This window comes from Hakea prostrata, chromosome 5 (assembly GCF_041222555.1).
Source record: "Hakea prostrata isolate BN-2017 chromosome 5, UWA_Hpros_2, whole genome shotgun sequence".
Taxonomy (NCBI): domain Eukaryota; kingdom Viridiplantae; phylum Streptophyta; class Magnoliopsida; order Proteales; family Proteaceae; genus Hakea; species Hakea prostrata.
Genome location: NC_142604.1, coordinates 9,903,886 through 10,008,845, shown reverse-complemented (window position 1 = coordinate 10,008,845; position 104,960 = coordinate 9,903,886). Strand labels below are relative to the sequence as shown.

Sequence of the window (104,960 nt, the reverse complement as noted above, 5' to 3'; positions counted from 1 at the left end):
CTCCACATGTGAAATACCACAATTTGGCCCCTAATATTAAAGATAAATTTTTAAGATAGAAATGATGGATATGGATGTCATTTTTAATCATTTTCTAGCCATCGCCATCAAACCCCTACTTTTAAAGAACGTAAAGTTAAATTTTCGCTAGAAACTAACTCACTGTCCATAAATTTATCTCTATTTATTCTCTAATATTTATATTCATATTTATTCTCTCTTGGATCTCTTCTTTTATTCTTTTTTTTTTTTTAATCTCTTATTTCATCACACCTCTTACAAACGGCTTAGATACTTAGGGAAAATTTTGAAAAAGCTAGCAAATCTTAGAGTTTTCTTAGGGCCTGTTTGGTTACGTGAATCCAGAGATTTGAAATCTCTGGATTCACAAATGGGAGATTTTTACCTGTTTGGTTGTGTGAATCCCTAGATTCATGAAATCTAGAGATTCACATTTTTACACTAAAAACGTGAATCTGTAGATTTATGGGTATGATGTGAAATCCAGAGATTTCACCCATACTATCAAAGCGTTAAACATTTAAACCATAATTCAATAAATAATTTTTTAGGATAAATCTAGAAATTTCATTCCAAAAATTCAAACTAACCAAACAATTAATTTTATGAACCATGACTCTAGAGATTTGAAGTCTGTAGATTTGAAATCTCTAAATTTTTGAAATCTACAGACTCAAGTAACCAAACAGGCCCTTAACAGTGCCCAACTTTAATGAGCTCAAGAATGCCCATCTTCAGGGCCCAACTTTCACCTACCAGAATCGAAGAGCAACTCAACTTATCCGAACAAGCCCACAGTGGGAGACCCTTGTCATCCCGCAAAATAACACCCACTCCCCCACCATCAGTTTCTTCCCACCACAAAAAATCGACGTTCATCTTCAACCAACCAGTAGGGGGTGGCGACCACCTTTTCTAGCAAATAGCTACATGGGACCCAACCTCATCTTTCCACAAAGCAAACCATAATTCTGCATGGGCATGGTGAGCTTTATGGATGACTTCTTTAGGGCTCCCATGAATAAGGGTGTCAATCGATACGGTTTTGGTACAGTATCAATTTTGAATACCGAAAACCAAAACCGTACCGTACCAAATTTAAATGGTACGGTACGGTTTCGATATTTAAAAAAACGGTTCGGTACAGATTCGGTATTAAATTAGTATTGGAAAACGGTTTAAATACGATATCTAGTGCCGTACAATTTTGGTACAAATGAACTTATGCCACTATTTTGATTAATTCATTAAGATCTTGATGAAATTGTGATCAACCAATCAATAAAATTTGAAATTAATAGAGATAAAACAAGTAAATTTAATTAATAAAGACAAAACAAGTAAATCTAAGAAGATGAGTAAATGATGAAATGAAAAAATGAAATAGGGAATTAGGAATAGGGTAAAGGTAAAGTGTTTTAATAGCATCTCACTTAGGGTGGACTTTATGGTTGGTCATCTCCACTCTAGAGATATAAATATCTCAAAGTCACACTGGCAAAGGGATAAAAATTATCAAAATATCAAGTGATGGTATACCTGTCCAGCTGGGATGAACACCCTGATTGATTGTGAGATCCTTGGCATCGAATGTGTTTTTTATCGTGGTGTTAATCTTCAAGTCTCATCCTTCACTTTTGCTATAGTGGTGTTAGATTTTTTTTTCTTCTTATGTCATCTCTACAAGATTGGAATTTATTTTCGAAGAGGTATGTTAATTATATCGTGAGTTTGTCAAATAATAATTTATTATTTTGTAGATTAATTCTTCTTGATTCTCTCTTTTAGCTAGTTTTTCTAATAGCATATGTGGCAACACCGAAACCACAAAGCATATTTTGATAAATTGTGATTTTGCATGGGCTTCTCGCTGGGAATTAGTTTTAAGGAAGGCAGAACTGCAAATCTGGCGGAATGGATTGTAGAATGGAAATTCTTTTCTGAATTGGACAGGAAGCAGTATTTACAAATCCAGAGCATGCTCTGTTTCATTTTATGGTACCTGTGAAAAGCTTGTAATGACAGGTTGTGGGGAGGCACTGTATGGAAGCCGTTAGATGTGGTGTTGCACATAGAAAGGGCTGCAAAATAATTTGATGGGTGTATTACAAAGGTAGAAGATTTTGAAAACGAATGCAGAAATGCAACATCCACTGTTAAGTTTTTATGGAAACCATCGAAGGTAGTCAGGTAGACACCTACTCAGTCAGTTGTGATGCTGCGTTCAACAAGGAGAAAGGAAGTGGTGTGGGTGGCCAAATTTGTGGCCTTGAAGTTTGATGATGCTGAAATGGGAGAAGCTTTGGTAGTGGATCACAGTATACTTGAAGCTAGATTGTCTAAGTTACTGCCATGTCTCTTTGTCTATATACCAAGGGAAGCCAATGGTGTGGTAGCATTCCTTGGCGCAGAAAGCCCTCTCGATTGAGTCTGTTAGGGAGCGGCCTTCATTCACTCATTGTTGAAGGAACTTTTTTCTGTCTTCTGGTGTCTCTCATGAGTCTTGAATGATGAATAAGATTATTTTTCTGCCGGAAAAAACACGTGAGTTACCAAACCGTCCTTTATTTTTCGATTTTTCATTATAAAAATGCGCCAGTTATTTTGGAGCCGGTTCGGTTTCCTAAAGCCGTGCACGCCGATAAATGCACCAATCCCACTGTACTCGATAAGCATCTCCACCTCCACTCTCAGGCGGTTATTTCAGCGACTTTTCCTCTCCCTGTTTACATGTTTCTTCCTCGCTCAACATTTTTGAAGCCATAGTCTTCCCGGGTCTTCTGTGAGTGTTCTGGTTCTGACTTCGGTGTGAACAATGGGTTCCTCTGAAGCTAGGAAGAATGGTGGTCGTAGAGCAGAGAGGAGCTCTCATCGTTCCGAAATTCATGGTAATTCTTAGTACACAGATCTCCTGTCAGTGGTCACTTAGGGTTTCTTCTTCACTGGTTTACTCGAACTTGGCTTTTACCTGAGTCACGAGTACTTCGGATCCACAGCATTTTGAAAGTTATGCCAGACGAGGACTCTCGTATGATTTTGATAATCTTTCTTTGTTTACACGTCTTACTTCTTCTGGCTATGCTAACGCATTTGGGCTCTGGGGTCTTGAAAATTCACGCGAAATTAGTGGTTGCATTTTCAGGAAGTTTTTCTTTTTATGGTAATGATATTTGTAGGGATACACTATAGGGACGCTTCAGTAAAGAGTTGTCTCTCTAGCGGAATTTGTAAGCCTGTAGGCATGTAATTTCGCTCCTTTCGTCGCAGTTGCTTTGGTTTGGGGGTTTACGTACGCAAGAAAAAAAAAGCAATAGTGGTTTCCTATTTTAATGCTCACGGTAGCATTTTCTAGGCAAGTTGGTTCCGGGCCTTCCGGCATACCTTTCTGAGGGGGTTTTAGGTACAGTATTGTGTATAGTTTAATGTCGTCGCATGTCTCATTCTTATGTGGGATAACTATGGTTCGCTGGCTGGAAGCTTGGTGAGGTTGAGGGTTGAGGTAGCACTTTGTGCTTCGGGTAACTCTGTTACACGGAATTCTTAGTTTAAGAGGACACCTTTTTTTTTTTTTTTTTTTTTGGTAAAACAGTTTAAGAGGACACAGGGAAAACTTTTGATACACTGGAAAGCCAGTGTTTGATTTGCACCTGAATCGGTGGTTTCATCTCAAAATACGGAGGAATATAAACTATTTTAAGGTAAGTAGTCGATTTCTGAAATTGTTTGCCATCACTCTCTTTCTTGTTAGAATCTTGGTTTCAATGTTTCAACCATGCATGTCTTTCCTCACCTCTTCTAAGAGTCATTCATTAGTTTAATTTTTTTCTTCTTCTTATTTCGTTTAGCTTCTTGAATTTAAATCAAATCAATTCTATGTACAGGAGCCTCTAAAAGCTTTAGTTGAACATGGTTTTGCCACCTCAGACATCTTTCTCGTATTGCAACATGTAGGAGGGTTACTCCTAGAGTTGCAAGTTTGGCTTTGATGGCCTTGGTCTACCAGAACAATGCAGCCCTTACCCGACCTTGATTTTGGCCTTGTCCCTGATCATGACATTAACCCTAGCCCTGATCCTGAAATTGAACTAGCCCTGATCCTGAAATTGAACCTAGCCCTGACCTTGACATTGGACAAGCCCTCACCCTGATCTTGGCCCTGAGATCCTGGGCATGTTTATTCACTAGCTTTGTCTTGGTATAATTTACATTTATGATTATTTGAGTTATAAACATAAATAGATGTATTTGGTATGATTTATGACCCTTGTTTCTCATTAAAGTAAATCGATTTAAAAAAATCATAAATAGATCAAGGGCTGTGTTAATTTTTATTTATGCAACATTAATGAACATGTGTGGAATTACTACTTAAGTAGGCATAAAAAAGTAGAATTACAAAAAATTAGAACAAAACCTTGTTTTTTTCTCTCTCTCCAAGCTCCACATTGCTCCCAGATATTTTACGGATATCAAAACTAACCCAAACTAATAAAAGGAGCCAAAACCAAAACTAAAACTGATATGCATTTTACAAGGTAAACCAAAACCAACCCAAAGCCGAACTGATGATGCATAATATATTTATTCACCCAATGGTACTAAACGTATTGTTTTATCAATATCTGTTATAGGTATTCAATATATTTTTCTTATGTGCTTTCTGTCCTTAGCACTTAAAACAATAAAGCCTCTCTTTTTCATGATTGAAAAATGTTCTAACAATTTTTGGATTGAATAAATGGGGTACATGGTTAAGCAGCATAGATAGAATGCTAGACCTAATATGGCATCATATGCATGATTTGAGTGATTGCAATTGCATTATTGAGTTGGTTTCCAATTTATCTTGAAGGTGACAGTTTCTTTTGTTTTGCGGGTTGTTTTAAATGTAACCCAGGGTCTGGGTTAGATCTTCAGGATCTTCTTAGATAATAACCAGCACAAATCGGGTCTGAATGGTAGTAGAATTTAGGTTTCAGATCCTAGGAGTCTTCTACTGAGTGCAGGAACTTCAAAAGGTTTCTGGTTTCCTATTTTTTTGTCAAACAGAGAACCGAATGGGGGTGGACAGAGAACTGAATGGGGGGTGGAGAGTTTCTAGGAGACTTGAAGGGACTGGTCAGGTTGGGGAAAGGGGGTGAATCGTAGGATGGTGGGAAGGTTCCTAAAGGTCTGAAACAGCAAGGGGGAATGGTTTTTAGGGCTTGTGGGGGTGTAGGGTGCTGCTGGATTGATGCAGCAGCAGGGATGGAGGTTGGGGAAGGTTGCGCAGAAGAGGGAGGTGTGGGAAGGGTCTGTACCTACTTGGGGCTGCTGAGAAGGGGTGAAGACCGTTCAAAGGCTTTGACTGCTGTAGACTTGGTTGCTAAGATTGGATGCTTGAATACCTAAAGATGAAGAACTAAAATTGCAGAAATAATAGCAAATACCCAGCCACAGTTCACCCCAAGGGATCCCATGACTTTCGCTCAAAGCCAATTCTCAAATCATAATTTTATTCATCAACTCAAGCTGAAAATTACATTGATCAACTATGCTATTATAGCTTTGAAAAACATAATTGACTCAAACTAGGATTCCCCAACTAATGGGGATCCAACAACCTTATTACTTGGAGTCCAAGTAAGTTAACAAGACTTACTTAATTAGGACTCAAATAACTGACTTCAAAACAAAAAACAACTCTTAGGGACTGTTTGTTTGCAAAGATGGGGTGAGAAAAGTAAACATGTGGGACCTATATGCAATGGGGGTGGGGGAACAAGAAAGGAAAGGAAACGATTTTGTGAAAAGGTTTTAAATGTGGGTCCCTGATAAGCCCCTTGTATCACGAGTCTATAAAAGAAAGCGTGGCAAGCAATCCCCTAAATCGGGTGGAAGATTTGAAGAGTCATACTACATTCAGGTTACTTTTTAGGATTAGATTTGAAGAGTCATATTACATTCATGTTACTTTTTAGAATTAGATTTGAAGAGTCATATTACATTCATGTTACTTTTTAGGATTAGATTTGAAGAGTCATATTACATTCAGATTACTCTTTAGGATTAGATTTGAAGAGTCCTATTCGAATTGGGATGATTCTGTTGATTAATATTGTAGGAACGCAATTGCTATAAATAGGGGGAAGGAAGAGTAAAGGAGAGAAGGTTTTTGAGTTATTGGGTGGGAGTTATTGCTCTTGGGTAGCCTGTAGGATTCACCTACTGCTAGTAGTGTGTTTTGTTTCTCGTTCAACTTTTATTCAAAGTCCATTATTGCTATTATCTTCTTGAGTTATTCCATCTTTGTTAAGTTGCCTCATTCGGGTACTTAACAGTCCCACTTTGTTGTTTTCCACCTTTTTTCACAAAATCCCACCTATTTTGTGGGGTTTTGAAAAGGGATGGGGGTGGGAAAGCTAGCATGCCACCTCAGCAGACAAGCTTTCTTAAATTAAAGAAGTTTGTTTGCCAAATGTCCCACCCCAGTGAACCAAACAAGCCACACTTTGGGATTTCATGGAAAAATTTGCTTTTTGAAACTTTTTGCCATCCCTTTTTTCCCACCCTACTTCAGATCCAGCAAACAAACGGTGCCTTAATGATAAGATCATTTGGATGAGGAACCCTATCACAACCTACTAACAAACCTTATCACAACTAACCAAGTAACTCCAAATCAACTGAAACTCTTAGATAGACTCAAAATTGACTAACAAAAGTAAAAATGTAAAGTTAGATCCCTGACCCTAGGATCGAGGGGAGTATAACTAGACCCATGGTCAGCCCTAAAAGGGCAGGAGAAAATTACCAAACAATCCCAGGGGTATTCGACCTGCTTCAAGTAACCTTTTTCGATCTGGTTTTTGGGGCCAATTTTAGGGGGCTCAACCCTATTTACATTAGTTATATTGCTTGTGGCCAGGGATACTGAATCAGAGTCAGGGATACTCATAACCAACCCAGCCTAATCAAGTCTAGGTAGGTTGGGTCATGGGTGTCAATTAGGGTATTCATGGTCATGGTCAAGGATTGGTAAAGCCCAACCAAACCCGACCATGTTACAACCCTAGTTTCTTCTAAAGTAGCTCTAATATTGAGTCTGCCAAGTTGGACTGAACCAAACTGACCTGTTTTTGTATGATCCAAATAGAATGAATTCCTTAATAGTTTATCCTTATTGATGTTTGGTGTTGGTTTGGTTTTTCTCATGCATCAAGTTTGTCACTTTTACAGGTAAAAGAATGGTCTGTCTTCCTTTAGACTTAAATGCACCACCGCCACAAGGTATATACTTATTTTCCTCATTTTATTATTTTTGACATTTTTTTTTTTGATCTTGACATACAAACATACTTCGTTTTGATTGTCTTGTGTAATATTTTAATTGTGGCTGTTACAGAGACATTATGTTCGTCTGATTTTTATGATGTTTGTTATTATTATTTATTAGAGGGTTCTGGACATCGTGTGACACTCTTGAAGGACGATAAAACTATATGCCACACAAAGTGCTATAACCCACCGCTTGAACTGTATGTGAGTTTTTTCCGAGTCTTTCTAAAGGTGTTTGTTCTGGTTGTTATGATATGCATTGGCGTTTTCATAGTGTTTACCTTCTTCCTTGATATTAACTTTGTATGTTGTGCCATGGTTCTTTTATTAGTTTGGTTGCATCACTATCTTGCTTTGAATGTATATTCTGCATGGTCATGTTGAGATGGGAGGATGATAGGAAGCATGTAGTGATCTGGCATCTGTTTTTGAGGTTTTCAGCTCTCATATTTCACTGAAATCCTCAAATCTTCTAATTAGATGTAGAAGTTAGTTATGACAAATATTTGAAAAGAAAGGAAAGGAAAATTCTGTATGTATCTAGTAACTTAAATTGTTTGTAACTTGTTATCTTCTTTTCCTGGAATCTTTTCTAATGCATGCTGAATAAAGGTAAAATGCTCAGCAGTTGCCAGGTGTATCATTTTGTTGTGTCGATTAGTCGATGGTTCAACATTGTTCTAGGTAGAAGTTGTTATGGATACATGCTTGGTTGCATCTTGATCCATCATAGTAAATGATTTATTAGCTTAGCAAACTAGAAAGAATATTTCATGCACTTTGTCTTATAAATTGTTGGGGAATTGACCTAACTATCCCTAGGGTGTTGATTTGGGAATTGACCCGTTCACCCTTATGTTGTTTACACATATAACCATGTGCTAGCTATCTACTTGTGCGTTTCAATGATAAGCATACTCATGCACAACTAGACCTGTAAACTGAAATATCCAAGCTGAATCCAATTAGCAAATCCGCTAGCCGAATCCGAATCCGGAACTTTATCGGAGATCCGATAATAATCCGATCCGATTATTGATTGGTGATTGTCATTTTTTTTATTTTTGCTTTCCGATTTACAATTTCCGATTACCATTACCAGTTTCCGCATCTGATTTTCAGCCCTTTTTTCGAGAAAAGTGTTTAATACTTTACTCTAACAGGATGATTTCCGATTATCCGGTTTCCGAATCTGATTATCATCAATTTTCAGAGAAAAAAATGTTGAATACTTTACTCTATCCGGATAAAATTTTTATCTGGATATTATTTGATCCGATAAGCAGCCGGATTCGGATATTTTCCGGTAAGAAAAATTCTGGATGCGGACACCCTTAAATGAATACGAATGCAAATTTTCGCTGTCCATTTACAGGGCTATGCGCAACACACATACTCAAGGAGAGAGTGTAGATTGTATGGAAGCTATCTTAAAGCTACAAAGTTAAGATCTTATAAGACTTAAGGTGTTGAAGACCAAGAAATGGACTTCATGTACATGTTGAAGGCTTAAGAGTACTGAAGAAAATTGTATTAAATTCCATGTTTTCTTTTACAGGTCGTTTGTTTCAAGAGAAGAAGGGTGGGGAAGATAGAAAGGTGGGACCCATTGGTAGTGTGGTGGGGAAATAGGAAAGTAAAGGAAAAGTGATGTGAAAAAGATCCCTTGGCCGAAACCTCAAGTGGGGTCCCAGGATGGCTCCAAGAGGCCACCATAACTTGGTTGAACCCCTAATTAGGGGTATTTAGGGCATTTTGCCCCCTTTTTTTTAAAAAAAAATTCTGGAGTTATTTCCCAGAATATTTCAGCAGTTTAGTTGAGTTTAAACTAGGAAGTTGAATTGAGTTTGGTTTTGTTTAGAGAGTTTTATTTTAAAGTTTTTTTTGGATGAGTCCTAAGTTATCTTAAATTAGCATGTGCTTTTATGTTAACTTAAAGTTTAATTAACTGGTGTCTTTTAGTATATTCCAAATCTAGGGTTGAGGTTTTTAAGTAACTAGATTCCAATTTAAGAGTTTTGGTCAAGTAATGGGATCATGTCAATTAAGGATTCCCACCCAAGTAAGAGACTGTGAAGGCTATAAATAGCCAATCATTTAATGTAATTTTCAGTTTTGATTCAATAAAGAATTTCAGCATTTATCGCCAAGGTGGTGGAAGGGTTCCTTTGAGGGGGACCTTGCGGTTGTTTGTTGGAGAGCATTCTGATTTTCAGCATTCAATCATCAATTGCAGCTTTCAAGCATCGAATTCCGAAGGAGAGTTCCATTCCAAATCAGTAGAATTTTCCAGATCCAGCAAGCCCAAGTAAGTTCAGCCCTAGTACCCCATCACAGGCACCCCCCCCCCCAAAAAAAAAAAAAAAAAAAAAAAAAAACTCCATCGCATCTTCTCTCACCCTCTGTCTTCTGTTCCAGCAAAGTCCCTTCCCTTCCCATTGCAATAGGCCCCTCCCCATGTTATCCCTTCTTCCCCTGCCCTTTTAAACGTCTTTTCTCTTCCCCTTGGATCGCACTAAGCCCTAGGTTGTAATCCTAAAGTTATTTCCCCAAATCTGCTTAGTTTCCTTCACTTAGAAAAATCCTGCACTTCATCTTTTTCCCTAAGAAATTCTGCAGAATTTTAAACTTTAACAAAACCCTAAGTTTCTAAATTCAGATATACCTAAACCCTTGGGCCGCTGAAATCAAGTTCTGAATTGCAGAACATGAACATCTACTGTTCAAAAACTGCAGGACATCAAGGTTGCTTCCCTTTTGTAACCCTATCTGAACACTTTACAAACCCTAATTTGATGTTTAATTGAATTTTCAGATCTGAATTACCAATTACAGCTGAGGGTTTAGAGCCTTAGGATACCCTAAACTTCCTGATTCAGCCTCCCTATTTACTGGATTTCCTAGGCAACCCTTAGTTTTAGGGAAAATTGCCATAATACCCTTAGCCCTAGACCTGGGTTTACATCAAAAGTGTTACGTGGAAAAGTTGAAATTGTGGGTCTCATGATAAATAAAATAATATATATTTTTTTCATTTCCCTCCCTTTCCCATAGAGTCCCACCTAAAAGTGCAGGATTCTAAAAGAGATGGGGTGGGAAAAGTTGCATTTCCACATAAGCAGACATGATGCGAACCTGATTCCAGGGTTAGGGTTTTTGGAATAATTGCCCTAGAATTAAGGATTCGCCCAAAATCTTCCAGCAAATAATTCCAACAATCTCATGGGATCCTATGGGTAGATGGAAATTGGAGGGAATGATTAGGAAAGAAAAATTGGGATTCAGAGGATTGTTAAGGTTTTAACAAAAATCTATATGGGTAGGGCTAAGTGGGAAGAAAGATAAAATTAAGGTTTTTCAATCTTTATGGGAGGTAACCAAAATAATGGGGGAAGGATGACAAAGATGAAGATATGGGTGGGATCTTGAGAGAATCTTTCTATCTCCTTGTTGTTCTTTCCTCTTCTCTTTTTCTTTTCTGCCCTTCTCTTTTCTGTTTCAACTGATGTCTGCAGGTTGAGTGCTCACTGTACTTACTGGGATTGACGGTTGAATGCTGAATGTGGGTGCTGAGTTGACTGATAAGGTCAATGGCTAGTCCTCAATGGCTATATTGATCAGGTTGACTGGATAAAGCCCAAGGTTGACCCATAGTTCAAAAATATGAATGTGTTCTATCCATTGGAACCATATTTAGACCAACCATTCTCTTATAAATAGAAGTCTTTCTGATACTCTCTGACACAAATTCCAAGCAATATAAAGCTATCATTATTATGGGATTATTGTAGCCCTTTTGGCTCCCAAATATTCAAAATCCCTTTAGTGATCCATTTCCTTTTTCTTGAAGACAGTGGATGTGTTGATTTTGAGGTGGGTAGTTCCCTAGAGGTTCAATCCCTCTTTTTGAAGATGGTTAGAGTCTTGATCTCAAGGTAGAGACTGGAGAAAGGTCAAGGCTTGATCATGCATTTGCATTCATTTCATTCCAAGGGAAGTGTCATCCCAAAGGTTATGTAAGTGTTTGCAACTTGATCTTTGTTTTTATTCCATTATTTGTGTTGGACACTCTTGCCCGGAAGTAACAATTCCTTATTGGGTACCCCTGCCTGGAAGCAATGACTCTGTATTGAGTCCTCTTGCTCAGAAGCAATGATTCTATAGGGTTCTCTTGTACGTAAGCAAGGATTCATTGGGTGCTCTTGCCCAGTATCAAAGATATTTTGAAGATGTGTGGTCTCCCCCACCCACTACCTACTTGAGGTGCTAGAAGAGAGTGGACATAGGTTCTGTTGAATTGGACCAATATAACTCGTGTCTTGTCTAGCTTTATTTCTGCTCCTTAATATTTTAAACTATAAAAATATAATTATTGATTCATTGCAAGTACAAGCACGTTTCACTAGTTTCAACCTATTCATCCCCCTCTAGGTTGACTTTCAGAAATAATAAAACAAAATGAGGGGCATCTTATTTGACTTTTTATACTTTTTTTGTGGCAAAAATTTAAGTTAGTTTTTCTATTGTTGGGGTCATGGTTCCCTTAATTTATCGTATAACTTTGATGTTTTCTTTATACAGGTAAGACTACATGGTGCTAGATTTAGGTCCATGAATGAACTATTTGTTATTTGGGTTTGAGAATCAAAAGTGGTTCATTTCATTGAGAAACACGTTGGGAATAGGATTTGGTCTCCACTTTCATCTGAATCTTGCTGCTTGGAGCCTCTACAGTGCTTTAATTAAAGCAACTGTTTGAAGGGAAAGAGGGTGGGGAAAGTAACTGAATTATGGTTGAGCATCAGTGGTATAGTAATGATAGTCTTTGAAGCTTGAGCTTCAAAAAGCTTTCAACATCGTTGAAGCAGGAGAGAACATTCAACTGTAATAGTTGGCTGCAGTCACTTGGAGAATTTGATATAAGCAAAAATAGTAATTATTTAGACGAAGTTATGGATCTTGAACACTTGTGATTAAAAATTTTAGACATTGGTGTAAAGTAGCAAGAGTATCTTGCTGGTAGGGAGGATGCAGAGAGCAGGAAAGATACAGGGGAAATGGGCCTTATGTTATCCGTCTCATTAAAATTACTTCCGAAGGAAGTACATTAGAACCAACTTGTGGACTCAGCATTAAGAGAACTTTCTGGGTAACCAAATTAGAATATTCTATTTTAATGGCAATGTTAAATGAAGGCATATATTGGTCTACTGAGCTTCTGCATTCAGATCGTGATTGTATAAAAAGTCAGTGAAGCATACCCTCAATAATGATAGTTAATTTAGGGAGCATTCCCTTAGTTAATTTTGTAGATGGATTCTCATTTTCTTGTCGTTAATCTTTTCTTTGCTAAGTTTCCACTGTTGGATTGGCTCAGAATGGTCAAATACTTTTTCAACATCCTCAAAATGTTGATTTCACACCTCTTTTGGGGAATACTGTATAAAGATGAGTTGTCACAATTCACGAGTGCTGACTAGATGGTTTTGTGAATTTTAGCATTCAATTTTTTGGGCTACATGGAGATGTTTTGCAAATTTTGAGTAAGAGCCTAAGAGGGAACTGCAAGAATTCAGTGGAGTGATAGTAAGCAGCTGCTGATGTTAGCTTACTGGGGGTCCATTTAGTTCAATGTAAAGTTTGTGAAATTGAAGTTGACAAACTTTTCTAACCTTCCAACCAGACAATGAAAAGTTTTGGTTTGAAGCATGCTTCAAGTTTCGCTGAAATTCCATTGAAATCTTGCCGAAGATGAAATGTGCCTGGAAAAAGTCTTGTATTTCCAACCGAAACTACCTGTTTCGAGTGGTTTGACCATGTCGGTCCATCCTCATGTGTCATTTTCATCGGTTTTGACTAGATTTGCGAGTTTTGCAGATCCCGTGTCAACCACTTCGTTAGTTTCGACCCTCTTGAGCTTCCAAAGTGGTTTCTTGAATTCAGACCTCCATGTTTCACTCAAATCCCTCTACTCCTATTGGATTCTTCCTTCCATTTGCTATATCAAAGTGGATTAAAGCTCTTTTTTCAGTCAAATTCCTCACTCATTGTATGTTTAGTGTAGGGCCTGATCTAAGAATCCAAGTTCAAGTTATTATTTTACTTTTTTTTGTTTTGTTTTGTTTTGTTTTTTTTTTATCTCCCTAGTTTAAAAGATTACTTTCTGCACAATCTATTTTGAAGAAAAAATACGATCATGGGGGATCATCTGCTACTGCTATGTCTACACATGGATAGGGATCAGGATCATGATCAGGATCATCTTTTGTACACTCCATCTTTAGATACCCATCACACCCTGTTAGCCGTCCTCCTCTTACAATTTCAGTGTCCCATTTCCTAGGTTGTGATCAAGGTTTAAAGTATCACGTATCAGTAATGGATTGGTCGGGTGATTTTAAGAGAAGTTTCGCTTCTGTATTGTATCGTTTTGCAGATACGTATCGATAGGTGCAGAATTGAATAGAAATGATCAAATACACAAGGATATAGTCTAATTCAGGCAAAAAACAATAGACATAGTTAATAAATAATAACTTTATCATGCAACTATCACTTAAACATGCGTACTTCATAACTGTCAAGAAGACATAGCTAATAAGTCTCTGACCTTGCATAAACCAAGTATGAGGGCATTGTAATTGTCGATGCCTGGCCTAAAATGTCTTCCATTACTGTAAAAATCTCCATGGCTTTAAGTAGCTTGCTCTTCGTGCACAGACCTCTGATCAAGGATTAATTGGTATAAGAATCAGGAGTAAATCCATCCTTTGTCATCTCATATAAGAGCTGGAATGCTGCCATAGTGTTTTCCTTCCTACACAAGTTGGATATGACGTCCCTATAGTAGTCATGCATGGAAGAGTTTGTTTTGTTACCTAAGATTTGGATAATGGAGAAGGCTTCATATATCATCCCTTCATTGCAGAGGACAGCAAGAGCATTATATGTTCCCTCATTAGGATGGCAGTGTTGACACATCATTTGTTCTAGAAAATTGATAATAGTAAGACATAGCTACCCTAAAACATACCCTCTCCGTCCATCATCTACATTTTCCAAAACAAAACAAACACCCCTACCACATTCACACGGTTGACGGTTCTAACCAGACTGGTTATAGAAAAGATGAAGCAAGTGAAAATGAAACCACATTCACACGGTGAAAATGTGGTATATGGCTATAGAAGAGAGGACATTGGAAATTCTGCTTTCAAGTTCATCTCATAATTTGAATTTGGTTATTGAGATGCAGGCATCGAAAATAGAAGTAATGAAGGTAAAAGGGATTCTTTTCTTGCATAAATTGCTTAATCTTCCATGGTGTTCCACTCCTCTGCATAATAAAGTTTCCATTAATGTAGCCATTGGTGGTCAATCCTCTCTGTAAATCACAAAATTTGGAGATGCATATTGGGAATTTCCAACTGTATAAAGGATAAGTTATATGATGATTTGAGCTTAAACCCAAATTAAAAATTCTCACAGAGCTCATGAGCAGAGTAATTTCAGAAACAACATGAGAACCTATACTTCCAACATTACGAGACAAAACAATAGTTTACTTTCAAATAGCAACCAAAAACAATCACCACCTAATAAAGAGTGAGGAAAGAAGAAAACACAGTAAGGAGAGTTCAGTGAGGGAACAAATCCAACTAACAAACAAAGATGTAAGTGTAACCATGAAGAATGTGTTGTGGAAAGAATTAAACCTTCATAGCGGGAAGACTAAATATGTGAAGACTCTTGAGAGCTATCCCACTGGGACTTGAATGTAAGAGAAGCTGCACGCATAACATGACTAGAACCTAAAGGACTCTTGACAGAACCTCTAAAACAACTGTGTTGAAGTGTAAAACAGAGCCACCATATTACCCAAGCTGCACTCTTAATTAAATGATTGTTTTTTTTTCTTCCCATTACTCATCTTCATTCTTATTGTATTCAGCATGATCTGTGTCTTGAGATTTATTCCTGCTACTCAAATCTTCATTCTTGTTGTATCTAACTTGATTTGCATCTTGAGATTTCTTCACCTCTTCCCAACAATTAAACCGTTGTGGAGGATAATTTAAAAACCCAACATCTCACATTCTTCTCTTATTAAAGCTTCTGTAGCGTACCTTAAGAAATTCAAAAACAATATAAGAGAATGTGAAACTAGAAATCCTTCTTTCGAAACCCTGCAACTCGTCATGAAAACCCCTTTCTTCCCTATTTTATGAAGTAGTTCAATGCGTATCGAGTGTATCGATATGTATTGGTTGGTATCGCTATGTATCAGTACGATACACATTGTTAGTGTAATGTGTTTTTGTAAAATATAAACGCTACGTATCTTTGTATCGCACCGTTTCGAACCATATTGGCCGGTATGTATTCGATATGTATCGCTTATTTTGAATTTATTTAACATGCTTTTTTACGCAAGAAACGTCTCTCTCATCATATCATTTCGTACCGTATCAGCCGATACAATGAGGGACACGAGAGACGATATGGAAAAATAAAAATCTAGAGACATATCGACATGTATCATATTGATGGCTTGTGATACTGATACGTATTGGCTGATACGAAATGATACTGACTGATACTTTAAACCTTTGTTGGGATATCTCTCTCATGTTGATGATGGGACTTAGTGATGGGCAAGTATAGACTACCAAAATGACTAGGCAGCATTGTGTTATGGGATGTGTATGTTGCACATTCAGAGGAGAGGTTGAGACAGATGCTGAGGTATGCTGCTTGTGGAATGGATCAACCTAGGAACTTATCAGTCCTCATGGTATTAAGTGAAGATCTCGGAAAAAGTTTCTTTTTGGTTCTTTAGTTTGTGGTTTTCAGCATGGTGGTAGATTTCGTAAGATATCTTGCTTTTTCAAAGAAGCGAGACGAGATGGAGATCGAGACCAGAAAGTTGGGATTTCTCGCTCGAGATCTCGCAAGATCTCGCCCTGGATCTCGCCATATCTCGCTTGAACTCTCAATTTTCGCCCTTTTTTTGTGTGGATTTTGGCTGGATTTTCACTTGCAACTACTCTTAGCACATCTATAACATCGAAAGAAGATCAATCATTCTCTGTTTGTCTTATGAACTTATGATTTAATGACTTATATAGAACTTCTAATGGTTGTATAATTTTATTATTCTATTCTTGAAAATTGGGATTGTGATACTGATATCCATATGGATGGAATTTTGATGACATTTACGTTATTTGATGCATTTGATACACTTGCTTTTTCATTTATATGCCTTAAAGGTTCTATATTACATGTTGTATAACCTTGTATTCTCTAATCCTACAAATATTTCGGTTTCACACTATGGGTAGACTTAGAAATCATACTTAAGATTGTTTTCTGACAAATCTAAGGCCACCAATGTGTTCAAAAAGCCTCAAATAGGCTAAATACCCAATATCAGCCTAATTGGGACCTTAAAACCCACGGAGATGGGACATTGAGTTGATGCAAAAAAATTGCATATCTCGACTGAGATCTCGCCAAGATGGTCGAGATCTTGGTTTTTCAAGGTGGTGAGATCTCGCTCAAGAGAGAGATCTTCTACCATGGTTATCATGTTGTTCGTCATGGAAGGTTGATTGGATTAAACATTCAAAGTGCATTTATTACAATTTACACCTTTTTGTATTTGTCAAAATGGATTATATGTCTGAATTAGTAGGATATGAATGAGTACTTCTTGTTGATTTTTTATTCAAAAGAGTTAATGATTGTGTTTATAAGGCTTTAAATAAGGTGTATGCAAGAACATAGGTAATAAAATAGTCAAATAAGGGCTGAAACCAGGTACCAATATTTCCAGCTAAAATTCCTTGCTTTTGGCCCATTTGCCGAGATCTTGGTTTCTATCTGGCCGAAAACGGCATTGAACTGAGATCTTGAACCTTAGTTCAAAGTAAAGTCTGTGAAATTGAAGTCAAATGAACTAACTTATTTCACTTTCTAAAATTATACCTTTTGAGATGTAATGTTCTCCTCCTCGCTACCTCTTTCCCGCTGTCAGTTCACGTTCACATCATTGCAGTTTACTTAAACATTGAAAGCTTTACTTCAGTTACATCTGAACAAGAAAAGTAACATCTATCCAAATTTTGTTGAACTCTATGTTTTGGAAGCCTGATATGACGTGTGTGTTGACATTTAACCTTAAACGTGTCTTGGTTATTTATATATTTTCCCTTTTTAATTTATCAACAAGGAAAAATCATCTGATTCTCACAGAAAAGTGATCTATCCTGATCTGGATATTTATCAAGCAAGACTAAATTGATAGAGTTATCTTAATTCTTAAACTCACTGCAAAATAGGAACTCTTGCTAAAACCAGGTTCATATGAGTAGATATCCTTTGATAATCTTCAACTGAGCCTATAACTTAGTGTACTAGTTTTGCACCTGTGTCTGCTTTATATACCAGTTTGGAACCTTCAGTATGCTGATTCCTTTCTTTCTCCAGTGTACCGAATTGGAGGATATCTGAGATACGACGGCGAACTTCAGTCTGTTCAATATCTGGATTGCCTCAGTTTTTCCTGCAGGCTAGTCCTGTGAATTCTCATCAGCAGCACGAATGGTCTTTATTCATGGATTTTCTTAAAAAACATGAGAGGGTAAAGATGTTACTTTAGTTGTTATCCTTTTTTTTTTCAGCTCAATCAGTGGTTGTTCTTTCTATCACCTTAGCATTACTATATTTTTGGGTAACATTTTCAATTAAGATATTTCCTGGGGGTGATAGTAGAATGTGCTCGTAAGTAGTTTCTAGCTTTCATTTCTTTTCTCTGTTATGGTATTTGTTCACCGTGTATTAGAAATGAGGTTATATCCATCTATTGTTCGTTACTGATTCCATGCTTTTGAAGGTTGCTATTGTGAAATTCGAGTCATTGGTATTTTACATACTTCCTCCTGATGCTGGTGCAATTGCAGACCGTGCTGTAGTTGCCTATCGAGATAAGTCAGTTGAGTCAGGTGAGATTCAAATTTTGTGTTGCATGTGCATAATTTCTAATATTGATTCAGATTGCAATAGAAAACAAGTGGTGCCTTTTTGGGATTTGAGTAATTGGTATTTACATACTTCATCCTGATACTGGTACAATTGCAGATCGTACTGCAGTTTCTCATCGAGAAAAGTCAGTTGGATCAGGTGAGCTTCCAGTTTTATATTGCTCATTGGGGGTGGGGTGGTTTGAAGGATATGTGCTTTATGACCATAGTTGTCAAGGTGATGTCTAGGCTTCTAGGTATTGTTTTTTGGATGTGTGCCTTGGTCACCTTATTGATGTCAGCTTAGGTTTTTTTGAATACCCTGTACCATCTTGCTTTATTGTGAAATTCAAGTCATTGGTATTTTACATACTTCCTCTTGATACTGGTGCAATTGCAGACAATGCTGGAGTTGCCTATCGAGATAAGTCAGTGGGGTCAGGTGAGATTCAAATTTTGTATTCCCCGTGCATAATTTCTAATATTGATTCATATTGCAATAGCAAACAAGTGGTGCTTCTGTGGGATTAGAGTAACTGGTATTTTACATATTCCTCCTACTTCATCCTGATACTGGTGCAATTGCAGATAATACTGCAGTTTCTAATCGAGAAAAGTCAGTTGGATCAGGTGAGCTTCCAGTTTTATATTGCTCATTTGGGGAGGGGGTGTGTGGGACTTAAATATATGTACTTTATGACCATAGTTGTGAAGGTGATGGCTAGGGTTCCAGGTTCCTCTTTTTTTTTTTTTTTTTTTTTTTGGGGGGGGGGGGGGGATGTGTGCCTTGGTCACCTTATTGGTGTCAGCTTAGGTTTTTTTAATACCCTGAATCATCTTGTTTCGCTGAGACGGTGCAGTAACCATCATTACCCAGACCCTGAGCTGGTTACGCCCTCTCACATAGAGGGCAGACAATGGTGCAACAACAACCTGTGACCCAGTGGTCACAGGTTTGGATACAGCCTCTCTGTAGCATGGATAAGACTGTACACATTGTGATTCTCCCCACCCCTGACGCACATGGTTGGAGCCTTTTGCATTGACCGCTTTGCTGCACTTTGTCCCATTTACCTGCTGTTCCATGTTTTTTAGCTTCTGTATACTAGTTGGTTTTTTATGTATTTTGACTAAGTAGGTGAGAGATAATGAGGATTTTTTGGTTGGTGTTGCTTCTTCAATACCAGGCCGTTCCTTGCTGAAACCCAAGGTAGCAGCTTCCACTAGAATGGTTACAATGCCAGACTCTGGAATGGTAGAAGAATTTAGTGATAGTTCAGCAACTAATTTTCGGGAGAAGGATGTTCGAGCAGTGAAAAACTGTTCTGATTTTAAATTTCAACAGGCAGGCGTAAGTTCTTTTTCGCATACTGTTAAGGAAGCCTGCAGATCTCTCTCCAGGGAAGGAAAGCAAAGCTTTTCTGATAAAAAATTTGGAGACAGTAGTGAAGGGGTTTCAAAGATTAATTCTGAGAAACAGCTTCTTAGTGCCAAGTTCCAAGATGAGGTTGTGGGTCATTATGCTCATGGTTGTAGAGGTGAAGCTCATTTTGGATCTCAGTCCATGTCAGTGCCCCAAGACAATAGATTTGGGGAGAACTTTGTGCGAGTAGATCCCAGTTTCTTGAAAACTCTTGGTCAGACTCATTCAGATTGGGCTTTTGGTGCCATAGCTGAGCTTGTCGACAATTCTAGGGATGCCAAAGCAGCAAAGTAAGTTCATCAGTTTGATTTTTCCATATGAGCTTCACTTGGAAAATACCATGGATATGGTTTCTTCTTGTTTCTTAGATTTCTTTTGGCTGCTATTCTTCTTCTTCTTATTATTGTTTGTTATAGTTGGCTTACAATTGTGGTATGCTCAACAGCTTGGATATTTCCATAGATAGCGTTTATTCCAAGTTACTGGGAAAAGATATACCAATGCTTTCTGTTATTGATGATGGGCATGGCATGTCACATGAAGAGTTGGTGAGAATGGTCTCTTTTGGGCGCAAACAACCTGTTGTGGATAATCCAGATCATATCGGAAGATTTGGAGTTGGATTCAAGGTTTTTATGCACTTATTCATCTTCTTTCTTACTGATTGCTGAGCAGCTTTTGTTGGAAAACTCTTTTCTGTTTGTTGACGTTTTTCATTGTACATTGAATGTGAATCCTCAGGGTGTTCAAAGCATGGATATTGGTTTACTCATTCGTGTGACACTCTTTTCCTCTGGCATTTTTCTTTCATGTAGTCTGTAAATATGGTTTAATCAGATATATAGAGTCAATTATTAGATAGAGCTGATTACTGATACTTAGTCAAGTTAACTTTTTGGAGGTCTTCGAGCAAAACTGAAATCATTAAATACGGTGAAGTTGCCAGAAGACACCATAAAATGATGGAAATTTTGGAACTATGTTTAGCTATGAAACCCTAAAGGCCGTCTTTTTTCAGGGTAGAAAAACTCTAGTGTCCTAAATTTGCAAAAGTTTTCTTGAAGCGTAATTTATGAAATCAATGAAACGTTTTAGTGGTTGAACATACTCTTCTATTGTTAATTATCTGGGTCAATCCCTATTCCCTAGTTAGGAGGAGGAAGAATGAAGAAAAGATCTTCATGATTTGAGCATGGGAGACGAAGAAGAAAAGAGGATTAAGTTAACTTTTGGCTTCCTAGACTTAAATACAAGAAGTAGATATAAATGGTAAAAATGTGCAGTGAACCTCACCTGGTTTCCGAGGACTGTAGTCAAGGTATCCTTCATCGTAGAGGACTTTTTTTTGTAGCAATATGCTGAGTCATCCATGGCTCTTTCAGCTGCTGGTTCATCTAGCTCTGATACCGATTGATGTAACATTGTAACCCATGGTCTGGCTTAGACTTCAGGATCTTTCGTTACTTAGAACCAATGTATATGCCCGATTATCGCCGATACGCGATCGGATGCGCGAGGCGACCCCCGCGCCGCCGGGCGCGCGCGCGGCGATATTCCGGCTGCCGCCGGCTCTCCCTTCTTCGGCGGGTGCTTCTTCCCCCTGCCGGGCTTTCAGATCTTTCCGTGTTTCTGGCGCCGCTGCGTTCGCGCCCCCTCTCGTCGGGGCGGGGCGGGGAGTGGTTGAGAATGGAAAGCGACCACCGCTTGTTGCCCTCCCCCGCTCCCTTCCTCGCCGCCTTCCCCGCGCCCTCCCCGCCCCGGCTCTTCGGTTCGGCCCCTCCCTTTCTTCGTTCTCGTGCCTCCCCTCCTTTTCCTCTTCCGCCTTCTTCTCTTCGCTTGTTACAAATAAATATGGGCTTGGCTTTTCTTCTTTGCCTTCTTCACTCGCTGACCGCGGCCACTCTTCCTTCTTGTTCTCTTTTGCTTGGGCCGGTTTGCTCTCCGCCGTGGTCCCTTTGCGCGCTTGGGGGGGTTGGGGTGCGGGTGCCTCCTCCGGTTTCAACCGTCGGCGAAGATCGACGCTCGCGTGTCGGTGGTGTCGCTGCCCCGCCGGCGCTGCGCGCCTTGCTTAGACCAGCTAATAAATGGGATTACAGTAAAGATAGGTTTTTTTTTTTAATGGGATGGTTTGGGTATCCTATGGGACAGCTTTTTCTTTTGGATGAATAAATAATTATATTAACAACATGGGACAACAAGAAATATAAAGAGAATTGGGGGGGGGGACAGCAGCCAATCATGAGGGCGACTGGAAAGAGGAGTTTAGACTTCAGGAACTAACAATCAACCTATTCCTCTGAGAGTTATAAACAGGGGGTGGGGGAAAGTAATAAGCCTAGAAGATACATCAAAATAGATGGCATTCCAAATCAAAACTCGGGATCGAGATTTGGAAGTCCATCTTCTCATGTTGCGCCTTGCGCTCCCACCATAAATGGTGAAGAGTGGCGGCGAAAACGAGTTTACCCATTTGGTCGCAAATCGTGGAGCCAGAGAAAGTTCTTAGGATCCAATTCCAATTTCAAGCAAAACCAAAAGAACGTCTTGACCTAGGCCAAATAGAAGCAAGGGCTAAATTCCAAATGGATTGGGAGAAGGGACATGAGAAAAAAAAAGTGGTCAAGGATCTCATTTCCATTCCAAAAAAGAATGCAGTTGGGGTTGGCGGGGATGTGGTGATTGATGAGGAAAGCTTGTGTTGGGAGGGCTAAGTTAAGAGTTCTCCAAAGGGTGAGGGAGTGGTGAGGGATGTGGCCTTTGAACCAAACCAGAGGGGTCCATGGGATAGGAGGGGATGAGGATTTGAGGAGGTTCCAAGTAAATGCGGTTGTGAAGGTTTTGGCATGGGAAGGGATCCATAAGGTGTGGTTAGAAGCAGAGGTTGGTAGGGCGGGGGAGGGAGTTCTAGACGTGTGTGAGACTAGGATGGGGAGAAAGGGACCAAGAGCCATTAACAATAAAAGAGGAGAGAGGGATAGCTTTGGGGATACGGGAATCATAGATAGCTTGGGGACCAAAAAGAGAGAACACTATACTCATCGGATGCCAGGGATCTAGTCAGAAAGAAGTGGAGGATGCAGAGGAGATTTGAATGGAGATTGCAGAAAGGGCACGGGGGTGGAGGGTAAGAAGTTTTCTCCAGATCCAGGAAGAGGAGGAAAGAGTCGGGACAGTCCAAATGGAGGCTGATTTGAGAAGATATGAGTAGATCCTAGGAGACCCAAATGGAGTCATGCTTAGAGACAATTTTTCAGATGAGTTTGAGGAGGTAGGCCAAGTTAACTTCATTAATCCAACAGATTCTAAGGCCTCCTTTAGATTTAGGCTGGCAAGTGGCAGCCCAACTAATAGGATGGAGGAAATAGGAGGTTTCTTGACCCTTCCAAAGAAAATCAAAAAAGAGGGATTCCAGGGTATGGATGGTAGATTTGGGGAGAGGGAAGATGCCGCACCAATAAAGATAGGAATATTGGAGGACAGACTAGATGAGCATCACTCTTCCAGCAAAGGAAAGTTTAGATTAACAAAATCCTGGATGGGCTAAGGGCCTGTTTGGTTACATGAGTTTGGAGATTTCAAATCTATGGAGTCATAATTCATAAAATTAACTGTTTGGTTGTGGAATAAAATTTGTGGATTCATCCTAAAAAACTATTTGATCGACGTAATTTTTGTGAATGCGCAAATATTTAGCGTTTTTATAGTAGCAATGAAATCTCTGGATTTCACCCCATATCCATAAATCTACAGATTCACGTTTTTAGTGTAAAATGATGAATCTTTAGATTTCATTAATCCAGAGATTTTCACAACCAAACGGGTATAAATCTCAGATTCATGAATCCAGATTTTTCAAATCTCTGGATTCATGTAACCAAACAGGCCCTAAAGAATTGTGTATCTTTGGTTGGGGGAAGTCTTAGGGTTTTAACAAAATTAAGATGGGCTGGTGTTTTGGGATTACTAGGGTTTTGACAAATGTTAAAATGGGATGGTGGTTTTGGGGTAAGTTAGGGTTTTAACAAATATTGTTGGATATAGGGTTTGGGTTATCCAAAGATCCTATGGGAGGGAGTGTGCAATTGGGGTTTGTTGATGGGGTTATTTTGATGACCAGACTTACCCAAGAATGTTAGGTATGGTATGGGTTGTTGGGGATTTTCAAGAATCTTAATTCTTGATCTTGCCTTCTTCTCTCTTTCTTCATCCTTTCTTTCCTTCTTTGTTCTTCTTTACTTTCTTTTCTGGTTTTTCTTTCTTTCCAGCTACTGCTGCAATATTCAAGAAAGCAAGAAGAGGGTGGAATGGAGAGGGGGAGCTGCAGAAAGGTTGTTGCAGGGTACGGGAGGGGTATCATATGCTTTAAACAACCTAAGGGGTATTTTGGTCCTTCCAGGTTAAAAATTTTAAATAAGTTAATGGTGGGGGAGAACTTTAGTTGCTATGGGACCCAGACGTAATTTATTGCACCAAAGGGACCCAACACTAGTTTATGTTTTACTAAGAGGACCCACGTGTACATTATTTTATTTTATTATTTTTTTTAAGGTGGTGGGGTAGGGGAGGGAGTACCCAAACTTGGGAGAGACCTTTTTTGGAGGAGGGGGGGGAGGGAGGGAGTGGTGGGAGACCAAGACCCACTGGAGATGGAGGAGACGGGTGGATTTTGGAGTGTGGGAATTAGGGGCTAAATGGGGCCCAAAGAAGTTATAAAGCACGCTTGAAGAGTGCCATGGGTCCAACGTGAAGGAAATAAAAGCCCATATGAGACAAACTTGAATGGGGTAGAGAGGGCTAAGGATGAAGGAGGAGGGGGTGCTTCCTCCAAACCCATGACGGGTCGGGAGCATGTGAATTGTCCATCGGATTTCAAGAGGTAGGAAAAGACTCTGTTGAACTTAACTGCATTCAACTTCAAGGAGATCTACGTATGAGTTTAAGTTGGCTCACTATATGATAGTCTTAGATCCTACAAATGCTAAGACCACCTTCCGATTTGGGGGTGGTAGATGGATGGTTGGTTTCCTTACCTTTCCATAAGAAAGAACAAAAGATAGATTTTAAGGATTTGGCATCGGTTTTATAGAGAAAGACCTTTGTACCAATAGAGGTAGGAACACTGAAGAACTTATTTGAGTGTGCAGTCCTACTAGTGAAGGAAAGGAGTTTGTGTTTTTAGAGTTGGAGTCTCTTCCGAATAAGGTGCGACATAATGGTGTAGCGGTGGATAGTGAGCCTAGCAAGGACAAAGGGAACGTAGGTAATTGGGAAGTACCAAGGGAAAATCCAATGAGTTGGAGAAGGTTGGTATTGGTGGAGTCTAACACACCCCCAAGGAAGATGTTTCATTTCTCAAAATTGATATGCAAGCCAGAGAGGTTTGAAGTGTTGGAGAGAGGAAAGGATGGAAAAGATGGAGGGGGAGGCCTTTGAGAGGATCATCACCATAGGTGAGGTGAGTGAAGTTGAGGGACTTGCACTCAAGGTTTGAAATTTCGCTAATTTTTGTCGTCTCGTCGGTACCAAGATGACCAAAATACTGAAATTTTGGCGATAGTTGGCCGAAATTTTGGAATGTTTCAGCCAGATTACGACCCTCATCTCGGGGGGTATTTGGGGTCATTTTGGCCTTGTTTTTATGTTTAGCCTAATTTGTGGCCAAGAAACACACTGAGAATATTATTTTTGCTTGAAACCTAACCCAAAGTAGTGTTATTGATCAACAGATGCTTGGCTGTACGCGGGTGAAAGTGGAAGTCTAGAACATGAATTTTAACCAATGTAAATATGCAAATGATACAAGAGAATACAACGATCTTCATTAAAATGCAAGAAAAAAGACAACTAAAATTCAATATACATGTATACAAACTATAAAACTAGTCAAGTAAAATTGTGCAACCATACAATAAAATTAGAAATAAGAATAACCTTAGCTATGCTGCTGCATACTGTGATATGGTGGCTCTACCATCTCAATACCAAGATGAGTGCATCGGTGGATCCATCCCCTGACTCGGGAACAAGTCTGTTTGTATTATCTTTTTGTCTAACCATTGAACATAGATATCTGATGGCATGTTCCCCCTACGGTTGTTGATGTAGTCGACAACTGTAGCTCTTCAAGTCTTGTCATCCACATACTTAATAGATCCTATATGAGGGAATGTGCTATAGGGATATGGAAGAGGGGATCGCCTTGGTGGTGGTGGATGCCTTTCAAAGATGAACTCCGCAACTGACTCTCCTTCGATCCATAATCTCTATTAACTAGAAGGGATACCATAATGTCCATAATCGGGAGGGACACCATAAAGTCCATAACTGTAAGCCCAAAAGTAGACATGGAGCCTCTGAACTCATCCAAGCTCATGGATCCAATTGAGCCTACCAAGCTGCCCACATCCATAAGATGGTAAGACCTATATATAATGAAGTGTCATCCTCATATCCATGTAGATGTTTCTTCCCCTTCCCCATCCTGTTCCGGCTGTAGATAGTAGGACGTCCATGGTGTGCTTCCCCACCGTGACGGAGATGGTTGGGAACAGACTTGACACTTCAAATCCCTATGTAACAAGGTGACACCTCCTATGACCCACCCTATGCTTGTGCCTGCTATCCACCTCCCCCTTCATCTGTGGTGCTCTAAGCCCTCCCCCTTGCCTCTGCTGTGCTTATTAACCATGCACCCCCACGATCCACCTTGCTTCTGACTCCCACTCCTTGCCATGATGGTTGTTGCATAAAAACTGATTTCATTAGTCATTGCACAACATCAAAATATTTTTCTTAGACAAAGAAACAATTATGTACTTAGCTAGTAATTTTTCCTTCGCCCATATATTTTTAAAAACCTTTTTTTTCAAATCTTTTCGGCAAGCTGCCTATCCCAAAAATGGTGATGAAACCATATGGACAACACTTCAAAAACACATAAAGAGCCATTCCAGCAAAATTATGTTCCACCAAATTTTAATACCTTGCTTGCACTTTGGGGTAGGGGAGATGAGGTGCTCGTTAGTTTTAGATTGAATGTTCCTAGATAAAACTTCAAAGGCTAGGGAGAAGAGGAAAGGAGAAGGAGGGCAACCTTCTTAGATCCCCACAAAGGGAAGATGCTGGCAGGGGAGCCATTGGTGATGATCAAGAAGAACTAGGTGGAGATGTAGACTGGATCGAATGGACAATGAGGGCTTCAAATGTGGCTTTATTGTAGTTTATTGAGGCTTGGGCTATGCTGGGAAGGTTTTTGCTAGTGACGGAGATGCTTAATATATAATGGCTTGGAGACCTCAAATAGGTTGGTTAGGTTAGATTTCAGAGTCAATGGCCAATGGTTTCAAGGGACTTTTGAGTATGGGTTGGAAGTGGGGAGATATTAGGTAATTCTTTTAAGATGGGTTTGGGGGATTAAATGGCCTCAAAATTTTGTGAAACATGGATCTAATCTAGAGCTTGTTGTGTAGCTGATGCTCACCTAGTTTCATAAAGTTTTGAAAAATTCCACGTAATGAAGAATGTTAATTTTAGGTTGTGCAAGAACTAGGGTTTGGCTGGATAGAATTGGCTATAACTTGGATTGGAGGTAGGGGAGATGTTTGTTGATGCATGTATGAAGTTTGAATGGATCTTGATGGAGGGTAGAAAGTTATGAGGTTTCTTGATTACGGATGGAAAAAGGGATTGAACCAGGTAATTGGGGATAAAAGAAATTAAAGTAGATTAGAAAATGGTGGATGGGGTATGCTCGGCCAATACCTGGATGGGAAGCCTTGTAGATGCTTGGAGTTTGAGTGGCATGGAATTTGAAGGCTGTTACTTAAGCTTGAAAGTGTATGAACTTTGCAGTAAAAATTTATGCTACAGAACTAAAATATCAGTGACTTCTGGATAGCTGGGACTTTAAACAATTACAGTGAGTAAACTATAAATATTAGAGCAAATTGCATTGGCACCCCAAAATGGAGGCCTTAAAGGCACGACACCCCACTTTATGTTTAAAAAACATAAAAGACCCCAAAATTGGATTTTCATTGGATTTATTTGTCCAATTTTCACTGAAAACAGTTAAATCAGTGTTTATTTTGTTTCAATTCCAAAAATATCCCTATAACAAACAGTGTCGGAACGGTTTTCAGTGATAAATTGGATAAATATATCTAATGAAATTCAATTTTGGGGTCTCTGTGTTTTTAAACCTAAAGTGGGGTGTTTGTGCTTTAAAGCCTCTATTTTGGGGTGCCGGTGCAATTTGCTCTAAATATTAAAGCAGGTCAAAGTTTCTTGACCACTGCCAGCAGGGAAAATTTTTTCACAGTTAACAGTTTGTACATAATGATCGTAGTTGGTGAACATGCCAGTCACCTATACAAGTGCCAATAAAAGTAATATGAGCTAGGTGCTCTTCAACTTGCTTATCTCAGTGATTATTGGCAAGATTAGACAATAATTGTCAAAAAACTTCACTTTTCCAGTATCCTGTGCAGTGTATGTTACATTAATGGAAGCTTTGATTTGCAGACTGGAGCAATGAGACTTGGTCAGGAGGCTTTTGTTCTATCTCAGACTATTGACTCCAGATCCATAGCTTTTTTGTCTCAATCTTTAAATGAAGGCAAGGATGTAAGAGTCAAATCTGTGCTATCTGCTGATTCCATGTCCTGTTCATTATGAAGTTTTTCTTTTCATCCTAATGCTGCATATTTCTTCTTCTTTTGGACAACAGAATCTTGAGATCCCCATTGTGAGCTATTCAAGACGAGGACAAGTTATGGAACTCAACGCAACGGTCCAATCCAAGGCTTTATCGGATTACAACTTGAAGCTTATAAAGGAATTTTCACCATTTGATGAGTATTTTATTGGTGTAAAATCAGGGTTATTTAGTGAAAAGGGAACTGGAACGCAAATATACATATGGAATCTGGAAAAGTGGGGTTCAGAATATTGTTTGGAATGGCAGACTGGAGGAATTGACAATTCCTCTTGTGACCCTGGTGACATATTAATTCGATCTAGACGGATCAGGTCACGTCCAGGGCAAATCAGCCAAAAGGTTAGTCATCATGTTCTTATTTTCCCAAACAAATTTTGTAGGAAAACAGTGTCTTGGTGCAACCCCCTCCCTGGTTGCTCACACCTACAGAATTAAAAAAAACAGATTTTCTTCCTACTTCTTGGGTTTTGCTTATTGTCCTGCTTTTATCCTGGAATATCAGCTGTCAGAATTGCTGAAGTGAGTAGTCCCATAACTTGTGGGACAAATTACTAGATAACAAATCACACCGGACAGAATCATGGTGATATAAAAATAAAAGAAACGGGACAGAATGCAAAGCTTTCAACACTTGACAACCTGCACATGGATGTGGCTGTAAATCAAATCGAATAAGGTTGAGGTCCCGCTGAATATATGCTCTGAAGGTGCAGTTGATCCAGTGGTTTGAATATGTAGAAGCTGACAAGATTAACTTAGGAAAACAGAAAATAGAAAGTTTTGGGAAGAGCAACTAACATCAGAGTAGCACTCCTAACTCCAGCAATGGATTATATTTGGGTCATGATTCACGACCCAAACCCAGAGTTAAGATCCTTAGTTTTCCAGTCTTGCAATTATACTCCATAGAGTTTCAATCAGTTCTATTCCAATAGTATAAAATCCTCATAATCATGTAAAGAAAACCTCAACAACTTGATTCATAAACATAGCCTTAGACTGACCCACACCCGGAACAAGATGAAATGGGTCCAGTTTGAGTCATTGGACTAGTTGAATATTAAGAATTTATTTTTATTTAGGTAATAATATATTTTTATGTCAATTTTGGAAAGTAGATACATTTAAGAGTTAATTGGAATCTTTATTTTCTTGTTAAAGTTTGTCTTTTAGTTTAATGGGCTTCCTCTGTCAGTTGGATTTTCTTCTTACAAATTGTTTGTAATAGGTTGATTTCAAAATGGGAAAATGTGATTTGAGTTTATGATAAGCTGCAAGAAAGTGGTTTGAGGTGGCGCGGCCATTTTCGATGGAACCCTTTAAATGCCTCTGTACAGAGGAGTGATTTAATCTTAGATCAAAAGAATTATAAGAGCTAGGGCAGACCCAAAATAACCTTAGATGTTGTGAGAAAGGTATGCATGGCTCAGGCCTTGTATCTAGTATGGCCTCGAACAGAACTGATTGGAGGGCAAGAATCCATGTAGCCGACCCCATTTAGTTGGGACAAGGCTTATTGTTGTTGTTGTATAAATCATGTCTGTTCATCAGAATCTCCAACCCCACTATATTGACCTCCAACATTGATAGAATATAAAAATAACAGAATTTGCTGCAAATCCCAATAAGGTAGAAGTGTAGAACTGGCACAGTTACATAAAATTATAACAATAATGACAACATCACCCTTATTCCTGCTTAATGGGGTTGGCTATTTGGATCCTAACAAAATGAGCTAGGGGATACTGAGTTCTATGAGCTGGTCCTCCATCCCCTCTCCTAAATCTTAGGGGCTTCAGAATTCACTGATTTCAGGGCTAAATTTTACTAGGCTACTCAAATTCATTTGGAATGTCCCTTTAAAGTGGACACTGTCTGGGTCAATTGGGCCTACTTCTACCTTTTTTAGGACCTATTACATCTGGAGAGTCAGATGCCTGGGAATTCCTTTTGGGTTTGGAGGTAACTTCTCTCCCTTTTGCCACCTGTTTTTTTCTTCCCCACGTCTTAAGTGATCTCAGCTTGGTTTATATTAACTTTTGGTTGGACCCTTGGCTCCTTTTGGTGTTGTAGTTGTAGATTGAGTAGGATTAGCTATGGGCCAGACTTCCAATATCTCAATTCAAAAAGATAGGTTTTAGAGTTTCTTTACTTTGGATAATTGATTGGGATATGCAAGAAAATAGGTTATAGTAGTTTATGGGATGAAACTTGGAGAGATCTTAGGTAGTGATATATGGGGGTGATCCTTAGAGTTTGGGACAGTTTTAATGGACAGTTAGTTTAGATTTGAGTCATGAGATTTGCGGCTTTTGGTGAGTATGGACAACAAGAAAAAAAGGGAAATGGGGTTGGAAATTAGAAGACTTGTGGTTGTGGATAGTATGACTTATTGTTGTTGAAGATATTCTTGAACAACGGTAATGGAAGAAACTCTTGGGAAAGGAGATTGAAGGGGAGACAAGATATCAGAAAAGGATGCATTGCTCAACAACACCAAAAGTTACAGAAGTCAAATTCATCAATCAAATCACCTAATTGGAGTGGGATGTATCACATATATATAAACCTTCAAAAAGTTCCTAATTTGACTCACAAAAGGAATTCTATCTAACTATTAAGTATTTTAAACATTGATTTAAATATTGAGTTTTACTACTAATCCTATGTACTAGCATTGGCCTCGCTTTACAAGCATTTAATTAGGCCCATTACATCAAGAAACCCAAAAAAGAGCCTAATTTCCTACAGAACCAACGGGCCAAAATAAAGTATTCTATGGCCAAATTGACCTACATGGAAAGTTTGAACAGCATTACTTGTGCTGTGCAGTCTGTGACACATCCATCCCTGAAGATACCCTAATCTCCTCCTCCTTCTCCCTCAAGTCTTGGTCCCCTTTCTTTCCTTTCCCTCTGGGTGTTGCTCAGATTTGGGCCTCGCTTTCCATAGTAGGCCTACATTTCTGAATCATTTGGCTAACCTCCACAGTGGTTCTTTTAGCACTTCCTCCACTTGGAACCTGTGTCCAACCTTGGTCCCTTGACACTAGTGGGTTTAGTTCACTTGTCACATTCTCTGTTTTGCCTTCACTATTTGGAGTACCTTACTCCTTCACTTCCGAACCCAATTGTTTCTCTTCCATCGTCATAGTCCTGTCTCTTCACATTGTATCTTATGCTGGAATGGGGCTAAAGACATTAGCTATTTGTTTTGATAATGGTACATATGGAGTGTCTAGTAAAGTTGTAACTAGGAACAGGTAATTACTGATAGTAAAATTAGTAGGGACCTTATGACATGAGACTACTTCAGAAGGAGTTAAAGAAATATGCTGTTTTAGTTGTAACATTGTAAACTAGGAAACAGTAATTACTAACAGTAAAATTAGTGGGGACCTTATGACATGAGACTACTTCAGAAGAACTTATAAAAATATGCTGGTTTAGTTCTGCCACCTCTTGGAAACTTTTGTGACAGTAATTGCATTTTGTTTCTTTTATCACCTTTAATTAGCGCTCCGTCCAATGATGCAGTGTCATCTCTCCATCACCTAGGCAGTTTGCTTTTGGCTGTGACTTTTTTCTGTCACTGGTTTAAATTATTTGACTTGTTTATTGTTGCATGAATGAAACATTTAATTACTTGTTGAAGAATTTTTATTGTTATTGTTTGGCAGCACTAAAACAAATGTGTATCTATAAGTATTGTTACCCTATCCCGTATATTTTTAATTATATTTAATACCTTCTGTTTTTCTATCCATTTAAATATTAGCATAGCATAACAAAATTCAAGATGGTATGCATTGATCAGCTCCTAAGGACATGGTCAACATGCAGAATATCCTTTCATGTTTTCCGTTAATTTTCGGACCAACAATTAGTATTTTTCCTTTTTTTCAAAAGAAATTTATGAAGTAATTATGAGCAGAACACTTCTTATGACAAGAGGCGTAGATCTGCCAATGGTGTGTATGGTTAATTGATCCCCATACAATTTTTATAACCTGTACTATTTTTAGATTTTTTAAATGTAGGATAATCAATTTTTTTGGAGCAGAACAATAAATAAATTTTAAACAGTGGAAATAAAAATTTGACACCATAAAGGATCAGCCTATGGTGTTTACATACTTAAAATAAATTAAAATCTAACTTGTATTTATCACACACACACACACATTGAAAAAAAAAGCTTGAAAGTTAAACTTGGGAGCTTTGTTGAAGTGATTTCATGTGTGGCTTCATAGGGCCCACATGAACTACCATGTGAGGACTACCACATAACCATTCTTCCTTTTAACTGCATAAGTGAAATTTCTGTAATTTTTATGTTAGTTCATTTTGTGGTTTCCAGGTACCAATAGATTATTCACTCCGCTCTTACTTGGAGGTTATTTTCCTGGATCCTCGAATGAAGATATCTGTTCAAGGTTCATTGGTAATTTATTCTATTTCTTCATCCCACAAGGACTATTGCTGCTTATGGAGGATGATTTAATTGATTTATCTAGGTTTAATCTCTACTTTATTGACTACTTCAATAGGTTAAAAGTCGACCCTTGGCAAGATCATTGAATAAGACTTCTGTTGTAGAAGATACACTCCTGGGAAAGCCTGTTAAATTGACTCTAGGCCGCAGTCAGCTGGAATGGGAGCAATTGAATTGTGGAATGTTCTTGTACTGGCATGGTCGCTTAATTGAGGTATATTTGTAAGTGTAGCTCTTCCCCCACACCCTCCCAGGGGAAACTTACTTTACTCCACTGTTGCACCTTCAGGTCTCAATTTTTATTAATTATTCAATCTGCCTTTTGCAAGCTAGAGAGGCTTTGTTTATAGCCCTACATGAATGAAGTCACACTAGGACTCAAACATAGAAAGTGATTTGAACTAGGACTCTCATTCCAACAAGGATTCTCTCATAACTCAACCTAGAATGATCCAAATTACGGAATAAGAATAGATTTAGACTCCTTGATAGAAATGGACTTCACTAACACACTGTTTATTTGAAGAGTTTGAAGTGGGGTGGGAAAAAGTAAACTTTTCCACATAATTCCAAAATATGGGTTTCTTTGTTTAGATGGGGTGGGATAATGGGAAGAAAATCCTCCATGATTTAAGGATTGGGACTTTGTGAGAAAGGAAGGGGAATGGAAAAAAGAAACATTATTTTATTTATCATGGGACCCACATTTTCAACTTTTCCACAAAATCCTTTCATTTTCTTTTCGGTTCCCTCACCCCATTATCAGTGGGTCCTACATGTTTGTCTTTTCCTCCCCTTTTTCTCTTGCCAACAAGCGGTTCCTAAAGGAATCTCTCTAATTGGGACTCCTACCTTAACTTGGACTCTTCAATAACTTGATAAAGGCAAATTGAAACTCAAAAATAAAAGTAGATTTCTGATCCTACTAACGTTCTGGACCCAGTTGAAGGAATCGTTCTCTAATTAGTACACCTAGCTAGACTAGGACTTTTTCATAACTTAGCAGACCAGGATTCAAATAACAAAATAAAATTAGATGTGGACTCCCAAAGTTATTCTATGTTCATCTAGGCTTAATGGGACTCCAAAAAGGAAGGCATAATAGCCAATATACCCCTGGACAAGATCCGTCTTCTTGGAGGGGCTGCTGGAGAAGGGCTTCTGTTGGTTGGGGGGGGGGCATCTGGTTACATCATATAGTTCTAGGCTTATTCTAAACAAAGCATCTCCTCTGAAAACTGTTGCTTTATTTATTTATTTGTTGGGGGGGGGGTTGTATAAGGCCATAGAATTAAAGAAACTACCTTATAATTAATAAATTTCCAACATAACTAAAAAGATTCCCTCCTCTAGCGAAGAGAATATTCGTACAACTTAATTTATACCCAAAATACTCAAATTGAACTACTGGTTCAATTATAAGCTATGAATAAAAACTAAGTACGAAATATTAATGCTACTTGTTTTGCTTGCAGTTGTAGGTTTACATCTGCATAAACACAGTTTATTATCAAGCCTTCAATCTCAGTGCCCAACTCGCTCCCTTAATAAAGCTGTTATTTTTTAAATTTTATTTTATTGCTGAATGTGTGTTGTTGACTTATAGTAACATTTGAAGATGTACCGAGATTCCATTTAATATCCAAGATATTGCCGAGATTTCTCTGTGATCTAAGTTATCTAACCAGGGTATACCCCAAGATGTTACCTAGGCAACACACATTCTTTTTTCTGAGGTATCCAAGATGATTGAGATGTTTGAGATCTCGAATGAGTTGTGGTAGTCTAGAGTTTCAGATGCCAATCTCATTGGTTCTCGAACTTTGAAGCCGTTAACGTTACTACGTGTTTGTAGAACTAATTCTCAAATGTGATAAATGCCATTTGGGTGTTTGTCAAAATTGTGCCATAAAACATTTATATTACCCGGTTCATTTAGAAAAGAAAAATCATTCAAGAAACAGATTGGGGCAACACATATGGCATGTGCTCCGTTTCTCCTCCCCCCCCCCACCCCAAAAAAAAACCCTAGAAATAATTTTTGGTTGTTACCATAGAGACCCTAAGGACACATTTTGTAACACTCTCAGAGAACAGTTGTGGCATTCTTTTGTTCTCAGAGAACGGACGAACAGGTCATAGGTGTCTCTGAAAATGATTTTTTTTAAAGTTGTTGAAGAGCACACAAGTGAAAGTAGTCTATCGGGGAAACTGGAAGTAGATCAAATGGTTCCAATGGTGGAGGTCTCTCAAGACCAACCTCACTGCCATCCCTGCTTGCAAGCCCCCTTCACCTTTGTCTCCTACCCCACGCCCTTGCTCGAAAACTAGAATCTCAGATTGAGGGCCAATTTTGAAATATTTTCAGAATGGGTTTATCAAATGCCCATTTCTAAAGGAAGAATGGTCCCAGAAATAGGATCTGTACACAAGCACTGGTCTCCTAGAATGAAAACGCTACCAAACACATACGAGTTACTGTAGAAACACAAATTTGAAGTTGAATTAGTTGGGAACTTAAATAGGAAAGTCAGGTAGAACCCCATTCTAAAATGGTTCACAATCGAGGGTTGGATTTGAAGTGTATTTGAAAAAACTCAGCTCTGAAAATAGAACAGGACAGAGTTCAGATATCTTTTTGTTAGTAGAAGTTAAACTGAAACGAGGGACATGCCCTGATTTGAAGGCCTCTTTAGTTATGGCCTTTAATGCTCCAAAAATTGGTCTTATCTCACACCTTAGGGCTGAGTTTGTTTGCAAAGGTGGGGTGGGAAAAAAGGGGTGGAAAAAAAAACATGTGGGTCCTACATGTAGTGGGGTAAGGGAGAAGAAAAGGAAAGGAAAGGGTTTTGTGGAAAAGTGATGGGGTGGGTCCCACTTTTAATTTTTCCCAACTTTCCCTCAAAATCCCACCAAATATGTGGGGTTTTAAAATAGCATTGGGTGGAAAAGTTGAACTGCCACATCAGCAGACAAGGTTCCTTGATTCAAGGAACCTTGTCTCCCACTTTCCCACCCCAAGCAACCAAACACTCTACCATTTTGGTTTAGGAGTAAGATTTACACATTTTTCAAGAATTTTCCCACCCCTTTTTTCCCACCCCACCTTTATTCCAGCCAACAAACGCAGCCTAGGTGTCTTGATGACAGAAACTGCTGATCTGCAGATAATAACAATCAGAGATAAAGTGAACTTTAACTCAATCTGTCAGGTCATATCAATATGTAATTATGTATAAGTCTCTTTTCACTGATACAATTATGGTAGCAAGAAAATTCAGAACATGGATGAATATTAGGAAGTTAGGAAGTTAGGAACATAATATTACGAATTACAGTAGATTGGTGGTGCATAGTTTAACTCAAATTAATGAATCAATCAAGGCACATTGATGAATACAACCAGTACCTTAACTGCTGAGGGGAAAAAATAGCATAGAGATAGAAGAAATTGCTGTGGCTTGCTTCCCATGGATTAGAACCCTATTATTCGAAGGTTCACACGCATGGCCGAGACGTACAGCTACATCAAAAGATCCTTGAACATTGAATCTCAATAAATCGTATCAGGAGATTATGGAAGCAAATCCTAAGCTGACACTAAAATCAAATCTTTTTGCTAATTACAAAGCATAAGTGGAAAAAAGAATCCTAATCCTAATAGGAAAACATCTTGTACACCTATATACATTTTGCCATATTTTAGGCCAGAGGACCCTTTACAGGGAAGGTTCATGGGATCTTAGGCCTAAAACACACATAGCTTATTTCAGATAAAATAAGCCATTTAGGTTACTTGATCGCATCTGCATGCCTGTTTCACAATGAGCTAACTGGTTTAAACTCAGAAATAGTTTATATAATCAATGATACGTGCTCAATCTTCAAGGGCCTGTTCACTACATTTTATTGACTTACCAAATTATATGCCAGTCAAATGTTGCACCTTATTCTCTAGTCCCATAATCTAATAGAAAAATTGTTTACTTTGAAACACAAATGCTAATGTAATCCTAGATTGGTAGGAAATTAACTAGGAGCCAATATCTAGGATCTGGGGTTAAACTGATAAGCTCATGTAGGTTAAAAAAAGGTCTTAGTTTAAAACTAGGCTAGCGGCCCAGGGCTTGGTGTAACCTAGAGAGGTAAGTCATGTTGATGTAGAGGATTCTGTCATTGAACGCATGGTGCTTTGTTGATTGTGGATTGTCGTTGAAATTGGGATACGAGGGTTTTGTTTCCGGGATTTTGACATAATTCAGTGCTGATAATTGAAAAGATTCTCCCCAAGCAAACCAGCCTATCTGTGGCTTACTGTCTACTTGGTGGTTTGAGACATTTGGTTGTGAATTCCAACTTGTAAACATATATGTGCGAGGTCAATCAATAATCCAAGACTCATGCTCACATAATCTATTCGACAAATCCACGTCAACTATATGTATTGAATAAATAATTATGAGTTGTGGAGGACTCAAGATGCTTCTGAAAAAAAAAAAAACTCATTTTCTATCCTTGAACATTTGAAATTTCCTGAATGTGCCTCGTTTTATTTCTTTTTGGTCTTCAGAGTTACCCGTTTCCTTTAAAAGTTTCAATTTAAGTTATTATTTTTTGTTAGTAGCTGACTTTCCTCCCCTTTTTTTAGTTAGATTGATTCTTGAATCTGATTCTCTTTAATTTCTTTTTTCCCCCTAAATTTTGTTAATAACCATTCTTCTCATACTTTTTTCTCCCTTCTTCTAATAGGCCTACAAGAGAGTTGGTGGCATGGCTTATAATGCGGACATGGGTCGTGGAGTTATCGGAGTTATAGATGTTACAAATCTAATGGTAAGGGAGCTATTGTAAATTGTAAACAGGGAAATATGTTTTTGTTGTCATTCATTTCTTATTTTATTTTGCCAGTCTAATAGTGAACAATATCGTCAAAAATGGCGTAAACTCAGATGTTCTGAACATAGCTGTCAAGTTGCTAGGCGATCCAAGGCATTTGAGGTTCTTCATAAGTGCTTAGCAGCGAGGTGCTTAGGTGGTATACATCGTGTTCCAGCGTTATTTTATTAGTTTATATATAACTTACATCTATGACTAATTGTTGTAACCCTAAATCGGGGGTAGTCTACAGGATCAATCCAAGCGAACCAGCAGTAATACCTTGCAATAATGTTGTAGGGAATTATTGGGGGTTGTTAGGGTGTGGGAATAGGGCTAATGTGACTCGGGCATGTCTTAGTGGTTAGGATTTAATAGAATTGAAGTCTAAACCTTGCTGTAGTTTACATTTCAGAGCTGATCTTTCAGTCTACTAGGGGAAAAGCTAGGTTTTACATTTTTTAGAGTTTCCAGGGTCTGTGGGTGTTTTAGGGAGGGGAATGAGGACAAGGTTTGGCCAGTAGGGTCAGGGTTAGGATTTTAGGAATTCAAATCTAAATTCTGTTGTTTCTAGAATTTGGATTCAATTTCAGGATTCTGGGGTATTAATTTCTCAATTTTATGGTTTCTAAGGGTGACTACGGTTAGGTTTAAGGTCAACTGTAAAGGAGTTGGGGATGATGATTCTAGAAGGAAATTTTATTTGGATGAAGGGTTTGGAAGATCTATGTGAAAGAAGGCTGGGGTTTTTATGGTTTTTGTGAATTAAGGGCAGCAAAGGAATTAGGGTTTGGTTGGTCTGGTTGGCCTGAAATTAAGAGGGAACACTAGGGTTAGGGGGATGAGGTTTTTAAAGTTTGGGTCAGAACTAACGGTTAGATTGCTGTAGATTTGAACTTGAGTTTTAGATCTTAGAAGAGTCCAAATTCCATTCCAAGAAATTAGAAAAAGGATATGGGGCTCTGGGTTTAGAGGAAGAAGGGAGTTCAGTCTTTCTAGGGTTAGGTGGGGGTGGGTTGGACTATGTTTAGGACCGAAAGCTAGGTGAGGGGAGGGGAAAGAGGTCTCCTAAAGGGATTAGGATTGGGAGAACTAGGGTTTTGGCATTTTGGGGGGGAGAAGTTGACTCCACAGGCAAGGTGAAGGGAAATAAAAGAGAGGAAAAAGCAAAGAGGCAGGGATAGGGTAGGGGTTTATTAAACATACTTGAAGAAGAGAATGGGAGCTTGAGGACTTGAAATTGCAGAAATACAAACTCAACAGCCTCAAGTTTCTCTATCTTGGGAAAACCCACTACTCTAATGGTTGCACCTTCAAATCCTCCCATTTTATTAATCATCAAATCTGTCTTTTACAAGCCACAGAGGCTTTATTTGTAGCCTTACAGGAATGAATTCACACTAGGACTCAAGACTTAGAAGGTGATCCTCATTAGGACTCTAATTGGAATAAAGACACTCGTCCCAAGGATTCTGTCATAACTCAACCTAGAATAATCCAAATTACAAAATAAGAGTAATATAGACCTCTTGTTAGAAGTGATTGTCCGTAAGGGAATCCTTCTCTATTTGGGACTCTTCAATAACTTGACAAAGACAAATTGGAACTAAAAAATGAAAGTAGATTTGGGATCCTACTAACATTCTGGACCCATCAAAAGGATTTTTTTTTAAATTTTTTTTATTTAGGACTCCTAGCTAGACTAGGACATTTTCATAACTTAACCAACAAGGACTCAAATAACGAAATAAAAGTAGATGTGGACTCCCAAAATTATTCTACATTCAATTATACTCACTAGGACTCCAAAAAGGGAAGGCAAAGTGACCAATTTGCCAGGTTCAGCATCCCTGGAAGGTCCACAGGAAAACGGCTTCTCCTTGGGGGGGGGGGGGTTTCCATCTGGTTACATTGCTAAGAGTCTAATTGCATAACAAATTGCATTATCTGTCCCCCCCCCCCCTCTTTTTTTGGGTTTTAAAAACATCAGTGTATAGAAAGAATTTTAAATATAAAGAAAACAAAAGGACTATTAAAAGATGTAAGCACTTTACTATTTTTGTAATACTAAGTTGCTGACATTCATTTCCCCCTCTTGTCTAAGATTATTTAATGTTCTACAATTCAACAATGATGTGCTACAATTCAACAACAATGACAACAGTAAATGGGGTTGGCTACGTGGATCCTTCCAATCAAACTCTATTTAGTATGCTAGAATATGTACCTTGTATCATTTACGTGTTAAACCACATCAAGTCATCGAAAAATTAATAATGGAAGACAAAAATAACTAGAATATGTACCTTGTATCATTTAAGTGTTAAACTGCATCAAGTCATCGAAAATTGAATAATGGAAGACAAAAATAACTAGAATATGTACCTTGTATCATTTAAGTGTTAAACCGCATCAAGTCATCGAAAAATGAATAATGGAAGACAAAAATAACTAGAATATGTACCTTGTATCATTTAAGTGTTAAACCGCATCAAGTCGTCGAAAAATGAATAATGGAAGACAAAAATAACTGAAAAAGCAAGCTATTGGAAGCATTAAAGAATCAAAGCATGCATTGGTTTATATATTCTTGGAATTGGTCATTTTTATGTATACATAGCTCACATTTGGATTATACTGTTTTTAGAAAAATATTATCTTATCTGTATGTAATTAGACTACTCTTTAGAGGATATTCTTGCTCTCTAAAAAAATTGATTGGTCAAATTGTTTTGTTTTAACATAAGACTTCTTTATATTATGTATATCACAAATCTAGCTCTCCAACAAATCCAAGAATTTATAAATTTTATTTATGAGTTATTTTCTGGTTAAACCTTTTTTGGCATCGGGAAATAAATTAATATTTTTCCCTACTTAAGGATTATGTTAGGTGTGGATAAGCTATTAACAATGAAGATCTCTTGAAGATTAATTGATTTTGGAGCAGTGAACTAGAGTCATCAGCTAGGTTAGGGTTGGGTTTTCCTGAAAAGGACTCAACAACTAATCAGGGTTTAGGAGATGGGATATGAGATATGGTCTGGGATTTGGATTTAGGGTGGCCGAAACTAGGAGTGGTGTTGGGTGTGATTTCAACTGTTGGCTTTGCCTTGCAATTTTCTGCCTTTGAAATGTTCCCTAGAGATGGATAGGGAATTTGAATTCAGATGGTTGGATCAAAATTTGTGGGAAGCAATCAAGCTATTGGAAGCATGAAACAATCAAAGCTTACATTGGTTTGTATATTCTTGGAATTGGTCCTTTTTTTTTTTTTGGATGAATAAATAATATATTAAAAACAACAAACAACACAACAGGAAAATAGTACAAAGGAACTTAGAATGAGGGAGGAGCAAGAAGCTCAAGAGGGGGGTGGGATGAGAGAGCAGCTGAAAACCCCGAAAACTAACAATTAACCTATTTCTGGGATTGTTGGCAACAGGGGGATGGGGGAGGGATAAAAATCTAGAAGAAACATCAAAGTAGATGGCTTTCCAAATCAAGTCTAAGGATCGAGATTTGGAAGTCCATCTTCTAAGGTTGCACTCCCACCAAATGTGATGGATAGCGGCACTAAAGACTAGCTTGCCAAGGCGATCGCAAATGAAGTGACTGGCAAAATTCCTCGAGATCCATGACCAATCATGAACAAACACGTGTGAACATCTCAAGCGGGACCAAATGGATGCAAGGGCTCTATTCCAAAGAGGGCGGGAGAAGAAAAGGTGGTCAATGTCCTTTGAACCACTCCAACAAAGGATGCAACTAGGGTTGGCAAGGATGTGGCGGCTGATGAGGAAAGAATGGGTAGGGAGAGCATGGTTGAGAGCTCTCCAAAGGGTGAGGGAATGTTGCCATTGAACCAAACCAAATGGGTCGAGGGAACAAGGGGATGGGGGGAGTGGAGAAGGTTCCAACTTCCAAGCAGAGGAAGTGGAAAAGGATTTGGATGGCAAAGGGGACCAAATGGTGGTATCTCAGGACATGTTTGTTGATAGGCGAGAGAGAATTCCAGACAAGCGAGAGACTGGGGTGGGGGAGAGGGGACCAAGCCTCGAGGGATATGAAGGAATCAAGGGTGGCAGTCTTAGGGATGCGGGTCTCATAGATTGCGCGGGGGCCAAGAAGGGAAAAGAGAATGCCCAACGGATGCCAGGGGTCAAGCCAGAAAAGGGTAGTGGAACCAAGCGAGACATGAATAGAGATGGCGGATAGAGCTTGAGGCCAAAGGAGAAGAATCTTTCTCCAGATCCAAGAAGTTGGAGGGGCAAGAAGCAGTCCAAATAGAATCCTGTTTGAGAAGGTAAGAATCGACGCAGGAGACCCAGATGGAGTCATGCTTGGAAGCAATCTTCCAAATGAGCTTGAGGAGACATGCCATGTTAATGTCAAGGATGCGACGGAAGCCAAGGCCACCCTCAGCTTTGGGACGACAAACCTCCACCCAGGAGATGGGATGAAGGAATCTGGAAGCTTCTTGACCTTTCCATAGGAAAGCACAGAAGAGAGACTCCATGGACCGGATGATGGATTTGGGGATAGAGAAGATGCTGCTCCAATATAGGTAAGTGGATTGGAGGACAGATTGAATAAGCACCACTCTCCCAGCAAAGGATAAATGCTTTTCTTTCCAAAGTTGAAGCTTTTTCCTAATATGGTCAAGCATGGGGGCACAATGGTGGCGGGAGAGCCTACCGGGGATGAGAGGGAGCCCAAGTTAAGTCACAGGAAAGGAGCTAGGACTGAATCTAGATACCTGCAGAAGAGAGGCCCGAGTAGAGTTCGAGACACCGGAGAGAAGAGGGTGGATTTGCTGAGGTTGACACGGAGGCCGGAAAGAGATTCAAAGGAGAAGAGGGAGGTAAGAATGGTGGAAATGGACTGAAGGTTAGCTTTGGAGAAGATCATGAGATCGTCCGCAAAAGCAAGGTGGGTGAGATTTGCGGATCTACACTTGGGAATGGGAGAGATAAGGAGCTGGTCCGTGTTCGATTGGAGGATACGGGAGAGGACCTCGAGAGCCAGGGTGAACAGGTAGGTGGAGAGAAGGCAGCCTTGGCGGATTCCCACCTTGGAGGGAAAATAGCCAATAGGGGAGCCATTTGTGATGGTGGAGAAGTAAGGGGTGGAGATGCAGATTTCAACCTAGTGGACAAAAGCTGAAGAGAATCCCATAGCAGAGAGGACCTTGCTAATGAAATCCCAACGGATGGAATCAAAGGCCTTGTGAAGGTCCACTTTTAGAAGAGCCGTAGGGGAGTGGGAAGCTCTATCAAAACCTCGAACAATTTCGCGCAAAGGAGAATATTGTCCAAGATGCTACGACCCGAAATGAAAGCAGATTGGTTAGGGCTCACAAGAGAAGGAATAACCTTCTTGATACGGTTGGCGAGGATTTTGTAAATGAATTTGATTCAAAGCAGATTGGTTAGGGCTCACAAGAGAAGCACATTTTGTTTTTACTTAATACTGTTCCTTTGAAAAATATTATCTCATCAGTATGTAATTAGACTAGAATATTCTTGCTCTCTGAAAAATTGACTGGTCAAATGGTTTTGTTTTTACATAAGAGTTTTTATATTATGTAGAGCACAAATCCAGCTCTCCAACAAATCCAAGATTTCATAAATAAATTATTTTCTGGTCAAACCTTATTTGGCATCGAAAAATAAATGAATATTTTGCCCTACTTTAGGATTATGTCAGGTTTGGGTAAGCTATAACACTATAACAGTGAAGTTCTCTTGAAGATTGATTGATTTTAGAGCAGTGAACTAGAATCAGCAGCAAGGTTAGGGTTGGGTTTTCCTGAAAAGGACTCAAGAACTAATGGGGGTTTAGGATATGAGATATGGTCTGGAATTTGGATCTAGTGAGGTTGGAACTAGGAGTGGTATCGGGTTATGGTTGAGTGTGATTTCAACTGTTGGCTTTGCCTAGCAATTTTCTACCTTTGAAATGTTCCCTAGAGATGGATAGGGAATTTGAGTTCAGATGGTTGGATCAAAATTTTTGGGAAATTCTGAATAATGCTGAGAGATGTTTTGGGTGTTAGTAGTTTGGTGTTTAAAGATCTAGGAGAAGAAGATGAGAACAGTTGTACTATATACCAAAGCTCCAAGGAAAAGCAATTATGAAAATTAAATTAGTATGATTTTGACAATATATACCTTGTTTCATCAAAGATTTAGACACATCATTCAAACATACAACTAGAAGACAGACTAACTGAGCAAGCAATCCATTGGAATTTTGAACCAGTTGTTGAATTTTTTAGATTTCAGAAGTATGTCGTCTCTAGAATGTTTAGAAATTTCAGTTATTGAAAAATTTTGGTTTTTGTTCTTGATTTTGGGGTTGACTTTCTTTTTATTTATAATTTGATTGTTTAACTATTTTTTGTTGGATTCAAATAAGGATGGTAATTGTTCAGTTATGAATAATATCTTGAGTAAACATTCTCTTAAATGATAATAAGTGTAAATAAAACCCATAGTGTTCTTTACCAATAAGGCGGCCATTGCCTATATGATGCCTTGACGACTATGGGGGGGGGGGGGTTGAGAGGCCATTTAACCATTCACATATGCACTATCGCTATCTCGCAGTAGTTATATATGATCACAAACTGTTCTGAAAATGACAAAAAGTTGATCTCTCTTGCGTCTAGACATGCTTGTGCACGCTTGCACATGCACTCATTTCTTGTCTATGTGGAATTGCTATTTGAAAATTTGAATTACTGGTATAGACATCAAAACCCTATTATTTAGTCCCCTTAATCAACAATCAGTTGACCTTCATGATAATGATGATAGTATCACTATTATTTTTGAAAGATATTTTTATCACTTTCTGTTCAATTAATATTCTAAATGCCTCCTTTTTTCCACTGGCGCAGAATGATGGAAATGGTCATGTGTGGGTACATAACAACAAACAAGGTTTCCAGGACTGTGAACCTTATGCTGAATTAGAGCAGTGGCTGGGAATCCAGTCTAACATATATTGGGATGCAAACTTTGATACACTTGAAGTGGTACAATACCTAAGTTCCTCATTGATACCATTTCTTTTTGTTTGTGTCTTTTGCATCAGTGGAGCATGATGTTTAAGAGCCTCTCTCTTAATATGGATCTGTGTTGCTTTACAATTTTTATCCTTCTACTTGTTTTCATTTTCTTCGTTTTAAGAGAGCAGGTGTGCTGAACTATTTTTTATTTAACTAGAAAAACTGGATCTTTGTGTTATATTTAATAATTAATTTGACACACGATTTACATGTTCCTATCTCAGTAACTAAATGCTGTTGCTTCTGTCAATTATCCAGAAAAAGAGAGATGCCAAATACAAACCTGATCATGAGTGGGTGCAGTGTGACAAATGTAGAAAATGGAGGATCTTGCCATCTGGCTTTGACACCAAAAAATTACCACAACAATGGTACCAACTTTCATGCTCACATTTAATTAGTTGTTCCATCTTATTGATGGATTTTAGTCTACTATATGTTCTCCCACCATGGTTTTATTGCTAGTTCTCATTCTCAGTATTGTTGGGATTTGAGCTCTGCTTGTTATTACATTAAAAGACAACTATGGCATGTTAGAATCAAGCATTGAAATTTTGTTTCGTTTTGGTTTTTCAGTCAGAACAAGTCATCTGAAATAGTGAAATTTCAGTAAGGTTTTGCTGAAACATGGAATATTTCTGTATGGGTTTTATGCTAAATTAAGGCTTTAAACTTGTTGGGGACCCTTCTTTAGGCTATATTAACACATTTAACTGATCGTATTGCAAATAGTTGCCTTAGTTGGAGTTTTGGTTTGCATCCTTGATTGGCTTTGTATGTGGTTTATTGTTAGATGATCAACTAGGAATCAGTTTTTTGAGGATCTCAAATCAGAAGGTTAGTTGATTGAAGTACGTAAAAAGAATGGGGTGTTCAAGGATAAGAAGATGAAGAATTGCAGTTGGGGATAATTCAACTTAGTGTTGTCTTAGGCACTTAAGCAATCACTTTTTTGACATTTTATACCCAAACTTTTTTTTTTTTTTTTTGGAATTTTTATAACATTAGATTTTATTCTACAAGACCATATATACAACTATGATAATTATTTATTTCGGCTTCTAGAATCATTAGATGGATAATTATTTGGAATAATCAAATCTATTAATTTATCAATGCAGTTGAAAAATCAGTAAAAAAAAAGGGAGACGTTAAATTCCTATTCGGATTCAAGAATTATTTGTTTACTTGAAAAAATGTCGGATTAAAAAAAATCCGATGTTTAAGCTTGTGCAACAAACCAACAATTGTATATATTCTAAACCACATCATGCTTATTTTTTTCTCTACAATAAAAATATTTTCACCTTAATGTATAAAATGAGCATTTAAAATTTTGGAATATAAAGGATTTTCAGTGTTCTTAGATAATTTGTTAGGATCAAATAATTCTACAAAACCATATACTAAAATAATAATTATTCATTTCAGATTCAGAATCATATGTTATAATGTCATCACATTATGTAGCTAATTGCTATTGTATACTTGTATTATGATGAGATGAACTATATATATATATATAATAATACTTGTAGATAATACTTCTTTAGCTTATAGTAAAACTATATTAGTTTTTGTATACTATATGTCATATAAAATAGTTGTATTCAAACAATGTGCCCTAACCACGTTAGTCAACGTATTGTCGCTAGGCGCGCTTTTTTGCCTAGGTGCTTAAGTGGTGCCCCAACTGTTTTTGTTGCCTTGACAAAATGCTCAAAATTATACCAAAAAGATAAAGGAAAACAATTATATATTTTCTTTATGGACTGATTGGTTGACGTAGGACCAATACAGGTAAGAAAAACTCAAAACACGTCCTTTAAACCTGCTGGAAATCACCGCATATACCACCAAAAACCACCCACCACAAAAAAAAAAAAAAAAAAAAAAGAAAAAGAAAGGAAGAAGAAGAAGAAGAAGAAAGAAAGAAAGGGGGTTAACCATGTAGCCAGTAGAGGGAAATTCCCTTACCCATCTTCTTCTTTGATCTGTAGATTCTTCACAGGAAATCCACCGAATCCATTGCTTCCAAAACTGAGTTCTAGGCTCCTACCCTTGAAATCTAACTACCCCTGGGTTTGATTAATTTCTCCCCTTTTATTTCTCCTATAATACCACCGCACCCACCCCCACCCATTTCTGCAACATACTGAGCGTTGAACATCCTTTCATTTTCTTCTTGCGACCCTGACTGCTCCTTCCTCTATTTCCTCCTCTTTTTTCCTCCCTCTTTTTTCTTTCTTTCATTTTTTTCTTCTTATAATCAGATACATGTTTCCCTTCTATTTTCTCATAATTTCCATAATGAAAACACTAGCATGTCACAAGTTCTCTTTGATTCAATTTGGAAAATGGGTAAAATGATCCATTTGCATGTTTTTCTTTGTTTTCCATTAACTATAGTTAGGGAGGTTACTTCACCTCCCCCTTCAACATCATCTAATTTCTAAAATGGCATCAGCCATAATGTTGTCTACCAACTTTCAAAGAATTTACCAATAAAATTTAGGACCTCCACTGCCTCTCTTCTCTTTTCTTCATTATGGGATTTTACTTTTTGTCAATTTATAGGGTTAAACTTGGACAGCTTAGGGTTCAAAACTTAGGTGCTTATTTGTAGTGATTGATTCTAGGTGTTGATCGCAAGCCATAACTTAGGAGGGATAAGCCCCAAATCTAAAATGGGTGCCGGTGATGGAGTCGTGGAAGGGGAGGGTGGGTGTGAAGGGGTTGTAGAGGGTGGGGCCGAAGGGGGAGCACTTATCTTTCTTTGTTTATTTATTATTTTTATTTTTTGGTGGTGGTGGTTTCCAGCAGTGGGGCGATGGTGGGTGATTTCCAGCAGGGTCACCCTTCACCTACCTGTATGCTTAATTCAGAGTAGGGTATGGGGGTATAATTGTAATTTTAGGTTTGGGTTTGACTTTGAAACTAGGGTTTAAATTAAGGAGCATTTGAGTCATTTTAACACATAAGAGGTAATTTGGTCATATTTTGAATTTACTTTCTGACAGTTTCAAATGGACTTTGACGGAGGGGGGGCCCAAATGTAATATATGGGCTACTAGGGACTACACATTAGTTTATCCCCAACCGGACTGCAAATTTTTCTGAAGAATAAGGATGCAATGGATGGGGGGAGAAGTCGGAAAGAGGATGCTGTACTTGGAGAATTGCTGAATTGTTGCTGGAATGTTGAATGATTGCTGAAAATTGTTGGAGCTTGAAGACCATGGCTATTTACTCACTCTAATGCCGCAATGGCCCTCCCAAGGAAGCCATACTTTTTTTCCAACTCAGAAGTTTTAAAAATCAATTCAACTTGGGTTTACAAAGATTGGAGGTTTTATTTATAGCCTCAAAAAGAAACATACTGAGACTCAGACAAGAAAACCTATTGGACTTTAAATTAGAACTCTAATTCTAAGTATGACACTGAGTTTACTAAAAAGCACTTACATAAACAAGTACCCTCTCATGACTTACTCTAGAGAGATCCAATTAGGATTCTAAGAGTAGATATGGATCCTAATGAAAAATAGACTCAAACTAGGGGATTCCAATACAACTAGGAATTACACCTAGACAAGGGCTCTGCAATAACTCACAAAATACTAATCCAAATGCAAAATTAGACATAGATCTAGGGTCCAAAGTCCAAACAACAAACTGAACTCAATGGAACCCATACCTAGGATGGCACAAAATTGGCAAAATTATGAAAATAGCCCTGGTCTAAAGAGGGTTTTAGGGTTTGGGTAGTAACCCTAGGCCATGCACCCCTAGAAAAGTTTACATCATAATTCTCTACTTCAATCTATATTGGTGAGATTACTCTTTTTCAGAATTATTTTTGGGTGAATAATAAATAACATTAAAACCCCAAGAAGGGGAAAGAAGGGAATGTACGAAGTGGATGAAAGAGGGGTGGGGGTACAACCAACCACCAAAAGGGAGGCTGGAGAGGGGAACCTAAACCCCAAGTAACAATAATGAGCATGTTCCTTGGGGTATCCATAATAGGGGGTGGTGGGTATGCTGAAGCCTAATATAAAAATCAAAACATATGGCTTTCCAAGTCATGTACAAGGATCTAGATTTGGAAGTCCATCTCCTAATAGTACACTCCCACCACAAGTGGTGTATAGTAGCATTAAGAACTAACTTACCAACCCAATCACAAATAAAGGAGCTTGAGAAGGCTTTTAAGATTCAAGATCACTCTTGAGGAAAACCAAATGGACATTTGGAGTGGGCCAAATGAAAGGGATGACTTTTTCCCAAAGGAAGCAGGAGAAGGGGCAAGAAAAGAATAGGTGGTTTAGGTCCTCTGAACCATTCCAACAAAAGATGTAGTTAGGGTTAATAGGGATGTGGCGGCTAGTGAGAAAGGATTGGGTGGGGAGGCCATGGTTAAGGTCTCGCCAAAAGGTGAGAGAGTGGTGCAGGATGACCTTTGAACCAAACCAAGGGTGACTGAGGGAGAGAGGGAGTAGGTGAGGTTCTAGGTTGAAGAAGAAGAGTAGGTGCTGGAAGGGGAGGGAAGCCAAATGGTGAGTTCTAAAAGGGGGTTGAGGAGAGGGGGAAGAGAAGTCTAGACTTGTGTTAGCCAAAGGGTGAGGCAAGGGGGACCAAGTGCCATCAGTAATGAAGGTGGAGAGTGGAGAGGGGTGGGTTTGGGAATATGAGACTCATAAATAGTATAGGGGCCAAAGAGGGTGTAAAGAATACCCATCAGACGCTATGGATCTAGGTAGAAGGAAATAGAGGATCCATAGAAGATGCGAGTGGAGATGGTGGAAAGAGCAATCGGTCTAAGGAGGAGGATCTTGCTCTAGTCCCATAAAGGGTTAGATGGGACGGTGGCAGTCCAGATGGAGTCAGACTTAAGGAGGTAGGAGTACACCCTGGTAACCCAAATAAAGTCATGCTTGGAAGCAATCTTCCAGATGGGTTTTAGAAGAGAGGACACATTGATGTCTTGGATGTGGTGGATGCTGAGACCACCCTCAATTTTTGGACAGCAAACATCTGACCAACTAATAAGATTGATGAGGTGAGAGACCTCTTGTCCTTTCCAGAGGAAAGAATAGAAGGGGATTCCATTGCATGGATGGTGGACTTAGGAATAGAGAAAATGCCACACCAGTAGAGATATGAGACTTCGAGCAAATGACACAACTCTACTAGCGAAGGAAAGGAACTTGTCTTTCCACAACTAGAGTTTTTTTGGGATATGGTCCAACATTTGGGGCATAATGGTGGGAGGTGAGCCTCCCAGGGATGAGGGGAAGGCCTAGGTAAGTCATGGGAAAGGAGCCAAGGTTGAATCCAGTGAGGTGAAGGAGAGAATCCCGGATGGAGTCTAAGACACCAAAAAGGAAGAGAGTGGATTTTTTTATGTTGACACGAATTCTAGAAATGGATTCAAAGAGGGAAAAAAGGGCAAAGAGGATGGAAGATAAGGAGTGGGTGGCTTTGGAAAAGATCATGAGATCATCTGCAAAAGCGAGGTGAGTGAGGTTCAGGGACTTGCACTTCCGGATGGGGAAGATGATGAGTTGATCAGTTTTGGATTACAGGATGGGAGAGAAAACCTCCAAGGCAAGCTAGACGAGGAAAAGGGAAAATGGACAACCCAGGCGAATCCCAACGTAGGAAAGGGAAGAAGCCCGCGGGAGAGCCGTTGGTGATGATGGAAAAGTAAGGGGTAAAGATGTAGACCTCAATCCAATGGACATTATGGTCAGAGGACCTATTGCTGAGAGGATGTCGCTAATAAAATCTCAATGAAGGGAATCGAAAGCTTTGTGGAGGTCCACCTTCAAGAGGGCAATAGAGGAGTGGTTAGGGCTAACCATGGAGGACATCACTTTTTTGGGGCGATTGGCGAGGATCTTAGAGATGAATTTGCGAAGGAAATTATAGAGAGAGATGGGGTGAAAATCTGATAGGGAAGAAGCTCCAGGTTTTTCGAGGATGAGGCAAATGAAGGTTTGGTTGATGGAGGAGAGTTAGGAGGGGTTGAACAAGGTCCACTTCTATAAGGTCCCAAGTGGCAAAGAAGAAGTCCATACTGAAACCATCAGGCCCTAGGGCTTTGTTGGTTTTATGGGATCTACTAACCTATGAGAATCTCATCATCTGAGGGGATAGAGAGGAGGAAGTCAAGGGAGGCAGCGTCTACGAATTTACTAAAGAGAGGGGGGAGGGGGAGGTTTTATGAAATCTGCTAACCATGAGAATCTCATCATTCGAGGGGATAGAGAGGAGGAAGTCGAGGGTGGCAGGGTCTACAAATTTATTAAGGAGAGGGGGGAGGGGCCAAAAAGGGTAGAGAAGAAAGAAACCGCTTTTGATTTGATGCTAGCTAGATTAGAAAACCAATAGCCATTACTAGAGAGGATAATGGGGATGGAATTGTAGTTGTGTTGAGCTTTGACAAAGCAGTGGAAAAGGGAAGTATTGACATCCCCATGCTCAAGCCATTTAATCCTGGATTTTTTACGAAGGAAGCTTTCTTCTTGAGATGCAAGGGAAGAGACCTCAGAGAAGAAAGTTCTTTCGTGAAGAAAGACGGGTCGCTCCTCGCGGCATAAGAAACACGGGAAGAAATATTGCCAAGGGAGGAAAAGAATTAGCACGACCCATAATTGGGCTCGGTAAAGGAGAGGACATGAGTGGGCCTAGGGAGTCAAGGCCCAAAAGTTAGTTGCCGGGTAGTGGGTGGATGGTGGGCCCCATTGATTGAAGGTGGGGCTAACAAAGGGGGAAAATGGGGTGGGGACACAAGCACCTTGCACATGTTAGAGTTAGGGGCCAAGTTGGGTTTGGTTGGATTAAAAGAGGGTCAGTTAACGTCTTCAATGGGAGGGAATAGGGTAAATATGCTGGGGTTTCAGCATTGTTGCAAGGGTTGGGGTAGCATGAAAAGGAAACGAGACGATACTTGCTTGAGCAACAGGATCAGGAGGGCCAGCCCTAGCAGCGATCTGGTGGTAGGAAGGTAAAGGTCATTTGCAATGACAACAAGAGGAGCATCAGTGTTTGCAGTGAATAGAGATTGGCCAGAATCCACTTCAGCAGCAGAGGTGGATGCAGTGGTCAGAGGAGCATTACCCAAAAGCGTTGTTGACGAGGTACGGTTCTTTTTCTTTATTCTTTTGCGCTAGTAGGTCTTCGAAAGGTCTCCGACAAGAGGGTCTGCAGCGGAAATATCAACAGTAATTGATTCCAAGGCATGAATGGTGTTTTGAAACATTTTGCGGAGCTTCGTACGGCTTATGTTCTTTAGATAATGAGTTGTGGGTAGGTAGAGTAGCAAACGGTGGTGCGGGAAGTGTAGCATCGATTGTGGTAACTGGCTTCAAAACAGAGTTGCATGTGGCCGATTCATGTCCAAAAGAGGAATAAATTTCACATCGGGCACGATCCAATCATAGTTGATGATTTGATCATATCTGAATCCCTTATCATCTTCAATGGTGATGAAAGGCGAAAGAGGCTTGGTGGCAGAGGTTTTGATGCATAAGCAAGCATAAGATAGGCTCTCCATGTTGATAATTTTGGATTCTGAGTGTAAGGGCCTCCCTATCACAGAGGCAATGTGGCTTAAACACTCGGGGTTCTAGAACCCAAGGGGCAAACCCGGGAGGTTGATCCACAGCAGAAGAGTGTTGAAGTTGACCTTGCAGAGAATGAATGCTCCTATGTTCTGAGGATAGTGGAGGACTTCCCGACGAACCACAGAGAGCCTTCAATAGCTCGATCTTTTACCAACAGAGGAGGCAAATTTTAAAAGAAATTTCCATTGTCAAGGAGGTAAGTCTGGCAAACCAAGGGTTTTCCATTGTTTAGAGAGTGAAGATTTGATAGTAGCAGAGGGGGGCATGGACCAATGAATTGGCGATGGTTGCCGATTGCCAACGATGGATGCCAGGGTCAGTTGCAAGGATGGGCAGTGAACAAGGGGCCCTGCTCCATTAGAAGATGGGGGAATGTAAGGTTGAATTTGGGAGGTGATGGTTCATTTGCAAGGGAGATGAAGAGAGAGTTCCATGATTTAGGTGGGGCTAGAAGTGGGGGAGAGGTGACAGCGTTGTCAGTGGTGCGTGGAGGGTTGTCGGAGATGGTGGGCCGAAGGTTGGCAAAAGACTTGGAGTGGGTATGCAGTTTCAGGTTCAAAGGGAGGTGGATTCCGGCAAGGCATTCATCAGGTCAAGATGTATAATGTTAAGCTTGTCCTATTTAGAAACAACAATGATAATCTCACTTTCTTTCCCTACTCTTTTTCAGAATTTGTTTTCCTAACATCTGGTATGTTAGACTATTTGCTATCGTTGTCCATAATTAGTTTTTAACTCTTTTTGAAACAAGGTTCCCAGAGAAACCTGTATCTGTTTAATGTTTAAAAGAATCAAAATGTATGTTCTTTCGAAATGGCTTGTATAAAATGGGTTCTTGTTATTTGTTTTAATGATACAATACATTTGTATTAATTAACAATAATGTGCGTGTAGGTTTTGTCATCTGCCTCCTTTTGAACAAGAATGTGTGATACCTGAACAACAGACTGGACGTGGAATTATAACTATTGATGCCAAACGATCTCAATATCTTCTCAAAGACACCATGCAGAATTCCACTGCAAAAAGAAGATTGCAAGGTAGCATGTTAGTCTCCTTTTCATTCCAATCTGTATCTTTTTTCTTTACCCTCCCCAGCAAGTCGATGGAGATTTGATTTTGAAATTTAGAATCACCTACTTTGTTGTACAATCAGTGAGTATTAACAGAGAAAATAATTGAGGTTTAGTGCAGATTAGCAGCAACCAGAAAACTGGTTATACATTCAATCTTAAAGCTGCTGCCTTATGGTTCCTTTTGGAAATACTTATGAAATTGAAATATTGGATAAATAAAAAAAAAAAAATAAAAACTTAGAAAACAGTGGTTGACATACTGACAGCTGTAGAAACTTGTATTTGTTCTTTCTCTGCTTTTCTGAATTGCGTTTGCTTTGAAGGCACTTCAGGCAAATTGTTCAAAATACCTGTGTACACATTATCTTTGAGAGTGTGTGGTGCAGCATTTTGGGTATTTTGTATTAATTTCCTGATGCCCAATTCTGCATCAGGTTTGAATGCCATATTCCTTATCTAATTCTGATTTATGTTTGCTTAAAATTTTGGTTTTGTAGATGAGAATGATGCCGAAACGAGTCAGGTAAATGCCTCGGAGTTACGCAGGCCACAGTTCAAGACCCATTGGACAGGGACTGGCATTGAGAGTGATGGTGAGTCGACTCAAAGAATGAGCAAGGATATGGTTCCTGGATTGAATAGACCTACATGGACAATAAACGGAAGTGAAGGTAAGGATCTTAGTCGGCCAAAATTTAAGAGACTGAAGAGGGGGCCTGCAAGGAGACGTAGCAGGCGTAGGTAAATAACACGTACAGGAGCACCAAGCTGTTCTTCCTCTCTTCATTGTACAGTCATCTTTAATGAACGGAATCCGTTTCAGCAGTCTGTATGTATGATTTTGTTTTACAATCTATAGGAAATAACATCTTGGAAAACTGTTTTTGGAGCCTTGTGGTTCATAGTTCCAGATGCATGGCTGGAATCTTTTGCACAAAACTCATGAGTTGGTATGACTCGTTTAAAGGGTAAAATCCCAACTATGTTTTGTTACGAGGATTCTGTTGAATGGTTTAGCATGTACAGTAAGTACCCTTATGAAGTTCTTTTGTAACTGAAACACAGTACAAGTTTTTCTTGTTCCAACTGATGTTTGTGAAGATGTTGTAAAATTCTGCAACAAATTTCTTTTGACCCATGTTTCAAGTTACTAGTTTGATCCATCTCTGTCGCAATACTCAAATGTGTGATTCAACTCATAGTTCCTCAAATCCCTGTGGCTGCTAGAAGCAAAAGTTTCATCTAACAAAATACTGTACGGCAGCTTGTCACAACAAAGTTTACTTGGTCAATGACCCATGGAGGATCAACCAGTGAAGATTCAAGCAGAACATTTTTTGAAGCTTCCAACTTAGGAATTAGTGATGATAAACCCCAGAGGAACTGAGTTCCTTTTTCTTTTCTGTTTTGGGTCAGAATAGGATTCAAGGTGAAACTCATGCAAATTATGAAAGAAAATGTCAAAACAAAAAAAAAGCATCAAATGTTGGGAGTAAGCCTCTCAATCTTAAAGGTTGCAGCTTGAACATGCTTTAAATCAATTACTTGAAAGAAATGTGTGTCAAATGGATTCAACACAAGTTCATACAACACATAAAAGAAATTTTTTGAAATTTGTTATGATGAGGTTGTCAATGTTTTTACTCGTAGATAAAGATGAATTCTAGAAAAGTTTCCCCGCTCAGTCCCGAAGAAGTCTTACTCACCACAAAAAAAAGCTCCATTTTCTCCATAAAAAAAAAATGCTGTCCACCTTCGTAGGCAATGTCTCCGCCCACCGTCCCCCACAGAAAAATCTCTCCTGTCGAAAAATCTCTCGGTCCATAGTCCCCTACATAAAAATCTCTCTCCTACCGGAAAATCTTGTTAGGGTTAGGGTTTCAGCACAAGGTTGCTATAAGCATTACACCCTGAGTATCTAGATTGGAATATCCAAACCATTGCTTCCAGGAGTATTTATAGACCAACACTAGGTTCTACAGATTTATAGACTAACACTAGGTTCTACAGTTAGTTGGACTCTCCCACAAAGCCCATTACAACGTTGGATCGTAATTGATCCGATGGCCTATATTATAACATACATTGGGTATAACTCAAATACTTCAATCATATTTGAATATGACTCAAATACCTCAACAATCTCCTCCTATGTTCTACATATTGTTTTAGCGTTAGTCCCATAAATTTAATGTTCAAACTCAATACAAAATCATTCATAACTTTCCAAAAGAGAATAGTATTCAATAAAATCCAAAAGAACACTTTGAATAAAAAACATGAGTTTTAGGACAAATCTAAATCCAATATAATTAGAAGTTTTTCTTGGAATTGAATTACTTATTCTCACAAAGAACAATATAATTGCTCCTTGCATCGTTGAACGATTTACTCATAAAGTGAATCATCCTTATTGAGATCCATCCTGATAGCTTTGATTGATTTTACTTGTCAAGTAAATCTTTCCACCAAGCTAGAGGGTTGGATTCGCTCCTCCATTTTCGTCATCCATTGCAAATTTACCAAAATATGAATTTCATAATATACGAATTCAATCATTTGCATAAGTATCTAGTTCAATCAAAAGAACTAAGTACAACCCACATGATGACTGAAAATCATTCGCATTCTCACAAGTTTCTACTCAAGAACAAGATATAAATGGTTTCTTTTACAAAGAACCATTCCATGTTTCTATTTGGAATGTTAAAGTTATCATGTCTAACATAGTTTGCATTCTCATTAAGTTTCTATACAAAAACAAGATCTAAATGGTTTCTTTTATAAAGAATCATTCCATGTTTCTATTTACAATGTTAGAGTTGTCATGTCCAACATAGTTATTGGTTATATCATCAAATTTGGAATGATAAATCTTTCTATGGAAGACATATAATCAAATGTGGAATGATATAAAGATAACAATAACATCATCGAAACATATCAACACTTTTCATATTCCTTGTTTGGAATAATAAGGTAATCAAGCTTCATACAAAGGTTGCTATATCATCAATGTAGAATGATTTCACAAACCTCTATACTCCATAATCCTGCCAAATTATCTGAAATATGTAAATTGTCATTAATGTTAACTATGGCTAGATGAAATTCGAACAATTCAAAATAACATAGTGTAGGATTAAGACATATATGTCTATATAGTCTTTAACTCCATCTCCCCCACAATTTTGAATATTCGATTTGTATTTCAATCCCCTTTATAAGGGCCTTTGCCATGTTCTATCTTGATCACACATCAACTAAAGTGATCACTTGTTGTTCTATTAGATAATTTAGCACAACCTACATTAGCCTAATTTGTCTCATCTTACCATTAAAGAGTGATGTATTAGCTATCATTGTTTTTGCTAATTATCACAAAACAAATCTTTAAGTTAATCAAAGGAATATTCAAAATCGGATCTTTTATCTATTCTCTGTCTTATCTCCTCTTGAGACTAGAAAATATAATTCTGATTTCATTAAAGATAGAATTCAAAACAATATAAGTTCATCCCTTGGATTTCCTTTCAACTATCACTTCACCTAGTGTAAAAATAATCACTAGTAGATTTGCTATTTCTATTTTTGAGCAATAAGATACATCAGAATTATCCTTCCAAAATGTGAGGATGTCAAATTTATACAAGAGCATAGTTTTAAAGTACCCTTAAGGTATCTTATTAGCTTTGTAAAGGCAAACCAATACTCTCTATTAGGATTACTAGTGAATCAACTCAACATGCCTACTATATCAGTTATGTCTAGCTTAATGCAACTTATTGTATACATGAGACTACCAATCAGTTTAGAATGGTCTAACTAATTCACAGTTTTACTATCATTCGATACAAGCTTTTGTTATAATCATATGATGTCTCTACTTGTTTTGCATCCATTGTATCCCCATCTTGAAAATAATTTTTCAATATAGCTAGATTGGCTAAGGGTAATTCATTGCCCAGAAAAAATTACTTTCATGCCAAAAATAGTGTTTATGACACCAAGATCCATCATATCAAATTCTTTAGCTAAGATTTCTTCGATGTCACTCACTACAAAATGAATCGAACTAAGAATCAGCATGTCGTCTATATATAAGTAAATAATTATGACCTTATTTAACACAGTAGAGATATTTATCAGAATTACTCGTTTGAAACTCAAAGCTCTTTACTTATTTTGTCAAATTTTTGTGCCATAATTTAGGTGCTTATTTAAAATCAGAAGACTAAATTAATTTATAGTCTTTCGAAACCTTTTATGACATACCCTTCAATTTTTTTCATGTAGGTTTTATAATTAATATACTCTTTGTCCATATCATTTACTCTATCAGAATCCACAAAATTTAAAACTGATATGAATAACTTGATATAAAATAAAAAACTTAGAGACATGTCCTTCTATTTACAAGACCAAGAATCATAAACACAAGAATCATAAGACTGAATCAAAAACACATTAGTGTTCTATAGAACAAATTTAGACTCTTTCACCCAAATTTTGTTTTCTCTTTCTTGCATTGATTTTAGACCCAATGAAGGTCTCTAACTTGGTCAGGTTAATTGAATTTATATCTCCATTCAGGTGTTCTCTCTCTTCCCCTTTTTTTTTTTTCTTTCTTGACAAAAGAGAATGAGTGGCAATTTCTTTCTCGATTTCAATAGTGATAAATCATCTGGAAATATTTAAATTCTCCATTCTTTACTCAAAGCATCTAGAAAGATTTAAAAATTTACCATCCACATAATTCCACCTTAGTTTAACTGTTCAAAAAGAAAATATCACTATGATTTTAAAGCCTTAACAACAAAACATCACATTTACCAAAGGTTGCCAATCCAATATTTAACAAAGAAATATGTATAATCTTTATACAAAATTCAATTCAACTACAACTAAAGTGAAACTAAGAATAGATGAGAAACCATCACTTAAATGGTTAGAATAAAGTTGGCTTGTGCTAGCCTAAGTGTTGGAACATTTTAAACCAATGATTCATGAGCATCTAACAAGAATCACAAGTAGTAGCTAATAATTGCAACATTAATCAAAGGTTAACATCCATGCTAGATTTGAAAATCAAAATCAGCAATGCAATGTTAAATGAAAGATGAACCTATAGAGAAAAGATTATTAGTACCTTATACCATATATTCAAGAATCATACTTTGAAAACAAATATAATTGTACCTTCTTGATATGAGAAGTGAGCAATTAAGCTCCAATCCACGATCTACTTAAGAAATTTCAAAGAGAATTTCTCAAATTCTCTTCATCTATTCACTGTACACGAAAGGCCAACCCCACTTTGAAGTAAACCATGCCATCACTACTGAATTAGGAAAAATTGCCAGTTGCAGTCTTCATCAGAGCCATAGTCATAGCCTCATAGGGCGAACTGCTGCATTCACATTTGTTTGCATTGATCTCTGATTTGGAAGCTGTTGCAAATACAGGTAGTGTTGATGCAACCTACAATACCTCTCGTCTTCCATATGCCGCCAAGGAAGAGGTGATTGTGTTTCCATGAAATACTGATGCTGATACGGTTTCATTGGAACTCCACTCCAGGGACAGGAACACCTCATTAAACCTGTCAAGTAAGCATTCCAGGAGCTAATGGCGGAGTACATTGGTTGGCTTGGCTCCGTAGTTGCTCTCCATGGACACCAGATAAATTCTCAAGTGGCTTTACTTCCGTGCTTGCGTCGTTCTTCGTCCTCTCTCCGCGAAGCTAAACGTGGATGTCGATCGGATTCTGAAACTCGAATTTTTCGCTCTCTCAAACACAATAATTGAAATTCACACATAAAAAAAATATGTTTTAAAATTGTTGGAGTTAGGGTGTAGGGTTTAAGTATAAAGTTGCTTAAAGCATTACACCGACTATCTAAACTAACACTAGGTTCTACGGATAGTTGGACTCTCCCACAAGACTCATTACACCGTTGGATCATAACTAATCCGATGGGCTATATTAGAACACGTTGGGTATAGCTCAAACACTTCAATCATATTTGTCATTACAGTGTTGGTAAAGTGGTAAGATCCATACTTCTCAGTGGAGAGGTCATGAGTGCGTGACATGGTGGTGCCTACCGTTAGATGCATACCATATGAATCTTATTAGATCCCCCACCTTCGGTTTATTTTGAGGAAAGACCAATTTTATCTCGCTTAAGTTGGTTAAATGTGCACGTGATGTTTTGAACAACTGAGATTTAATGAAATTTTATGTGACGTGCATCCAACCGTGGGGCACCACCCCATCATGCACCCCACACAAGTACAATCCGATCCCAATAGGTCCCACATGGACCCACACAATGTGTATAGTGAAAAGTGTAATAGAAAGTGATCTAGAGACCCAATATTCTCCCATCCCTTTCTTCCATCTTCAATCACTTCAGTGTCACAAAGAGCCAACCTCTCTAGTCGATTCATGGAAGATAACTCTCTCTTATCGTCGTCTCTCTCTCCACTACCGCCTCAACTTGCAGAAAGTTTGACGGATGGAGCCATTATAGGGTTTGCAGAAGTTTACTGTCACCACTGCAACTTTGGTGCCAACTTCTGCCAAGGCCATTAATGTAGTTCTCGGTCGTTGTTCCTCTCTCGAAGAACTCACCGTAGACTTTTTCTGTTGTATTTCTTACTTTGTCCATGATCGAGGTTCATAGTTTCTTTATAATTTAATGGAGAAGGAATGAGCTTCAGAGAATTAAAAGTTGAAGGCGACGGCACAGAGGCCTGGTACCAGATGATGCAAGTGCGTATTTCTCTCATAAAAGTTCCAATATCTTACTTTTCTGAGTTTTTATGTTCAGAATTAGAAATGAAGTGGGTTCGAATACGTAATCAACACCAATTTGGATTGTCTAAGTCAAATGTTTAAAAATTGGAATTTGATTCTTTGAATCGTTGCACTCGATGGTTTTTATTTTTTGCGGAGTTTTAGCTCTAAGAAGTCAAAGTTGAGATTTTTAAAGTCCAGCTTGGTGCAATCGACAGGGACAGTTTCTACTCTGATTCAACGTTTAGGATCTTCCGTGTAAGTCTAGCTATTGACATTTTAGATTGAGAAATTCTTCCATTTAAAGGGGGGAAAATTATATACACCGTCCTCAGTAAACTATTGGTTTGAAATCATTTTCTTGTTATTGGAACCATGGTACCTTGTGTCGGCAACATAGGGCGATTTTTCGCTGTGTCGCTGGGGGGGCGACACCGAAACTCCCAGCGACGTCGACTTTACCAAAAGTCGACTTTACACCGATAGTCGATTTTTCGAAGACTCCACCCCCACCACTGGAACCCAAGCGAGCACCACCTCCACCCCCATTCAATGGAGATCGAAACTCCATTTGTGAAGAGTTTTGCAGAATTGCAGTCGAGAGAGAGAGAGAGAGAGAGAGAGAGAGAGAGAGAGAGAGAGAGAGAGAGAGAGAGAGAGAGAGAGAGATCGAAACCCCATCTATGAAGCAGAGCTTTGATTTGCAGTTGCACGCAGGCAAGAGAGAGAGAGAGGATCGAAAGTCGAAACCGCATCTGGACAAATCGCTCGTTTTCTTTCTCTTCCATTGCTTGCTCTCAAGTCTCAAGTCTCAAGCATGCAAAGTTGCAGAGTCTGAAACGTTGCTGCGAAACCCACCTTCCTTTCTTCCTTCCTCCGCTTTTTTGGTTTTTGGGAGGTACAGAGATGAAAATCAAGAAGACCTGTAAAAGAAAGGCAGAATCAATTGTTGTATTTGATCATTCAAAATAGATCGAGTTGCAAAGCCTGCAATAATCAGATCTGAACCGAAAATTTCGTTCGAAGATGTCCGGGAGAAAGGAAAGCTACAAGCCTACAACCTAATCTCCGGCAAATTGATCCTGAAGCTTCAAATATCCTGAAACCACCTCTATTTAAGCAAGAATAACCGATCTTGATTTGAGAGAAAGAGGGTTTGAGACAAAGAGGGAGATCTTACGAGATGAACAGGAGCTTTGATGTGTTTGATAACTTCAGAACTACACCGAGACCTGAAGCCTGAAGCTGAAGAAATGAGTTACAAAAATTGAGCGACATGTCGCCTATGTCACCCGTGTCGCCACGGTCCGACACGGCGACACGGAGCGACATGTCAAACCTTGATTGGAACACGACTCTCCCAGCGACACGACATATTTCAAATGCGAGAAAAGTTTATATGAATTTTTCATTCGATTTTTCATTTGATTTTTCGCCAAATTTACCATATTTAACAGAATTTCATTTGATTTTTCACCAATTTTTCATTCGATTTTGTATGATGAATTGTAGACTTTAATACTTCTCTTCACCAATTGTGTATTTGCGTTCTCTTTAGATCTTTACATTAGTTTATATGAATTTTTCAAATGTTCAATTCTGCCCCCATATAATCTGGCATGTGTCAATCAGAAACTTTAGATTAAATAATATTTTATACCAAAATAATGTTTCTAATGTGTTTATTGATCTCAAATTAGGCTACATAACAAAATTCAAGCCATAACCAAGGGTTGAATTTTTGTCGATACCCCTGCCAAAAGTCATTGACATGTCGCCTTGTCGATATTTCGGACATTGGTTTCAACGATAAAAATATCTAAAGGCGATAAAATTCATTATTTTTGTTAGTTTTGTAAATCTAAAGTGAGTTTAACTCATTTTATTTGGTGAAAGTCAAAACATTGACTTTTTGGTTACTTTTGTAAGGAAAAATCTTAAACTAGCTAATTTTCCACACAAAAAAGAAGAAGAAGTTATATCTATATCTCTTGATTTATAAACTATTGCCTTTATATCATTTGGCAATTGTAGAGTTTTCCTCAAGCCAGGGGCATTTGTGCTCATCCCCATTTTTGGGAATTTCACTAAAGAGTCCCTCTGATATTTTTTCATGTGCAAAATACCAGTATTTGACCGTCCTTTATTGAAACATCATTATTAATAATTAGCTTTTACAATATCAAACAAATTTGTAAAATGTACAATTCAACACTACCAAGGTCAAAGAACAGAAGATAGATTTGGAACACTATTAAATCGCTAACTAAATGTCTAGGGTGCAACTTTGTTCTTTGGACTTCTTTTCAAATCCTTCAGCTGGATTAGAAGGAATTCTTATGGTAGATAGAGAGCCTTGTTTAAGTTAAGTTTTTTGTTTTTTTCCTCTGGGATGTTTAACCCTGTCTTTGTACGGAAAAAAGAAGAAGAAAAAGATAGATTTGGAGCTGGAAATGAATTTTTCCTTTGAATATCGTATAACTTTCTCTTTCGCAAGACATGCGAGATTTTTCTCATACTAAAGAGAGAAGAATTCCTTAATATAATAACTGATTACAATCATTGAATCTCCTTGTGATACAAACATTTTCCATTTTGTACAATCAAAACATTACTAACAGAAGTCATGGAAATAGACTGGTCTTAACTAATTAAATTTCTTAATTTCTCAATCAAACTCCAGCAGAGAGATATGATATTCCACCCAAATACATTGAATAAAGTCTGGATTTCAAATTCCCAATATCCAAACAAGACCCTGTTGTTGTTAACAAGTAAGACATAGTGATCGATGTGTTAGATAGTCATCATGTGTTAGGAATATTGGTAAGCAATAAATATCACTTCACAATTCCCCCTAATAACAAGAGTCAAAACTCAACTAATATTAAATTAACACAAGATAATCTTAATTAGATAGCTAAGTGTTTCTTAATCCAAAGAAATCATAAAATATTAACAATTTGATAATGATGATGATGTACACATGGCACATTAGCACGTGATATTTATGTTTATAATAGATGCATTAGATGAGAAAGTCATGGAGATGGTTTTGTCTTTTTCCATGGAAAACTAATCCAAGCTTTTCTAAGAGCACATCTTTTCTTTTACACCTAACCACAGGGCTTTTGCTTTTCCTCTCATGGATGGATTTCTCCATTTTCCCAAATTTTCTCATTTCCCAATCAATTTCCTATAAAAGCCATTGTTGGTAGAGATAAGGTTCTTCTCACTTAATAATTTCTTTTCTAATTAAAGAAATCCACTTGTGTAGATATTTTCTTCCAGCTGTAAAAATAATGAGGAAAAGATAAAAGACTCATCCATTGCTCTCTGTCTTTTTCTTTCATTTCTGAAAAGATTCTCTTTGGAAAATTATATTCTTTTAGGGTAAAAAAAAATGGGCTGTGACTTTAGCCACTTTAAAGTTCTGGTCCAAAATATTAATTTCTCTTTGAATATTTTTATGAAAATCATCTATTAATATAATCTCACGCCTAAAAAGTAAAAGAGATTTCTCTTTTTAAAATAAAATAAAATATTTTCTTGATAAATTCACCCATTTGCTCCTAGGGTTTTCATGTGATGCAATCAACTCTTTAGGTATTTGCTTCGTAATTAATTAATAAATTAATCATTTAAATGATAATCTTTCTTAACCACAATTTAGGTGGTATGGTATTGAGTCTAATTTTATCTCACTTTTAATAATAACAAAAATTTCAAAGATGAATGTTTACTCTAGACTTTTTAATTCGATTTAAACATCTACTTTGTTTTGCTAGACTCCTGATACTCTCTCACCCTTATTCTTTATACCCCAAAGAAACAACTAATTGTCATTATCTAAGGTTTTGGGTTTCCTTTTCTGCCTTATAATTCTTCATTATCGCTTCCCCCGGATCTCTTGTTCTGGAATGGTTCTCTGGAATTCTACTAGTTATTATTCGTATAAATCTTTTATCCATAAAAGTTAATTATTATTATTATTTTATTGGTACTAGTATTTCTTTTTAATATTGGAAATGAAATGCCGTCTATAAGAGTCAGACTCACGACTTCTCCACTGAAAAGTATGGATCTTACCACTCAACCAACCCTGCATTAGTTTATAAAAGCTAATTATTGTCGAGGCAAAAAAAACAAGAAGTTGCTATTTTGCCTAATATATCCTTCTAAAATGGTTATTCGTAATGCAACGATCACAAGATTGAGGATTGTTCTTAGTTGTGCAGTCTTGATTCGTATTTCGATATATATATACACACTAATAAAAACACACGTTAAGAAATCAAGATAAAGCTCATAAATGACCACTGGACAAGCTAACGGGGAAAACACAATGAAAAAATTTAATGTCTACCTTATTATTATTATTATTATTATTATTATTATGTAAGAATTATTGTGGTGTGGATAAACTACCAAATACCTAACAATGAAGAAAAAAATGGCCTAACTTGCAATATTTAAAACTCAACCACTAATCACCGATTTGACTAATGTCGGAAAAAAAATGTGTTTTATTTGGAGAAATGAAAAAAAAGAGAAGAAACTGGAAAAGAAATTAAAAGGGAAAGGAAAAGAAGAGCCGCAATGAGGGCGTTTGGAGGTAATGCATTTATTTTATTTTTTTATTGGTTTTTGGTACGAAAGCAATTTCGGCCTCCTTTACCTGCTTTTTTTTAATAAAGACGCGATGAGAGAGATCAAAGAAGCATGAAAAAATAAAGAGAAAAAAATAAAATAAAAAAGCGATTAAATATAACTAAATACCCTGAATTCTCATATTTCGGATTCTGTGGGAGCTTCAAAGCTCTTCTCTGTTTTCTCTTCTGAACCCTAAAATTCGTTTCTTTTCCGTGTCTGATCTTTGTATTTCTGACTGTGATTTTTCTCCTTTTTAAGGTAAGAAAATTGTTGTTTTCTTTCTCATTTTCTATTTTTGGGGATTTTTGCTGATTTTTCGGAGTTTTTTTAGAATATTAAATGCATATAAAAAATCCAAAAAGTTGAATTTTTTGCTACTGATTTTCTATCGAGAGAGTAAGTTTTAGTTATGTAGTTCTGAATTTTGCTGGTGTTGTTTTTTTTGCAGGATCTTTGCTTGATTTTGGGAGAAAATCCCCTTTTTTCCCTCTGTAAATTAGGGTTTTGACCTCTGAGTTTATCTTGTTCAATTTTTACTTCACTTAGTTTTTTTTTTCTTTCTTTCTGTTCTTTGTCTTGTCTAGTTTCCAGTAACGATTTTTCTTCAGATTCCTACTGTTAGATGGCGAGGTGTTATACTTGTCTAGAGTGTAGTGAGGATTTAGAACCCTTGAATTCCACTCTCAGTACAGTTAGTGTTCTGTAGTAACTTTCTCACTTCCATGTAATGATATCCTTGGATTCATAGTAGAATCTGAGCTTGTGAGTCAGTATTCAAAAGTTTCGAGTTTAATTTATTCTCATTTGAGCTTCTTACACCAAATGAAGAGTTCTTAGCATTTCTAGGTAGTGTTTTTTTCCCTTTTTGGTTGAAGGATTTCAGGTAGTTGATCCTTAGGTTCTTGTGTTTTATTATAATTTAGTTGTTTATGCTACAAGGATATCAAATTCTAGATACATGATGTCCGGATCTGAGGCGGGAATCATGGCGGGTAGAGAATCTTTCGGTGTTGGTCTTCAGAAAAGTCCTGTACCTTCTCAACCATCGGGTTTACCCAACATGAGATTAGCGTTTAGTTCCGATGGTACAGCGGTTTATAAACCTGTCACCTCAGGCTCTCCAACAACATTTCAACCCAACAATGGAGCTTCTGCTACTGGTAATGGTAGTGGTGGAGCTGCTGCTGCCGCTGGCGGTGGCGGTGGCGTTGATGTTTCCACCGGCGCAATTGTTCCGCACAGCTTTAACGCACATATGGGCGAGCCAATGAAAAGAAAGCGAGGAAGACCGCGCAAATATGGCCCTGATGGCACCATGGCTCTTGCATTAACGCCAGCATCGCCAGCTGTCCCCTCTGGCGGGTTTTCTTCGCCGTCGACGGCGGGCACCACTCCTGTTGCTGCCTCATCTCCGTCTTCAATGAAGAAGTCAAGGGGCCGTCCACCGGGCTCTGGCAAGAAGCAGCAGATGGCTGCACTTGGTAACTTCTTCCTTCACATTTTCTTCTCTCCCTCGTTTATAACTCGAATCGTTGTACTTACGGTTTTGTTTAATTTTTCATGCTTTGTATGTCGCGTGTTTCAATTTTGCATTATCATGGTAGAATTGGGGATCTTTTTTTCGTTTTGAAAGATGGTATTTTGCTGCAACTGGTTCCGACTTCACTACGGGTGGGAGAGGGGTTCTTGTCTGCCAGCAAATAGGATTGATTAATGAAGGGAAGACAAGCGTATGACGGGGTAATAGGCCAAAAGAAGGGAATTGTGGTTTTGCTGGATTCTGGATCTGTCAGATTTGACTCCATATATCGACTATGAGAAAGTACATATATGCCCTTGGTAGTTAATATGGTTATTTGACGCTGTTGAGTTGTGCAGCTCATGTACACTAATGTTGGTGATGTGTGATTTCAACTTGTCAATTTATTATAGAATTGGGCAATTGGAACTATTTAAGAGGGATTTGCGGTCCAGTTTCTTTGAAATTATCCAAAAAAGAAAAAGAAAAATTTTGTTAAAATTTATAATTATAAGAAAAAAACTATTTACTTAGTATTATTATTTTTTGTCTGTTGTAGAAAATATTTCACAAAATTATTTTAATTGGGAACTGCTTGTTCCTTTTAACTTCACTGTGACAAATGGGTCTTCTTAGATATCCAATGGTAGTCTTATATTCATTATCATTTATGTCATCATTTATATGTTGGGGTTACTTACCTTTTCTCTGGTTTTTATATAAAGTTCCATTGTGTTGGTGGATGGCGATCTATTTGTAGTTTTGCTTTTCTGATTTGTTGAGCTGCTATTTATGTTGCGAGCTCCGATGTTATAGCCATAATTGGCTACCACCAAACCTCAGATAATCCGGTAGAATTCATTAAATATTGGTTTGATGTGTTTATTGAAAAAATGTGGTTTTCTGTTATTTTGATTTTGTGCTTTTTGGCGTCAACAGCTGATTGGTTGTCCTTTTTAACTTGCACTTTCTGTTTTCAAATTTCTTACTATGTGCTCAAATTCTAGGATCTGCTGGGATTGGATTCATGCCGCATGTTATCACGGTCAAGGCCGGAGAGGTGTGTTTTCCCCTTCGTTTCAGTTTTCTATTATTCTTTAATATAGTGTTATTGCTAGATTCCCGTGTGCAAATTCATTTTCATGTTACTTGATAATGTTCCAATATGTTGTTCCACACATACGGCAGTCACTGTGAGTGGTATCTGTTTGTGTGATTGTGGTGTGTAATTTACTTTCATTCGATGTCTTTGGATATTTTATTTTGACCAAGCATCATGCTTTGGTGCAATTAGATGTTTAAGAATAAGAGTATTTTAGAAATGGATTTTGAGAAAGGCAAAATTGATTACTTTTTCTTCCCTTTTATAAGCAGACTTGAAGTATCCTTGTATTTTTTGCTTGACATGTTTAATCGAAGAAAAGGGTAAATGCTTTTAAAATTGAGATGAAAAGTGGAAATTCCTTATGATTGGCAACTTCTAGCTGTACGCAAGACGGGAAAATGCGTTTAAAATTGAGATGAAAAAGAAAATTTTGTAAAAGCACCACCATATTCCATTACAGTGAAATAAAATCATATTCCACACTATCAAAAGATATGTCTTTCTAGCTTTTTATGTAATCCTCTCCTTTCTCCAGAAAGGAAGTGGGGAAAGAAAAAGAATTTCAACCTTTATTTTTTGGTAGAAAGAATTTTGATCTTTTGTTTAAAGTTGGAACATGTACAGGTGCCACCGTAGATGATCTTTCAGGAGTGGCTTTATTTGACCATTTAACCCTTAAATTGGCCGAGAGAAGCTCACGGTTTTGTATACAGTATTGGGCCATCAGTACTGATGAAGGTCACCTCCAATTCTTCTTCCATCTTTTTTTTTTTTTTTTTTGGGTTGGGGGGGTTAAAACCTCCGATTCTAATGTGGATATGGATTGCTGGCTCGCTCTAATTGGTCTGATATGGGATGGGGGGCCCACTTCTTTTTTTTTTATCTTAAACCCAGGTCTCGTAGCTGTTTCACTGATGCCATATGGTTGTGGTTGACACCAAAACTTTATGTGGAGAGGGTAGAGTATCAACTATCAAGAGAAGTTGTTTGGTTCATGAATGTAATTTGAGGTTTATTCCCTGTTGTTGCTTTAAGGTTGTAATCTTGTGGTTCTTGGTGGGCTCACTGTGGCACTGGTGGCACCTAACATTCTTTTGTTCAAGTACAACTTGTAAGAAGCTGTTTCAGAATAAATCCATTGCTGGTCTCGAGATAACAGCATGCGTCTGCAACCCTTGTCCTGGGGAAGAACCAGGCATCTTTACAGCTCAGCATACTCTGCTGAAGAGTGAGTTTACACGATTGGTGTGACAGCAGACTGGCAACTAGTAACCTAGTAGATGAGTGATTTTATTCATTGCAACCTGTTTTGAACATTGACTAAGCTGGAAATAGGTCTAAACTCCATTGAGAATTCAAATTTTGTCTAAATTTCCAGCATGATGTGTTTCTAAGAATCCCTGAAAGTTGTATTTTTCCCAGAAACTGATTATAATTGGATATCAGTACAGCTTTTATTTAACAACTCGCCGTGGATTCTCCATCATTTGGATACTTTCCATTCTTTTCTTCTGTGTTTTTTTTTTTTTTTTGGGGGGGGGGGGGGAGGTTAATAAATGCATTCCAGTTGATGCAGTATTAATAGATTGGTTCTATTGGCTTCGTTCCAACCCCAAAAAGAATTGGTCATATGGGGTTTGTCCAACAAGAGTTGAACATAATTAAATAAATTATTTCAGTTTTAATTTTTAGCTTTTCAGTTGATTTGACTTTCCTACTTAAGTGGAGCGAGTTAGAGTTAGAGTTAAGAGTTGGAATCCTAATTTTCTTGTTAAAGTTGGTTTCGTGGTTTACTAGGACTTATATACTTGGCGGATTTTTCTTCTTTTAAACAGCTTTTATTAGGATGCAATTTTAGATTGGAAACTTATGAATTTATGCTCTTTCACCTCTTCCTATCCTTTTAATTCCCTTCTATAAAGCCCTCCATAGTAGGCCGTTCCCTGCATTATCCGTTGCATATGACTCTTTACATGCCTAATTTACACACTGAATATTCTCAGATTTCATAATTAATTTAGGCAATATTGTTCTGCATAATATTAGTGCGAATAAAATTGCCAGCAAGTACCGGTGAAAATTTCAGTAGGTCTGTAAAGAAAAGATTCAAGTTACTCTAGTTGAACATATGTTGATAATATCAAAATTAAAGGTTTTTAGTATTAACTGTCTGGTTGCATCTGTCACACGCATGCCTCTATAGGTTCTAGACTAGTCAAAATATTTTAATGCCTCTAGTTTGAATCACATTTATTGTTTACTTTTATGCTGCAACAAAGTTTATCTTTTGGTTTTTGTCTTCAGGATGTATCTTCAAAAATAATGTCATTTTCCCACCATGGTCCACGGGCTGTTTGCATTCTTTCTGCTAATGGTGCTATATCAAATGTAACACTTCGCCAAGCAGCAACATCTGGTGGAACTGTGACTTACGAGGTTTGTGTCATTGATTATATCATGTCTATCATTACCTGAAAATTGTGATGTGAGGTTCTCATTAACTGGAATAGGCTGTAATCTGCTTCTTCTTTGGTGGGTGGATCCTTGGGGATTTCTGTTAAGCAAGTATTTGTACAAAAGAGGGAGTGGGGAAATCAAAAGAAAAAATTTGTATAATAAATAGACTTTTGCTTTTGTGGTTTTTTTTTTTTTTTGTGGGGGGGGGGGGGGGGGGATCAACTCCATCCAAATCTGATATTAGATTTCAATGGGTTTTCATCATATGCTTTTCTGTGCTGACTTCTGGCCTTGTAACCTTGGGTTATGGAATTTATATGGCTCCTTGAGTTCTTTCTCCTCACTGGTAAACTGACATTCACCCACACAAAGTGGATGTTGTTGCACATAACAGCAGAAAGTTGCATGCCATGCTGAATTATCCCATATATCAGTGCAGAGTTAATCCTCTGCTGGTTTTGGTGTTCTTTTAACTTTTAAGTACATTGAAATTTCAAGAGGTCATTTCTTGCCAGCAAATGACATTAGTTAAATATTAAACTGACAGAATATAGAAAACCAAATCCTAAAAAAAAGCAAGTGTATGGTCTAACCATGTAAATATTTCTCTTGTTGCTAATTGTAAGTGTTCATATTGTTTATGAGTTTGAATATTTCGCTGAACTAGTATTTCTCTTTGTTTTGATACTTTAGTACCCTTTTCTTCACTCTTTTGAATTATTTCGTTTTGAATTGGATGTATAAGAGTTAGATGAAGGGTTGCTTACATATTACCTGCGTTTACATGTTTGTGGCTTTTATCAAGATCAGGTGAAGTGTTTTATTAGCTGAGGAATCATAAAGTCGATTAATCTGTACCTTCATAGACATGTGTTGTGTGCAGATGGTTTCAAGTTAATGTACCCCACTCTTATTGCCAGTCAAGTTTAAATTATTATACTTAACTACAACCATCTGGGTGTATTTAAATTTTTTGTTAAGAATGGCTATATTACCTCATAATTCTCTATTTTCATTATTATTGGATTTTTATGATGTGGATTTTTTATTACAAGTTAGTTTTATTTGTAATTTGATGAAAAAATGAGGACGAGAAAAATCAGGGATGGGGTTTGCCCTGCTCCACTCTTCTTTTGGGTGTAGTGCATGGTAATATTCTTTATCAAGAGGTAGCTCGATCTGCCATGTCCAAAACCATTGGGTCTACACAGGAAAGGAACGGAAAGGATTTTGTAGAAAAATTGAAAATGTGGGTCCCATGATAAATAAAATTAGGGTAAATTTCTCTCTCTCTCTCTCTCTCTCTCTCTCTCCTCCCCCCTCCCTCCCCCGTTTCTTTACTCTCCTTTTACTTACTCCACTATCAAAGATTCACCAATGATTCCCCACAAAAAGTGAACTCTTAGCTCTCCTTCTCCCCTACTATTTTTCAATGGCCAAATTACCTTCTATTTTTGTCCCTTTAGTTGATTAAAACAATTTCTTTCGTTTTTTGATTAATTTTTTTCTTTCTTTCGTTCGTTCCCCTCCATCCTTTCCCTTCAAGAATCCATATGTGATTAGGTGTGTTTTTATTTTTCTATTTTTTCGTTTCCCCCTATTATAGATTTTTTTCCTTTTCGGTTTTCCTTTGATGGATTCTTTTATAAAAGGAAGAAATTAATAATCATGTTTAATTGATTCAAAATTACATCTAATTACATTTAGTAGATTCCTACCCCCCCTTCCCCAAAAAAAAAAAAAAGAGGAAGAAAATTTTCATGAAAAGGGAGAAAGAAAAAATAATAAATTTAAAAATATATCTAGGTATGGATTCTAAAAAATAACAAGAAACAATTAAAAGGATCAACATAATCAATTAAAGAGGTAAACACAGAGGGTAATTTGGCCATTTTAAAATATCAGGGGAGAATGAGGTAGAAGTTCATTTTATGGGGGGAGCAGAGGTGAAACTTTTGAGAGGGGAGTAAGAATAAATAGAGAGTAAGTATGGGGGGAGAGAAATTTTCCCATAAAATAACATTTATTTTTGAATTCCCTCCCTTTCCCACAAAGTCCCACTTAACGTGTAGGACTTTTAAAAGAGGGGTGGGAAAAGTTGGGTGCCATGTCAGCAGACAAACTTCCTATTCAAGGAAGCTTTTGCTCATTTTCCCACCCCATTGAACCAAAAAAATCATGTTTTAGGATTCATGGAAACAATGTACTTTTTCCGCCCTTTTTTGTCCACCCCATTTTATTCCATCAAACAAACACATCCTTAGAATTTTCTGCAATTGAGTAACTAGATTTGCAGAATTTGGAAATTTTTACAAAGTTTCCAATCAAAATTGATGGAAATTTTGCAAATTTTAAAATTTCACTGAAAAATAAAGAAAGTTGACCAATTTTTTTTTTTATACTTGAACAACAAATTTTCCAAAAGATTGAATCTGACATTTCCTGGAGTTATTTTTTCCCTAAATTTGAATTTTGGCCAAAGTTTCAAATTGGAAAAACAAATCAAACCTAAATCTCCTACTACCTCATTTATCCGAATCTGAATTTGCCGAATGTTGCTCTATGCAGGGCTCTACCCTGTTAATGTGGTTTCAGTGCTTGTATAATGATTGAAGCTAACCCATTGCTATCCATAATAAGGTCCTGACAGTGGTTATGTTGTATATAGTTTTAGTTTTTTTTTTCTTTCTTAACTCCATTTAGTCCTAGGTGGAAACCACATAGAAACAAAATTTTCAGGTAAAATTCTTGTGAGAAAGTGAGTATCTTACCTGACTTTATTTTCTTTCACATACGTTTTACCTTGAAACAATCCAAGCCTAAAAAGGAGTACTCTTAGTTGAGAGGGTTCAGTTTAAGTAGAGAAGTGGTGATTCATTGTTTCTGAAGCCAACGGTCTAAAGCTCTCTTATATAATGTTTGTGCAGGGACGATTTGAAATCCTGTCCCTTTCAGGTTCCTTCCTGCTCTCAGAGAGTGGTGGTCAACGCAGTAGAACTGGTGGATTGAGTGTGTCTCTTGCAGGTCCAGATGGTCGTGTTTTAGGTGGTGGAGTGGCTGGGCTTCTGACAGCAGCAACTCCTGTGCAGGTATGTCGTGATTCCTATATTTATGTTATACCATTTTGTGAGAAACCAAGGGACGTTTGTCTGTTGCAGATTCGTGAGTTTAACACTCGTGCACTTAATGTTGCAGATTCATTCTGTATCATTTGTATTTTAGCAGGTGGTGTAATTGACTAAAACATGTGCTTCATGCATATTATGGCTTCTTTTTCATTCTGGCAGACCTTGTAGTTCCAAAACCATACTATTCTCTGAATTAGCCAGACAGTGAGCTGCCCTCAATCAATCAGTTAGTCTAATGCACATACAGTGAAGCTCATACAGAGCTCCAATAATTCTCCCCCCATAAAGATAAAAAGGGGTAGGAAAAATGATTAGCTTCTCAGGGCAATGGATGCCTCCTCATTTAGACCTTGCCACATGGAAATATAAAAAAATAAAAAATAAAAACCACTGAAACTTATTTGTCCTGTGAAATTGAGCACAGTTCTCTACCAGGATCTCATACCTGGTCTTGGCAGGCTGCTAGTCTCATGCATATGTGTTTGTCCAGTGACACCTTGTACTTTCTTTTGTCTACTTGCAGGTGGTGGTTGGTAGTTTTATTGCAGATGGCCGTAAAGAGTCGAAACCAACAAATCAACCAGATCCTTCTAGTGCAACCCCAAAGCATGCTCATGGTGGTGGTGGTGCTGTAGGGACAGGTAGCCCACAGTCACGAGGGACCTTGAGTGAATCCTCAGGTGGACCTGGAAGCCCTCTCAACCAAAGTACAGGCGCCTGCAATAACAGTAATCCACAAGGCTTGGCTAACATGCCATGGAAATAGGAAGAAGGGAACCTTTGGCAGCTATGAGCTTCTACCAGTGTAAGCAGCAGTAGGCATGGGCTCTAGTGTTTCTTCTAATCTAAACCCTAGTCTGATAGAGACCCACTTGTAATCTAAATCCCTCTTCTTCCCATCTCGTGTAAGTTTAGGAACGCTGAGGCAATGGCTGAGTGACTTTCCAGACTTCACCCAGCTGTTCAGGAAGCAAACGTCTGTTAGAGTCGCTGCTTCTCCAGCATTGTGTGTTAAGATTATAGGTAGATAGTTTCTGTATTAATTCAGGTAACTCTTGGAATCAAGAGATTGTGATTATCTCTTAGTTATAGCATCTGTTTGTCCAGCTTTTCTCAGTTCCCTTATATTTGTTCGTGAACGACTCAAGCAGCATGGTTGTCCTTCCTGTGGTCTCTCTTTCATTTGGCTTTCATTTGTTCATCTGCGACTCATGCACAGTGGTTGCCGATCATATCATCAACATTGACACTGGCATTTTATAGCTTTCTGGAAATTAGGGGAGGATTAACTTGGGTTTTAGGGTTTTATTGAAAGAATTTGCCAACACAAGCAACACTTCCCTGGGGAATCCATTCTGTCTTGGTTCCTTGTTCACAGAAATAGTCTGATTATTACATATGTAGTAGGTATCCGAAAGAAATGGCTTGGCCGTGCTTGGCGGATTTGTTTCTATGATCGCTTACTGTATTATCTTACACTCAGAATTGAAATTTGATCTCATCTTCCATCATATGTGCCTATGTAATTATGTATTGTCTGCCCAGAGAAGGCAAGATATTGGTGCGTTGGTGTGCCTTTTTAAAGTTGTTGATGCCGATTGCAGCCCAGAGCAAAGCAGAAAAAGAAAAAGACAGTTGGTATTGATATAGCTTCAGTTTTCCCCCTTCAACGCCTAGTCTTCCCATCATCATTTCTGAAAAGGAGACTGTAATGGCACCAGAGACTTCTGTCATCATTTCTTAACTTTCTTTTGTAGCTAAAAGTAATTGCGTTGCTTTCTTTGACAATTTATGGACTTTGTAAGAGTGCAGTGTGCTTTAGTGCGAATTAAGAAGCGCATGAATCTATAAATTATTGCCACTGTTTTTTCTTTTTCTCTCTTTTTCTGGATAAGGTAGTTCACTTCTGCCTATCGAAATTTCTGGATTTATGCATCGGGATCCACAATAGATCAGAGCACTAATTAGCTAATGGGTTTGAGCTTTACTCATTGTACAGTTGCTTTCCAATTCCAAAAATTGCATACTCTCTAGTTCTGAAGCTTCTAAACTCTCTTAGAACTGTTTGCCTTCAAATGTCTGACCAAATTGCCAATTTGCAGGAGCTACATTGTAGGATATCACTGTTTTTCCGCTGCTGCTGGTAACCTCAAAAGACAGAGGCTGCCCTCGAAAGTTAGTGTTACATTGCCAGTTTTGTCCCCAGTTCCTTCCCATGGGAATCCAACCAGTCTTTGATCCTTTCACTTTAACTGCAACCACTTCACCATCCAGCCCAACGTTGGTGATCAGGACTTGATAGAAGTAAGAACTCCCACTGACTGTGAATCTCAATCCTCCATTCCTTTCGCAGTTTACCCTACATGGGAGATGATTCTCTTCAGTTTTCTAAAATTTGAACAAAAAGTTATCACTAGATGTCCTGTTTTTTACTGCAACTATCAGTATAAACATTGGATTATGCAGTTGCTTCTGTTGTGCCTATGTCTGATGATACTTGATCTGGAATATGTATGAAAACTAGATTGAGCAGTCTTGTATGAGATAGATTAAAAAAAGCCTGATTTAACTCATTCCTAGAATTTTTTATTAGCATACTTTCTTCCACAATTTCTAGAATAATATTCATAGTCTGGATGAAAATTCTCTTACAAAGATGAGAGATATGCTTACCTCCTGTACTGTACTGGCACATTATCAGCTTTCCTGACTGCTATTTCAGCAAAAGCTTCGTGGGACATCTCAAAGTGTTCCTGGGGGAAGTTGCACCAGCCTCCATAGTCTGATGCAAGCCCATAATTTGGTGCACAGAAATCTGTGGCAGTGACTACAACAGAAGGGCTACCAGGCAAGCACCAGCGGATGTGGTCTACACATCTCAGCTCGAAGCATCCCCCACAAGTACTCCCTCTGTTGAATAACATGCTACTTAGTCCAGCACTGTGCTTCCCATAGCTTTTCATGTGAAGGTCGCCATAGCCACAAGCACCTTCTGCAACAGAGTCGCATGTCAGTGTTGATGACAAGAGTTTTGTTCAAAACATAGTTACTGGAATACATAACTAGAATACAGATTTAAAAGAACATAGAAGACTAGCAGAGACAGAGATAAGAGACAAGAGAAATACGTGTGACGGTTGAGCCATTTGTTTCTTTGGAGTATGTTGCAGTAGCAGACTTCCATTCCTTTTGCCTTGCAGTAATTGCACCAATGTTTGACAAAAGCAGGTACAGAAGTATGGTTTGGAAAAGACCCATTAATGACTGGTGATAGAGGAATGGATCCAAGGTGATAGATTGTACTGGGTTGATCATTTACTTATATTCTCCATGGATATTGTAGATTGGTAGTGGGGCAGGGAGGAAGAAAAAAAGCTTTTCTTTGCGAGAGCCTAGAAGTTTTGATTATTTCCAACTTTTTTTTACTTTTCAGTTGAACCAAGATGGATTCGAAATCTCTGCCGAAGTTTCAGTAGAATCACTTTGTTGTCCTTTATTTGGTTCTGCTCTGAGCCTCTGAAGTGTGACACAAAAGAGAGACACTTGAGGAGTCTTCAAGGTTGATGATCGGCTTGAGTCCATATCAATCCAGATTCGCTCTGAATCAATTTGGATCTCCGATCCGGCCGATCTGATTCGAAGATTAGGAACCATGATTTTCATGAGTGGGACCAAATGCCCGTGTTCAGTGTGAGGAAGAGAACATAGAGGTGGACAGGATCCGTGTCTAGAGGGAAGGAATAAGACTGCGCCTTGCCTTTGGGTGGGATTGAGCCATTGAAGTGGGGCAACCTCATTACTCTGGGAAGCAAAAGGGAGTCAAAAAGTATTGGCGCATAAGCTTGGCTCTATGCGTACCTGGGGATTGAGAGAGAAAGTATATTTATATGGGTCAAGGCTTGCTTTGGTTAGTGCTGGGTTTTTTCTTGCTTTACTTTGAATGTTTAATACACATTGTTTAGCTCAGGCTCTTCTTTTAAGAAGGAAAAGGATGGATAAGAAGAAGATCAATAGAATGCGAAAATATGGCTTCTTATTAACATTTTGACGGGATTCAAAGTAGACATTTTTTTGGCACAAAAGGTTTACTGGTTTAGCCTTTCAACACAAGGAATCCATGGAATCAGTCCTCAGACCTGAAAATCCCTTGATTCTAGGGATTTCTTTTTGAATGAAAGAGGATTTACTCATTTCATCAAATCCAATTCCCCAACTTTTGAACCTTGCAGTGATTAACATTTGGAGCAAGTTTTGTTTGAGAATAACTAGGTCAGCTCATTCTGCCAGGTTATTAGATTGCTCTGAGGTAATTGGGCTTGGGCAACCAGAACCCAATCCATTTCTAAGACTAAGGACATACTAAAGGTGGCAATGCCCTTCACCAAGAACCACCAACCCTGCACAAATATCACCACAAGATCCAATTTCAGGTAACTGATACAACTATAATGTATTTCTTTGACAAATAAGAGACAAACACCCGACAGGGCTAGTTACATTTTCTTCTATGAAAATTAAGAGGTTGGACTATTAAAATCCAAGATTCCAAAAATGTAAAGCAATCTCACTAACCAATTACTTGCTTTAACCATACATAGAGTATAAGCAAAAGACAGATCATACTACTTCAAGTTCTTGGCTCTCTTCAGCAGTAAACGCAGTGAAAAAAAACCAAGAGCAAAAGTTTGCCAAAACCATCCTTTTGCATTGGCAGAGTCCACTCTCCTTGCTAGATGATATGCATATATAGATTCAAATACATGTGCCATTGTAGCGAGAAGGAAAATTATCTGTAATGCTTGTATTGACCGGAAGAAGAAAAGGTGGATAGATCTTATAAACTCAAAAGGGCCCAGATTAGGAATGTAAGCAGAGGCAAACAATGCCGTCATCCCGATCACACAAAAGAGCCAGGCATATATGGTAGGGCTAGCCAGAGATTTTCTCTCCCTCTCCTGCCAGTAGGAGATCGTTGCAGACATGCCTTCTTTGGGACTGGTGATAGGCACATATCCAAGTTCCTCCTTTGCTTTCAAGTAGGAGAAGTAATGGGTGACACCAACCTGCCACGCAGCAGCTTATAAGATACATCTATATACTTTTTCAAACCATGAAGATGTGCACACTGCTATAATAATAAACACACTAATAACAAACTGAAAGCACAAGGAGTCAATACGAAGGAAATGGAAAATACCGATGTAGGATCTGCAAGTATCTTGTATTTATGTATTATATAGAAACAAAATGGAAATAGAGCAACGCTGGGATGTAATGCCAATAAACACATTGCATGTTCTGTAAAATCAGAGGCAGGGATACACCCTTATTTTTGTTGAAGGGGTTGAGAATGTGGTTTAAAGGTTTGTTGGACACTAATATTGAATGTTTATATGGATCTGCTTTTTTAATGAAGAAAATAAATTACAAAAAGTATATGGATTTGCTTGGGAAACTAATGTGAACGTGAATGAATATTAAGCAAAAGAAGGTGAACGCCTGCACAGCAAACAAACCTTGTATACTTCAGCTGGAAGGATTAAGGGCTGTGGAATCCATGATCGATTTAACCAAGGATAAAATAGAGTATAGACAACCCGAAATATGTTCCCCAGGAGAAGTGCATGCTTTACATCTAATGTAATCTTTGGCATGTCATACTCCAAGCTTTTCAATAGCTGCCCAATGAACTCAAATGTATTTACAGGAGACCCTGTTAACAACAAAAGTACACATGTAAGACACAAATCATAAGAAACAGATGATTGACAGGGCTTGGAAAGAGCGCCCAGAGGAAAATGGCTAAATGGACAATTACTAAGATGTAAATATTTATTCATACTGTACACAGGCATCAGGTTAAGGTCTTATAAAAAGATAGAAGATCTACCCTTGAAAGTACAATTACTCCTGTGGACAGCTCTGCACCCACAAGGAAGAAGGAAACCTCTCATCCTTTACCTAATTTAATAGTAAACTGACTTCCTACCTTTTTCAGCAAATATCAGGAATGTAAGAGAACATGTCACATCTAGCCATGGGGACTAGTGAAATCAATTCTATGGATCATCTTGACTAAATGGGAACAGCTGCATTAATCTTGTTTCATCATTCAACTCTATTCAGAGCCCAAGAAATCAGTCAACAAATATGAGCATGGGTGTTGCCTTATCTATTTGTAGCTGTTCGTGATTTCAAAAAAGTTCTTTCTCTTGTCTAGTTTAATGTAGTCCAAGATTGATAGGAGATCAACTACAAGCCAATTAACAGATCTTCACTGAACAAGCAAGTTCAAACAACGCTAGAATATTTCCTCTTTCTCTCTCTTTTTTCTTTTTTTGGGGAGCAGGGTTGGGGGGGGGGGGGGGGGGGTGTTGGCCTTTGTGGACCAGTTAGTGTTAAAAGTTAGGTAATTGGATTATGGCAATTGAATGATGGGGGGGGGGGAATCTATCAATGAAAGTCTGCGATTTCATTGATGAAGGAATAATGCTGAATTTGAAGTTTCAGTAACTTAGTTGTGGTTACAGAAATTGAGGCCAGGGCTTGGACCGAGCTTCTAACCGTTTGAAAGCTTAAGAGGGTGGATCTATCCAAATCTAGGACAAAAACGATAGTTGGTTAAGGCTGGGTAAAAACTACGGTAGGAATGTGGGGTTTGAATAGGAGATGGGCTAGACAACTTGACTGAATGATCAGGCAGGGGGGGGGGTTGGGGGGAAGGGGTTTGATTCAAGGTCAGGGACAATTCAATAAGGCGCAGGTTGAATGTAAGTTTTGATGATGGGAATGTTAGGCAACTGTGAAGGAGTTGAAGGGAAGGGCTCTCACAGTAAGAAATACTCAAAAATAACGATTCTTATTCATGTAGTATCCTTGAGAGACTGAATACTCAGAAATCAGTACGTCTAACGCGAATCATGGAGTATCCCTGTGGCAATAAATACTCAGAAATAAGTACAACTGATACAAATGGATTACCCCTGTGGCACTAAATAAAGGAGAAATCAGATAAACAAAGGAATCAAGACCGCTAAGGAGCTAGTTCAAAGGCACTAATGCAAAAATGGAGGTGAAGAATATTACTGAAGTTAGAGAAAACTGAATACGTGGGAGGACAAATAGTAATATTGCAAACTTCAAATGGTTGTCCGCATGCAATGAATTCAAATAATCAAATTAAAAAAGATTCATGATGAACAATCACCCCGAGAAACTTCCAAAAGAAGCCAAACAAATTCTGAACTTTGTGCAGGCACAAGCGAGATTCATCATATTGAATGCCAATTCCAAAGTCATAACACAAATTGTTCAACTTTGCTCAGGAACGAGAAATAAATGCAAAGAAACTTTCACTTTAGTACTTCAATAACACTAGCTTCAACAAATGAAAAATACCATGGAGTTACTCCCAGAGGATTGGATCAGAAATTACCATCGGATATAAAGTATGGTTGGCCAGCAGCAATAGGATGCCCTTCTTTCCCAGGAATGTCATCCAAGAGTCCCATGCTAGCCAATATTAGAGCAAGAACAAGATTGTCCACATAAACCCAATCTGTCTTTACACTTGCTTCACCGATTTTGAATTTCAACAGACCTAATTTGGCAAGAGAAATTATCCTGGGCATGTGCCTTTCTTCACCAGGCCCGTATATGGCAGCAGGACGAATTGCACAAGTATAAAGACGAATGCCTTTTTTTTTCCTGACAAAAAACCAGGACGCATAACCTTAATAAAAAAAATTGGGTGAATAATAAACTACTAAAAACAAGAGAAAAAGGAAATGTACAAGGGGTGGAAGCCGGAGGAGCTGACCGGCCTTCAAGAGGGAGACTGGAGGGGAGAACTAATACCCCAGGTAACAACAATGAGCATGTTCCTTGGGGTATCAACAATAGGGGGATGGGGAACATATTGAAGTCTAGAAGAGACATTGAAGTAGATGGCTTCCAAATCACGTCCAGAGAACATGACTTGGAAGTCCATCTCCTAATGTTCCACTTCTACCACAAATGGTGGATGGTGGCACAAAAAACTAGCTTACCAACTCAGTCACAATAGACCTTGAATAGCTTCTCAACACCCAAGACCAATCTTGAGCAAAGCCATAAGAAAGCTCAAACAAGGCCAAATGGAAGCAAGGGCTTTCATCCAAAGCAACAGGTCTTATACACTTTAATTTGTTGGATATTAGAAAAGCAACATCAGACCACTATTCTATACTGTGAGGAAAACCTTGACCAAGAAACTATGAAACAAAAGAATGAAGATACTTGTCTAATTCCAAAGTAAGGTTTTTCTTACTAGATCAGGCGAACTTTCACATGCACTTGCTCTGGTTTCCTAACTTAAGAAAGATTAATACTTTTAGACAATCTTGAAAGCGGTAAAAGCTATGATTCCACAGGCAGGTACTAGTTCCAGAACATAGTTCACGTTTGAGCAGGTGAGTCAGGCAGTTATGAAGGTAGAAGGAATCTCCCCTTCTTCTGTCTGCCCTAGGGGAAACACCTGTTGACTTATCGACCAGAAACCCTTTGCTATTATAGTGTCCTTGGCTCTCTTTCATAGAGCTCAAAGTGGAAGGAGAACCCAAGGGCAGGAGAAAGAGAAAGGATGTACGGAGCCACTACAGCATAGATGGGGTAGGCAAAAGAGCTAGCTAGTAGCAGAGGTGAACGCCTCCAGTAAGCAGTTTCTTCTATCAAATCATGGCCAACATCAGCGCACCAATCAGAAGTAGCAGCAATTCTAGAGCTGGATTTAGTTCTAGCTGTTTCAGTTTGAGTAAATACATTGAATTTCAAAAGCCATTACTATCTCGCCCAGATAAATATCCTGTTCTCTCCTGCATATATTTGAAAATGTGCTTTGACCTATCACCGGATGTATCTGACTAAGAGATCTTAAAGGTCAAAGTCAGCATGGTCTTGATGGACCAATTTAGGTTTCACATTTCTCATCATCCATGTGCCAATGGCAGTAAATTTCCAATGAGCACGATTAAGAAAAGAACAACTTTTCCACAATATGTGCCCTGGTTATGATGCAGAGCATCTGGCTTGTCCAAGTAACAGCCCACCATCAAAAAGGCCTCTCAATACTATGCCGAGAAGTATTCTCGAATAAGACTGTGCCTTCAAGCCCACAGTCCAACTCAACTTTAAGGGCCAGTGCAAGTAATGAGTTGACCTAGACCCTTGACAAAGGTCCAATGCTAGCCCAAATGATAGACTTCATCCAAGTTGGACTTTTGTGTGTTATTTTTAAGCAGATATCATGTATGGGTGGTAACCAGTTACTCAGAAGGAGTTTGTCAATAAGAGAAGCCTCATTTTCAAAGGGAAACTCATTGTCAAAGGTCAGGTGAGTTAGATGATACTTGGGTAAATGCTATGGCATTTTTAGTAGTTTGTTGCCTAGTGGGTTAGCCTATAAATAAGATGAGCTTTTTTAAGAAGCAAAATGATTCAAGAATAATCAAAGATTTTCTTTTCTTATGAAACTACATGCGAATTAATATGCCCAAGGGAGAGTCATGTGGTGAGGCAACTAGTGGAACTCTAGGCTGCCATCTACCCTCTTTATCTCCACATATTTATCATCCATTTTTATCACCATCAAGTTTGTCAAGAAAATCAGCAAGCATTCAAGTTCTCCTCATCCCACTTCAATAACCTTCTTTCCCTGTCTATTTGCTACCACAGTAACTTTGGTTTCTCTTTATCCTTCATCATAACAAATTAGATCTTGGCTGGAAGCCTTGTAGATCTGCATCAGGTTATCCATAACTTGGGTGCATACTTATCAGGGAGACTAGACTAGATTTCCAAGAATAAATCAGCTTCCCTAATGGAAAATTTTAACAAGAATTAGATGAAGGCTGTGATGGCTTAGATGGGAATGAAGGGAACTAAAATGGATTTACAACACATAAAATCGAGAGGATGCATTGGCTAAAAGGAGAATAAATAAGACCAAGTTGATTGGTTTGGATAGGAAAACTCATAGTAGTACATGAGATTTCAGGAATTATATTAGTTTCCCTTTTCTGCTTCAAATTGTTAGTCAAGCCTGAAAATGGTTAGGAATTGAAGTTGGTGTCACTCATCCATTTTATGGTTCCTCTTAGAGTCCTAGTAGCCATGCGAGTCATTTTCAACTTAGCATTGGATCTTACTTGAGTATTTCCAGTTATGAGCAGGAGAGGGGAGAATATCTTTGGCCTACAAATAGGTGTGACGACCTATAAAACCCCATAATTTTATGAAATAGAGTTACACTTTCCCTTATTGTCCTGTGTGTTTTCATAGTATCCTTAGGCAGATTCAGAAAAAAGCCTTGATGGATTCCAAGGTCCTTTTTAGAGGTATATTCCTGCACCTGTGTACTTAATTGAAAAGTAAGTTTCTAAGATTTTTCTAATCTGTGATACTCTGTTTTCTGACATATTTTGCAAATCCATTTGTGTTCGCCTCTGTTAGCACAATGATTGTATTGCTTCAAAGATTTCATTGAATTTCAGTCATCAATCTCTCAAATTTGATTTCTGGAATGAACTTTCTAAGTAGCTACTGGTGTCAATTTTTAGCCCTGTTTTCTTTTATTTCTAAACCAGCCTTAATTGCAACCCCCTTTATCATAATGAAAACTGGATTCCTAAGTTAATCTGACCAATCTTGTCAGATTGCAGGGAAACACCATTTAAGTTTCACAGTCTGGGGTTCATTTGAAACTCTGTCCTCCTGCTGTATAATTTCCTATCTTATTTCTTAATTAGCTTCATATCTATCATCATTCCCAGGTATCTCTTCAAATATCCTGGAATTCATTGGAGCAAGCTCTATCAGCCTTTCTAGAGATTTGAGGATAGTATTTGCAAATGTGTGTTACAAATCTTTTCCAATCATTACCAATAACGACTGCATATCTAACTCAAAGCATTTCAGATAGGCACATCACATTTCTGATGTAGATTGAAATATGAAGAAAAAGACCAAATGATTTCCATGTCAGTGATCACATGACCAGTATAATTGTATAACAGCCAATATTTGTCTTATTTGGAATTGATTTTTAAAAATATCTTGTGGTACATTGGAGAAAGTGGAAGAAATCTATTCTATAGTGCCAATGTTAAGTTTCTATTCTCAGAACTTTTTCCCCATTTAGCTGGTTCTAATATCAGTTCGTTACATTTTTTTGTTCTCTAAAATACAAGTCTGTATTTTGATGTGTGGTAGCTAGACATTATTGGAAGCCTCTATTTTATAGGTTTTATGAATTGGTTTCTTTCTTAAATTACGATTGGGTGCTTTATTACAAATAACATGTATGTGGCTGAAGCAAAGAAGACAGAGATCAAAGAGGAAAGTGTTATCCTTCAAGCTGTGAGGCACATCAATGGTAAAAGAACGTGGGTGAGAGGATGATGGGCTCAGAGAACTGGATCCTATTCCCCCTTCTACATATACCTTTTTTCTTCTTTCCTTATTCATATGTAAAGGGAAAACAACACTAGAAAAAGAGTTTCAGTTATTTAATTTTGATCTTTTATTGTATTGATCCTGCTGCAACTGATCTTCCACTGGTTTCCCTGGCTTGAAGATGCATCTTAACTAACTCCTCAGGTTTGAATAGGAAAATGAAGAATCCACTCAAAAAGTTTGGTTGCCATATCTCATAAGATCCAATCATATAATTGCGATTAGAAAATTTGCATTACTTTTTCCAATTAATTACATTTTTATCTCCTATTTCCCTTTACTGGCAAACTAGATGGAGCTGAAAGGAAATAGATAAATAAGATTTTTCCTAGGGTATGTAAAATGGTTACTTGTCTGGAGACCATGATCGTCTTTTTCAACACATAGTGAGGTATTGTACACAACCAAACATGAGTCTGCATAATTTTCAGAGGGAAAAGGAACAAGTGCAAATTTACACCAAAAGCTTTTTCTCACAATGAACTAACTAAACCCAGTTAACAAAAAAAACCAGTAATCCCTTAGCTTAGTAATCAAGGTCAATAAAGTGAAGATGGTCAACAAATCAATGATGTTTTTATTGTTATTCAATCTATCGAAGTATATGTTCCATGCCGAAGACTTTCTCATGTGCACCAGTTAAATGCATAGCTGGGTCAGGAAAACAGTTCACATGCCTTGAGCTGAGAAGTTCTAGTATATAATGACCTGTTTGACTGATAGGGGTGGAAAAGAAAACAATAAAAAAGAAAATAGAATACCCACTTGGAAGGGCGGCCATTGCTCTTCAGAACCAATTGCTCAGCAACAGATTTACTTCGGCCATATGGATCAACATGGTCATCAGTAGGAAGGTAAGGCAAGGCCTCATTACCATTCGCCATCTTTCTACCCCCATACACCACATTGTATGTGCTCACATATATCAGTCTCTTGATCCCAAACTCGGAGCATGCATCCAGTAGATGACAGGTTCCATTTATATTGACTTCATCAACACGCCCAACTTGGAGCATTTCCTTCCCAGACATGCCATATGATGCAAGGTGAAAAATACAACTTGCACCACGTAATGCCTTGTCAACATCTTTCCTCTTGCTCACATCACCTTGAAATGTCAAAATTGGACTGGTGAGTTGTATTCCAAATAAATATAAGCCTAAAAGCAACAATAATGACTTATCTTATCTCAGCTAAACTGGGTATAAACATAAACCCAAATGAGAAACAATATTTCCAATGGAGACTTGGATTTCACAGGTTAAGACCAGAGTTCCTGTAAAAGAGACCAGAAAAAAGAACTGACGCAAGGTGAAAAATACAATTTGCACCACGTAATGCCTTGTCAACATCTTTCCTCTTTGCTCACATCACCTTGAAATTTCAAAATTGGAATGGTGAATTGTACTCTAAATAAATACAAGTCTAAAAACAACAACGACTTATCTTATCTCAACTAAACTGGGTATAAGCATTAACCCAAATGCGGAACAATATTTCCCATGGAGACTTGGATGTCACAGGTTAAGACCAGAGTTCCTGTAAAAGAGACCAGAAGAAAGAACTGATAGTCTTGTCTAATGTGAATTTGCTGAAAATTAGTTGTTTTATAAATTTTGTTCCCAATTTACCTAAAACCACTTCTGTTTCCAGATAAAATCTGCATAAGAAGAAACTCATCAAGTAAAAACTTCACTTTTGAAAATTTTCCTTTTACACAGTTTTAACCTGGAAACAAACGGAGCCAGAGAGGGGTTACTGAAGTGCATCTGAGAAGAGAGCCTCATATCTTGGGAAACAATAAGGCTTTATGCCACATGGATCCATACTTGCATTTTTCAGTGAAGAGAGGGGGTTTCCTGTACACATTACACTTGTGTAGGTTGAGGCAAGGAATATCTAATTACAATAGAATTGCATCACAAAACATCCTAAAGCCCTTATCTTTTTGCACTTGTCATGGATGACATAACCAAGAGCATCCAAGATGAGGCCATGAGGTGTATGCTCTTCATTGAGAATCCGGATCTTCTTCCCGTGGGGCACGGAGTGCTCCTCCATAGCATTGCATCACCACAACATCCCAGAGGGCCCACTGATAAAAAAAACTTTTTTCACATTTTTCATGGAGTGACATAACCAAGAGCATCCAAGATGAGGCCATGAGGTGTATGCTCCCGTCAGGGGAGTATCATTTTAAATGATCAGACGGAAGTAGGAACCAATGCTAAGCTAGAGCAATGTACATCAACCTTAGAAACAAGATGTTCTGAGATAAACTAGATAGAAGACATAATATATCATATACAACTTCAGTCGCATTTTGAGTGCCAGCATTTGATTTTTGGATTTAAAGTCGGCTGCTTAACACTGGTTTCAAGTACTTATTGAAGTGGCACAGCCATAACAGTAGGATGTACGAGCTCACTTGCAAGTTTGCAATGAGAGTAGCACAACTAATCCCAGGAGAACCACCAACAGAGTAAAGTCAATAGCGTAAATGAGTCCGACCCAACCAAACCGAAACTCAGCTGTACAATACAACACTGAAATCCCTGCCATTGAATTCCGGGTGGGAATTCTCAGCTGGAGTTGGGAGGTCATGCTGAGCAGGATCAGACAATGTCAGGATAAGCATGCTGGCTGGGTTCAATCTTGGCCAAGTCCACCCTAAGTAGAAACCCTCCTTGTATTCAAGTATTCCATAGTTGATAAATAGATATTATTTTCTTTTACCCAAAAAAAACCTAGATATTGTTCTCAATTAAAAATGAAGGGTTACACATATGAAATGCTGGGATTTAGGAATCGGTTCCAGATCAGTATATAATCAGTAATGTGAAGTCTAAATGAGTGGTTTTATCTAGATTTGGCTCGATAGATGGTTACACCCCCATCAATAGCAATAGCCCAAAATTGCAGATTCGATAGCCCAGGAAAGTTGGCAACATGTCAGGTCTATAATTTTCTTAAACAGGGATATGCGTTCCACGACTCCAAGAGTGGACTATGATTAAGCACGACCAAGAATCGACAGTGCAGCATGTTTCGCTCAGCATGGCATAACGTTGGCTTCCGGTCCCCGACAGGAAACACATTCCCGCAAGTTACGCAGAGTCTCACTTACGCAAGAAGGGCAATTGAGTAAAATAGTAAATGCAGAAGCAACGACTCCAGACTCCAGAGAGCGAAGCCACTTGCGTTTATAGTAAATCGCATTCTCTGAGGCCCCCGGGAAGGAAGGGAAGGGAAAAGAAAGGGGATAACGAGTGGATTAGCGGAGAAGAAGGAAGATTACCAGGAAAGGGCTAAATCACAATACCTAAAACCAGATCCCGCAAAAATAAAATTGTGGTGACAAACAAACTAAACTTGGAAACACAGCATTGCGTTGTAAAAGTAGAAACATCTATGTAATTGAGAGCGCAGAATCGAAGAGCCAAAGAGAATGAAATGGAAAACACAGGAAATACCATAAATGAGTCAATCCGACAGGGAGCATCTTAAACTGTTCATCTATGGGAAATTGAAATCAATTCTTTGATTCATTCGAAAAATCATAGAATGACCATTAATACCACATACATCGTAATAAATTTCTAGAATTTCTTGTATGCCTACCTCGGATGCACCGAACACCGATCTTATTGAGATGATCAGACCATGGAGAAGTTGATCGAGAATCGAGAGATCGAACCTCTTTAGCTCCTCTTCTTACAAGCTCTGAGCAGAGAGCGGAACCAACGAAGCCAAGCCCTCCCGTCACAACGAAGATATTCCCTTCAATTCCCTCATTTTCGCTCAAATGCATATTTTCCCTCTTCTCTTTCTTCCCTCTCTTTTTATTTTTTCATCTTCCTCCTTCCTTCTTCCTTCTTCCTTCTTCCTCAGTTCATCAGATCGAAAGGCGAGACGACCGTTGAGTTGTGAATGTGAAGTCCAGAGATTGAACTGCTGCTCACCGTTGACAGAAGAGATTCTCTTGTACATTTGCATCGGTGATAACTGACAACGACGAAGTTGTTTACCCGAGCGAGGGGAAGAAAAGAGAAATAGAACATCATGGGCCTGTTCACCAGTGGTTCACACAAGCCCATTGTTTAGTCATGACTCATGTTCAGGCCCATTGTTGTAGGCACATAATTGCACATTGTCAAACACCGTGCCGGTCTCGGTCTCAATCTCAGTCTCAGTCTCCATCTCCACCATGTTGATACCCAATGGCCATGTTATCCAATATGACCGGCACCTATTAGTGAAGAGGTCATGGATTCAACGCTCCCTATTGGATAAAGTAATAGCCCTAGCCCCTTACTAGTTCTCCCCACAAAAGAAAAAAGAGATGCCTGTTATTTACTTGTGAATTTGCATTGATCATAGTCAATATCAATATAAATCAAATGATCAAAATAATTTGATACCACTACCGATACTTAAAACCATGCCAAAGTAGCATCAATGAGTTGACTCAGTTGACAATGACTTGTGTCTCTTAATGAAGAGGTTAGGGTTTGACTCTCTTTGGTGGTAACATTTGAGATCTAATAGTTTGAACTTAGACGCGGACATCTTTCCTCACTATGCGGTATTGTGGTGGGGAGATGGATGTTGCCCCCATCAATACAAGATCTAGATTCTTGGCTGAGATACCCTAATCTTGACGGAGGGTGAGGAATTGGAATTTCCGCAATTAGTTAGGGTGGGTTTTTGCTAGAGTTTAAAATTTTGGATGAGTTCAACTCGATCGTATCTTCTTTTTTCTTTATGTTTTGCTTTCTATCTCATTTTCTTCTTCCCATAGACTCCTATATTTTTCACTAGTAGGTCCTTTCCACCTAACTACCTGTCCTCTCATCTCCTTCCTCTCACATTTGGGCCCTGAATGTGGTACACGGGCAGGCTTGTGTCAAGCTCTTCATGAGAGTGGGGCATGGAGGAACAGCCCCCCTGGGTGGAGAGGAACTGAATCTGCATTTTTCTTCCCTCTCCCTTGGTTAGGGACAATAATAATAATCAGCCTTAGCCAAGCCTAAGTTCAAGTAAATGGACTCAAAGTTGAACTAGGGCTTTAGAAAGACCAACCCAACCCAACCCTGCTGCAACCTCAGGAAAGTAAGGAAGGATGAGCTAGGGTCTTTCTTTCATTCACTGTTGTTAATTAATTCACAATGGGTCTTCATGCCTATCTTCCTCTGAAATAGGATAAATTCATAAGGTAAGAAAAGTACACCTCATGAAAAAATTTCATATTATCATTTATATATATATAAAAATATAAAAAATTACAAAGAAACAAACCGATTTTTCTTGGGAAACTCACTTATCATTTGAAAAGAATGGATAAAAAACAAAAGCACTAGAAGAGATTGAAATGGTTAAATCTAAGGCTTCCATAGGTGGCACTGGCATATGCATTCAGTAATTCATTCTGTGCAGACCAAAACTCAGCTTTCAAACCAGCTCTTCTCAATGCCTTTAGTACTTTGTTTCTATGGGTATACCCTGTAACCACCACTTTCTGACTGTTAACATCTACTTCCACCTTCTCAATCCCTGTTTCAACAACAAATAGCATCAGAAAAATAACATTCATTGCTTCTGCCAGAGCCTGAATTGAAATTATAAGCTGTGGTTCTCAAAGAAGAAAGAACGAATCTTACCTTTTACTTTAGAAAGACACTTCCTTAGTCTCTTCTCATGTATTCCTACCATCTCCACCTTCAATTCCACAGTCTGCAATTTTGTTCATCCTCATTAGAAAACTTCAACAGGAAACTCATGCATGCATGACTACCTATTCTACCTATCCTTGTGTTCAAGAACAAGAAAATGCAGCTACAGATACCCATTTATTGGCTCTTATATGTCAGAGGGTACCCATGAAACCAGAGCAAGATGAAAGAGAAGAAGAAACTTACCTCCATGAAGGACACCTTAGACTGGATCAGATTGATTGGATGACTTGAAGATTGTTATGAGGATGAGAGCAATAAAGAAATCAAGAGGCAATGATTTGAGGGCCTGAGACAATTGGAATGAACAAAGGGGGGGATGTTGATATATATAGTGGATGGAGACACAGACTTGAAAAGATGGAACGAACACTAAAGTGGGATTCTAGAGACATAGGTTTCAGGAATCTCTCTCTCTCTCTCTCTCTTCTTTGCTTTGCTTTTTCAAAGTGAAAATCAATATTAAACCATGAAAATAAGATGACAACTGAATGGTCTTGGGAGCTCAAGCTCCAAGGCTCTCTCTTCTCCCTCTCTCTCTCTCTCTGAGGAATGCAATGGAGTATCAAGTGTTAAAAATGATGGGCTTTGACGGGTCCAACTTAGCTTTTATGGGATCTTGGCTGATGAGACACAAACAATTTGCAACAAGTAATGAGGATATGAGCAGAACTAGTTGTCTCTGGAGTTCTTCAAGACTAAGTAACAAACCAACCAGGAAAAGTTGAAGACTGCAACATGGATCTGATCCAAAAGACATGAAAAATAATATGGATTGGACGGTTGAGATCATCTGATAGGGGATCAAGAGCCAAAAAAGATGATTATTCCCTTGTAGGAGAAGAAAAGAATGAAAAAGGGAAAAGGGTTTGATCAGTAACAAGGGTAAGAATTCGATCCCTTGAGGAAATTAATAAAGCATTGAGCAAGTTTGGTATTTTTAGGATAATATTGTCTCTTTAAGGTCTCAGGGAAGATTCCTTTTTGTTTCTCTTTGATTGGTACAGATCAGTGTCTACGTGGCATCAGTACCAACAGCCCACTTTTTCTTTTAGGCCGTCCAGAGAAATTCTGGAAGAATCCTAAGGAGTGTCAAAAGTGAGACCGGTTTGGTATTGATTATGAATTTTGATCCTCTGAACTCATTTGGAGTCCTGGAGTCTGGATCGTCTCCCCCATAGAGTTAGGGTGATGAGATTTTTTTTTTAATGTTTTATTAAAATTTTCTTGTGGGTCCTAAATAATTTGTGATTGTAACGATGAAAGATGATCCACACTCTCAAGACTGAACCCACGTAAACCCAATCTGGATCAATATTGGATTGATCTAATTGGAAAAGAATTAGCAGAGAAAAGATCTCCAAAAAAAAAAAGAAAAAGTTTATGTGATCTTTGCCAATTTAATAGCCATTTTTCTTTTCATAAATAGAATTCTATCTGGAACTAGACCTGAATCTAAAACGGTCTTTGAACTAAAAAAGAAAAGAAAAAAGAAAATCTTAAACGATCACCCTAATTCCCTAGCTCTTTGTTTCTGTAAGTTGGGAAATCTTAAATATTAATTTCATGGATTTTTGGTTCGTTAATTTCCTAATCAGAACTTTTTTCCCCACTTTCCCACCTCAAGCCATTTTAAAACCTCACATATTTTGTGGAACTTTGTAGGAAAGTTGAGAAAAATAAAAAGCGGGACCCACCACCATTACTTTTTCACAAAATCCTTTCTTTTCCTTTCCTTTTCTTCTCTCTCATCGCATTGGGACCCACATGTTTTTTTTCTCACTCCTTTTTTTCCCACCCTACCTTTGCAAACAAACGCAGCAACGTTTGAGTTTAAAGGTTAGGCTCAACAACCAAGGCCAAATTGCCCAAGGCATCCCGGATTACCAGAGTCAAAAAGATGAGAAAATTAGCTTTGAGAGATGGAGTGCTTAACTGCTTTACTAAATCTGAAATCTCTTTCTCAAAGCTTGAGTACTTCCTTAGCTTCTCTCAAAGGGTGCTTCACGTCTGTTTCCACACAATTCGGATCTCTTTATTGCATTCTTTCATCACATGTTTAGAAGAAGAATCAATCTCTTACACTAACAAGAAGATTTTACTTGGAAGTAGCGTGATTAATACGCTGCATAAAGCAGATGGCCTAGATTCACTAATCAATCCAAAATAATTTGGATCGTTTAATTGACTTACATGCAAATTGTTGAAATGTTAGTGAATCATATAATTAAGGGTAATTTTCATATGGACCCCCTGAGGGTTGGTCTATGTCATTTTTAGTCCAAAAAAATTGAAACTTTGCATATGCCTCCCCGTGCATAAAGTCAATTAGGACAAATTATCTTTGTGCCATTTGCCCTTTTCTTTTTTGTAGCAACTCTTTGGCCCCGGGTTTGTTTTGCTTTTGCCAAACGAATTTTGCTTTGCCTCCCCCGTTTATAAAGATCTTTGCATTATCCTTTTTGACCATTTGTCTTTATTTTTTTTATTTTTTACATATACATCCTACTTGTCATGAAACTCCTCCTTCTTAGTCCAAAATTTGAAAATCTTATTTATATTTTAATGCCTCCTTTATATGTTTCTCGTCCCCTGCTTCCTTTTTTGTCTAGGGAGTCTGGTTTTGGCGGTGGTGTTTGTTTTTTGATGGCTTGGTCTGTGTATTTGTCTTTAATTGATCTTTTTATATCGGGGAGGCTGCTTTCAATTTTTTGGACTAATGACATAACCCTCGGGGGTCCATGAGTTGTCCACAAAAGTGGGCTTGGTCTCAACGATTTTGTCCTTTTGCTTTTCTTGCCGGGGAGGCATTGCGTTTCTTTTTTGGCTTGCTGCCCCTCGGGGCCTTGTTCCTATAATTAAACAGTCCAAATTTAATTTGGATCGAGCTTAGAATCTGGGCCATCAATTGCTTGAAGCAACGCATTAATTACGCTGCTCCCAATCAAAATTCTCAAAGAAGCCCCCTTCTAAACGTATGGTGGAAAAATGTAATGGGAGGATAGGGTAAAGGATCCCAGATAAAAATCATTTGGTGCGTACAGTAGTACATTGCTATAAAATGACAAGTGAAATATGTTGAGATTCAAAGATTAATTTTAAGTGAAAAGACCAATACTCCTTAATGAAGAGGTTGTGAGTTTGACTCTTGTTGATAGCAATGTGTAATATCCCCACACCCCTTATATATAAAAAATGCCTTGTACCAAATAAAAACTCCAGTTTTATAACCCATTTCAAACATTCGACTCCTACAATTTCCATTTTTCTTTCTCTTCCTTCTTCATTTCTTTGAGTGGAATTTGGTCGAATTGTCCTCATCAACACGAATGCGACCTTTTCAGATGAGATGGTCAACCGTATGGTTAGACATTGAAGACAAAAGAGAAGGTACAAGATATAAAACATGATTGAAAATGTCTAATGAAAAATTTCCTAATTTATTATTTTGGGAAAAGAAAATTTGCTCTCGTTGAAGTAGCTTATATAACATTTGTTATGATTAAATCTCTAGTTTCTAACATTTATCACATATGTAAAGACAGTCCTTGTTCATTATTGCACGTGTCTTTCGTGCATGGTTCTCGGATCGTGTCATATGATGTTTTCAAGATCCAACATTGTGTTTACTAGGGTAGAAAATCACAATCCTTGGGTCTCGAAAATGCCATGTTTCATGATTTGAGAACCTCACGGCTATTATAGTAAACAAAATTTTTTGTCGGAAGGAGTCTTTAACAACAAAAGGTAGTCTTAATATAGGATTTCGAAACTTGCACTTTTTCTTCAATGAATTTTGCAAATCTTGCTTGACAACCTCCGCTTTTAATTATTTATTCTTGTTTATAAGAAGATTTGATAAGGGCAAAAATGTCCTTCAATATAAACTTATTGATATTAGACATAAAAATATTTCAGGGATATAAATGTTTTTTTTGGTGAACCTGATATAAATGTTATCATATGCAAATCTAAAAGGTGTACATCTAATCTGCTTCACTGAATTTATGAATTGAGGATTTTTTTGTTTGCAAAAATTTTATAGTTGGAAACCTGACCAAAATTTTTTTTTTGGGTAAAAGAAACCCTAGCATTCTAATAATTGACAGACGATGAGAGAAATCACACCCAATCTCACTGGTACCTAATCTCGGAAGGAAGAAAAACAAGGAGAGATCGTTCATCAATTCCAACTTACATGACAGAAGGAACGAACGCAATCACAGAAGTTTCATCGATCGAAGAAAACAGGAATGAGGCAAGAAATCGTCGACAGCTTTCCGACTTGCCGGACGATTGTCTGGCTTGCATATTCACCTTCTTGGACTCCGTCGACCGGAAAAGTTGCTCTCTTGTCTGTCGCCGATGGCTATACGTTGAAGGTCAGAACCAACATTTTCTCTCCATCAGAGCCAAATCTGATCTCTTCCCTGTAATTCCTTCCCTCTTCAATCGCTACAATGCCGTCACCAAGCTTGTTTTCAAATCCTATTATATGTCAAGCCCATCTTACTTCATCGACGACGATGGTCTCGTCCTTGTCTCTTCCCTTTGCCATAACCTTAATTTCCTCAAGCTCTGTCGTTGCAAGCAGTTAACTGATGCAGGAATGGCCGCTTTTGCGGTCAATTTCAAGGGTAAGGGTTTAAAGGAGCTGCATTTACACGCCTGCAGTTTCGGTGCCAAAGGCATGAACGCTGTCCTCGATCACTCTTCTTCCCTGGAAATTCTCTCTGTCAATTGTCTTGGGGGAATTACGGATGATTCTCCTGGCATGCCTATTGGACCTGGAATTGCTGCTCAATCTCTCAAAACCATCCGCATCAAGCAGCGGCGTAACGGAGAATGCTTTGGACCCTTGATTGTTGGATCCAAGAAACTCAGAACGTTGAAGATATCCTGTCGATCTGGAGATTGGGACAAGATCTTGGAAGCCATGGCAGAACAAGTCACCGGTTTGGTTGAGATCCATCTGGAGACACTCGGTGTAAGCGATTCTGCCCTAATTTCCATCTCTAACTGTTCTGATTTGGAGATTTTGCATCTGGTTAAGACCACCGATTGGAATAATCCGTCTGAAATATCCTTCGTTCATTTCTTTCACGAACTGATAACGGAATTCCACATCTTTGGATGGAGAGGGAAAGGTAACAACTATGAAATCACTGACGAAGGCTTTTGTGCCATTGCCAAAAGATGCCATAAGCTTAAGGAATTGATAATCTTTGGTGGAAACCCTACTTGTTTGAGCTTGAGTTCCCTTGCTGTGAATTGCCGGAACCTGGAGCGATTTGCAGTCTGTTGGAGTCCAACCTTTGGTGACGCTGAGATTTCTTGCATTGTTTCAAAATTCATGGCGTTGAATAATTTGTGCATCATGGGCTGCCCTGTTACCGATCATGGCGTGGAAATTCTTTCTCATAGCAATTGCCCTAATCTGGTGAAGCTGACGATTACGTTTTGCATGCATTTGAGCGATGGTCGCATAAATCGTTTGAAGGCAGATCGAGCTTCACTGACTGTTAATTCTTTTGAAAGAAACAGCGGTCGATTTCTGTGTCCGTTCTGGGAAGCTGTCACACGTTATTTGAATTCTCTAATAACATAAGAAAAGAAGAAGTCAAAAAAAAAAAAAAAAAAAAAAAATGTTCTTCTCCGATTGTAATTTAAAATTTTAATAATAAAATTTTTATTGAAGAACAGTAGCATGTTTATAGTCAACAATTGACGAATCAAATAAACAAAACCTTCCGCACTAGAAAGTCAATAATAGAATTTGGCTTAGTAGGAATATAAGAGAAAGAGACAAGCTCTGATAAAGAACACGAAGTTTGAATATCTCAAACCATAAAAATATAAGTTTTTTTTTTTTATTTAAATTTATTTATTTTACAAAATTTCACTTAATTTTTTCAAATTTACAAACAAAACTCCTAGTTCACTTGAGAGCCACAGGCGCCAGAAAACCCTAGAATAAGGAACTTAAAGCTTGGAAGAAGGTGGTCGATGTTGTTCACCCCAAGGGCTCTTTGATATTTGAGAAATGGTGCCACCTGTGATTGAGTTAGGGTTTTTTTTCTTTTTTTCTTTGAGATTCTTGTTTTGCTAGACTTGTCCATGTTTCTTGCAATTCTTGCTTCCAATGCCATTTGATTTGTTTACCTCAATCAATTGATTCTTTTGGTGTTAATTGTGATGGATTTCAGTATTTGCCATGAAAGCAAAGGAGAGAGGTAGATAGATGTCTCCGAAATTTGCAATCTAAGTTCATTAAGGGTTTCATTGTCTTGGTAGACTTCTCTCTTTCCAAATCTAATTCTATTTGATTAGAAACTCTACAACTTTTGATTTCTGAGTCTTGCCATTTTCTAGCTCATTGCTCTATCCCTAACCCGCTTCTAAAAGCAATTACATGATTTTTTTTGCCTATGCTACTATGAATGTTAGCGCTAGACAAGAGTGAGGGGGAAGAAAAGGAAAGCAAAAAATACCTTTGCAGATCTCCCATCATAGAATATTGTTAATTGTAAAATCTAAAATTTCATCTAACTTTGATCAATAGTGGGGAAGAGTTGCAGCAATGATGGGGGAGGTGGGGTGATGGTTGTTGGTAGGGGGAGCGGGAGGTGGTGGTTTCTGGTGGCGGTGGGTAGTTTTCAAGAAGAGAGAGACATTTGGAGGGAACTGAATATTAAGGGCAATATTGTAATTTGATAAGATAAGGGCATTTGAGTCTTAACACATTTTAAATTTTGAAAACTTAGCGGTCAAATGGTCAAAAAATATTAATGGATGACTTGTAATTTCTCAAATTCACTAGTGAAAGCAGCATGTAATATTTGCCACATAAGTGGGACACACTAGAGTTTAGGCCCAACTCAAGTGAGCAACATTAAAAAAACTATATATATTAGTAGAAAAGAAGTTTAGTTAACACCAACGTTTAAAGTTGGGATTAGAATCAATAGAATTGGGCAACTAGACTAACAACTAGTTGATTTGGTCCTGCTCAACCTCACTCTTTTACAATGAAATTCTGATCAAGCCAAGCATCAAATGAAAAAACTTGCAGTGAGAGGTGGATTACGATGGCCAATCCCTCTCACTCTATTCCCAGCAGAAGGTGGGTAAGATTTCAATGAGGAAAGCAAATGACAAAACCAAATCCTCTACAGAAATAATGAGAAAAATTTTCAATCCATCTGATTAAATTAAAATTTTCTTTTCTTAGAAAATTAGATGTTAATGGTATTAAATTTTATTCTACCTAATTTAATTTTTTTAAAAATCTTACCTTGAGATTAAATACATGTCAAGAATCCAACCATGTGGACTAAAAAATTTCGTCGCCATGTAGATAAACCATTGAGACTCATCAATGGCATCACAAAATTAACTGACATCATGGGAAATCTTCTCCCTTTTGGCTATGCTAAAATAAAGTTGTTGATTTTCATCACCTTAATTTCTTTTCCCATGGCTGAAACAACTTAACGATGCAGGAAGATACAACTACAGGAGAAAAGTAAGATAAAAGGAAGAAATAGATTATATTCAAAGAGAACTAGAAGCAATCCTGATTCATGCTTAAAGTATCCACCAAGTTGCAACTTCGCAACACTGGATCTTGCTTAGATTCTTTGCAACCACTAAGGAAAAGAATGTACGGATTTCACAAGCCAAAAATCTACTAAATTCATGATTGAACAGACAATATATTCTAAGTGATCAAAGTTATTAGAATGGACTGTAAGCCATATATACACAAAATTACCCAAAAAAAAGGTATAAGCAATATATCATTGAACAATGCACAATGTAATGATCAAACACTGTTGGGTTCACTTTCATCTTTAACTATCAAACCGAAGATTGTTGGGTTCACTCTCATTTTAACTACAAAACTTTATGGAGAGGCAGAGATGCCAAAAAGCCGAAGGAAGAGTATGAAGACGATCACACAATGATATCTTTCAATGGAACAAGATTGCTTATGGCAGGATTACTGGTCCTAATAGCAGTGATGATGTTACTGTTGTTGTTACTGCTGCTGCTGTTACTGTTATTGTTGTTATAGAGCATATAAGTTGCCTGGTCCAAGGTACCTTCTCTGAAAACATAGATCCCTTCTTCCTCGTCCAAGCGACGGAACTTTTTATCAAAAGGCCGGTCATAAACTCGATGAAGAGGCATACCCCTGAAAGAAAGCAAGAGAGTAATTCAATAAACAACATAATGCTTGGTTGCTCTGTAATTAAACAAACTTCTTAAGCTACTCAACATTTGAATTGTGAGGACCTGCAACCTTGAATATATAAAATTAGAAGGGAAGCTATAGCTGCAATTCTGAAACACAACAGAATAAGAAGTCCAAAAACTGCATAGTAGCTCAATGGGACTTTCCTGGGAAAGAATGCAACAATAGTGTATAAATGTAAAGATGGATGGTTCCACTTCCTAAGGTAAAGAAAGCAGATAGATTGAAGAGGATGGCTAGGGCAAACCTTATGATGTGTTCGAATCAGAGGATTGTGGATAGCTCACAGGCTATACCTGTAACTCTAAACAAAATCAGTTTGGCAGATTGATCTTTATAATAGCATTCACTAGACCCCTTTTCATTTTGTTTTTGCCTACTGCATGTACAGAATCCTTGAGAGAACATAGAAGTGATGAACTCTAATTGTCAGCTGAAATTGAACTTGACCCCGATTCCTCTACCCTCAACAGCAATACCCTTCACATCCCCCCACTACACATTTAGGAGAGGATCTACTGTGTTAGTGTTCAGATGTAGGCTCCTCTCCTGAATGTGGGAGTATAACATTATTCGACGATAGAGAATCCCAACTCTTCACAGCCTTAACCAAAATGAGAACTAAAATCAGATATTTAAGTTCATGACTGGGTGCCAAAAATAAATGATACCCACTCAAAGGATTTTTTTTTTTTCTAATTCATTTTCTCATCCCTATACCACACCCTACAATTGGTGTGGTGTGGCATCCCTTCTACACATACAGGGTGGGTCACCCTTCACCTAAACAAATTTTTAAAATTCAAAAAATGCGCGAAAATGTTCTCTGAGCCCTTTGAAATTTTTCTCTTCTATTCATGTGAATGACCTAATTGATGCACCCTTCTATGCCCTAGTGATGCATCTATTCTGGGGCAACTGAGCAAATGATATTAATTTTATAACAAAAAAAAAAAAAAAGAAGTAAACAATATGAAATATTTTCACACTTGCAGAAAATAAAAAAGAAACCCCAGTTCCCTCAAACAAGATCCTAACTCCTCTTACCCCAAAAAATTCAGATCCTAAGGCCTGAGTTATTACCTAACTTAATGCCATAGCTGTCCCCAACTATCATTTGAATTAGTCATAAGTGTAACAGAAAACAGTTTCAATAGCATTTTGGTAAAATTCTCAAAGACTCCAGAGTGTGAAAATCGTGGTCAATCAACAAAAGGAGACAAAAAAGACTAACAACTAAATTCTACAAATAATAATTTAAACCCTAAAAAAAAAAAAATCAGAAATAGAGGGGCCATGGGCCATGCCATGGCCCATTGGCCCAAACAAGGACACGAGGTTTGTCATCCTATCATTTATAATAATAATAAGACGATTGCGTGCCGACTACTACTCAAGGGTACCACGCTCTTTCTCTCTGGTTTCGTCAACGAAGGAAACTCTTTACAAGGCTACATGAAATCCTACTGGGCCTGGATCTGGGCCCTTAGTTTTACATGGGTTTTCAGCTTTTTTATTTTTATTTCTTTTTCATTTCCCCACCTGATTTTGGAATTATAATTCTTTTCTCTCTCTCATGGTTATTTCGTGTGCACAATTCAACAATATTGGACGGCTTTACCCCTAAATGAAACCTAAAATTGTGAGCTGAACCACTTCCTCACAGAAACTGCATGACAGTGATGGAGGGAGAGTGAGATGAATTTCACACCTTCCAGCGAAAACGGCAACAACGAGAAAACGATTCAGAGAAAATCGAATCAACTCAGAAAGCATGTGTGCTGACCAAGCATGCCGACAAGTTCTGTTTTCTTAAATTAAAAAACCTAAAAATTCCAATCGAAGAGCTTAAGACCTTTTTCGTAACTAGGAAAACCTGCTTTGTGAATCATCACACCTCAACAATCTACAGAAAACAAGGAAAAAACTAAGAAGCAAAGTAGCAGTAATTTTGGCTTTTTCTACAGATTGTTACTATTTGAAGGAAGCTTGGATAAAAAATGGAAACACCATTTTTCTTTGGATGAAGTCGTTTTAATGGAAAGTGGAAACACCGCGTTAATGAATAGTAAACAATTTTTTTTTAATTTTGCAGAGGGAAGAAAGGATTGATCAATAAACCAAAACTAATTTGAAAATCAAATTAAGAGCAGAAAAATTGGAAGAATCAAGAAGAAGCGGAGAGAAAGGCGAGAAATACGGACCTAACGTGGAAGATATCGGAGATATCACTGTTCCCAAGGTAAAAAGCCACAGCATCCACGAATGCTCGATACGTGCAGGTATGCAACCCGTCGATCCTCGGATACGGAAGTCTCGGCCGAGGAAGAACTTCCGTCGGAGACCGATTCCGGCAACCACCAGCGGCGGAAAACACGTATTCTTTCCAAGCACCACCTGCCGCGTTCGTCGGAGATGATGAAGAAGACGATGTCAACGATGATACAGGAAGGCCAATGAAACCGAGAGTAGCCATGATTGGTTCCAACTCGTCGTGAGTCATGATAGGTTTGAAAGTTCTTGTTTGCCAAAGCGCAAGCTTCCGAAGCGAATCTTCCATTCTCAGCATTTTTTTCTTCTTCTTCGATGAAACCCAAAAGTGAGGAACAAGAGATCAGAGAAAGGTTAAGAATAGGGGGAAGTTGGTTTTGGAATTTCTGGAATTTCAAGTTTGAAAGGGTTTCTTTTTTAGTTCCTTTAAGCGGGCATTTTTGGGAAGATTTTCAATTCTCTATTGGTCCTTGTGATCGGTGAACAATTACGAAAGTGCCACACAGGGGACACCAAATCCCACTTGTCATGGTTTCGTACATTTTCATGAAGACAAAATTACTCTTCACCGCTTTTCTTTAATTACTTATTTTTGGTAATTACCAATTTTTTAATTACAGAATTTAAAAACGCAAAGGTCAAACGTGGAATTTTAGATTGAGCTAAGATTTAGAAGATAAATTTTTTAAAATTTTAATTTAATCCTAACCTTTGGATATGACCGATAAATAAGTGTCCTTTATCCAAAAAAAAAATAGATGGTCAGTTTTTTCTTGTCAGAAATAGACCTAATAAACTTCCGTAGAGCTGTCAATGGTGGGTTAATAAAACAGTTAAAGGTCCAACCTCCCATGGAGAGGTCTTGGGTTTGTACTCCATTCGACGGCATTAATATTCTCATTCTCATCCCGATATACAAGAACCTCTTAATCCAAAAACAAAAAAATAACAAAATTACTTTCGTAAAGTTGTGACCGTGTGAGAGGCATGAGAATATTTCATCAGTGTGTTCGGTAATGTTCTTAGAAAACGTTCTTGACATTTTTCTGTTATTTAGGGCCTGTTTGGTTTTATGAATTTAGAGATTTCAAATCTCTGGATTCACAAATGAGAGATTTATACTCGTTTGGTTGTGTGAATCCATAGATTCATGAAATCTAAGGATTCACCTTTTTACACTAAAAACGTGAATCTGTAGATTTATGGGTATGATGTGAAATCCAGAGATTTCATCCTTACTATAAAAGCGTTAAATATTTGAATCATGGGTCCATGACTCCTTAGATGTTTTTTCAAGATGAATCTACAGATTTCACTCAAAAGATTCAGGCTAACCAAACAGTTAATTTTTTGAACCATAACTCCATAAATTTGAAATCTATAGATTTGAATTATCTAAAATTTTGAAATCTCCAGACTCAACTAACCAAACAGGTCCTTAGGAATTAAAGAACTAATTAAAAGGTGATTGTTAAAATAATTTTTTTTTTTTTTGTTCTTTAAAAAATTGACTAATCAAAAAAGTGGTTTGAATAACGTTTTATAGAAAATATCAAAAAGATATTTTTACTAGAAAACAAAAATAGAAATAATAAAATTGGTTCCATTTGAAACCTTACAACAAATTTATTAAACACCCATTTCAAAGCAAAAAATGGTTTTTTATTATAGAAATATTTAAAAAAATACTTTTGTATAAGAATGGGTCTCTTGGCAACAAAAATGTTACCAACTGCATATTAAATTTTATAGTTTCTTGGAAATTGAATTTGATTTGCAGCGGAAATTACGGACATACCCATTCCTAAGATGAAAAGGGAGTATTATGCAACGATACCAAAACAAGGGAGCATTTTTGCAAAATAGATAAAATGATAAAACCACATAAAAAAAGACTGAGGCTATGTGGACAGAAACGAGACAAATTAGATTTTGAGTAAATTACATATGCCTCCTGAGTTTGTGGACTGGGGGCCCATGGGCCTACAGGATTGAAAGAGGTAAAGTGTGAATGGAGACATTCAAACTCAACACCTCTTTGTTTCCACCACTATACCAGAAATACATCCACCCAAATGCTACTACTCCATCCTTAAAATCACTACAACTGTTTTGGATGAAAAAAAACCACTTTTACTTTCAAGGGCCAAAAACGAAAGGAAAAAAAAAAAAAAAAAAAGAGGTAACAGTTCTGAAAGAAAATATGGCAAGATAACTAAGGAGGCGTTTGGTTCCGCAATTTTCTGGAATCATGAGTCCAACAAAAAAACGTGTTTGGTTAAAAATTGAGTTTGACTCCACGGGAATCATGAATCAGCTGGGATCCATGTTTTAGCCAAAATAACCGAATCCACTGGAAACCACCTCTTGAGGTGGTCTCCAACAGACTCATCGTTTCGAAAGTGAATCACCCATATCGTGAAATTTTCTCAAGGGTTCTTCGTCTCTGCGAGTCTTCCGTTCCGTTCAGACTGATTCACTTTCCAGAATCAGGGTAACCAAACAGTTTTTTTTAACGAATATGATTCTACAGAACTTAATTCCACAAACTCATGATTCCCTCATAATCTGATTCTAGGGAATTGCGGAACCAAATGCCCAAGGAATTCAGCATTTGTTCATCTCGAGAGGGCATTGTTCATTTCAGTCATGTGGGAAGATGATAATCAAGTTGTAGATTGGTTGTCCAGGTTCTCAATGTATCTAGGAAATTCATGGTCTTTCATTCAAGAACCTCCGTCGGAGTTGGACCCTAACTATTTCCATAGAGTGAAACAAGAGGACCTCTCTTTGACTTTTTGCAACTAGTGGCTTAAGTTTTTTGTCGATGGAGGTGTTTGACCCCCTCTATTTATCGTTCTTTATGGTTTTCTTCTTTCTATTTTCTTTCTTTCCAATTTCCCTAATTCTAAATTCTAACTCTAGTGGTTAGGGAATTCTTTAAACATCAAATGGGACAAAACTCACAAAATTCACATGGTGGATTCACAGGAGATTGTGCTTCTAATGAAGATTTGCTCAATTTAGTTGTCCACCTCTGTATGTGTTCAAGTCCGCTTCATTGGGTGTTCATACATTCTTTTCCTTACATCTATGTTTCTTCAAGCTCTTCGTCATTTAAATATTGATATGAAGAATTGTAAAACTATAGGCGGCATGAAATTTCATTTCCAACAAAGATGGTGAATACTATGTTCCCATAAATCCTGGCATTGGTAGAACACTTACCACCTCACTTCCAACAAACACCACCTCACTTCCAACAAACACAGTGAATATTGTATCCCCATGGATCCTGGCATTGGCAGAACACTTTCCTCAACAACCACTGCATGCAATAGCGTCTCTGCCAATACCCTTCGTTGATGATGGTGCTGATGTAACAAATTCCCAAGATTAAATGGTTGGTCAATTTTTTAATTCAAATTCAAAAAATGGGATTCATTGGGGTTGGGTTGGTTATAACATCCATCTACAATTGCTATTAATTGAAATGGTTATAACTTTCCAACTTTTAGAAATGTTTTGGATTAGGGATCAATTAGAAGTTGTTACTGGATGATCTAGGGCCCGGTCTATTCTATGTATGACTATTTGATCACATTCCATTCCTTGGTTGGGTATTTTGCCCCCAAGTATTACACAGTAGTATTAATAAATTACTATTTTACCAAAAAAAAACACCTTTGACTTGTTTTTACTTATAAGGTCCAATGATATTGAGTGATAAAGAGGCCTATGTAATATAATAAATTCAAGGGGTATAAATGTAATGATTTACAAACCTAGGAGGGTTTTTATATATAATTTGCTCTTATCTTTTTTGAAAAAAATTAGCGTTGCTAAGTGATTAAGCTTTCAAAAACAAAAGAGTTTTTTAAAATCGCTTGC

The 104,960-nt window shown here is 38.0% G+C and overlaps 6 protein-coding genes and 1 pseudogene across 10 annotated transcripts; 3 read left to right on the top strand and 4 right to left on the bottom strand.

Moving 5' to 3' along the window:
- The first annotated feature begins 1,936 nt into the window (after positions 1-1,936).
- Positions 1,937-55,325, top strand: LOC149015029 (uncharacterized). 4 transcript variants are annotated; one of them, XM_089154607.1, is made up of 19 exons: positions 1,938-2,909; positions 7,240-7,290; positions 7,457-7,538; positions 17,830-17,983; positions 18,236-18,344; positions 18,481-18,522; positions 18,763-18,804; positions 18,951-18,992; positions 19,550-20,075; positions 20,231-20,414; positions 28,309-28,410; positions 28,514-28,843; positions 32,864-32,947; positions 33,054-33,212; positions 37,748-37,831; positions 44,778-44,915; positions 45,207-45,319; positions 53,474-53,619; positions 54,153-55,324. In XM_089154607.1, the coding sequence occupies exons 1-19, from the start codon at positions 2,837-2,839 to the stop codon at positions 54,398-54,400; spliced, it is 2,709 nt and encodes a 902-aa protein (XP_089010733.1). In that variant the 5' UTR covers positions 1,938-2,836; the 3' UTR covers positions 54,401-55,324. The 4 variants fall into 4 exon arrangements, with proteins under 4 accessions (XP_089010737.1, XP_089010733.1, XP_089010736.1 ...); XM_089154611.1 differs by lacking the exons at positions 28,309-28,410; positions 28,514-28,843 and having other exon boundaries at positions 1,937-2,909; positions 54,153-55,325; XM_089154610.1 differs by lacking the exons at positions 1,938-2,909; positions 7,240-7,290 and having other exon boundaries at positions 7,455-7,542; positions 54,153-55,325.
- Positions 55,326-65,172: 9,847 nt separating this feature from the next.
- LOC149015028 (AT-hook motif nuclear-localized protein 10-like) lies at positions 65,173-74,997 on the top strand. Its single transcript, XM_089156889.1, has 6 exons — positions 65,173-65,368; positions 65,559-66,591; positions 67,637-67,689; positions 70,039-70,170; positions 73,119-73,280; positions 73,843-74,997. Exons 2-6 carry the CDS (start codon positions 66,069-66,071, stop codon positions 74,083-74,085), a joined length of 1,113 nt encoding a protein of 370 aa, XP_089013015.1. The 5' UTR covers positions 65,173-65,368; positions 65,559-66,068; the 3' UTR covers positions 74,086-74,997.
- Positions 74,990-76,629, bottom strand: LOC149015027 (expansin-A16-like). 2 transcript variants are annotated; one of them, XM_089156890.1, is made up of 3 exons: positions 76,448-76,629; positions 75,993-76,311; positions 74,990-75,678 (listed from the first exon to the last, which is right to left on the bottom strand). In XM_089156890.1, exons 1-3 carry the CDS (start codon positions 76,575-76,577, stop codon positions 75,375-75,377), a joined length of 753 nt encoding a protein of 250 aa, XP_089013016.1. In that variant the 5' UTR covers positions 76,578-76,629; the 3' UTR covers positions 74,990-75,374. The 2 variants fall into 2 exon arrangements, with proteins under 2 accessions (XP_089013016.1, XP_089013017.1); XM_089156891.1 differs by having other exon boundaries at positions 75,993-76,308.
- A 1,075-nt stretch (positions 76,630-77,704) lies between these two features.
- LOC149015026 (NAD(P)-binding Rossmann-fold superfamily protein) lies at positions 77,705-88,858 on the bottom strand. Its single transcript, XM_089156888.1, has 5 exons — positions 88,431-88,858; positions 85,575-85,917; positions 80,755-81,026; positions 78,836-79,032; positions 77,705-78,382 (listed from the first exon to the last, which is right to left on the bottom strand). Exons 1-5 carry the CDS (start codon positions 88,618-88,620, stop codon positions 77,942-77,944), a joined length of 1,443 nt encoding a protein of 480 aa, XP_089013014.1. The 5' UTR covers positions 88,621-88,858; the 3' UTR covers positions 77,705-77,941.
- Positions 88,859-90,130: 1,272 nt separating this feature from the next.
- Positions 90,131-90,886, bottom strand: LOC149015025 (heavy metal-associated isoprenylated plant protein 28-like). Its single transcript, XM_089154989.1, has 3 exons — positions 90,728-90,886; positions 90,470-90,542; positions 90,131-90,362 (listed from the first exon to the last, which is right to left on the bottom strand). Exons 1-3 carry the CDS (start codon positions 90,731-90,733, stop codon positions 90,166-90,168), a joined length of 276 nt encoding a protein of 91 aa, XP_089011115.1. The 5' UTR covers positions 90,734-90,886; the 3' UTR covers positions 90,131-90,165.
- Positions 90,887-94,449: 3,563 nt separating this feature from the next.
- On the top strand, positions 94,450-96,346 carry LOC149015024 (F-box protein At1g47056 pseudogene; annotated as a pseudogene).
- Positions 96,347-98,224: 1,878 nt separating this feature from the next.
- On the bottom strand, positions 98,225-101,460 carry LOC149015023 (tubulin-tyrosine ligase). The gene is made up of 2 exons (XM_089156007.1): positions 101,003-101,460; positions 98,225-98,738 (listed from the first exon to the last, which is right to left on the bottom strand). Exons 1-2 carry the CDS (start codon positions 101,365-101,367, stop codon positions 98,498-98,500), a joined length of 606 nt encoding a protein of 201 aa, XP_089012133.1. The 5' UTR covers positions 101,368-101,460; the 3' UTR covers positions 98,225-98,497.
- Between the last annotated feature and the right edge of the window lie 3,500 nt (positions 101,461-104,960).

What these genes read in the sequence shown, in the direction of transcription:
- LOC149015028 (XM_089156889.1), top strand. Translation starts at nt 66,069, where the DNA reads ATGATGTCCGGATCTGAGGCGGGAATCATGGCGGGTAGAGAATCTTTC. An exon ending in GCAGCAGATGGCTGCACTTG is followed by an intron (nt 66,592 to 67,636) that starts GTAACTTCTTCC and finishes CTCAAATTCTAG; the next exon opens with GATCTGCTGGGATTGGATTC. An exon ending in GTGGAACTGTGACTTACGAG is followed by an intron (nt 70,171 to 73,118) that starts GTTTGTGTCATT and finishes ATGTTTGTGCAG; the next exon opens with GGACGATTTGAAATCCTGTC.
- LOC149015027 (XM_089156890.1), bottom strand. Translation starts at nt 76,577, where the DNA reads ATGGGTCTTTTCCAAACCATACTTCTGTACCTGCTTTTGTCAAACATT. An exon ending in AAATGGCTCAACCGTCACAC is followed by an intron (nt 76,312 to 76,447) that starts GTATTTCTCTTG and finishes ACTCTGTTGCAG; the next exon opens with AAGGTGCTTGTGGCTATGGC. An exon ending in GTGCCAGTACAGTACAGGAG is followed by an intron (nt 75,679 to 75,992) that starts GTAAGCATATCT and finishes TCTCCCATGTAG; the next exon opens with GGTAAACTGCGAAAGGAATG.
- LOC149015029 (XM_089154607.1), top strand. Translation starts at nt 2,837, where the DNA reads ATGGGTTCCTCTGAAGCTAGGAAGAATGGTGGTCGTAGAGCAGAGAGG. An exon ending in CAGGGCAAATCAGCCAAAAG is followed by an intron (nt 28,844 to 32,863) that starts GTTAGTCATCAT and finishes TGTGGTTTCCAG; the next exon opens with GTACCAATAGATTATTCACT. An exon ending in TAGATGTTACAAATCTAATG is followed by an intron (nt 37,832 to 44,777) that starts GTAAGGGAGCTA and finishes CCACTGGCGCAG; the next exon opens with AATGATGGAAATGGTCATGT.
- LOC149015023 (XM_089156007.1), bottom strand. Translation starts at nt 101,367, where the DNA reads ATGCTGAGAATGGAAGATTCGCTTCGGAAGCTTGCGCTTTGGCAAACA. An exon ending in TCCGATATCTTCCACGTTAG is followed by an intron (nt 98,739 to 101,002) that starts GTCCGTATTTCT and finishes GCTTTCTTTCAG; the next exon opens with GGGTATGCCTCTTCATCGAG.
- LOC149015026 (XM_089156888.1), bottom strand. Translation starts at nt 88,620, where the DNA reads ATGCATTTGAGCGAAAATGAGGGAATTGAAGGGAATATCTTCGTTGTG. An exon ending in ACCATACTTTATATCCGATG is followed by an intron (nt 79,033 to 80,754) that starts GTAATTTCTGAT and finishes TGTTGTTAACAG; the next exon opens with GGTCTCCTGTAAATACATTT. An exon ending in TTCCAGCTGAAGTATACAAG is followed by an intron (nt 78,383 to 78,835) that starts GTTTGTTTGCTG and finishes GCTGCGTGGCAG; the next exon opens with GTTGGTGTCACCCATTACTT.
- LOC149015025 (XM_089154989.1), bottom strand. An exon ending in GTGTCTTTCTAAAGTAAAAG is followed by an intron (nt 90,363 to 90,469) that starts GTAAGATTCGTT and finishes TTGTTGAAACAG; the next exon opens with GGATTGAGAAGGTGGAAGTA.